Source organism: Canis lupus, chromosome 14 (assembly GCF_003254725.2).
Source record: "Canis lupus dingo isolate Sandy chromosome 14, ASM325472v2, whole genome shotgun sequence".
NCBI classification, from domain to species: domain Eukaryota; kingdom Metazoa; phylum Chordata; class Mammalia; order Carnivora; family Canidae; genus Canis; species Canis lupus.
This window is the reverse complement of record NC_064256.1, coordinates 6,656,189-6,800,367: the sequence shown is the minus strand read 5'-3', so window position 1 is coordinate 6,800,367 and position 144,179 is coordinate 6,656,189. Positions and strand designations below refer to the sequence as shown.

The following is a 144,179-nucleotide window of genomic DNA, read 5'->3' as shown; positions in this document are numbered from 1 at the left end:
TGGCTCAGCGGTTTGGCACCTGCCTTTGACCCAGGGCGCGATCCTGGGGTCCCGGGATCGAGTCCCACGTGAGGCTCCTGGCGTGGAGCCTGCTTCTCCCTCTGCCTGTGTCTCTGCACCTCTCTCTCTCTATGTCTATCATGAATTGGGATCCCTGGGTGGCGCAGCGGTTTGGCGCCTGCCTTTGGCCCAGGGCCCGATCCTGGAGACCCGGGATCGAATCCCACATCAGGCTCCCTGCATGGAGCCTGCTTCTCCCTCTGCCTATGTCTCTGCCTCTCTCTCTCTCTCTGTGTGACTATCATAAATAAATTAAAAAACAAAAAAACAAAGGTTTATGTCTATCATGAATAAATATTTAAAAAACAAAACAAATGTTTGGTGCTCCCCTCATCACAGAAATAATCCTGAGACTGCAGAGTGAGAAGACCAAGCAGACAACACAAAACCCTGAAAGCCACTGACCACCACCCACTGTAGGCTTTTCCAGTCTTTTTCCCCATGTGCATTTTGTTTTAATAAAACATAAGAGCATTTTGTATATACTGTTTTGTATCATCTTTCACTGAATTATCTTTTCTCATTTGGGAATATTATATCCTCTGATAGTTAATAACTGCAGTATTTCATTCTATGGTTATTCCTTTATTTTTCAAGCCCATCTTAAGGGCATTTGGGTAATTTCCAATTTCCCACTATAATACAAATTCAGATTTTAAAAAATATTTTATTTATTCATTATTTTTTTTAGAGATTTTATTTATTTATTCATGAGAGACACAGAGAGAGAGAGAGGCAGAGACACAGGCAGAGGGAGAAACAGGCTCCATGCAGGGAGCCCGATGTGGGACTTGATCCCGGGACTCCAGGATCACACCCTGGCCAAAGGCAGGCACTAAACTGCTGAGCCACACAGGGGTCCCCCCATATTCATTATTTATTAAAGATTTATTTATTATTCTGCGTCCCACAGATTTTTTTAAAGATTTATTTATTCCTGAAAGACACAGAGAAAGAGGCAGAAACATAGGCAAAGGGAGAAGAAGGCTTCCCGCAGGGAGCCCAATGTGGGACTCAATCCTGAATCCTGTGAGCCAAAGCCAGACACTCAACCACCAAGCCACCCAGGTGCCCAAATTCAGATTTTTTTAAAAGGATATATTTCAAAAAGTGGTATCTCTAGGTCAAAGAACACCAATTTTAAAACATTAATTAAAAAAAATTTTTTTTTAAGTCAACTCTTCCTGAAATGTGGAGCTCAAACTCACAACCCTGAGATCAAGAGTCTCATGCTCCACTATTGGTTCATATTATGGAAGCCACACACATGCACATATGCCTTGTCAAAAATTCCAACAAGCAGGTGGTATATGCAGTAGGCGCGCTGGGCCCTCGGTGATCCTGACAGCATTCCCTGGACTCCCCCATCATCCATCCACATGTGCAACAGCACCCCAGATGCTACGACAATGGGCAGGGCTGAGGGACAGGTCTTGTTTCCCTGTCCTCAGTTCCCAGGACCATCTTCCTCCTTCCTCAGGGGCCCGGGGGCCCTGGGAGCATAGAAATCTAGACAATTCAGTATCAATGCCTGGGAAATCAGGGTTGTGTGGCCACCACCTGGGCTGCCTCCTCCTTCTTCCCCAGTGCTGGGGCTCAGAGCATTTGTCCCTCTCCTGAGGCCGGGGACAGGCAAGGGGGCCCAGCGCGAAGGCAGGACCAACCAACTTGGGCTGGGGATGGGTGGTGGGTGAGGGTCAGTGGATTATCATGGGGTGGGGCCAGGACCCAGGAGGTGCTGTCGAGACAGACTCCAAATCCAGTGATCGTCCACCAGCCTTATCGTAGACATTAGAGGGGAGACTGATCCGCCTCTGGGCTCCTTCCCTCCCTCCATCTATTCACATGGCTCCATTTTTACCCATCGTCCTTGGGATTTCCAAGAAAGATCTCCTTTAAGGAAAAGCTTCGGGATCCCTGGGTGGCGCAGTGGTTTAGCGCCTGCCTTTGGCCCAGGGCGCCATCCTGGAGACCCGGGATCGAGTCCCACGTCGGGCTCCCGGTGCATGGAGCCTGCTTCTCCCTCTGCCTATGTCTCTGCCTCTCTCTCTCTCTCTCTCTCTCTCTCTCTCTATCAAAAAAAAAAAAAAATTTTTTTTTAAAAAGGAAAAGCTTCCAGGCTCTAATGCTAAGAAAAAGTTAGGAAAAATGACGACTGGTTTGATTTCCCCCCTCCCCTCACCCCCATTTACAGATGAGGACACGGAGACTGGGTGTCAGGAGTGACCTGGCCAAGCTAACACCAGGTTAGTAAAATGCAGGGATGGTGTCCACTCTCCAGGTGTTTCGAAACCTCCACCTGCAGGAAGGTTGTTAGCACTTGTACCACCTCAAATCGCCCCCTACTTCTCATCTGCCATTCCAGGCTTCCAGGCCTCTCCTGAAGGGTTAGGGATTGGCAGTGCATTTTCCTGTGCTCTCAGGGGCTGTTCTGACCAACACCCTTCCTGGGCAGCAGCCCCCAGATCCAGCCTTCCTGCCTCAGCTTTGCCCATGCGGACTCATGTGCCCCCATGCCTTCTGGCCCACCCGCTTCCTCCTGGAAGCCTTCCCTGACCCCCAGCTGGAAGGGCTTTCCCCCTCCTGTAGTGCCTGGGTCACAGCACTCTTCTTCAAGGCTGGAAGAGGCCCCCTCTTCCAGGGGTCGGGGTCTGGGACTTGAGGCCTGTTTGGTGGGAACTCACTTGTCTGGGTGGGAGGGAAATAAAGCCATAGAGCGTCTGGGGGTGGAGAATGTCCCATGTGCTTCTGTCAGCACTGAAGGGCTTGGCATAAAGAAAGCAGCTGCCAGGGCCAAAGGTGGAGGATGGACTAGAGCAGGAGGGGAGGAGTTGGCTAGAAATCCCAGAGGAGGCTCGTGTGGGCCTGGGCAGAGGGAGTACCCACGGCTTTGTGGAAGGAGGGCTTCCAGAACGAACTAGGGTCCACGTCCAGGCATCCCAGGCTGGACACATCGGGTTCAAATCCGGCTTTTCCATGACTGGCCGTGAGTGGATGGCCAGGCAGTGTGGTGCTGTGGTGACAAGGGCAAGGGCAGTCTCGGGCTCAGATGGCTCCAGTTCAAACTAGCCCATGTCCTGGCTGGCTGGCCTCGTGCAAGGCGCCCTATTTCCTGACCTACGCCCGGGAGATAACAAGAGCTTAAGAAGCCAGATGGAGCAAAGGGTAGGAAGTGTAGGGGACCCCTCGGGGCCTGTGAGCTCAGCCCAGGTCTCTCTACATCTGGTTTCCTTACCCGAGGGAGCTGGGGACAGCAGCATGCACCTTGCAGGGCTCCTGGTGGAGCTGTCCTGGGGGCATCCTAGAGGCCTGCCATCCGGATCCGCGGGATGTCCTGCATCCCCCCAGTCAAGGGAAGGCCCTGGGGTGTGTGGAACCAGCAGGGACATCCCGGCGGTGCACCTGCTGAACGAGAGGAGCCGGTGCGTGGCGGGGGGGGGGGGGGAGAGGGGGCCCGCGTGGGCAGCCTCCGGGAGCTGACTGTTTAGAGTTCAGGTTATCTCTGTTTACCGCTGAGAGAACACAAAGCTGAACTCGGGTATTAACTGCCCACCTGCTTCCAACATTAATTTGCTCATCCAGGGTTCCAGCCAATGGCGCCAGCAATAAAGGAAATTGCTTTTGAAGTTGACAGAGGCTGAGATCAGAGCTCTAAGACTGGCCCTATTGCCTCCAAGTGGCAGCTGGGTCCCTCCCCTGCCGCCTGCCCCCCAAAACCGAGGGCTTGAGGTTGTCACCATGGAGCTGGATCAGGGCCTTCGATCCTGATATGTGTTTTTTACCCAAAGACCCTCTGCCTGTGTCTCCCAGCCCAGCAGCCGGCCAACTGCCAGGCCTCCAGCATGAGAGCCTTCAAGAGGTACCAGCAGGACTTCCTGATGACAGGCATCTCGAATGATGAGGAAGGATGTGGCATCTCCTGCCGAGGTCTTTGGGAAGGGCTCTCAGGCCCTGGGAATCAGAATTGAACAAGGGAGTCTTCCTGGCTAGGGCACCCACTGGTCTGCATGATGCCCCCATGACCCAAGTAGTGAGATTCACTAAGGTAGTCCTCCCTCAAGGGGCTGCTCTGCTGCACTCCCACCTTCCTAGGTGGGGAGACCTCGGGACATGGATCATCACCCCAATACCTCCCAGGGCCATCCCTCAAACTCTTGTTCCTGACACACCAGGCCAGAGGGTGGGTAACTGTCTGGAGGGGTGCTGGACTTTCCTTGCAGGCCACATCAGCTTCCTTCCAACTTCTAGGGCATGTGATGATTGTTACTACCACTCACTACATCACTTAGGATGTGGGGGCTAAACGCTTCACAGCAACAGCCCACTTTGCTCCCCAAACAACTGCCCTCAAGGTGGGCACTCTTATCATCTTCTTTTCTTAGAGAGCTGTGGTTCTGGGGGTCACTCTGGAAGGTGGTCTGCCCACTTTGTTTAGGTTCTCCAGGAATCAGCTCCTGCCCCACTTGCAGCCTCCAGCTGGGAGAGAGATCCTTGGCTCTGCTCAGTCTGGTCCTGGGTCTCCCTCCTCCTTCAGCCCCACCTTGGACTGGTTCTTTTTTTCTTTTTCTTTTCTTTTCTTTATTTATTTTTAAAGATTTTATTTATTTATTCATGAGAGAGAGAGAGAGGCAGAGACACAGGCAGAGGGAGAAGCAGGCTCCATGCAGGGAGCCTGACGTGGGACTCGATCCCTGGTCTCCAGGATCATACCCTGGGCCCAAGGTGGCACTAAACCGCTGAGCCACCCAGGCTGCCCCTTCTTTTAGTTTTAAATAGGCTCCACGCCCAACATGGGGCTTGAACTCACAACCCTGAGATGAAGAATCACGTGCTCTACCTACTTAAACTAGCCAGGTGCTCCTGGACGGCACATGCACATGTGTGCCCGGCACCCTGGAAGCCCCCAGGGATGTGGAGGCAGGAGGAGGGGCTGCTCCCAGCCTTCAGGAGGCTCAGGGACTAGAAGGCAAAGGGGGTACCCAGAGCTTTGCAGGGTCTAGACTCCACCTCTCTGCCCGGCCCACCCCACCCCAGCCCTGCCTCACTGCCATCCCCCCTCTGCATCGCACCACCAGCTTCCAGAGGCTGAGAGGACAGCACCCTCCTTGATGGAACAGAACTCTGACTTGCCAATGCTTGGCCTGGGAGGGGGCTTCTGGAAGGTCAGGACCCATGACCCATGATGCTGGCTGTACTCCCAACTTCCCCTTCTCCCTGGTCTCTTGCTTTGATGGCTGCTGGCTCTGCCTTGGACCCAGGTGAGCTGAACCCCCCTGTTACCCTGGCCCAAGAACTAGGTTCTTCACAGCACAGCCAAGACTGACTTGAACTTTCAGAACAGACTTTGTTAAATCACAGAGGAAGGAAACTGAAGAGTAGTGGTAGCGCCCATACAAAGTAGAAATATCTGCTCCCACCTTCTCTCATCCCCGAGCAGGTCTGTCTGCAGCCCTGTGGCATCAGTGACCCAGCCCCACGGGGTCCTGACTCCTTTCCCAGGGTTCTTGCTTGTTTCTTCTCCTTAAAGGCTGGGGGAGTGGGCTGAATGGTGGCCCCCCAAAAAGATATGTGCACGTCCAAATCCCCAGAACCTGTTAATGTTACCTTATTTGGAAAAAGGGTCTTTGCAGATGCAATCAAGTTAAGGATTTTGAGACAAGAAGATCATCCTGGATTATCCGGGTGGGTCCTAAATCCAGTGACAAGTGTCCTTACAAGAGACACACAGAGGAGACAGACACAGCAGAGGAGGAGGCAGGGACTGGAGTGACTTTGTATAAGCCAAGGAACACCAAGGGTGGCCAGCAGCCACCACAAGCTAGGAGAGAGGCATGGAACAGTCTCCCCCCAGATCTCAGGAGCCTACACCCTGCCCACAGCCTGATTTTGGACTTCTGGCCCCACAACTGAGAGAATCATTTTACATATTTTTTGAAGATTTATTTGTTTGAGGGGCACCTGGGTGGCTCAGTGGTTGAGTGTCTGCCTTCAGCTCGGGTCATGATCCTGGGGTCCTGGGATCTGGTCCCACATCGGGCTCCCTGCGTGGAGCCTGCTTCTCGCTCTGCCTGTGTCTCTGCCTCTCTGTGTGTCTCTCATGAGTAAATAAAGTCTTTTTTTTTTTAATTTTTATTTATGTATGTATGATAGTCACAGAGAGAGAGAGAGAGAGAGAGAGAGAGAGGCAGACACAGGCAGAGGGAGAAGCAGGCTCCATGCACCGGGAGCCCGACGTGGGATTCGATCCCGGGTCTCCAGGATCCTGCCCTGGGCCAAAGGCAGGCCTAAACTGCTGCACCACCCAGGGTTCCCAATAAATAAAGTCTTAAAGAAAAAAAAGATTTATTTATTTGAGAGGCAGAGAGAGCACGTGTGCGCACTCGAGCAGGGGGAGGGGCGAGGGAGAGAGAGCCCTCAAGAGACTCCGCGCTGAGTGTGAGGCCTGACGGGGATCCCAGGACCCCGAGATCAGGACCTGAGCCAAAGCAAGAGTCGGACGCTCAACCGACTGAGCTGCCCGGCGCCCCTGACACAACTGTTTCAGCCTGTCCACTTCGGGCCGTTTGTTGCAGCAGCCCCGGGACACAGATACGGCCGGTGTTGCCAGGTGTCCCCCACAGCCCCGACTTGCACGGGCACCGTGCACCCTGCATGGCGAGGCGACCGTCGGCAGGCCGCCACCCGCAGGGCAGCGGGTTCGCATCCCAGTTCCGGGCCTCGTGGGCGCCTCCTGGCCACCGCCCCCGCGCCCCCGCGCCCCCGCGCCCCCGCGCCCCCGCGCCCCCGCAGCCCCCCGCAGCCCCCGCGCCCCCGCCGCTCTGCCCTCTCTCCCGGGCAGCCTCCCCGCCGCTCTCCGTCTCCCTGTGAACCAGCCCTGCCGTACTGACCCTTTGTGAGCCGTCCCCACCCCCACCGACGCTTCTCTCAGCCGATCCCTGCGCCCAGGGGGAAGGAGGCATTTTCCACCAAAGATTCTAGAGGATTTCCGCAGGAGAGATGTGGCTCCTCGGGCTCCCTCCCTGGCTCTTGGGGAACATGTTCCAGTCGGTGGCCACGGTAGTCAGCCTGTCCCAAATGAGGCTCTACAGGGAACCCCGAGGGGGCTTAGCAAGCCTCTAGTCCCCTCCTATGTCACTTCCAGCATAATTCTTTTATGTCATAATTTTTAAAAAGATTTTATTTATCCATGAAAGACACACAGAGAGAGGCAGAGACAGAGGCGGAGGGAGAAGCAGTTTCTCTGCAGGGAGCCCGATGCAGGACTCGATCCCAGGCCCCGGGGATCACGCCCTGAGCCGAAGGTCGACGCTCCACCACTGAGCCACCCAGGTGCCCCATCCAACATCTCATTCTAGAACACCCTCCCGTGTGAGTGCTCTCCTACTGGGTTTGGCCTCTGACACTCCATAAGGGGTGGGCCCCCCTTGGCGATGCCCATCTCTCCTGGCTCAGGTTCTGACACCCAAGCGGGTGAAAGGAGCGGTTATGTGGATGCCCTCCTCACCTTGTCCCTGCTCTGACACCGCAGGCCACGCCCCTCCTTACCTGGCTCACCCCACCACGCATGTGCACCTTCCTTGCTCAGCCCACTTCATGGCTTTTGGGGTGAACTGTTCTGGGCGGGAAGGGAAAAGGAAGAAGAGGAAGAGAAAGAGCTCTCTCTACCTTACAATTTTTTGTTTTAAATTTTATTTGATATATCTGGGAGGTCATTCCATAGAAGCAGATAGAGACAGTCTTCATTTCTTTTTTAACAGCCTCATAGGATTTCATGATGTAAACAATATCATAGTTATTCAGTGGCCATTTGGTTGTTTCTAATGTTTTGCTATTTCAAATAGTTGTCAGGTGTATTTCTGAAGCACCTGGAAACGGTCGAGTCTGGTATTTTAGAGACTGTGTACCCACAGCCCTGCTCTATATAAGCCACCAGATGCTCCTTTCAGAGTGTGCCCTGGATTTCAGAAAATCCCAGCCACCAGTCTGTCAATGACCAATAGCACCAAGGATTGATACTAGAGACTGGACCTCCGGGAGGCCAACAGCGTATGAGGAGGTTTGGGGAGATAAACAGTCCATTGGGGCTCTCCATTTAGTTTAGTTTATTTATTTATTTATTTATTTATTTATTTATTTATTTATTTATTTTAAGATTTTATTTATTTGACAGAGCAGGAGAGAGAGTGAGCACAAGCAGGGGGAGTGACAAAGGGAGAGGGAGAAGTAGGACCCCAGGATCATGAGCAGAAGGTACAGGCATCACTGACCAAGCCTCCCAGGCGCCCCAGAGGCTCTCCACATCGGAGGGAGAAAACGGATCAGATCAGAGCCTCTGTTTTAGGAGATATGATTTCCTTTAGCATAAGTAGAAGGTCTCGGGTGCTCTGTACCCAAATGGCTCTGATATCAGGTCCGTCAGAGGAGCCTCAGGATCCAGAGAGTTCAGCTGAAGGGGAGGCAACCTTCTCTCACCAGGTCTTCTTGCCATAACCTCTGAAGACAATCTTGAATATGATTTTTGTAGGATACTAATTTTTTTAAAAGATTTTATTTATTTATTCATGAGAGACAAAGAGAGAAAGAGGCAGAGACACAGGCAGAGGGAGAAGCAGGCTCCATGCAAGGAGCCTGATGTGGGACTTGATCCTGAGTTCCAGGATCAGGCCCTGGGCCAAAGGCAGGTGCCAAACCGCTGAGCCACCCAGGCTGCCCTACAGGATACTAATTAAGGGTTTTGGTTGTTTTTTTTTCTAATCATCCTATTTATTTACTTATACTTTTTTTTTTTTTTTTTTGCATATAGGTGCAAAGGTACATTTCCTCCTACCGTTGCTATCCCAAATGTCAAACTATGAATTAAAGATGCTTTATCATTGGGGCTCTTGCAATGTGAATAAGTGTGTGTGTGTGTGTGTGTGTGAATGCTTTATGTTTATTTTTGGGCCAGAACCGAATGAATGAATTTATGAATGTGACTCTGATTAGGATGACGTAAGGCAGTGTGAGGGGGATGAGACACCCGCCTGACAAGGACAGGGACATTATTTGGCTGTCTTTTTTCCAGGAGGGGAAAGAATGGACCAATAATTTTGAACACACGGGTTCTCCAGCCTGCCAGAGTGGGCGGAAAAGCTGCTGGAGGGAGAGCAGAAAGGCTGATGTTCTAGAAAAGTGAGAAGGATGTGGCCGGTGACTGCCCTGCCAGGCGGGTGCAAATTATTCATGGGGAGCTATAGGAGATGGGTGGAAAGAACCGTGGGCTGGCGATAAGGAGGTTGGTGTGTGACCTTGGGTGAGTTCTGTTTGGCTTGAACAAATCGCTCAAACTCTGCCCCGAAGCGCCCGGGACAGCGCAGTAACCCTCCCTCAGCATCTCACGGGACCGAGTGGGTTACTAGGTGCAAAGCTTTAATGCCCAGAATCCTGTCTGCAACCAGGCAGGGTAGAAACACAGACATACCAATGGCACCGAAGGCATCCGGCTCCAGGTGAGGACACCGAGGCTCAGCCCAGGAAAGCCACGTGCTAAGTTTCTGGGGAGCATCCTGCCCCTGCCCTAGAGGCACTGCTCTGGAAGAGCAAGGGGACCTTGCAGGGTGGAGGCCCTGGCAGGAGCGCGGGTCATTTCCCTTGCAAAAACGAAATTCAAATCTGAGATCAGCGCTAGGGCAGGCAGCTGGGCACAGATGTGGCCCAAGGGGCTCTTCGGGGCAGGGTATGGCCCCAGGGGAGAGCCCTAGCTCTCAGACTGTGGGGGATGGTCGTCCTCTCTGGCCAGTCTTGGTGCTTCCCCGGGCTGTCCCTGGGGCCGGGGCTGGGAGAATGCGGGCCCCAGCACCCTCCCCCTCCGCCCACCCGGCCCGCTGGGACCCAGCTGGGGAGGCTGACAGGACCACAGCCAGCACATGCATTAGTAATGGGCCACCGATCCTGCTGGCCCTGCGCCCTGTTTCCAGTGGGGCAGTAACCCGAGCCTGGGGGCCCCTGCCCTCTAGACTCCACCCTGTGGCAGAGCCATTGGACACCTCCTCTTTCCCTGGTCCTCAGTCTCTGCATCAAATCAAACAGAAATGCAAACAAATTATTTCTCTTTTGACATCCCGAGCATTGGCGTTCACATTGTCTGCTCTCAGAGGATTCCCCAACATGGAAGTGTTAGGAGAAGTGCTGGGAGGCTCCAAGGACCAGTTTGCTTGGGTACAAGGCCTTCCTGGGCTGGGTCCGTTTCCTCATCTGTAGCGAGCAGGTCTGTTCTGAGGCTACCTCTGGTCCTGCTGTTCTAGGGCCCTGGGACTTGGCCTCTGCCCTAATGGGGCTGCAGCTGGTAATGGGGGCCACAGGCCCTGGCAGGCTAGACTCGGGGTGCCAAAGAACAGCAGTGGCCCAGCTGTGGAGGCTCCCTAGAGCACGTCCTGGATCAAGTAGGCCTAGATGATTGTAAGATCCCGGGGCAGGGGGCAGCAGGGAAGGGGCCAGGGGGCACTGCTAACACCCCAGCTCTTCTCCTCAGGCCCAAGTGGAGGGAGGGAGTAGACCACGGGAAGCTCGTCTCACCCTGGGACTCTAGGCAGCAAGCAGCTCTTCCATTTCCAAGGGCAGAGGTACAGGCCCTGCCCCCCCCCCCAACCCCAGGGCCACGTGACAGTCCCTTCACTCCCACCGCAGCTCTAGGGTGTCCCCGAGGAACTCAGGCTCTGTCCGGGGGTCTGTGACCCATCTCTAGCAGGTGCCCTTGAACGGGAAGGTCCCAGCTGCCCCCAAATGCCTCTCCTGGGAACTTTGTAATTCTCACCGTGAGAGATAAGGCATTGTTACCAGAACACACAACACCCTAGAGTAAAAAGCCCCCTCCGGGAATAAGGCTGTCAGCAGGAGGCTGAATAGGCCTGTGTGGGAAGGGAGACTTCAGTGGGGGACCACCTCTCAGGTGGGGCACATTGGATTTGAGTAATTTGAGGACCCTGAGGAAGTGTGGGCAGAGTGGGGTGCAGGCCAGCTCTGTAGGTGACCACCGTGTGACCTCAAAGAAACCATGACCCTCAGGAAGGAAGATAGTTCAGCCCACTTCCTGCTCACTGCCCCCCACTATAATCCTGAGTGTGCCCCTCAAGATTGCTCTGAACAGAGCTCCTGACTGTGGGATTGATTTCTGGGCTCATGATGATGTAGGCCAGGCTGGGTGCAGAGATGGTCTCATGACCAGAGTGGTCTTCCCTGGCTGGGGCTTTTAGTAGGGTCTAGAGTTTCAGTGGATTGCCCAAAAGTGGGCCCCAGAGGTCAGGACCAGAGGCTCCTGCACCTGGCTGCCCTGGCCCACCCTGCTCCCCATGGTGCTGCCCAGCACCACCACCCTGGGCCCGGTGGGGGAACTGGTTTCCAGGCTGACAGGCAGATGGTGGTAGGAGCTGAGACCCTGGAGTAGGGTGAGGACACAACCTGCCTCTGGAGCTTCATTCTCATCAGCCCTCCCAGGGTGTCAGGCCCCACCAAGCAGAGCCAGTGGGCCAGGCTTCAGGTGTCCTGGAAGTGGCCAGGAGGGAGGATGACAGGGAGACGGTGCCTCCACCCAGCCCAGCTCAGAGGCCCAGCAGCAGGTGAGGGAGGGTTCTCTCCCTGGAGACTCAGGGCTCCCTGGTCTCCTGTCCCCAGGTAGCCAGCAGAGCAGCCAGGGTTTCTAGCATCTGCTAAGGCCCTGCTGATGCAGTCACAGCTGAGAGGCAGTGGCTGAATAATTCAGCAGAGCTGGGTATCTTGACTCCTAGTGGGAGGCCAACTGCTGGCCCCAGAGTCCACCACCTGGGCAGTAAAGCAGATTCCCCAACACCCCCAAAGCTTCTCCACACCCCAGAGGCTCTCACAGGCTCAAACCTGCTCCCCCAACCCCTGCTTTCCCTACAGCTGTGCCCCTGCCAGAGTCAGCACTCCCACTCACCCCATCACCAAGTCTTTCCAATTCTACTCAGTACATAGATTCTTTGAATCCGTCTGCCTGGCCTCTAGCCTGGTCCACGCCAACACCCCCCTCTCCTGGACAACGGGACAGCCCCTGGCTGCACTCCCTGCTTGCACAATAGCCCCTGTTTGCACATGACATATCGTCCCCAGCTTCAGGCCCATTCATGGTCACCGTGTCTCAGGATCGAGTCCTGCCTGGCCCTGCCCGCCCCACTGTGTAGGTCCCCTCCTGCTGTTCCAACCTCTCTGCTTTCACTTAGGCCTCGTCCTCAGCCTGAGATGTCACCCCCACACACACCCTCCACTTCCCCAGCTTGGCTCCCCTCATAAGACAGCTCAGGCCTCTGTCCTCCAATGAGCCTTCTCTGAGCACCAGGGGCCCACTCTGCCCGGCCTGGCTCCACCACAGCCCTTTCTGCAGAATTCATTATCCAGTCCTGGGTCTGCCTTTCTCAACAAGGCATGTATCTTTTTTTTTTTTTTTTTGGCTTTATATTATGTATTCCAGGACACCTGAAATGCATAATATAAAGCAAAAAAATATATGTTTATACATATATAGACATATATACATATATAGGCATATAGACATATATTTATGTCTAGTAGAATATACATATATTTTATATGTATATAGAATATATACATATATAGACATAGAGATGAAAAAGAACCAACTAGAACTCCTAGAACTTTGATACAATAAGGAATTGGGGGGGTACCCGGGTGGCTCAGCGGTTTAGCGCCGCCTGCAGCCCAGGGCTTGATCCTGGAGTCCTGGGATCGAGTCCCATGTCGGGCTCCCTGCAAGGAGTCCTTTGCCTGTGTCTCTGCCTCTCTCTCTCTGTGTCTCTCATGAATCAATTAATGAAATCCTTAAAAAAAAAAAACAATAAGGAATTGGTTACATATAGCTCAACACAATAGAATATTATACAGCTATTAAAAAGAACTAAGCCAAAAAAAAAAAAAAAAAAGAACTAAGCCACTCTCTATATACTGTTATGGAATTATTACTATGAAAAACAAAGCAAGATGTAGAGCACTGTGTATAATTTGTATATAAAGAATCTGATGGTTTGTGCTTATATACATAAGGACCCATCTCTGGGAGGGCACTCATGAGGCTACAAATAGTGGTCAGCCTCCGGGAAAGGAAACTGAGTAGGGAAAAGTAGGAAGGACAGAAGGATTTACCTTAAAATTTAAATTAAATTAGTTTTAAAAAATTATGACTTTTAAAAAAAATTATGACTATTTTTTAGAGCAGTTTTAGGTTCACAGAAAAACTGAGGGGTTGATACAGAGATTTCCCATATGCCCCCTTCCCCCTGCATGCACAGCCTCCCTTTTTTTTTTTTTTTGAAGATTTTTGTTTTACTTGAGAGAGAGAGAGCAGAGTGAGTGGAAGAGAACATGAGTGGGTGAAGAGGGGCAGAGAGAGAGCGAGAAGCAGGCTGCCAGCTGAACAGGGAGCCTGATGCGGGGCTTGATCCCAAGCCCCTGCGATCATGACCTGAGCCAAAGGCAGATGCTGAACCAACGGAGCCACCCAAATGCCCCTCACAGTCTCCCTTATTACCAACAACCCCACCAGAGTGGTGCATTTGTTACAATGGTTGAACTTACATTGCCACATCCTTATCACCCAAATCCATTTATGGTTCACTCTTGGTGGTGTGCATTCTGTGGGTTTGGACAAATATGTATTTATCGAGGTTTTCATCATTATAGCTCCATACACACTATTTTCATTGCTCTAAAAATCCTCTGCGTGTCATCTATTCATCCCTCCCTTCCACTGCCAGTTCAACCTCAGGCAACCCCTGATCTTTCTACTGTCTCCACAGTTTTGCCTTTTCCAGAATGTCATAGAGTTGGAATCATACAGTGTATAGACTTTCACTTGGCAATAATGCATTCAAGATTCCACCATGTCTTTTTAGGACTTGATACCTCATTTCTTTTCAGTGCTGAATAACATTCCACTGCCTGGATGTACCACAATTTGTTTATCCATTCACCTTCTGAAGGACATCTTGTTCGCTTCCAAGATTTGGCAATTACAAATAAAACTGCTATAAACATCAGTGTGCAGGATGTTTTTAAAAAGATTTTATTTATTTATTCATGAGAGACACAGAGAGAGGCAGACACAGGCAGAGGGAGAACCAGGCACCCTGCAAGGAATCTGATGCGGGACTTGATTCCAGGGCCCCAGGATCATGCTCTGAGCCAAAAGCAGATGTTCAACCACTGAGACACCTAGGCATCCCAGTGTGCAGGATTTTTCGTGGACATGTTTTCACCTCTTTTGGGTAAATAGCTAGGAGCACAGTTGCTGGTAACTATATTAGTTTTACATGATTTTTGAAAAGATAGATTTATTATTTATTTATTTATTTATTTATTTATTTATTTATTTATTTATTCATGAGGGGGAGAGAGAGAGAGAGAGAGAGAGGCAGAGACACAGGCAGAGGGAGAAGCAGGCTCCATGCAGGGAGACCGATGCGGGACTCATTCCCGGGATTCTAGGATCATGCCCTGGGCCAAAAGCAGGTGCTAAACCACTGAACCACCTGGGCTGCCCCAAATATATATTTTTTAATATTTATTTATTTATTTTGAGAAAGAGAGCAAGCATGGGGAGAGGCAGAGGGAGAGAGAGAAAAGTAGACACTCTGCTGAGGGTAGAGCCCAACACGGGGCTGGATCTCACAACTCTGCCATCATGACCTGAGCTGAAATCAAGAGTCAGACACTTAGCCCATGGAGTCACCCAGGTACCCTTCCCCAAATGCATATTAAAACGTTTAGTTAATTGAAAAGTGACATCAGGCTTTTTCAGACAGAAAGTAAGTCTGATTTGGATGACTGAGGACTGACTCAGGTTATATAGTAAATATTTTCTATAAATTGAATAGTCAAATCTGTTGTTTCAAGATTTTGACAAAAAATTATGTATGTGTGCATGTGTGTGTGTTACACATATGTGTGTGTATATGTGTGTCTACATATGTGTGTGTGTGTGTATATATATGAAATGTGTGAGGCATTTCAGGTAAAGGCATAATAGTTATGTTAATAAAACCATTAAAATGTTTTCACTTTCCCAAACCTTCTGAATGTGATCAGTTAAGCAAGTTTCTTTTTTTTTTTTTTTTTTTTTTTTTTTTTTTTTAGTTAAGCAAGTTTCTTAAAATTGAAAAAACTGGGATGCCTGGGTGGCTCAGCAGTTGAGCATCTGCCTTCAGCTCTGGGCGTGATACCGGAGTTCTGGGATGGGGTCCCACGTTGGGCTCCCTGCAAGGAGCCTGCTTCTGCTTCTCCCTCTGCCTGTGTCTCTGCCTCTATCTGTGTGTCTATGATGAATAAATCAATAAAATCTTAAAAGGAAAGTGACAGTTGAAATTAACATATTTGAAAAGTCTTTGATATATTTGATAACTTATTCGCTAAGTCTTGGCAAAGTTTTCTTAGTATACCTGCCACAGTTGATAAATAGAATAACTTTAGCAACTGGGTTAAAAAAATTCTTTTGTGACTCAGGTGACTTTCAGTTCTTTGCTTTCAGCAAAATAGAGAACTGAATAGATTTGTCAGCAGGCAAATCACTAAAAATAATTTGTGATGATAGATTACTATTTTCCCTATAATTCAGAAAGAATTCAAAGAATTGATTGAAATGGCTATATCAAAATGATTTCCATTCCCATCTCCTTATTTATGTTTCTTGGTGCTTACATCTCTAAAGATGAAAAAATAGGATTAAAATTTTTCCTGAATTATGTCTTAAAATCATAGATACAAAAAATAATTGCAAAAAACCAGCCCATTCATCTCATTAAGAGAACTCTTTTTAACACTTTATAACAACTTGTTTGAGCTATAATTCCCATTTTATAAAATTCATCCTTTTAAAGCAAACCATTCAGTGATTTTTTTTTATTTTTTTAAAAATATTTTTATTTTTTTAAAATTTTTATTTATTTATGATAGTTACAGAGAGAGAGAGAGGCAGAGACACAGGCAGAGGGAGAAGCAGGCTCCATGCACCGGGAGCCTGACGTGGGATTCGATCCCGGGTCTCCAGGATCGCGCCCTGGGCCAAAGGCAGGCACCAAACCGCTGCGCCACCCAGGGATCCCAGTGATTTTTAGTATATTCACAAAGTCATGCAGTTATGACCAGTATCTACTTTTAGAACATTTTCATCACCCCCCAAAACACCTGTTATCCATTGGTAGTCATTTCCCACTGCCCCCTCAACCCAGCCCCAGTGACCACTAATCTACTAGAGTCTCTGTGGATTTGCCTATTCTGGACATTTCGCTATAATATGTGGCCTTTAGTAGTACCTGGCTTCTCTCTTTCAGCCCAGTGTCTGCAGGCTTCATCCATATTACAGCCATGTGAGTAGTTCATTTTTTTCAGTCTGAACAATATTCCACTGCATGAATATAGATAGATGATAGATAGATAGATGACAGATAGATGTAGATACATCACATTTTGTCCTTCCTTTCATCAGCTGATGGACAATTGAGTTGTTTCCGCTTTATGGGCTATTATAAATAATGCTGCTGTGAACACTCCTTTCAAGTTTTTATGTGAACACATGTTTTCAATTCTCCTGGGTACACACCTAGGAGTGGACTTGCCAGAACATATGGTAACGCTATGCTTAACGTTTTGAGAAACTGCCAGTCTGTCTTCCAACGTGGTTGCAACATTTTACATTCCCACCAGCGAGTGAGCGCGCCCTCTCCTCCGCAGGGGGGCGACACTAGTCACTGTCCACCTTTTCATTAGCGCTGTTCTTCTAGTAATGAGAAGTGGTATCTCCTTATGGTTTTGATTTGCATTTTTCTAAAGGCTCATGATGTTGAGCGTATTTTCATGTGCTAATGGGTCATTTGTATGTCTTTTTTAGAGAAATGTCTCTTCCAGTTTTGGCCCATTTTAAAACTGGGTTACTTGTCTTTTTAAGACTTTTTTTTTAAAGTAATCTCGACATCAACTCAGGAGCCCCGAGATCAACTGAGCCAGCCAGCTGCCCCTGGGTTATTTGTCTTTTTATTGTTGAGCTAATAGTTCTTTATATATTCTGGGCACTAAACTCCTATCAGACATATAATTTGCAAATAATCCTCTCATTCTGTTATTTCCTTCACTTTTGTAAAAAATACATTTCATTGAGTTATAGTTGACATGGAAAATTGTATAAGGTGTCATTTTCTTTTCTTGTGATGTCTTTGTCTGACTTTGGGATCATGATAATACTGGCCTCATCGAATGAGTTGAAAAGTGTGCCCCCCCCACCTTTTTTTAAGATTTTGCTTATTTATTTGAGAGAGAGCACAAGCAGGAAGAGGGGCAGAGGGGCTGAGAGAAGCAGAATCCCCACCAGGCAGGGAGCCTGACTCAGGGCTTGATCCTAGAACCCCGGGATCATGACCTGTGCGGAAGGCAGACGCTCAATTGATTTGAGCCACCCAGGCGCCCCGAGAAGTGTCCCCTTCTTTACAATTTTTTTGGTACGAATTTTAAACATTGGTATTGATTCTTTAAAGAGAGTTTAAAGATTAAAGCACTTAAAGATGCTTCGTAGAATTCACCAGTGAAGCCGGTTAGACTTGAAATTTACTTTGTGAGTGGTTTTATTTATTTATTTATTTATTTATTTATTTATTTATTTATTTATTTATAAAGATTTTATTTATTTATTCATGAGAGACACAGAGAGAGACGCAGAGACACAGGCAGAGGGAGAAGCAGGCTCCATTCAGGGAGCCCGATGTGGACTGGATCCTGGGACTCCAGGATCACACCCTGAGGCAAAGGCAGGCGCCAAACCACTGAGCCACCCAGGGATCCCCCTGTGAGTGGTTTTAAAATTACTAATTCAAGCACTTTGTTACAGGTCACTTACGCTCTGGTTTTCCCTGAGCTGTGCTTGTAACTCCCTGGTTTGCTCTTTCCCTTAGCAAAATCCTGTGATGTGTCCAGTCGAAAGGGCCAGAGGCTTGGGTTGGTGGGGAGGACAGAAATGGGGACGAGATTTGTTGTCCAACACTTCCTAAACTTTCTATCCCTCCTCCTTTTATAACCTTCAACCAACCCAAGGATCAAAGGAACCTGGGACCACCAGCCATGGAGGGTGGGGTTCTGCAGTGGAGATTGGGTTGCTTTGTCACTTCCCTCCCTTCTGGCTTAGGAATAGGGTTTTTATGAGACAAGTTTCGTGTTTTTTTTTTTTTTTTTTTTTTTTTGTGCTTTTAATCGATCTCATTGGTTAGTACACTTGTTACCAGTCTCCAGCAATGTTTTTGTGTTCTTGTTTGTTATTGCCTACTCTTCCTTCTCTTTGTTTCTATACTTACGGCCCCTGTCTCTTTTGTGACCCTTTACTGTCATTTTAGGGGTTTTGGTAGGGTACAGGGTTAGTTTATAGAGCCACTTGGTCATCTTAATTAGAGGCCATCATTCTTCTATATAAGGCTTTGGCTTAAACCTATCCTTTTTTTTTTTTTTGCTGCATTTTTGGAACTCTGTCTTCTAAGCTCAGGGAATGGCTATTATAGATTCTAAGCATATCTGATAACTTTAGGCTTATAATTGCACCTTCTAGTTTCCTACTCGAATGATGGAGGTGTGTAGTAGTCAGGATTCTTGGTTGCAAATGATGAAAAGCCAGCGTGAGTTGGCTTCCACAAAAAAAGGGGGCTTCATGTTCTCATCTGAAGGAAAAGTCCAGGTAGGTTCTCAGACAGGCTGTCCAGGCTCCAGCCTGGTTCCAGGCTCCCCTCCTACCAGCTCAGCAACCCCAGAGAGAAAAGGATCTCTTGATGCACATGGTCTCAGCAGAAGTCCCAGCTACGGGCTCCTCTCTGAACTCAGAGTAGGATGCTTGATTGGCTGTCAGGGTCAAGGGGGCCCATATTGGAGGGAGGGAGAAGAGGGAGTTAGCCTCTAAAAACCACTTGGAGGATAGTGCGTGAGGAGGGGGTGGGTCCCCCAAACAGCATGGCAGGACTGATTCCAGAAGAAGGAACAGGTGCTGGGCAGGCAACAGTAACAGGTGTGCATTGCAGGGAGATCACACGGCCGTGATCACACATTGCTTAAATGACGCCCACAGCTCAATGCCCAGAACCCTAAAACATCAGCTATTGCTGCTGTTATCATCATCATTATCCACGGGGAGAACTTGTGGCTTGCCTTTTTATTCTGAAGAATGAATTTCTTCGCCAGGGCCAGAAACAGGCACAGAGCTGCAGTGTTCCCCAACCCCTGAGATACACAGTGTCTCCGCACAGCTCCCTGATCCTGCTACTCTCACCAGAGGCACCTTGTCTCCTTATCAGGCTCAAGTCCAGGCCCTGTTCATCCTTGCCTCCTGCATACCATCTTCCTGCACACCTCAGCTTCACTCTTCTTGCTGAAGGAACATGCCTGAAACAATCTGCCACCTGTTTGTCTCCAATGTTGGCATGACTACGTGGAGTGTGGGTGTCCTTGAATTCCCACTTGTCTGCTCAAATAAATCATAAACTGCTTGGGAACTGGGCCTGGGTCTCAATGCCTTCAATTGAAGGCATTCATTTCCATACTTCTCAAACCATTATCCCCTTCCTCTCAGGCCTATGACGCCAATCTAGACGTACAGCAGGATCCAGGAAGTGCCAGGCAACTGAGGAATCTAGCAGGTACCATGGCCAGGAGGACAGGGCCCAGGCCTGTTGGAGGATATCCGATCACGGAACATTCAGACAATCTCTGTCCCTTAGGAATTGAGCTCAGCTGCTAGCGCCTGGCAGAGACTGCTCTGTGCATCCCCAAAGCCAACCTCTGCTATTCTTTAATAACAGAACTCCAGTGTTTTAGAACCCCAATTTCTAAAATATACTTTTACTTAATAGCAGACTTTGAAGAAAATTTTATAACCCATTCAAAAGTAGAGAAAATGGGGGCACCTGGATGGCTCAGTTAGGCATCTGCTTTCACCTCAGATCGTGGTCTTGGGATCCTCTGATTGAGCCCCACGTTGGGCTCTCTGTTCACTGGTGAGTCTGATTCTCCCTCTCCCTCTCAAATAAATAAACAAAATCTTTAACTAAAAAAAGTAGAAAAAATGGTATAATGAACTCCCATGCACCCATCATTCAGCTTCAGCAATTAATGGATGGCTAACCCAGTTTCATGGATACCATTCCTCCTACCCTTAGATTATTGTTTTTTAAATATTTTATTTATTTATTCATGAGAGACACACACAGAGAGAGAGGCAAAGACACAGGCAGAGGGAGAAGCAGGCTCTATGCCGGGAGCCAGAAGTAGGACTCAGTCCGGGTTCCCCAGGATCATACCCCAGGCTGAAGGAAGCCCTAAACTGCTAAGCCATGTGGGCGGCCCGTTTTTCTTTTTCTTTTTTTTTTTTTAAGATTTTATTTATTTATTCATGAGAGACACACACACACACACAGAGACAGAGAGAGAGAGAGAGACAGACAGACAGACAGACAGAGAGGCGAGACACAGGCAGAGGGAGAAGCAGGCTCCATGCAAGGAGCCTGATATGGGACTTGATCCTGGGACCCAGGATCGCACCCTGAGCCAAAGGCAGATGCCCAACCGCTGAGTCACCCAGGCGTCCCTCCTTGGATTATTTTGAAACAAATCCAGACATCATATAATTTCATCCAAAATTCAGTATGTAAAGGTAATCTTTGTACACACCCACACATCCACACTTCAATATAAAACACAATACCGTGATCATCCATAAAAAGCAATGATAACTTCATGATAATTTCTTAATATCATCATCTATCTATTCATTGTTCAAAACTCTCCAATTGTCTCCTGATTTTTTAAAGAGGTGACTTGTTCCAACATTTTCTAAATGTATAAGATCTGGGGCATCTGGGTGGCTCAGTGGTTGAGTGTCTGGCTTTGGCTTAGGTCATGATCCTGGAGCCCTGGGATTGACTCCTGCATCAGGTTCCCCTCAGGGAGCCTGCTTCTCCCTCTGCCTATGTCTCTGCCTCTCTTTATGTCTCTCATGAATAAAGAAATGTCTTAAAAAATAAAAATATAAGATCCACATATTGCATTACAACCCCAATTTTATTCAAGGGGGCAATGCATTCAGTACCTTTCTTTTCCCTACTTCTCAAACCAATATGTGGCCATGAGTCTCCAGTTTGGCCAAGGAGGTGGAAGTGGAAGTGTGGAGGAGGTATCCAAGAAGACTTTTGAAAAAGAGCTGTCATCTGGGAGATGAGCAACTTTTACTTTTCCGTCCTTCTTCCTGCTGCCTAGAACTGGGGATATGATTTCTGGAGCTCTGGCAGCTATCTTGGACCATGAGGTGACCTTGCAAGTGGAAGCTCAAGTTAGGGCGCAGAGAGTAGGAATTGAATTTCCTACTTCACTGTTATTTCCAGCCTTTTATTATTGAGTCACTTAAGATTAGGTTCCTTGTAATAAACAAAACAAAATATTTATTTATGTATATTTTGAGAGAGAGAGAGAAAGAGAGCACGAGTGAGGTGAGCAGAGGGAGAGAGAGAACCTCAAGCAGACCCCTGCTGAGTATAGAGCCCACCATAGGGCTGGATCTCATGACCTGAGATTATGACCTGAGGTCGAGAGTTAGAGGTTTAATGGACTGAGCCACCCAGATGCCCCCAAAACAAAAATTTTAAAGCAGTGGCTTCAACATGATAGAATTTTTTAAAATCTCATATAAATCTAGTGATAAGCAGTCCAGTAGTGATATAGGGGTTCCACAAAATCACAGACCACTAGATATCTAATACGTCTGTGTAACTAATTACACCCCAAACTTAGACACTTAATACAACTGATCACCTGTTTCAGTTTCTGAGGGTCAGGAATCTGGGATTCCTGAGGTCTGAGTGGCGGTCATTCCTAGCTTGAGGGGGTCTGGAGGAGCCACTGGTTTAGGTCTTCCCTTCCCAGCCCCCAGCAGCTGAAACCTAGAGAGACAAGTCCAGGACAAAGAGGGAGCAAGAGAGGGAGCACTCAAGGTGGAAGCTACAGGCTTCCATTAGTCTCAAAAGTGAACATGCTCTCAGCTGTTTTTTTTTTTAATTTATTTTTAATTAAAAAAATTTTATTGGAGTCCAATTTGCCAACATATAGCATAACACCCAGCGCTCATCCCGCCAAGTGCCCGTCACCCAGTCACCCCAACCCCCCCGCCCGCCTCCCCTTCCACTACCCCTAGTTCATTTCCCAGAGTTAGGAGTCTCTCATGTCTTGTCCCCCTCACTGGTATTTTCACTCATTTTCTCTCCTTTCCCTTTATTCCCTTTCACTAATTCTTATATTCCCCAAACGAATGAGACCATATGATGTTTGTCCTTCTCGCATTGACTTACTTCACTCAGTTTTACCCTTTCTGCCCCGCGCTCTGGCTCCCCCGCCCTCTACCCGGCTGCACCTGTCGCCGCCCCTGCAGCCTCCCCTTTGTCCCTCCTGGCCCGGCTCTCTTGCTTCTGGAGGACATCCAGGTCCCCGTCCACTCCTCCGTCGCCCTCTCCTCCTCCGCACCCTTGACTCCCGCCCCGGCCGCTCCACGTGGCCCCCAGCCGCCGCCGTTCACCCTCTCCGCCCCAGGACCCCAGGCCAGCCCGCGTCACCGTCCCCTCCGCGCCGCGCCGCGCCGCACTCGGGGCCGCTCCCGCCCGGCGGCCCTGCTCCCTTCGTGTGACCCCGCTCGCTCCCATCCCGCCGGGCCCCGGGCAAGCCCCCTCCTACAGGAAGCCCTCCCGGCGGCGTGCGGGGCTTTGGTGACACTGGGCTCCTGGCCCGAGGCCGGGGCGAGACGGGACCGCGCGGGCCGGTGGGCGTCCCCTCCCGGGCCGCGGCACCCGCGGAGCTCCCCGCCCTCTCCCCACCCCGCAGGGGCGCTCGCGCTCGGGGAGCCGCCGGGGCTCGGGGGGAGGCGTGCGGGTGGCCTTGCTGTGGCCCGGCCCACGTCCCCCGGCTCCTCTCGTTCGCCGCCGCCCGTGTCGCGGGCCACCGGAGCCCGGCGGGGGCCAGGCCGGCCCAGAGAAGGCTCCTCGCGGCGCGGGCGCGGAGGCTCGAGGCCGGGGCCTCGGGCGGGAGGGACGCGGCGGCGCCGAGGTGCGGGCGCCCCCTGGTGTCCGACGGGGTCTCTCGGCGCCCGCCTCCCCGCGCCCGGCCCGACTCCGGTTGGGCCACTTCCGTTTCCGCAGACGGCGGCCGGGAGCCGGGAGCCGGGAGCCGGGAGCCGGGAGCCGGGAGCCGGGAGCCGGGGCGGGGCGGCTCGCGGGCTCCAGGCTGCGCGCTGCGCCGCGCCGCGCCCCGGGGCCCGCCCCCCCGCCCCCCCCGCCCCCCCCGCCCGCGGGCGCCCACCAGCGGGGCGCGCTGCCCGCCGCTGCACGGCCTCTGCCGACCCGGAGCTCCCGGCTTCTGCCACGTTCGCGGGACCTGGCGCTCTGGCGAGGGCTCTGCTTCTGCGGGAAACGCCGGCTGTGCCCGAAGCTTCCCGGGCTGCGCTGCCCGGCGGGGAGCCCGGAGCCACGCGTGCCCGGTGAGCCCCCGGGGGCGGCAACCGAGGAGCCGACTTTCTTCTCGTTTAATTTCAACTCAATCTGAAAACGAGCAGTGTGAGACAGTCTGTGACACAACTTTTGTCTTGGTAGCACGACGTGCCACTTAAAACACGGAAGATGTAGTGTGCCAGCCGAGATGTGCTGCGGAAAATACAGACTGGATTTCAGAGCTGGCACGAAAACGGAGCGCTCAGTATTCACGCCAAACTAGGAATTAGGCGGTTTAGCGCCGCCTGCAGCCCAGGGTGTGATCCTGGAGACCTGGGATCGAGTCCCACGTCGGGCTCCCTACGTGGGGCCTGCGTCTGCCTCTCTCTGTCTCTATGAATAAATAAATAACTTAAAAAAATAGTAATTACACACTGAACTATTTTGGATACGCTGAGGTAAATAAAACATTGATTTTACCTTGTTTAAAATAATATGGCTACTAGGAAGTGGTAAATTACTTGTGTAGCTGGCATGGCATCTCTAGATTTGCTCTAGTGGGTAGGTTGGGTCAAATCCGAATCTTATACTCTGACTCCACTGCAGGCCCCAGAGGTTGGTGACATGGTTATCAGCAAATATGGGGATGTGTGTGGCCTAAGTCCTGGACGTCAGGGACCATGGGAGTGATCCCTTGACAGAAGTCACACAGGCAGGCTCATAGGGTCAACCCAGATGCACCTCCAAGGGGCCCCAGATGGCAGGATGAGGTCCCTCCATGGTTTTGGAGGCGGGCACAAGGCTTGGCATGAACCCATGGAAAGAATACTCACCTGTGGCCTGAAGACTTGGCTGCTCACTATCTCTGTGCTTCTCTCTTGGTGCCTCGCAAAGCAGTTAATATGAAATAGGTCCAGGGCCAGGTCCCCTTCTGGAGGGACTCCCAGGGCCAGAGTGAGGATCATAAGGGGAAGCCCTCTTCAGCCACTGCTGAGGTCACCATTATCTTTGAATCATCTCTGGAGGAAGGCTTCATGGGAGACTTTCATATGCTTTTGGAATGATTTGTTACCAGCACATATTTCTTTTGAAATATTTAGAAGTGCATCTTTACAAGCTTGGTTCCATACTTTTTAAGTGCCCACTGGGCTAGAGCAGGCACCTGATTCACTGTTTATACAACCGAAGAGAACAGGATCTAGGCTGAAGCTTCTTAAAAGGAGCTGTGTGTTCTGCTCTTAGCTAGTAGGGGCCTCAGGAGGTGAAGCTGAGAGACCTGAAGGCCAAACCTCACAGCTCTCCAGCAACCCCTCTCCTGGTTAATCAGCAATGACGGGGCAGCCAGAAGGGCTGTATTTCTCTTAGGGAGCCCAAGTCTGTCCCTGCCATCCGACACCAGGTCCTAGGAGCCAAGTTTGAGACCCAAAGGGTTCTGGGGAACCCAACACCACACAAGTGTCCAGCCTTAAAAAAAAAAACAAAACAAAACCCAAAACATAATAGACATACAGACATCCACACACACCCCACATACAGAGCAAGAAGGGAAATATTCCTGTATCTTTTAATCTAACATTAAATCCCTTGTCAGGGCATCTCTTTGGTTGCAAGAAGTTCTAGTGCACAAATCCTACAACATGAGGCATGGGAGAGCAGGGTTGACCTAAGGTGGATCATCCTGGGTTCACCTGGGGATCTGGGTCTGAGAAGCCTGTGGGCTCCTCATAAGCAAGGCTGTGCAGTCTCGCAGGCAGTCCCCCAGGGCCTCTGCAGAGCTGGGGATTGGAGGAACCATAAAAACTCTCTTTGCCCTGCTTCCGGGTGGGGAGCAGGGACCACCGGGGTCTAGTGTCACAGGAACTCATTCCCTGGGATGGAGAGCAGGCTTCAGAGATGGCAAGAGAACTTAAGGTGACACAAGTCCTGGGATTCCCTAGTTCTGTGCCAGGACAATACACCTCAGAAACCCTGGGTCCCCCTTCCTAGGAAGGGGGTACTTACTTGCTGCCCCAGTGGCAGTGGAAAGCCACCTGCCCCCTGGGAAGCAGCTGGACTGAGGCTGAGGGAAGAGTGACACGGAGTGTGAGATTACTGTGGTGGTGGAGGTGGTGGTGGTGGTGGCGGGGGGGGGGGGGGGGTGCGGACCCAAGCCCCAACAAGTGTACCGGGACTTCCCATGGAGTTTTTAAAGCAGCTTCCTGTGAGATCGGTAGAATGGATTGTGCACATGACTCATACACCTCTTAATTCTTTTAGCTGGAAAATGGGATACTCTGAACTTCCGAAGCTGTTTGGGTCCCAAAAACGTCTGATCTTGAAACCTCGATTTCACGGGTTGCTGAAATATCCTCAGGATACTGCATCCCGGGACACGGTATTGGAGTTCAGGATACTGAATGGAGTTCAGAGTCACAGAGGGTCAGAGCCAGAACCTACTCGTTGAGGGACCTCATTTAAAAACACGAACCAGAGGCCGCACAGCTGAGGAAGAGATGGGACAGGGACCCACAGCGCTGGTTGGTCTACTAGTCCTGGCTGAGGGGTCAGCGAGCACCAGCTGCAAAGAACCTGTTGAAGGTTTTGCTTCTGAGCACTGGAGGCAGCCAGGGTAGCTGAGGGCTCACTCGCCCCAGGAGGGCTTCCGGTGCTCATTCACATTAGAGCACCACTCCTAGGTGCCTTACTGTCCCTCTCCCTGGTGGATACGAATCTGGGTCTACTGGAGAATGCGTTAGGATGCAGGGAGGAATCAAGGAGTTGGGGAAATTGAATAAGAAGAGAACAGTGGAAGAGAGCCAGCCGGGGAAGGAAAGCATGTGATCAAGTCATCCCTTTGCCTTAAGGGGCTTTAACAAAATCCAGCCCAAGTGGATTTTCCAGTAGCCTAGGCAACATTGCCATCTGGTGGCCATTGAGGGCACATGCTTTAGAGAGAGGAGTTGAAATGAGAAGCTAACCCACCCAGCGATACCTTTCTGATCCCAAACCCAGCGTTTCCCCACCCGCCCGGTTGAGGCTGGAATTTGGTGCAGCGGGGCCCCCTGTTTAGGCAGATCACCCAGGCAGGAAGCTGCATTGCCTGTGAGCTCCAGGCCAAGTGGATACCCTTCGTTCAGCATTAGCTGACCGGCAACATGGAAGCCATACCTGTTGATCCACGTGGGGGCAGTGGGGTCCTTCAGGCTACAGGACTTCACAGAAGAGAAGGCCTTTCAAGGCTGTGGAGAAGCCTCACAGCCAGCCTTGTTCATATAGTCAGCAGTTACCTGCCATTCCAGGTACAGAGATGGGACCTGGAGGTGGAGCCTCTTAAGTTATTACTGCCTAAAGGTGACACTCCCTTCCTAAACTAACCCAGTCACTTGCCTTTGTAAGAGCTTCTGTCAAAAACAAAAACAAGGGGCACCTCGGTAGCTCAGTGGTTGAGCATCTGCCCCTTGGGCTCAGGGTGTGATCCCAGGGTCCTGGGATCAGGTCCCTCATCGGGCTCCTGGCAAGGAGCCAATGCCTAGGTCTCTAGGTCTTCTTCCTCTGCCTAGGTCTCTGCCTCTCTGTCTCTTATGAATAAATAAAATCTTTAAAAAACAAAAACAAGCCAATGTCTGCTGCTGAGAGGAGTCAGATGAATAAGGAAGGTGTTTGGTGGTGCCTTTTTAGGGCTAAGTAGTCATGGAGGCTATCATCTTATTGATCAAGGTCCAGCCATTTGCCAAGGTATATACACATTTTATTTAAAAAAGTTTACAGTTTTCATTATACACAACTATTAAGAGGTTATAGTCAGAGGAGGCATTTGTCCTGTTGACAGAAGTGCCCGCTAGATCATCACAATGCAAGGAAAAAGGTGGAAGAGAGGAGATAGGGCAAGGAAAAAATAAGCGGTAAAAAGCTTAGATTTCAATTAAGGGCTGGTAAGTCCCTTTTCTCTCTTCAAGTATCACACAATATGTACCAAATACAATCAGTAAATAATGGCCATTTCTTCCCAAGCCCCCAGCCAAGACGAGTATTTGCTGAAGTGAGAATCCTGGCCCTCTCTCAGGTGGGTGGAGAACTTGCCCACCCGAGGGCTGTTAGCTTCCCTTCCCCAACGGGCCTCCACTCCAGTCCCTGATGGAACAGCCAAGGTGTTCCATGGCCAGAGAAAATATGAACATGGATTCAGAAGTCCAAAGAAACGCAGGTCTTTGCACCCAATCGGAAATGATTTTAGTCAAGAAGGCCGTGAACCTGGTTAGGAAGTTGGTACAAGGAAATGGAACTCTTGCTAACTCTTGTTAATGGCTTTCACTTTTCTGATTGAGTCCCTAGAACGTAGAAGGGCCAGGCGCCATTTAAAATCAAACACCAGTTCCTAGGAACTTGGTGTCTAGCAACTTTACCCATGAAGGCTAGCAGAGGATCTGTCTTTCATGATTCTCAGCCATAATAGGAGGCCTAATAAAAAGCAAGTGTCAGGCCAAGGCCAACCAGGGCTTCAGGGAGCATTTTGAGGGGGAAAAAAAAAAATCCTTCGAGGGGAGACCCTCCTCAGGAGCTTAGATCAGCCAGTTGGCAATCAGAACAGCTTCTGAAGTGGAAGAATGTTAGGTACTGGAGAGACATATGGCAACTTCTGAGAACTACCCTAGTATAAAATGCTGGTTGAAACTGCACAGTAACCTCAAGGAGGGCGAGAAGACTGAAGACAAAAGAGCGAAATGCCAGCATCTGGCTTGGCTACCACTAAATGCAACCTGCTGGGCCCCGGGGCTGGGGCTGCGGCCACCTCGCTTGTTGGTTTTGGCAAGAGCTTGAGCCCGGTCATTTGAACGGGGGCAGAGGATGGCTTGCGCTGGTAAACCACAAGGTAAAACTTCAAAAACTATGGGTACACTAAGAAAGGGAGGGAAACCGCCAGAAGCAACGCTGACCTGCTACCACCACCTTTAAGGGCAATAGTGTTCAGCCCTTCTGAGGGGCTCTGGATGCTTTTGAGTGTTATGATGGGAAACCTGGAAAAGCTTTTGGTGCTGTAACATCCCCTCTTCTAAGCCTTACAGTATCATCTACTAGTGGGGGCAGAATCCTCTGCTTCACAGCCAGGCCTTCTTCCAGCTCCCTCTGCACCTAGAAGCATGGTCTCCTTGTCCTACCCAGGTACAGGAAGGGACAAAAATAATAAAAAGGGATTCTGCTCAACCCCTCAAAACCAGTTTCTCAGAGGATACGAAGAACCCCACACAGAGCCAAAAGCTTGGCTCCCCCCAAGGTTAATGCCCAAAAAGGACAGATCTCCACAGAACGAGAGGGTACAGCGTGATTTGGGTGGCATTTCCAGAAGCTTCTGTGCTAATGGGAAGCCTAATTACACCTTCATCAGATGGACTTGGATGGACAAACATACACGCACACATGCTGCAGCCATGCTCAGATCTGCGGCTTCACACCTGCAACCTCCCCCAATATGTCTTCATTCGGAAATTCCACACCACCAAACTCCCAGTGCCAGAGCGTTCAATCCGCGACAAGCTGACTTCTTTTTTGTTTGAGAAAAATGTTTTCAGTTGGGGAGCAGAGCTGTGGCTCATATACATTCCCCCTCTAAACTTGGCTCTATTAGTTTGATGGGTTTTGTTTTGACAAGATTAAAAGCAATTATTATTTGGACATTATTTTTTTTTTGAAAGGTAATTAGAACACTATTGTTTATACAATATTGAAAAAATACAATTTTTTATTGTTTGAACTCAAATCACCACCCAGCACTTTAAAGCCTACCCTAAGTCGCACCTACAATTTAAACGGTTATAGCACAAGCAAACTGCTAATTCGGCAGGTAAGCAGGTTAGACAGTGCCAGCAGAGACCCTCCCTCCCCCAAAATAATGAGAAGACAACGCGCTAGAAAAGTTAAAGCACACCATTCCATGTTAAATAGTTAACACTACCCCTCCAACAAGCCACAAATGCTAGATAGATAACTCAGTACGGTTAACTAACCACAGCCCTACATAACTGCACTTTAAATTTTTTTTTAAAGAAAACCTTTTGCTTCATGCCCGTAATTAACATAAAATAAGTAAATTCTTTGTCTTTTATTTAGGAAAATAATCATGCTAAAAGCAAGTTGTACTTTATATAGATTTTCAAAGAAAAGATTGATTGTGCTTTTTGAATAAAAAAAGATAGGATATCTTCCAACCTCACGGACTCAAATCTTGTAGAATAGATAGCACTTCTAAACTAAAAACACACATTAGAAAGAAAAATTCAATTATCCCGGTGGGACATTCAAAAATGGTCTTTAGAAGGTTTTAGGATTGGCTAATTCTGCTATTGTCCTATTGGTTGTGGCAAAAAAAAAAGGTGGGGGGGATACAGACTTGCTGTCTAAAGTTCTCCAAATTCAGTAGGCAACACTCATATCTGAAAGAAACTCTGCCGGCAACCTGGACATATGGTGAGCTAAGTAAACATTTGATTAGCAGGCATTTTCAACTGTCTGATTTCCTCTTAACAAATACAGGAGAGAATATGTTCTTCCTTCAAAACCTGTTCTACTGCATCATATTTCCGAACTCTTTCCTCCTCTTCAGTCACACTCTGAAAAAAGTGGTTTGTTTTTCTCGTGTGGAGTCACTTTGGGTACAAGGACCTTTATATGTTCCAATTATTACTCATTTTAAATTTAGAATGTGTGTTGGTCTAAAAACACCCGTTTCCCACTCCCACAAGCAGATGATGACCAGACTCCTGCCAAGAGCAGCAGCAGAAGGGAAAATAAACCCCAAACATGAATGAGAGTACCCAGGAGTAACAGCCACAGGTGGGTCTTCTTGCTGAGTCTAATGGTCCACTGAGCGGCTATCCAAGGAGGAGGCCATCTCTTGGTAGGTGAAGATTAAATTTGCAACCTAAGCACAATTCACATGCACACACCAAAAAGAAAAAAAAAAAAGAAAGAAAAAAAAGAAAGAAAGAAAGAAAAAGGATGGGGGGGAAGCTCCAACCCAAACAAAACCACCCACAATCACCCTCAAATTTAAAGCTCTTAGTCCAGGGTAGTATCACAAAGTGGCCAATAAGATGAGGATGTGACTCTGCACGTGCTGGATGAGATGAAATACCTTCCCAGTCACTTTACTCCTCCTGTCCTGTCCTCTCAGAAAGGTATGGATTTCAAGCTCCACCCCAAGAAAAAGAATCAGGTTCAGAAAACACTTCCAAAAGGTTCTCCAAAGCAAAAACACTTGTGGGCTGTAGGGCCTGATAGCAAGACAGGCAGGAATCTACATATAAAAATGTACTTAAAATTCAGAGTCAAATGGTTTTAGGTTTCAACACTCCAATTAGCTCTCTGTCTTATACCGTTACTCCACAGAAATGGGGCCACCCAGGACTCACAGGAAGGAATGGCTGTGGCTCTGACACGGCTGGCTCTACACCTTCCCACAGCAGGCCTTTTCCTCCCCTGGCTCCTCCCGTCCATTTTGAAAAAGCACTATTCTATCTTCACGTCCAAGAGCTGGTTGGTTTGGTTTGTTTCTTTGGAACCATCAATAAAAGAAGCAACTTTTTCCTGTTAGTTTTACTCATGTCTACCTATCAGAGCGGCTATTTCTTTTGACAGTTCAGTAGCACACAGGCTGACTTGGCCAAAATGGACTTATGAATGCATGCATTCAGACCGCATATTGCTACCAAAATGGAATGTGGGAATATGCTATGCACCTCAGGTTGAGAAATGACCAAGAAATCAAGATCTAAAGGGTGATATATAATATATATATATCAATGCTATTATTCATAAAAACCTTGTTTAGTAATAAAAAAAATTGCTTTGTTTAAATATGAATATTATAGTCTGCTTCTCATGGTTAGGAAATAATAGTCTTTCTGAAAAGCAGGTGCTTTTTCTACTACAACTCCATATCCTGGGCCTCATCTTCCGAAAAGTCAGACATAGAACTCTCCGACGAGCTGTCACCGGTACCCTCTTCCTGCTCTTTCAGTGCCTCCTCCGTGGCGTATTTCTGGATGTACTCTGCATGGGGGAGGGGAAGGGGGAGAGGAATAAAGAAAACACAGGGGTGGTGACCAGGGAGGCAGGTGCTTCAGTGAACCCAAAGCTGGCAAAGTCCCAGGGAAGTTTGAGCCTTCCTTACTTGTTGGGGAGCCTTCCTTACTTGTTGGGGTGGGCTGGGCGAGGGTAAGAAAGGGGACCTTCTCATGGTCATTAAAGCTAAGGGGAAAATCCCATGGAAGACGTCTTTGGAGTTCATGCCTTTTGCCCCCTTAGTAAAAGAGGCAAAAGTAGCATGTCTGATATATACACACATATATACACACATACACACACACACACACACGCTGCACCTCCATCCCAGAACTCCCTTGGGCCATCACCTCCCAGGTGTGTGAGCACCTCCCAGGTGGATGTGTACAAGGCAGCCGACCCACCCCGGGCAGTGTCTGGTGTTGACTGGCCTCCCCTCCTGCTGCGTGGGCACCCTCACTCTTGCCTTGTTGCCTATCCATGTGGCTGCATTCCTCCAACCTTGCAGGACTGGGGAAGTGCAAACCCCATCCTTTCTTTTTCTCTCTCTGTTAATAGAACTATTCACCTCCCAGGTAGAGCAGGACTAGTTATGATTCCATAGTAATTTATAAGGAAATCCCCCATCATTTTTAGACTTGCAGTTATATAATTACAGTCAGCCCAAATCTATTATTTTAGGAAAAGATTTTAGTCTAAACAGATCCTGCCTGTCAGGTTTTTGAAGCAGCTGGTGAAAACAGTCTCTCAATCTGCTCAGGAATGAGCTGCTATCTGGAGACACAGTGAGCCCAAGTGACTTGATCATCTATTATTTACCTGAAGATTTATGCATCTATAGCCTAGGCTGAGAGAGAATTTTAAGAACTGCTGAACAAACAAACTTGTTCCTAAAAACTCTAAGTGCACACTGTTCTTAAGTAAATAGCCTACACACACACACAATATGAAAAGGTAAGACAGACCCTATCCAGAGCGCCAGAAGGGGGGAAACACGCCGGTCCTTACGTTTTGTTTCTTCTCCTATGGAATCACAGGGGCCAAATGCCAAAGATGAGGAACATGGTCAAAGGGGCCTGCCAAGTTTGAATGATGTCACACAGGGGCTAGCTAAGAATCTTTTTTATGTTTAAAGGGTTATATTTTTTAGAAGATTTTATTTATTTATTCATGAGACACACAGAGAGAGGCAGAGACACGGGCAGAGGAAGAAGCAGGCTCCATGCAGGGAGCCCAGTGTGGGACTGGATTCCCGGACCCCAGGATCACAACCTGAGCCGAAGGCAGATGCTCAACCACTGAGCCACCCAGGCGTCCCTGTTTTTTGTTTTTTTTTTTAAAGATTTTATTTACCCATTCATAATAGACACAGAGAGGCAGAGAGAGAGGCAGAGGGAGAAGCAGGCTCCACGCAGGGAGCCCGACATGGGACTCAATCCTGGGGACTCTGGGATCACGCCCTGAGCCAAAGGCAGACGTCCAACCACTGAGTCACCCAGGAGTCTCGGGTTATTTATTTTTAAAGATTTTATTTATTTACTTGAGAGAAAGAGAGTGAGCAAGCATGAATGGTGGGGGGAGTGGCAGGGGGAGAGGGAGAAACAGACTCCCCATTGAGCAGGGAGCCCAATGTGGGACTCAATTCCAGAACCCTGGGATCATGACCTGAGCTGAAGTCAGATGCTCAACCGAGCTATCCAGGAGTCCCTAAAGGGTTGTTTAAAAAAAGGGGGGGGGAGGGGGAGGAAAGAATATGTGACAGAGACTCTATTTGTGGCCAAATCTGGCCCTTTAGAGAAAAAGTTTGTAGACTTCTTAGAACCCTACAAACTCATTATAATAAAGTTTTATGTGGAGATGAGGTTCTAAAAGCTTCTGATTAGGTAAGAACTTACCTGAATTTATTCTTCAAAGAGAGAGAAATGTTTATTACAGTCTTAGAAATGTTATTTTTACCCTCTACTGGGTCAGCTATGTCCCTGCATTTGTAGAAAGCTGCTGCACTTTGATATTTCTCTCTGACGCTATAAGGTGATACTATTAGTCCTCTTTAGTATATTTGAGGAAATAAATAGGTCTTAAGTGCTAAGCTTACTAGGACAAGGGTTTTTAGGAGATAGAAGAATAAAGAGCAAGGTCACTAATGAGCAGGAGACACAGATGCAGATAAAAGCAGTTAGTGCCACCGGAGGGAAGTGTGGAGGAAGGGACCCTGGCCTCTGAGAGCCAGGAAGCCAGGCACACCTGACCTGACCCTGGAAGGAATTCTTAGCTGCAGCATAGGACATGCCACTCCAGGGGAATGCACAGCCTTGCCAAAAGCACAAGGGAGAAGGCCATGGCCGGGAGGTTAAAACAACACTGAGAACTATGTTTATATCTGAAACAAATAAGGCAAAATGTATAGGTCTTGCTGTAGTTAGATGGTGAGCATATGGTTAAGTTATTTTCTGGGTTTTTTTTGTTGTTGTTTGTTTGTTTTTGTAGGGTTGCAACTTTCCCTAAGGAAGGGAATATAGTTGGCAAACTCATCCAATTTGATGGTCACATAGTGATACATTTAGGAGTAAAGGCAAAGATGGAGCTCACCACACAGTGAGAGAGAGCCATGAATGGCAGGCTAAGATGTCACTCAGTAAAGGTTTCTAAGCAGGCAAGTGTCCTATCCTACAGGCAGCTCATACTTACACAATTTAAAAAATCAACTATATATGAACATTGACTAAAATCCACAGTAAGAAAGGTTACCAAGCGTGGAAATGTCTGGTAGCAGCCTGGGAGAGAAGGCCCATCTAGACACATTTTTGGAAATCACCTACCTGGAGGTAGCTGTGAAGGGTGAATCAGCTCCCCAAGTGGGGAGGGAGAGTGAGGGTGGGTTAAATGACTGAATCTTAAAAGAATGACCATTGACCATGTTTGGGAATGGAATGAGAAAGGTTTTCAGGAAGGGAAGGGGCAAAATAGCAAGGCTGCAGAGAAGTCTGGAAAATGGTTCTTGAGCAGGGTGCATATGATTAGGAAGAAATGAGAACACAGGAGGAGGGAAAACAAACTAGACCTCAGGAGTTTAGGGCAAGGAAGTGAGGAGTTTGAAAATGACAGGAAATAAAGAACAGGACTCCTCAAGAGGTCCATGGGAGCAGACACAGGCTTCTGAAGCAGGGATGCCTCTGACAGGCTGGGTGCAGGAGAACTGGGAGAACAACCTCAGGCTGGGGGCCAGGGGAGCGTGTTTAAGCAATCAGCCCTGATTTTCACATTACGCAGGAAGACAAAATGATAGCCAACACTGACATTTCAGGAAGCTCAAATTCCCTAAGCTAGAGCTTGCCATTCTAAAATAAAAACATAGGGTGCCTGGTTGGCTCAGGTCACACATGATCTCAGGGTCCTGGGATCCAGCCCCGCATCTGGCTCCTTGCCCACTGGGGAGTCTGCTTCTCTCTCCCTCTATCCTCCCCGCCCCACCCCGCCCTGCTTACGTGTGCGTGCTCTCTAATAAATAAATAAAATCTTTAAAAAAATGTAGATTGGATTCCTTTTGTAATTGGTGCTAGAGCAGATATGTACTAAAACAAGAATCATGTTGCTGAGGCACAATGAATGTAAGAACTAGAGAAATACGCTCTGCAATGAGGTATCTGTGGGCTGCAGATACTGTTAAGTGATGTTTGTGTCACAATTTTAACACAGTCTCATAATAGAACTTTATCTGGTTGAAATGGACTTTTTTTCCTTTGAAATACTTGTTTGGCTATACAGATATTCTGCTACATAAATTAGGTATTAATTTGCAAAATACCTGAGACTTAAGTAAATTAATTAGAGTAGATTTATTTCTATTTTATCTCAACAGAAGCGCCAAACAGTACCCTACAAAGATCAGGGGAGAATGAGAAAACAAAAGGAAAGCGTGAGATGTGCCTGTCTCATACCAGCACAGTTAAGAGGGAAGACCTATATATTCCAGGCGCTCGTAAATTATTCCTACTGCCATCTCCCGCAGATGGGCCCCAGAGGGGCCACACAATTGGCAGAAGTCATGCTAAAAATTAGGTAAATACCAATGCCTGTCACTTGGTAAGAAGAGCAGACCTACTTTCATGGACTCTGAATTCCTTTCCTTTCTGGTGGAACTTTATCTAGACTTTTCACTATGAAGGATCTCAAGCATGCAGAATAAAAATGAACACCAGTAAGCCAGGGTGAAGCTACAGATGTTCTCTTGAAACCAAAAGTTCATTTTAATGAACTTTATGTCTCATTAGCAGGTAAACTATTTAAGAATGAGAAAATAGTAGGATTCTAAATCCTAAAGGATGGACAAACTAGCACTACTACTACCAGCACACTTCTAACTTTGAACAGTACATTTCACGTTTTACTAGAAAGCTGGGCCCTGGGGCTAGGTATCTACAGCAGATAAATGTGCCCAGATGTAAACTTTCCAAAGTAAAAGAAAATCAGTATGGGGCCAAGAAAAGAAGCCAGCTGGGTATTCTTAATTCAACAGGTAAAATGATACAATAAAAAAAGTATAAGGATAAATTTGGCATTTCCCAACTTCCAAAGTTAACTGCTTTTCTGAAAGGCCAGGATGATACTATCTGTAAACAAATGTGAGATTATGCCCTTCAATTAATATTTCATTCTCGAATCCAATTTTCTAATTTTATAGGACAAGAGGAAACAAATGGAGGCTAAGATTCTTTTGTACAGAGGTCCATGGGGATTTCCGGCAGGGTTACATGTACCACCGCCCAACAGGTGTCTCCCATTTTCTCATCTTTCCTTTTGCTCTTTCTCGCTCCTTCTCCTCTTCCTTGCTGGGACATTCAGGGGCCAGTGAGCTCCGCTCCAGCCCACAGACAGTGGTCTCTTTAAAGGCCTGAGAAAAATTATTAGTAACTAAGAAGGGCTTTTAATGATGAAAGCCCAGTACATGTAAGTTTTTCTGTCTCCAGGTTAAACTATTTGCCTTCTTACCTTTAATTTTCTGCTTGTATTCTTCTGGTCGGTGGAGATACATGGCTGCAGCATCACCATTGAGAGGATCTATGGGGTTGGGATAGGCCAACAACTGGGGCAGGAAGGACTCAAATATATTGGTAAGATCTGAAAAACAAACAGAAATATGTCATGCATGGAAAAAAACAAGTCACCTAAAATTCACTTGAGTTCAGTAGTCAAAACCGCTTATCTTCTGAAATAATCAACCACATGAAAGTGTTCCATAAAAGTGTGCTCCATTACATGTGATCTCTATAACATATTCCTTTTGATACCAATTTTAAAATTTAATATTTAATTTTAATTTAAAGAACCAAATAAAGGTATACCTGATACTCCACTTTCAAAGGCAATCATCCCAATTTGAATTCACTCCATGTTTTAAACCAAGAATTCAGAAATAGTACATACATCATTTAATTAAAATGTGTACCCCAAAACTCTACCACTCTATATCCTTACAAAATGGGTAGTCTCTTAATATTGCCTCTTTCTACAAATTTGAAAATCCCCACTCTGAAAAGTATTCAAGCACCAGATCTCAGAAGAACACAATTTTATAGGCCTGATGTTTAATTCAATTCTCATCACCTTCAATGGAGGTAAATAGAACCGGTTTTTAAATTCTTCTGGCTAATGAAAGTAGGAATCTACATAGGCCACTTAAAATCATAGATAATAAGACAGAGAAGTACCAATTTATTGAATTTATTGACAATCATTTTAATAAACATTTACTAACTCCCTTCTTGCCAGATGCAGCACAAGGTGCTGGGTATACACGGATAACATTTACACACACAGCAGAGTCAACAAGAACTCTGCCGTCATATAGTGTTTTATAAAGGAAATAGGCCTTGCAAACCTGTAAAATAAACTACATGTTCCCATCACTTCAGAGATGCTATAACTTCCATTCTATTTGCTGCTCAGCAGACGGTAAACTGTGGAATCTTAGTGCTTCCAGCTCTCTGCCCTAGTCCAGTTACTCTATCATGTTTTATAGAAAAATTTCTGTTTCTGGAAGGAATGCTAGAGTATAGCAGCATAAAACTATTCTTTTATTTATTCTGCTCTCTTAACATATTTTTTCCCCTTTAGAGTGAGCACTTTTATGCAGTATTATAAATGAATGTTTGGTCAAGCCACATCAATTTAGCTTAGTGATTCTTAGCCAGGGGTGATTTTGCTCCCCAGCAGACATCCTATAATGTCTGGAAAGATTTTTAGTTGTCACACCTGGATGGGGAAAGGGGACAGGTGGTGTACCAGCCGTTGTGGATAGAGGCAGTGATGTTGTTAAACATCCTACAATGCACAGGAGAGCCCTTTACAACACCTAATTACTTGGACCAAAATTCAATAGTGCTGAAGCTGAGAAATCCTGGTCTAGAGAAAAGGGATTGACTGACTTTTTCATAAATGGCCAGAGTAAATTAGACTTTGTGGGCAACATCTGGACTCTGTTGCATGTATTCAACATTTAGCTCTACCACTGTAGCACAAAAGCACCCACAAATGGATATGGATGTGTTTCAATAAAACTTTATATACAAAACCAGGCAGCCAATGTTTGTCATCTTCTGCTTTAGAAAACCCTACAAATATAACAGAAAGAGAAGCAGGCTCTACGCAGGGAGCCCGATGTGGGACTCGATCCTGGGACTCCAGGATCATGCCCTGGGCCAAAAGCTCAACCACTGAGCCACCCAGGCTTCCCTAATTTATATTTAAATAAGCTCAGGTCTAGACAGTAATGTCACGGAGAGTCCCAGGATGTCTAGCATAGTCCCATTCTCATGCACCAGGTACTGACAGAGCTTGTTTACCTTGAGCCCAGGTAAAAGAGACTTGGTATTATTACACAGACTGGAGCTATTTCTCCTTCATAAAGCTAACTTCCCAAATAACCACGATTCCCATACACCAGAAAATAAATGCAGAGATTCCTAATCAAAAAAGCAAAACAAAAATAACCTTTCAAGATAACTCAAACACACTGCTATTTTACTTACAATTATTTTTTTAAAAAGGAAGCAACATGTTCAACAAATCAGTAATTATTCATGGTATAAAACCACTGAAAACTATTCAAAGACTAGAGAATAAAATATACTTATTTTCCTTTTTTTTTTTTTAAATTTATTTATTCATAGAGACACAGCTAGAGAGAGAGGCAGAGACACAGGCAGAGGGAGAAGCAGGCACCATGCAGGGAGCCCGACATGGGACTCGATCCCGAGTCTCCAGGATCACGCCCTGGGCTGCAGGCGGCGCTAAACCGCTGCGCCACGGGGGCTGCCCTATACTTCTTTTCCTAATGTCAGAGGATAAAGTCCATAAAATGGTATGCTCTAGGGCAGCCCAGGTGGCTCAGCAGTTTAGTGCCGCCTTCAGCCCAGGGCATGATCCTGGAGACCCCAGATCGTGTCCTACATCAGGCTCCCTGCATGGAGCCTGCTTCTCCCTCTGCCTGTGTCTCTGCCTCTCTCTCTCTATCTCATGAGTAAATAAATAAAAAATCTTAAAAAAAAAAGGTATGCTCTATAGAATTATAACTATGTACAGTACGTGTGCATAAGAACATCTAAAATGTTATCTCAAGGTAATAGGCTTACAACTTCTACTCTTCATACATCAAGTGACATTTTGCTTTTTTTACCTTTAAAAATAGCATTTTCCTATGAATGTCCTTTCTACTTCTGCACATGTTTGAAATATTTAAATAAAACAGAAGTCTAAAAAATTAAGGTAAATAAACTCAAAAGAAAAAAAAAACAAGAGGAGAAGGTGGGCAGGTTTTACAAACACCATGAGTTGGGAGCAGAGGAGTTAACACAGGAATGGTAGCAGGGACAGTCTGCACTACAAGCCTTGTAAGTACTTTACATGCACTCTTAGGGTCACTATAGCCAATGAGCGAGGTACCATTACTATCTCCATACTGCACCTGGGAAAATTGAGGCACGGGGTGGGGGTGGGTAGGTAACTTGCCCAAGGAACTCGGTTTCAATCCTGGGCTTATCCACCACGCTGCCTCTGTCAACAGATGAAATGAGCATTGCCTAAACCTTCATGAAGAAACAAACTACCCACATCTTGGCATTAAAATTGCATATCCTCAGAAATGGCCAACCTCCCTACCACAAAGTCTTCCTTTCTTACAAGTTCAAGGCCAGAAGGGTGATCTTTAAGCAGAGAATGTTAAGGCATTTCTGTGGCTGAAATGTTTGATACTTTACAGAGGCCATGTGCTTGTTTCCAAGTAGCTAAACCACAGAAAAGTAGCCCACAGCTGTTTGCAGATACCTGCAGGTGGGGACCTGGGAGTTCTTCTGTCACACTGGCATTACAGGCTCTACTCAAAAAGATTAGCAGCTGAAAAGTTATCAAACAACATCAAAAACCTTTAAAATACACACACACACAGCCCCCCCCCGCCCCGAAGTATAGGTTTTATTCTCTTTTAAGTAATGTTAAGGAGTGCTTTAGGACTTGAGAATATGGCAGACAACATGTTTCATAACTAGGTGCTTCCTGTGTTCCAAGAAGGAATTTTTATACCCTTTCCCCACTATTTTTAAGTTTTTCAAGCTACCGATAAGTGTCTTTGCCTAGATATTTGTTCTCAATAAGTAAAAGAATCCTCAATTATTTGTTCTACCTTCCTATGTCTCTCGTCTTCCTGCATTAACACACTTCTGGTCCATTTTACAGATGTGCTGTGTCACGCCTGTAAAACAGAAAAGCAGAAAAAGGAAAGTACCACAGCCCAGTTGTGGGCAGAAGAGGACAGAATTTGAAGACCAGGAAGTTGTGGTTATGGTCATTTTTATTTTATTTTTTATTTTTAGATTTTATTTAATTATTTGAAAGAGAGATAGCACGAACAGGGGAATGGGCAGAGGGAGAGGGAGAAGCAGACACCACATTGAGTGGCAGCCAGATGCGGGGCTCATTCCCAGGCCCTGAGATCAAACCCTGAGCCAAAGCCAGACATTTAACTGCCTGAACCACCCAGGCGCCCTTGCTATGGCTGTTTTAAAGCAGTTAACACAGCCCTGAAAGTGGCTAACAAAGTGATTCCTACTGAGAGGGTCTTCCCCAAGGAAACATCTCTCAAAAGTTGCAGATAAAAATCTTCTTTCAAGATAAATGTTGACAAAGAAATCTAAACTGTAAACTGAAAGTGAACTAAAGATAGTCACCTTTGGAAAAATCCATCATAAAATGAGTATTTTCCCCCTAGAATTGTTTATAATAGTAATAAAACTTCAACATCTTTCAGTTCAAAAGTCTCTTAAAAATATATTAATCTTCCACTTTTTGAAAGGGAGAGAACCAGACACACAGAGCAACCCAATCTCGAGATTATAGTCAGCTGGTTTCCATTACTGGCTGCCTTAATTTTTTAAGGAAGTCCAAAGACCCCTGAGAAGTACAGTTTATGATGAGCAAACAGCTCTTACTTTTGCTTTGGACTAAATCAGCACTTACAAAAATGCAGTCCATTAAGACAGATTCTTCAGCCTGATCTTACAGTATTAATATTAACAATATTACAACACTCATTCCTCAGTTTAGGTGCTTCAACTAATAATTTATATTCATATTTCATTTTTTAAACACTCAAATCATACTGATCTTTCATCAAAAGCAGCACCATTCACCCCCTTTAGTCCAGAGCAATGGTTCCTGGTGAGTCTGGATCCTTGCTGTTTGTCCATCAGAATTACCTGTGGCATTTTTTCAAAACATGCATGCTGAGGCCTCATTACCTACCCCATGGATTCTGACTTAGACAAGCTGACATCATTGTGTGTGTGTGTATGTGTGTGTAGAATTGCACAGCCAGGAAACACTACCTACCCTATACACCCCTAGCCCCAGAAAACAAAGAGGGCTGTTTGCTTGCAGGTTCTCTGAAAATGTTCAGGACTCTCAATTAAGCTGCTCAGGAGGCTCTAGTGAAGCCAACTCCCTGACCCTTTCAGTACTCCTTCCTGCATGATGCTATCATTGTCACTTCCTCTGGGTGGAGGTATTCCAAACTAAAGGTAGGAGAAAGTGAATCCATTTTTGAGGGCAGTAAAGGGCTGCTTCAGAGCATAAAGGGCAGCAAGAGATACCACCTAACACATTGTGGACATAGGGTAGAGCAAATTCCATTAGACTGAACTGTTTCTAGCAAAAGTTGTAAACAACAGATGGGAAACCTACAAGACCACAAATCTAATCTCAGGCCTTCCACTGACTTGCTCTCTTTGACCTTGGGCAGGTCTCTTCCTCTCTGCAACTTAATTTCTTCATCTACAAAAAGAGAAGTATAATACTGTAGTTCCTTACAAGGAAGAATTACACATTACTAAAAAGGACTATAAAACAGGCTTCATATGGCATCAAAGGACTAAAATTTTCATAAAAACATGCCATCTTCTTAGAAATTTCAGCTATCTGTATCCTTCAAAGAATACACATTAATTAAAATGAGTCACACTGAAAAAAAAAATGCACCAATTCTTAAAGTAAAGCCACCCTACTTCAGGTGACTCACAAAAAGATGGGACATGGCTTTAAGGAGAAAACACAGGAGGGGATGAATCACAGATCATGTTTTATTCTTGGCTGTTTATAAACCAGTGACCAGAAGTTATTTCTTCTTCCTCTATTTCCTTTGAATGTTAAAGTGGAAATTTTGGTAAAGCATGCTGCTATCTTCAGGTTAAAGCCCTCCAGATGCCCAGAGCTTGACGTGGCCTGCCCACCAGGAACCGTACACCAGGGACCTGTATCAGGCAGGCAGTCACCCCAGAGACTTTAACTTGCATAACATTCATCTGTTTTTCAGATTTAACACCTAAAATGCTGTAACTTGGAAACCACGGCCATCACACAGTACAGTCATGGCTACAGTCATGGCTAGGTGCCAAGTCGTCAAAGCCATCCCCCTCCTCCCACATCTCTTCAAAGGCCATCTATCCTACTCCTTCAAGATGCCCAATGCCCTGGGTTCCTTCCATTTAAAAGCAAACAACATACAGAAAAACTTGCTCAGAAAGACATCATTCACTTGCACAGTGTGTGAACTCTGTGGTGTTTATAATTTAAGAAGTAGCTTCATATACTCTTACTCTGGGAAGCTCATCATTTTACAATTTTAAAAAAATAAGTCTATGCTGTTAACTACCAAATCTTTCTAATCAGTCCTTTATATTTCTGGTCTTACCAATTAGACATGCTTAAAATTATTTCCTTGAAAACCTAACCTTTTCTCCTACTACCTAGGTAGACTCCAACACCCTTGTTCCTAGGCTCTAGGACTTTGATTAGGCTTTCTCCTTTATTCCATGTACTCAGTTGGTTTTCCAGACTCACTAATTGTCCTAACAAAATGCCTCTAGTTCCTCTTCTGTTTTCCCTCGCATGTAACTACACCAAGCCCAATGTACCATTCCACTTTGGATCAGGGCAACCACCTCCTTGATGGCGCTCTAGGATTCAAACTCTGTAATCAGAGAAATTTCCTTAAAACAATCACTCAGGTAATTTCCCTTCAAAAGCAAGTTCCTCTTGTTTTCCTTCAAAACTCTTCATATTCTAGAAGCATGCTATCCAAACAAACTTAGAGTTCATTGGCCCCTCTTCTCTGATGGAGGACCCCTGGCTTCTCGAGTTTCACTGTACCACCCACAACTCCTTATGGTATTTATTTGTTCCATAATTCAACAAGGAGCAAGGCTGAGAACAAGAAAATAAAGTCCTACTCATAATTAGAGAGGTTAAAAAGATGGAGAAAAATCACAAATTGTTGGTTCTAGTGGTCTAGAACTAATGATTTTCTAGAACTCACACAGATCTCCTATGTCTGTGGACTTCTGGCTATGATAGTTGAAGCTAATGGCTAAACAGTTGAGATCACTTGAGAATTTGAACTGTGTTATTCATATCCTTGATTTATTAGAGAAAAATCAGCAGCTGCCCTTTCAAAACCCCCTAATTCACTTTTGCTCATCTTATAAGCAATTGTAATTAATCAATCATGAAATGGTAATAGGCAAGTCATAAACCTATGATATATATTCATAATAAAAACCATAAAATTCCATTTCATTCTTTTTTTTTTTTTTAAAGTTCTGGCTCTTTTTTTTTTAATTTATTTATTTATTTATTTATTTATGAATGATAGTCACACACACGGAGAGAGAGAGAGACAGAGACACAGGCAGAGGGAGAAGCAGGCTCCATGCACTGGGAGCCCGACATGGGATTCGATCCCGGGTCTCCAGGATCGCGCCCTGGGCCAAAGGCAGGCGCCAAACCGCTGCGCCACCCAGGGATCCCTCATTTCATTCTTTTTTTTTTGAAAGCTTTTCAAACTTTTTTTTCTTGGAGGGGGAAGAGGTATCTACTAGATGCATAAAAAATACATACAAATGTATATTAGTTAAATTTTTAACTAATTTAATGTAGTTAATTTTTTTTAAGATTACAACAGGGCAAATAAAATTTCCAGATTTCCTTCTGTTATTTAATAATTTTGGTTAACTAACTGATGTTTACTTTTCCACTCTTTAACTAGGTCCTAAGAAGTTTGAATATTAATAATGGATTTTTAAAATTTCTCCTGTTTACAGTCTGTGAATATGAAAGGAAGTGAAATTCTACCCTTACAAATGAGGAATCGTCAAAAACCTATATAGTTCTTCAACCCAAAGAACTGCATTCATATGATCAAGCAGTTGTTCTGTGTGAAGGACTCAGCAAGCAGGGGCCCTAGAGGCTGACAGATATCTTGAGGAAAACTTCAAAAAAGCTGGTCAGGAGGAATGCCCTTAGGTTGGGTAGGTGGACTTGCAAGAAGAAATGGCTTTGAAATTAAAAAATAACATTCTCTAAAATAACTAACTTGAACCCAACTTCAATGAGGAAAGCCTAATCCTATAGCTGCTTTGAGGGCACACACGTGGTGAGAAGCAGACCACTACAAAGACCTCCTGTGGTACTATGGCACAGAACCAGCTGGCCAACAGGGCTTGCCACGCCATATTTAGTTTACTGATGGCTGACATGCTGCTAATGGAATAGTATATCAAGCCACCAATCTGCTGGATGATAAATTCAAGACTGTATCCAATTACTTAACTGAGAGGGCCTTCTGTGTTTCTGTGTGGATAAAATATATAAAAAATATGAATTCATCAGATTTATAAATGTTCTCAAGGTTAGTCCATGCAGATCTTTTATTTTTTTAAGTAGGCTCCATGCCCAGTGTGGAGCCCAATATGGGGCTTGAATTCACAACCCTGAGATCAAGACTTGAGCTGAGATCAAGAGTTGAATTCTTAATCAACTAGGCCACCCAGGTGCTCCCCACGGCGATCTTTTAAAGACAGAATAAGGTCTTACTAAGAGGGTCATGCAAGCAAAAAAAAAAAAAACAAAACACACCTCCCTCTTCACATCTTTCAAGAAAAAAAAGTCCAATTAGGAATTAGTAAGAATTAGTAAATATTTGGGGGTGCCTGGGTGGTGGTTTAGTCAGTTAAGCATCTGCCTGTGGCTCAGGTCATGATCCTGGGGTCCCAGAATCAAGCCCTGTGTCAGGCTCCCTGCTGAGCAGACTCCCCTCACCCCACATGTGCTCTCTAAAATAAAATCTTTAAAAAAAAAAAAAGAATTAGTAAACACTCAGAATTTTTGCAATATGATTGATATACTTAATCTCATGAGGGGTAGCATTACAATTTTTAAATATTCCAAGGTAAACACAGGTATTTTTGCTCTATGTTTGAAATAGCAATGTCAAAGACATAGGGCCCTAAAGCCTGGAAGACTACCAGATACATTCTGCTAAGTGCCAGATCACCAGGCCATCAACCAGAGGTGTGTAGTTAAAAAACACAGAATGTTTTAAAGTACTCCACCAGACTTAGAAAATCATCTTCTGGGGCAGCCCGTGTGGCTCAGCGGTTTAGTGCCCGCCTTCAGCTCAGGGCCTAATCCTGGAGACCCGGGATCGAGTCCCACATCGGGCTTCTTGCATGGAGCCTGCTTCTCTCTCTGCCTGTGCCTCTGCTTCTCTGTGTCCCTCATGAGTAAATAAATAAAATCTTTAAAAAAAAAAAAAAAAGAAAAGAAAAAGAAAATCATCTTCCATCCGTTGCAGCTCCCTCCCCTGAAGTACTTAACCTATAGAGGTCTGCAGAGCAAAATGAATGCTGTTACAGAGATGAGAATGAAGGAAACAGGCTCCTATTCCCCAAAGCCATTTCCCTTGTTGCCTTGTTGATCTCACACACCCCTGCCCCACTCAGGTACTCTTAAGAGGCCGTTCATCCTAATTCAGACATGGTATGACCTTGCTTACCTTACAAGACTGCCAGCTAAAACATAGTAATGGGATTTGTTATTAACTTTCCAGAAATAAGGGCAGTTAATGTACAATTAGCTAGCTAGTACTCTTACAGTCATACTAAAACTCATTATTAAAGTTTTTAATTACTAGACAATAATTCTGTTTGTCTTTAAGGTCAGGAAAAAAGATATTTTGTGCAATTACAAGGTAAGTGGTCACACACGGGAAAGAATTTACCTATACAGGGTGATCACAAGCAAATGGAAAGAAAACAAATCTACATCTTCACAATTGAACCCTGAAACTACAGCCCCAACGAAGGTAGAATACAGCTGTGGCTATCTTTGGAGGCCACAGCCCGGCTCAGATCCCACCATCCACAAAACCTGGACCACTCCATGATCCTAATGCTGACTCTCAGCGAACATGAATGTGGTTTTTAATAAGTTTGTTAAGTTGTTTAACCTAAGATGATCCTGTTTTTTTGTGTATAGCTAATTAAACTCTTGGGCCACATACCAACACCACATCTGAGTAACTCCAAGCAGCCTGCAGAAGAGGTAGGCCATGGAGCTAGCTAAGTACTGTCCAAGCTGTCAAATCCCAAACTCAACATGTTATATTTTCTATAGCTGACATTTCCCCCACGGTACTAAAGAGAAATTGCTCCACTTGGCCTCTGTCTAGAAGACTCGTAATGACATCCAGCTATTCCAAAGGCATGATGACATTTTAGGATTCCAACGTGCACAGATCAATACCGAGTTCTCAAGCCTGTTCTCAGACAGTAGTTGTTGGCCAATCACCCATGCAGACAGATAGATATATCTCTTGTCTGTGTAACTACACTAAAAAGGGCTAGACACATAGTTAGCAAACACTAGTGGAGCATAAAGCATTATTTTAAGACACAGTTACCTTTGGCCAGAATTTTGTTTGGTAAGATTCACAGGCTACCTGACTGAAAAGGGGATGGAGTAAATATTTCCAACATGAGAAAGCTTAAAATTCATGAGGCCCACAGTATAGCATATTAAATAGATTTATGGTCTAAAATTCTCTAAATGCCTAGTAAAAGAAACTTTTGTTTCTCTTGTCTAATTTTAATCTCAAAGTCCCTGAAGCATTCCTTTTGTTGTAGTCAACTTCATTTGTCTGTGATTGACTCCCCAGATGACTCTAGGGGAAGTACTTTCCCAAATGTTGATTTTTCTCACCAGCAAAATAAGAGGAGTATCCAGTCCATTGGCTAGCAACCCTAAAGGTGAGAAAGAATAAAACTGTAAACTGCCCAATTTTATAAGAAAAGTGTTTTCGACCTTACTTGTCCACAACTTAATCCACAAAATAAGTAATCTACCAAGTCAGTCGAAAAATGAGTAAAATTAAATTGGAGAGAAACACAATTTACATGGTGCTGGGAAAATTGGACATCCACATGCAGTAGAATGAAACTAGACCACTCTCTTTCACCATACACAAAGATAAACTCAAAATGTATGAAAGATCTAAATCTGAGATAAGATTCCATCAAAATCCTAGAGGAGAACACAGGCAACACCCTTTTTGAACTCGGCCACAGTAGCTTCTTGCAAGATACATCCACGAAGGCAAAAGAAACAAAAGCAAAAATGAACTATTGGGACTTCATCAAGATAAGAAACTTTTGCACAGCAAAGGATACAGTCAACAAAACTAAAAGACAACCTACAGAATAGGAGAAGATATTTGCAAATGATGTATCAGATAAAGGGCTAGTTTCCAAGATCTATAAAGAACTTATTAAACTCAACAGCAAAGAAACAAACAATCCAATCATGAAATGGGCAAAAGACATGAACAGAAATCTCACAGAGGAAGACATAGACATGGCCAACAAATACATGAGAAAATGCTCTGCATCACTTGCCATCAGGGAAATACAAATCAAAACCACAATGAGATACCACATTCTCACACCAGTGAGAATGGGGGAAAATTAACAAGGCAGGAAACCGCAAATGTTGGAGAGGATGCGGAGAAAAGGGAACCCTCTTGCACTGTTGGTGGGAATGTGAACTGGTGCAGCCACTCTGGAAAACTGTGTGGAGGTTCCTCAAGGAGTTAAAAATAGACCTGCCCTACGACACAGCAATTGCATTGCTGGGGATTTACCCCAAAGATACAGATGCAATGAAACGCCGGGACACCTGCACGCCGATGTTTCTAGCAGCAATGTCCACAATAGCCAAACTATGGAAGGATCCTCGGTGTCCATGGAAAGATGAATGGATAAAGAAGATGTGGTCTATGTATACAATGGAATATTCCTCAGCCATTAGAAATGACAAATACCCACCATTTGCTTCGACGTGGATGGAACTGGAGGGTATTATGCTGAGTGAAATAAGTCAATCGGAGAAGGACAAACATTATATGGTCTCATTCATTTGGGGAATATAAATAATAGTGTAAGGGAATAGAGGGGAAGGGAGAAGAAATGGGTAGGAAATATCAGAAAGGGAGACAGAACATGGAAGACTCCTTAACTCTGGGAAACAAACTAGGGGTGGTGGAAGGGGAGGAGGGCGGGGGGTGGGGGTGACTGGGTGGCGGGCACTGAGGTGGGCACTTGACAGGATGAGCACTGGGTGTTATTCTGTATGTTGGCAAACTGAACACCAATAAAAAATAAACTTATTATTAAAAAAAAAAAAAAGAAAGAAACACGATTTACAGGGGACAGATGCATGGAAGGGTGCAAGAGAAATTTAAAGCTGTATTGCAGTGGAAGTACCAGAGCCTCCAAGGGTGTAGGCAGAAAAGCCAACAATGGGTAAAATATATATTTGTAAGTAAAAAGGAAAACTGGAGTATAGTAAGGAAGCTTAAAAAGCTACCTGTGGCTTAATGAACTTTCCTTCCATCACTCTTTAAAATTACAGTTGTTTCTGAAACTAAAATCCAGATCCCCTTGGCTGAATTTTAAGTTTTCCAGAGCTTTTATCAGTGCTGTCTGGAAGAGCAGGAAGGGATGCTAAAAAAAGAAAGAAGAGGAAAGAAAGAAAACAGAAAGAAAAAACAAAGAAAAAGATGCTATCATACAGGAAATGAAAATGAATCAATTTTGTTTTGTTTTGTTTTTGTTTTTGTTTTTTTGAATCAATTTTGTGATGGCATCTGCTACTTTCCTTTAAATGTCACAAGAGTAACAATAGTTGACTTTATACTCAATAATTTCATATGCTGACAAGCATCTTTACAAAATTAACCATATTACCCACTATAATTAGCTCTCTTGCAAGGTTAAATAATATAAAATTGAAAATTACTGGGTGATTACACTACAATCATACCAATTCTAAGTTTGAATGAACAAACTATATGGACACTTGGCAAAGGAAAACAAAATAAGCACAGAAGCAATGAGTGAGAGGAACTAGAGGACTAAATTTGTTACAAACATGAACACTGATTAATAGCAGGTTATGCTAAGTATAAATCTGAAGTTTTAACTGGCAATTGCTGTTATACTATAACTATGTATATCCAGTGCACAGTCCATGCCTTGGGGCAAAGTTAATTGCAGGAAATTTCACAAGTAACTCCCTGCTCCTTACTATATTATATAGTAGAAGTGTTGAAACAAGTTTGCCAGGCTAAGCCTTTTGGTTTTTAGCTGAGTATTTGTGTTAACATGCCAACTTTCTCCTGTTAGTTGTCTTATATTAAATTAGTTTTTTTTGTCCTTTGAACTAAGATTCTCTCAAGAATCACAGGAGGAAACAGAATGACTCCAAATTCGCCAATTACAGACTAATCTTCAATGCCAAAAGCTTTAGCAGTTTGCAATAAAAATTCAGTTTCGACCTCAGGATCAGTTAAGCCTAAAAGAAACTTCAAGGTCATCTTGTACCAACCATCTCTATGTACTTTTATATAAATTGTAATTACCTGTTCTAAAACTTTCCATGAAAAAAAAGTTGAATTTTCTTGAGTAGTAGTTTGGGTTTGAACAAAATGTCAGCACAATTCTTCCTTGTTGAGTATATCTTAAGTAGGCTCCACACAGAGTGTGGAGTCCAATATGAGGCTTGAACTCATGACCCTGAGATTAAGAGTCAGCTGCTTAACCAATTGAGCACCCAGGTGCCCTAGGAGTATTTTTTGACTACATTCTAATAATACTTGGGTTCTTGCACTTACCTACAATGTTAGTGTTGTCCATGTTTACGTATTATGGAACACTTAATGGTAATTCATGCACATGTAATAGGGAAATAAAAGTTCACTTTGACCAATGTGATTTAATCCTTGTTACTTACTAAATGCTTTACAAAGCAATGCTCTACTAACATTCTATATATGGGATGAAATCTTAAGTCATATTGGGCTTCTGTTCTGAACCTCATACACCCTGCTGGTAAGAAAGCAAAATGGTACAACCACTTTGGAAAACAGTCAGTTCCGCAAATGATTGGCCAGAGAATTACCACGTCACCCAGCAATGCTACTCCTAGGTAGACACCCAACAGAAATGAAAACACACGTCCACATAGAAACTTGTGCACAAACATTTATACAGGCATTATTCAAAATGGCCAAAAGGTAGAGACAACCCAATTGTCCATCATCTGAGAAGTGGATAAAAATGTGATAGCTATAAAATGAAATATTATCTGGCCATACAAGGTATGAAGTACTGATTCACACTACAACATGAAAAATCTTGAAAACATTAGGGAACTGAAAAAAGCCAGTCACAAAAGACCACATATTATATATTCCATTATTAAAAATTCCAAAATAGGCTAATCTATAGAGACAAAAAAGTAGAATAGTCATTGCCTAGGGTTGGGGAGGAAGGTTAGGCGGATGAGGAGGTGAGAGCTAAAGGGTAAAAGATTTTTTCTTTTTAAGGTGAAGAAAATCTCCTATGATGAAAATGTAGTAATTGTTGTATACAACTGAGTTTGCTTAAAAACTGTCAAATTACATGCTTTAAATAGGTGAATTTCATGTATATGAATTATAATTCAATAAGCTGTTATTTTAAAAAATCTGTTCTGTGAATGTAAAGTACTTGATAATCAGCAAATCTCTTCCACAAAGCTCTTCTGGTCAACAGTCAAAGAATTAGCTGAAGTCCAATTTACTTTACTGTAATTGGAACCAGCTCACAGTATTTTGTTATGTACATTTCTAAAATGTGAATGCAGTTTAAGAAAATACATCATTACATCAGCTATTCCAGGCAGTCTGCCATGAGACATTTTTACAAAAAAAAAAAAAAAAAAAAGAAAAAAAAATCTTAAAAGGAATCCATTTAACCAACCTCAGAGTATATGTTCTTTCTTGTTGCCTCATCTCCTTATAAGCCATCATATCCCTAAAATTCTCATGCTTAACAATACTAGGCATGATTTAGTTATTAATTCAACAAATATCTGAACCCTTATTGTACACCACGCACTGCTTCAGGCACTTGTATACCTTTGTACACACACATACACACAAGTACCTGCTCTTGTGGAGCTTACAATCTAGTAAGATAAAGAATAAACAAATGCTGGTTTTAAAGATAGGTTTTTAAAAAACAGAGTGCTATGCTATGGAGGAATGTTGTTTTTGATGGAGTATTTAGGAAAGGAGGCTTCCCTGAGAGATGTTTGAGGTGAGAAAAGAAGGTACTCAGCCATACAAAGACCAAGGAAGAGAACTCTAGGCAGAGGAAATAATTATTGAATGGCAGAATCAGGAGAAAAAAAAAACCAAAACAGAAGGATTAACCATATTTTGCCTGTGACAAGCTTCTGCTGTGAATCTCATGCACCGTCCTCATACAGGTATGTCTGGCAAAGCGGCTTGCCAAGTGCGGCTTCAATAAGATGTCTCACAATTGTTCAATAAGAAAGGTCACCTCTGGTTAAGTCCTGCTTAAAATGATCTTCTTGGACATCAGCGGTTTATTATGTGTACCTCCCATTCTTTCACCACACATGGGTACAAGGTGCTATATAAGAAATGCTGGGACACAGAGAGCAATCAGATACGCACTTCAGTTACTCCTATGGCAGATATAATCTAGTGGCACAGAAAGGTAGGCATGAACAACACACATAGCTAAAAAATAAAAGTGGGACACAAAAAAGAGATAAAAAATGTAGGAGCGTGCAGAAATCGCCTGCAGCTAGAGCATCAGGGGAAGCCTCATGGGGTGAGGGCATGAGAACAAAAAGTCTATGAGGCCTGAGAATTTGGACATGTTCGGGAATACAGATTGGTTTGCTGTATCCCTAATTAAGTATATTTCAAAATATTTTTAGCACCCCAACCAAGTTACAAGCTCAGGGAGAGAAGGCCTGATAGTCCTTACATCTCCCTGTGATACTTAGCATTGTATCATGCATGTGTTGATTCATCATAAGAGAGGAGATGTTGATTTATCATAAGAGAGGAGATGTTGATTTCAGCACTGAGGCAAGGCTAGATTATTATTTGCTTCATAACGAGGCTTTGGGCTTCAAAACAGAGGACTTCCCAAACCTCTTAATACACCATTTCACATCACAGGGACATTCCTAGAAGTTTTTTCAAAATTCAAAGGTTATTACAGGTAAACAGATATACAGTGTGCTTCTGAATATATACACATAAAATGTTTACATGTGTATTTGTATGTCTACATACATACATCACTATACCTTAAGTTCAGAATCTCACAAGATTATTTTAAACTTCTGCTGCTAAATCAAAGTTTATACTTGAGAGATAATATACTGATCAAACTTTCCCATCCAGGCCCTCATAATCCCTTCCCATTCCCAACAAAACATCTTAAACCAGAGAAGAAAAGCCAAACAACATTTTTTAGGCAGTGTCTCAACATCTCTAAAAATATGTATATATATATTCCATGGCCAAACTCACCATAGAGAGCTGTCCAAGTTTGATTAATTACATCTAGACACACAGTTCCTGACCTGAAACAGATGGAAAGAATGGCATTTTTTTAAAAATTAGAAAGCTAGTTGCATGTATCTGGCAACTAATTTTATTTATCAAGAAAAGTACTTTTAATAGATCAAAAAAAAGAAAAAGAATCCCAATTAGGGAAAGTATGAGGAGGAGCAGAATATATACAAAGTCTTAGTGTTTCCTGAGAGACTGAAAGGGAAACCAGCGACTCAACAATGGAGAAACCAGACAACACCTTCAGCAGGTGAGAATTCACACTGACAACCAGGAGGTAGACAAACCTATGGCCTCCCCAGGACTGTGAGGACACAGTCACACTTTGTGGTTTTCCGGGCCTTAAGTGCATCCTCGGGATCTAATGAGGAGGAAACCCCAGACAGCCCCGAATTGAGGGACAGTCTCTAAAACAACTCATCTATTTTCTTTTAAAAATGTCAACTTTAAAAAAGCTGAGGAACTATTCCGGATTAAAGTAGTTTAAAGAAACATGACAAGTAAATGCAATACATGGTCCTGGGCTAGACCCTTCGCTGAGGTGGGGAGTGGGGGGGTTAAAAAAAAAGGTACATTGCTAGAATGTGGCCATAGATTAAAAAGTACTGTATTGATATTCAATTCCTGAACCTGACGACTATACTGTGGTTACATAACAAAACATTCTTGTTATTAAGATGACTGATACACAGAAGCATAAAAAGACAACGAGGCATGACGTGTGTGTACAACCTATTCACACAGAGTTCAGAATATCTCATGTATATGTGTGTGTAACAGTAAAATTTAGATGCTGTGACAAGGAAAAACTGCAGAACAAAAAATCACGTATTGCAAACAGCATCAGAAGTACACAATAGGAGGCATTCGTATCACATTTTAAAATATCACTATAAAATATTAGAAGGAAAGGGTAAGTAAGATTCATTAACTGAAATGAAACTACAGCCATTCATGTTTGCTTTACTCTCAAGAACTAAGAAACACTGTAAGGGCTGATAATAGTAAATCTGTATGCAGAAAACTGATCTCTGAATTGTGTCTACACAAAGAGAATGGAGATGTGGAATATTACAAACGCTAGATACTTATCAGAGGGAACGAAGGACCCACTCATGACAATTGAAAAACTAAGCAGCCCAACAGCAGAATTTGCACTAAGTGGTTTAGAATATCATAACCCTGGGACTCCATAGTTTAAGTGACCATAGAGTTTTGTTGATAAAATCTGAAAAGATAATAGATTTTTAAAAATTTAATAACTGAGAGAGAGATGAATACTAGTAAGAGAGCAGTCACTGCTAAGATTTAAACATTTTTAAATAGTTACTTACGCTTCATCAATGTTGGGATGGAAAATTTTATTCATGAATCCTGTAAAAAGAGATGTTCATTAGCAGCAAAAAGTGTCCAGAGAACAATTCGTTTTCAAGTATTTCAGTACTGGAAACAATTTCAGTGTTGGAACAAGGAGATGATACCCATAACTCATTACTTTTAATCTTAGATGTTTGGTTACTGGTAAATTACATATTCTCCTGACAGCGTCAATTACTTAAAACTTCAGAGTTCTATTTAAAAAATGAGTAAACTGAGAGCAATGCAGCTTCTTATACAAAATAATCAGAGAAACTGTTTTCTGAGCTATGAAGGTACTTGCCAAGAAAATTTGTAGTACTAAATGCTGACTACTTTTATCAGAAAGTTAAGAAAGCTACTCTGACTTTCCTCCCAAAGGTTTTATTGTTCAGTCTCTAAATTTAGAGGTCTGCATTTGAACTTCTCCTTCTGAAGTTCAGTTACTGGTATCATACTGCTACACTGTGTGCGGAACATGAATGAAGCTGTTGAAACACTAAAGGAGTGCCGCTTCCAAACCACAAAGGATTTCATAAGAACAGTGACCAAAATATTTCCTTTAACTTTAGTCTACTCATTCCAGGAAACCCAGTTTTGATTAAAATTGGGGCAACCAAGAAATGAGGCAAGGAGTTAAAAAAAAAAAAAAATCTGTCAGATAGCTATATCTGTCAGGGATTCAAGTTTTTTGATTTATTCCTAGAAAAACAAGCCAAGACTTTAACATACATATTTTTTAAGATTTTATTTTTAAATAATCTCCACACCAACATGGTACTCAAACTCACGACCCTAAGATCAAGGGTCGCACGCTGTACTGACTGAGCCAGCCAGGCATCCCTAGACCTTTTTTTTTTTTTTTTTTTAAGATTTTATTTATTTACTCTTGAGAGACACACACAGAGAGGCAGAGACATGGGCAGAGGGAGAAGCAGGCTCCACGCAGGGAGCCTGATGTGGGACTCAATCCTGGGACTGCAGGATCACACCTTGAGTCGAAAGCAGGCACTCAACTGCTGAGCCACCCAGGTATCCCTAGACTTTAATATATTGACATTTAAATTCCAAGAAGAAATTAATTTTTCTCTAATTAAAACCAGTGACTTAATCAGTTTGTGTATATGCAAATGACAATGTGCTAAAAACAGAGGTCCACTGTCAAAGCTGTCATCATCCTTATCTCATTTCAAGACTTCCTTATTCCATTTCATACTTTAAATAAGTTGAAGTTCCCTATAAAAGTGACCATCATTATTGTCCTTCCCAATCTCACCCTCCCTTCCCTCACCCCTACCTCATATTTCTCTTTCCTTTATTCAAAATATATTTGGTCAACACCTATTTGTCAGGCATGAGCTTGTTCAGAGTACAAGTAAAGCAGTACATTATTCTCCAGGAGGTCACCGCAGCAGTGAGACAAGACACAAGGAAGTAAGTGCAATGTGCACAAAGAATGGACACAGCTGAGGGAATGAGAAGGGGAAGAGGAAGATATCAGGGAAGATGTAGAGAAGTGGCTTCGGAAGAAGATCCTCAAGGACAAGTTCCAACAAAGGTCATCTCAGGAAATCTAAGAAAGTTCTCTAGACTTAGGAAACAGGGATAAGACAAAATCTCAGGTTCCAGTCTTTGTTTGCTCTAGTGACTCCAATACTATGTTTCTAACTTTGTTTTTTAACTTTTTGTGTTGAAGTAGCTTCATGTTTTCTCAATTGCTCAAGCAACGTTTAAATTACTAATGCAAAAGAAATGCCTTGTGTCCAATTACTATTGCATATTAATTTTTCATTAAGGAAATAAGATGTTTCCAAGTCTAGATTTAAGAAGTATGTGTTTATTGAAGAGATTAAACTAAGCCAATACAAACGTTCATGTCTTAATGTTAGGAGGATAAAAATTCTGTATGACCCTAGGAAAACACTAATAAATGTATCTAAGAAGACCCACAAGGATATTTGTTCTAGCCCTATTTATAAAAAAGCCAAGAACCAGATGCAATCCTATCCAAAGGGACTGGAAAAACTATACTACATCCATACTGTATATACTGGGAGTTTTACACAGCTAAGGTAATAAACTAGATTAAGTATCAATTTGGATAGACCCATAACTGAGGAGAGGAAAAAAAAAGTTGCGGAATAATATTTACAGCATGATACCCTATAGATAAATTAAAACAAAGCAATACTACCTATATCTATGGTAACAAGTATAAAAAACTGTACTGGACCAACATATATCAAACTTAGAAAATTGTTTCAGTGAGGGTGCAAGGTCAAGGTCACGGTGTGAACGGGGAACAGAATAGGAATGGTGATTAAGATGAATCCATATATAATACTATACTCCTTTTAAGAAGAGGTAATGTGCTTGTATATTATTTGCTCTTGTTTTTTTCTTTTTTTAAAGTGTGCATACAGTTAGGAAACTAGAAGCAAACATATACAACTGTTAATAGTGTGTAATTCTTCATGGAGGGAATACTTTCTTCATTATACTTTTCAAATTACATCACCACCCTGCTCCTCAATTCTGTACCAGAAGGTGGATCAAAGCAATGTAAAAAAGCTAGAAGGAAACAACCAAGTGTCAATAGTAGTCAACTTTGAGAGACTCCCACATTATTTCTACTATTCCTCTTCTGACTTTCCAAAATTTCTACATTGTGTAATTTTAATAGTTGGGAAAAAAACCTTCCAAGCTAAGAAATTGTAAACAGTAAACATTCTAAAGTGACTTAATTATACATAATCTAGTGCTGAATCATTTTAAGGAAAAGAGTCAGTCACTATTATCAACTATTTTTTTTATCTCAAATCTTACATACTCTTGTTTAAATATTCTGAATTCATTACCAAAAAAAAATTAAAAATATTCAGGTTATATGGTATGTGGTCCTTAAGATCTGTTACAAATAGGAATATACTGCTATCACAATTGCCAAGAAACTTTTTTTTTTTAATTTTTATTTTACTAGCCCTTCTTCAGGGCTCTTCCTTTACATCTGACTTTCTGATCTATATAATGTTCCTTCTTTCTAAAGAACTTTTTTACTTATTTATTCATGAGAGACACAGAGAGAAAGACAGAGACACAGGCAGAGAGAGAAGCAGGCTCCATGCAGTGAGCCCGATGTGGGACTCGATCCCATGACTCCAGGATCACACCCTGAGCCAAAGGCAGACGCTCAACCACTGAGCCACCCAGGTGCCCTGCCAAGAAACTTTCTGATGAGTGGGAAACATTATTAATGTTTAGCCACTAGATGGTTTAATTTAAGAGATTCATTCTATTATGTGAAAAGTATTTTGGCTTGAGACTACAATTAAGAACTTAAAATTCATTCTTGATGCTTAAAATTCTGCTTCTGATAGATTTCTCATGAGTAACACCTAGTGAAGCAACATCTATGGCAGAGGTCCCAATGCTATGGGTTAAGAATCACCTGGAGAGTTCTTTAAAAACAGAAGTGCTATGCTAGAAGGTGCCAAATATTATGGAGAAAAACACAGCAGAGAAGGGGACTCAAGATAGAAATGCTAAGGTGGGGGCTTCAGTTTTAAATGGGATGGCACCTGGGTGGCTCAGTTGGTTGAGCATCTGCCTTCGGCTCAGGTCATAATCCCAGGGCCTTGGGATGAAGCCCTGTGTCAGACTCTCTGCTCAGTGGGAGCCACCTTCTCCCCCTCCGTCTGCCTGCCATTCCCCCTGCTTGTGCTCTTTCTCTCTGTCAAATAAATAAATAAAATCTTTAAAAAATAAAAAAATATGTGGGATGGTCAGGGAGGGCCTTATGGAGAAGGTGTCAATTCGAAGGAGATAAGAATCATTCAGTATCTAGGGGATGAGTATCTACAAAACATGAACGACCAAGTACAAAATGCATCAGGAGTTCACCTGATGTGTTTGAAGACCAGTGCAGAGACTTGTGAGACTGAAGTACAGTGAAGAAGGAAAAGCCTAGAAGTAAGGTCAGAGAGGCGACGAGCATTTGTGGGCCCTTTTGAGGATGTGGATTTTCATTGAGTGAGGTGGGAAGCCAGAGGCTTAGCTAGAACAGTGACACATAACCATCCCTCTTTGAGATTTTTGTTTTCAACAAAAGCCTGATCTCTCTCTCTTTTTTTTTTTGATCTCTTTTTTTTAAAAACAGTTTATTTATTTATTCATGAGAGACACAGAGAGAAAGAGAGAGAGGCAGAGACATAGGCAGAGGGAGAAGCAGGCTCCATGCAGGGAGCCAGATATGGGACTCGATCCCGGGACTCCAGGATCACGTCCTGAGCCAAAAGGCAGACACTCAACCACTGAGGCTCACCCAGGTGCCCCAGTGCTGGGGACAGAACAGAGACCTCAAGCAAAATGGAGTGGGCTGTGTCTCCTACATCAAGAATGAAGCTTCAACAGTTTGATGTCACAGGAAACCTCAGAGGTTTAAGACTAGAAAACAGCCAGGGTCAAAAAAAGTTTTCAATGTTTATTACCAAAACGGTCTCTGAAAGATTAAGATGCCTCGCTCCTGGTACCATGCCTGGAGATTACATTTGAAATCAATGAAGTTTCCACAATGTTTTCAATAAAGTCAAGATTTTGGCTTGGTTGAATCCAAGAGTACATAACAGAGAGGGCCAAAAAAAGGACTTAGTAATAAACACACTCTTAGTAACAAATGGGTTGGAGCCCAGTCCCCAGTGTCCCTGCTAAGTATGAAATATCATCTAAGCTCTGAGATTAAAAAAAAAAAAAAAAAAAGCTCTGAGATAGAGGGCAAAAATCAGGCTGGATAGAGAAAAGTAACAAGGACTTGAGTTCTAGTCCCAACCTTACTATTATTTGCAGGCCTTGGGGCAAATCACTTCACTTCTATGGGCCTGTTTCTTTATCTGAAATAGTTGGACTGTATGATCTCCAAAATCTCCATTCTTATTCTGTTAATAAAGTGACTATCAGTTCTAAAAATCCAGGATTTAAATAATAACAATGGCCAGAGCTCTGACAACAGAGGACTTTAGGTCCCTAAAGGAAATTAATTCTGCAAGGCAAAATTTTAGGTACAGAAATATTCAATACAAAACTAACAACATGCTAAAATACCAAGAGACACAAAACCCATGGCCTATTCCAAAGTAGGCAGAAACAGAGTTTATAACCTTGCCTTTGAGGAACAAGTTCAGCCAGACAGATTCTATCCAAAAAAACAATCCCCAGACTACAACGATCCCTTTCCATACCAGGCTTTTTCAACTGTTAGAAAAATACCCAAAGCAAATAAACAGAAAGGAGTATATCTCCTTTACATTTTACATTTGCTCTTGGACAAGCTGTGAGGAGCGTTTCTGGCAAAGCCAGTCAGTCACTTTCTGGATAATGATGGCAACAATGGCACTTCTGGACGAGGAGGGGAGGAGACGGAGAAAAGAACAGGCTAGGAATTCAGAAAAGGAACATTCTCAGGACGGAGCGTGTTTGCCCTGGCATGTTTTCCTTCCTTTTGGCAATGCTATCACCACACAAATGAATACGTCTGCAACAAGAGAATTTTCCCAACACTTGTTTCCATTCAACCAGGAACTATTTTGAAGATATTTTAAGAAAACATATTTTGAAAACTGCTTTTATGAAAACACGGTAAGTGGAAGCAGCAAGTCATTTTTAATCTACATGGCTTAAGATTTTATTCACTACCAGACATTTTCTAATCATATATATATTTCAGTGATTTGACCCGATAAAATCCAGAACTCCTTCAAATCTTTTAGACAATTATTCTCTGGCATGACTCAGGCACTTGTAAAAGGGAGGACAATAGGAACAAAGGTTTATAGCTAAAGAGCTCACCACCTCTGTTCTCTATCTTTCAGCAGAAGGGAATCAGGTGATTTATAACTCTGGAGGAGGAATCCAAATCATGCTTAGTTGATGTAAAAACAAAATCTACACATCTTAAAAAATAACAGACTATTAAAATACAAAAATATGCCACGCTTTTGCCTGTTACACTCCAATACTCAATTGTTCTAGAATAACAAATCTTTTGACCCACAGGCTAATAGGCAGAGAAAGTAAATAACATCATGCCAAGTCATGCTGAAAACTGGTTTTTATTTTGGCCTGTTTCTGTGTCTACTCCCAGGAGGGGATCTGTACAAAGTTGTACATACTTTCAAGTAACTTCTGATAGTGGGATCAATATGTAAATAATAAATAAAAGTGGCAAAAATTCATCACTTCTGTTTTACTTGTAAGGATATTTTTAATGATCAACATTGTGGACAGAATGAAATACCTAAGGCCAGTCATCAATACAGAAATTCCCTTCAGAATAGTCTTAAGAAGTGAGAGGTCAAACAAGTGACTCATGAAACAAGGTAAACCCACCCTAAGTTAAGTAGGTGAAAAGCACCAAAGATCAAACTGGTAGCTTCTATCCTAGGGATAAAATGAGCTTGGACTGCAAATGGTTGAGGCAGCTGTGGCTGATACAATTTAATTATAAGTTTATGAATTCCTGTGAGAAAACAGTAAGTGAATACATTCAATTATTCTGATATTCCATCTTCATGATACATGCCCACATAAAGTAGACCATTCAGAATCAAACTAATTGTATTTTTTAAAGTAGATATAATTGTTCAAAATATATTTATTAAAGATTGAATCTTATCACCCCTAGCAGTATCTCCAACTATACTTTTTTTTTTTTTTTTTTTTTAGGTAATAACTTGGATCTCCATTCCTAGCATGCAAGGAGGTGACCAGGGTTGGGACGTTCCAGCTAAAAGGGGTGGTGGAGGTGTCGCCAGCTTCACCAGCAACAGCCATACTGCCAGCTTTGTGCATGAGTGCACAATCAGAGAGATTGTCATCTTACCTCAGACAGCTAGGCCCAGCCCGTGGCAGCCTGCACCCAGGCAGAAGTCTCTTCAGAGAGCTGAGCCTTTCCTACTCAGGAGAGATGGACCTGGGCCGGTCTCTTCTTGGGTGAGGAACCAATCAAGGAGCTCACTCTCAATGCCCTGTGTCATGGGAACTTCTGAACTGATCCTGTGTGTGTTCAGGAGATCTAAACTCAACAAGGGGTCCTCTTTTCTGTTTCTTCCTTTCTCTCTGATAATATGGAATCTGAGGAATGGGCTGGATGGATAAGAAAAGTTCATTTATAACTAAGAAAAGGTGAAGTGTTATCCTTCAACAGCCTAACCCTGTTACCAACCTAGCAGATTACCAAAACCTACAGCTCTAAATCTACTCTCCTGTAGTTTCATTTTTGGAAGATTATAATATCTTTTCTGGCTCTACAATTTATCGTTCACTCTCCTGGTCATCCTTATAACCACACTGTCTGAATCAGGCAGTATTTATTCTCATGGTTAGAGGCAGTATAGAACACACGTGGCCAGCCACTCTTTATAAACAAAGTCGTGGTTAAAAGATGAGGCTCAAGTCAGACTACCTAAATTCCATCTGTGAGCCTCCGGCCAGTAAGAGTTACTCAATCTCTTTGCCTTTGTTTCTTTCTTCGTAAAGCTTCGTTGAATATCGCTATCTACACATTGCAGGACTGTTATGGAGAGTAAGTGAATCCAGGTACGGCATCTGATCGGCGACAGGCCCACAGTAATCACTCAACGTCACTATTAGCTTCATGAGCACAGGCAAGTAACTCCATCTCACTTTCCTCGTCCTGAGGATGAAAATATCCACCCCTACCTACTCCTCTCTGAATCCTTTAGCAACTGTCCAGAGCATTAGAGGATATGTTGATTACTGGATATGAGGCGTTCTATAAGCCCACACTGGAAATAGCAAATACAGTGAGCTACTCTAACATTTGGTACTATAAAGACCATTCTAATTGCATTTGGTATGGGGGGAAATACTAGACCAGAAAAAAGAAGGCAGACTCTACAACTAACTGATAGTGATTTATCTCCACTTTCATATTTTTACTATCCTTAAAATGAGGCAACTGGGTGATAAAATCTGTGACATTCTTTCTAGCAATATGGTTTTCAGGGCTATGAACAAATCTTAAATTGTGGTAAACAAGCTTTTCAAAGGAACTAAGACCTCATTCTTATTTGTTTCTAAAAGAATCGCAGTTTTAACTAAAGAAAGAGGAAGCAAAGAATCCATGTTTTCATTGTAACAATCCAAAAAAGAAGGAGTCAATGCCAAAAAGATGTCAGAATTAGTAACTAGCTCAAAAACTAGAAGTCACTTACTATAATTAACGTAGGAAACAACCTAAAGAGCAAGTTAGATAGAATTCTTATACAGCAAATGGAAAGATCATACAATCATGAATCGCCAAAGGCAGAATTAAAATTGACATAAGCCAGCTTCAAGAAGAAAATGGACAAATCCTCTGACAGAAACAAGCCTGTACAGAGGCAAGACTCCCCTTACAGGTGGCCTGGGGGAGGAAAAAGCAAACTACTGTTTTTACTCTGGCTAATAGCAAGAAGAAGGTGAATGAATTTAGATATTGCAGACTGCTAACGGGATTTTTGTTAATAGGGCCAGTATGGCCACTAGTTTTTCCTTCACTGAGGACTTCAGTACCTGGTCTCCAAGTCTCTCTCTTGTCATTTTTAGTGACAGGTCATCTACACAGACCACACTACTGAAACTCTGTCCTCTCAGTCTCCGAAGCTTCTCCCCAGTGACCTTTTCCTCTATCACAATTCATTTACACTGCCAGGGCAGGGCATACCTTGAACTTTGTCATCTTACAGCCAGCTTCACCTCCAAAACCACAGACGCCTCCCGCCCACCAGTCTCCTATGAACTTGAATCCACTGACTCTCCCTCTTCTACCTACCAGTCCTCCTATCTTCACTCCTCTCCTTGCTTAGTTTAAGAGCCATCGCCATCATCACTTTGTAACAACCCTCTGCAAATCCTGGGCCCTCTCCCCTCTGAAACGTCCAGTTCATACTTGGGCTTGAAGGCACCACTAAATACTCATTCATTCACTTCCTTACTCCCTCACCTCAATACAGAGCAGGCAATGTATCAGAGGTGGAATAAGGAATATTAGTAGAACAGACCCACAGATGCCTTCACAGAGTTTCTATCTACCGGGTTGGCAGCAGGGAGAGACATAGGTGAACGTACCAACTTCAAGAAGTATGCTCAACAGCCTTTTGTGGATTCAACATCACGGATAATTCTCCTTTCTCCTTTCACTAGTGGCCTGTTCCCTATTCTTCAATGACTTGTGCATTGTACCGTTATTCTGCAAACCTCCTGGTTCCCTTTGCTCCTCCATTTTTCACTTTGACTTAAAAGCCCTGCCCATTTGCTTTGAGAAAATGGGAACCAATGAATAGGATTCCTCATTTTTCCCATCAAAATCCTCCCAGCATACATGCTCATTTCTCTTGCCTCAACTGCTCCCTCAAATGTTTAAGGTCTTCTCAAACACAAGTCCTCCATTTGTGTTCTGATCTTATCCCTTCTACCTTCTTTTTTTTTTTTTTTTTTTTTAATTTTTATTTATTTATGATAGTCACACAGAGAGAGAGAGAGAGGCAGAGACATAGGCAGAAGGAGAAGCAGGCTCCAGGCACCGGGAGCCCGATGTAGGATTCGATCCCGGGTCTCCAGGATCGTGCCCTGGGCCAAAGGCAGGCGCCAAACCGCTGCGCCACCCAGGGATCCCTCCCTTCTACCTTCTTGAAGGCATCATGCCTTCAATCCTTCTTCTGATTCCCAGCATCACCAAGACTGGCCTCTTTTCTAGACAATTCCCTACAACGAACACGTCAACATCCTTCAGAATTTGTGCTTTCCTTCATACAGCCAAACTTCTTCAATGTATTATAGACACCAGAGTTTCTCGATCTCAGCACCATGATCCAAACCACCAGTATTTCTATTTTTTGCCCACAATAAGAGTGATCATTAAAACCTGCTTAAAGCCTTTCAATTATTTTTCCATTGCATTAAATATAAAACTCAAGCCCTTAACCTGGTCTACAAAGCCCTACAGAACCTCACTCAGCCTGCCACTTGGACTCTCTCTCCTATATCACTGTTCACCCATCCTTCCTCCTTTCTCGTGCATGCTAAGCTTCTATCTGCCTCAAGGTCTTTGTCCTCACAATTTCTTCTGCTTCTCATTCCTGACCTTGGAGGATTCAAGGCTGGCTTTCCCTGCTCCCTCCCCTTTTAATTTAAGCCTCAAGTTTAAATATACTTTATCAGAGAAGCCCTTCCCAAACACCTCATCTAAGGCAGCTATTATATCAATTTCACCACATCTATTCTCTGCATAAAGCTATCAGACATTTCAAAATTTTGTTTCATCTTTTTTTCTCAAAAAATATAAGGGTCAAGAGAGCGATCTGTTCACTTCTGGATCTCTAGCATCTAGAATGCACTGCACACAGCTGGTTTCTAATAAATTTATGGAGCTGATTAGAAGAAATGGGGTAAAATGTACCCATATTCTCAGAAAGTAGGTTCTGCTTCAGCTGCCGGACACACTCTTAAAAAAAAAAAAAAATCCATCCTGAAAATGTTCATTTTCAGAATAGCAGTAAAAAGAGCTTTGAACAAGGCCTTATAGTCTCATAGCACTGTCTAAAAAAAACTTAGGAAACTTTCCTACTAGAACTTTGTTTCTCTCTACTGGAATTCAAAAGATATAGATCACTACATAGTAGCAATTATATAACTGAGACAGAAGCTAAATTCACAACCAAGGTCATGAAAGTAGAGAAACAGAGAGGTGATCTGAATGGAATTTTGCTTCCTTAGTCAAAGAATTCATTCTATTTGTAGAAGTATAATGGTATAAACAAGGCTTCTGTTAAATGACTAACCCCAAACCTTTCAGAAATGACTACTCCAAATCCTGGTCCACCCCTGACAACACTGCTCTCTTAACTTACTCAGGGGCTAGTTCCGGAGAAGGTAATTGTATAATGTTTCCATCTAGGAAGACACAAAGTAAAATGGTAAACATTTTAAACTCTATAGTTTAGTCATACCGTATTATAAAATTCCATTCCAAAAACACTGTGAGGTAATTTCTGGCCATAGTGAATTAAAAATTTAGAAGTGTCTGCTATTCTGACAATGAAAAAGGTTAAAATCACTTTCCTTAGTTGCTGGCACAAATAAAAATAAGGTGAACTGATTATCAGAATATCTTCTAAGAACCTATGGCAGATTGGAGATTTAGAAGGTATTTTGATAGGTTTTCTAATCTAGTCTCCTTGAAATAGGAAGATCTAAACCATTCTATTTAGAGAATAGCTGACTTAAGTATAAAGGCCACTGGTTGAGCTCAATATAGTATTCCAGCTTTTGTTATTGTCCATGACCTTTGCATTTTGTCTCCATTTATTCATATGGGTTTGGCTAGCTTTTATTATATACCACTGACCATCGAATTCCACTGCAGAATCAGGGTGGTTTTTTCCTCTGCCCATTTTATCAACATTAAGTGAATTATTAAGCAGTCCCTCCAGAACCTTGTTTCTCAACCAACCATTCTTCTTACTCTGCTCTAGTATCATCACAAATTGCAATCCAGACACACAGCCTTCTCCTGAGAGAGAGTGCTCCTCACTGTTAATATGGAGATGCACATAGTATTTCAAAAGTTAGTTTCTAGACTTGTTAGCTGGATCTTACAATATAGTTTTCTATTTTTAAGAAATATAAATGAAAAAAAAACCCAATAAAGTATAAATGGCGACAGAGCTCTCACACTATAAGGCAAGGTTAAGGTTATTTATAAAAGATTCTAAATACTCCATAGTTCTATCTGAAATTAGTCAAATGCAGTTCTATTAATATACTGCCCATTAATCATTTAAAAATAAGATACAATGACAAATTCTTAATTTTCTCTTGAATATTAGTGTTTAAGTAAAGTAGCTATAGTGTGATGGAAACTACTGTAGATCCTGAAGGAGACTCCAAGGTATTTTTAAGACCTTTAGAGGCTAAAAGCCTTAAATCTAATATTTGTATTTGTATTTTATTAGAAGACATAATTTTTCCCCTGGGCTTAGGTTTATCAAAAATATTATTATTACTATTATTTATTAGCTATGAACAGGGACCTTTTTTGGTTCATATGAAGAGAAAAATGGAGCAAGAGGAAATACAGGTGGAAGAGTCAGGCTGAAAAGAGAAACAGGTAAGAACTGCAGGAGGTAGCATCCCAAGAGGAGGGACAAGGGGGTGAACAGCAATTATGTGTAAAGGTGTAAGGGGTGGGCTCACGATGGAATAAACTAAATTGCAAGCAGAAAAACAAAGGAAAGAGAACAGTCTGTACCCTTCTGCACACACATCATTCAAACTGAAAGGGAAAAAGAAAGGAAACTGTGGGGAACATAAGGGCCAGCAGGTGTTTTAGCATGCTACCAGGTGAGAACTCTGTCCAAGGAGAACTCTGGCCAAGGAAAGCTTCGTGGCTTTCTAGAACAAAGGACAGGAAAAGTGTAGACCCAGACAAAGATGCAGACAGGACATTCAAAAGACACGCATTTGCCATATGTTTAAAAACATATACTTTTATAATATAAAGGAACTTATGATAGAGTATTTAGAAATCATAGAAAAATGTTTTTATAATCCCCTTAACAGCCACGGATAACTGTATCGATATTCTGCCATTCATACCTGAAATTTCAAGGAAACAAAATACAAGTCACACTATAGAAGGTTACCATTTTCCTGTGGGTTCTTTTAAAGATGGGGTTAAAACATAAGTAGTGACTGTAAAACATTCTGTCCATTAAGCTATACCATAATTTAACTATTATCTGCTGGGTCACTTAGGGTGCTTCAAACTTCTAAAAATAAAAGTTTTAAGAATAACACTGCAATATGCATACTCTTGTACATTAATCTTAGTGCATCTCTCTGAATCTTAAGATAACTTAAATAAAAGCACTCAAAGGATATAAAATCTTCATCAAACCACATATACTGCTATGTTGGCTACATCATACCTGCCAATCTGACAAGTCCTATATCTCCCACTTTTAAAAATATGCATTCTTTGGAATAGACATAAAACCATTTTCTATCTTATGCTTATGGGTACTTTTAAATTTTTATTCAAAACTGCTCTATTTTACCCTCTTTGTGTATCAATCATCTTTATTTCAACCCCACAGCAACTGCAAGTCTGTGTTTTCTCTGACTTTCTAACAGCATTCTCGTAATAGATAAGCACATGCTGGAAACTAAACCTGGAGAAGTATGGCATATGGCAGTCTCCACAGCAACTTCTCTGCATAAAACAAAATCTTCATGGACTGCGGATTACTTGGGGTTTTTTTTTTTTTTTTTTAATTTTTATTTATTTATGATAGTCACACAGAGAGAAAGAGAGAGAGGCAGAGACACAGGCAGAGGGAGAAGCAGGCTCCACGCACCAGGAGCCCGATGTGGGACTCGATCCCGGGTCTCCAGGATCGCGCCCTGGGCCAAAGGCAGGCGCCAAACCGCTGCGCCACCCAGGGATCCCTACTTGGGGTTTTGAAAGAATGCTACTTCTATCTAAAGTCTTTATGCACTTTCACATCTCTGAAGCTTTCCAAAAACTATATTCTCAACACATGAAACATCTTTCTCGTAAAAGCCTATCTCCTTCCATACACACACTCTTTTCCCCAACTGAGGCACTAACTCACACCTCTCCTAAGAATCCATGAAATGTTGTCACTAAATACCATGCAATATTTTATTTACACTGGTCTTATCTCCTAACTACTGAGAGCCTTATGTGACCTTCCTAATTACCTAATAGATAGGTCATCTATCTTGAGGATCTAATATACTGGTCAGTATCAAACATGCAGAGTTCACTTAATTCTAATATCTCACTTTCTAGAAAAGGAAACAACGGTTCAGATGAGTATCATTCTCATGGTCAAGGAAAACCAGAGTGAGAAGTACTCTTTCCTGATAACCAGTCCACTAATGAAGCATACTCTCCTAACTCTACACAGCTGGTAACACCAGCAATACTAGCATTCTAGGAATGTTTCTGAATGAAAAAGATAAAGTCTGAACTTTCAAATAAATCAGAACTTAAAGATTTACATATGATTTATTTCTAAGCAGTCTCTCTGGAAAGCTATGCAAATATTTCAATGATGTTACAATTGATGAGAGGAGTTTTATAATTTCTCTTTGAAAGTGCTGCTTTGGCTAGTTCATGACAAAATCATAATCCTTAAACTTAAGCCAATTTCATAATCATATATCATTTTACACTCCAACTATGTCACTCAGTTTTTCCATTCATCTTATTCTGTGAAATTAAATGACCTTTAGCCATTTCAAAAATTTACATCCAGCTTCAAAGCATCAAGATGATTTCATAAACATCAACACTAATGATACTCAAAAAGAATGTAACATTCCAAAAGATCAGCTTAACATGCTTGAAACGATGGCATTTAGAAAGTTCATAACCTCTTTATATTCCCTATGTAAATAGTCTGTTTATGTTCCTTTTCTTCCCAAAGAGAATTCAAGATAGCTTTCTCGCTATTTTGAGAAAAAACAAAACACTTGTATGATAATATAAATTGTTTTTAAAGGACATTTTTAATTATAACTCAGGCAATAGGGTAACTACTGAAAACTATACAACTTAGAGGAAAGTCCAAAAGATAAGCATGTCCAATTACATTGATTAAATACTGAAATATAAAAAGAAAATTGGGGATCCCTGGGTGGCGCAGCGGTTTGGCGCCTGCCTTTGGCCCAGGGCGCGATCCTGGAGACCCGGGATCGAGTCCCACATCGGGCTCCCGGTGCATGGAGCCTGCTTCTCCCTCTGCCTATGTCTCTGCCTCTCTCTCTCTCTGTGACTATCATAAATAAATAAAAATTTAAAAAAAAATAAAATAAAATAAAAATAAAAAGAAAATTGCTTTAAAGTACATATACTGGAATGTAAATAATGATATCCATTGAGGGACAGGATTAGGAGACATTTTAAATTTTTCTTTATTTTTGGTCACCTGGACCTCCTTAAATTCCTAAGAATATGGACCATTTATACAATAAGTAAACAGCAAACAAATGTTTACATAATGTGTATGTATATTATATTCATATATATATATTTTTTTTTTCCCAAGATCTAAGGAGTAAGGATGCTTAATCTAAATTTGCATATCTTACTATTTAAGAGCTCAAAATTTGGCTCAGGAAGAAGAGTATGCCTAGATACTACAGAGGCAGGATTTAAAAAGAATCTTAAGGTTGGGTTTATCTCATCTCTTTGCCCTTCTATATAATTCTACACCTACCTATACAACTCAAAAAGCAAACGTTGCCTATTCTAAATGAGCCAATACCTCTCAAAATGTTTAAAGCAAATTCAACAGTAATTACATTGTTGATGACCTGAAAATGGGTCACCCCCAACAACTGATTATAACTCTCTTATGTAATGTTCCTTTGGAGGAAACAAGCACAGCTTGTACAAATATTTCAACTAGATCTACTTCCCTAAGAGAAGATGGTACACATCTGTAGGTATTACCAAGTTCTGAAAGCACACAGAAAGGTAAAAAAAAAAAAAAAATTATGAAGAAGTTAAATCAGCCTAGTCATTTGTCCCAAGCAATTTCATATTACATCATTAATTTAAGAAAGTACATAGGCATTGTGTCATTGGTTAATAAATAAATAATGCCTGAAGTTTAGACATGTTTACTTTAAAAGTTATGATGAAATAATTACATTATCTGGAAAAATACATTAAGATAAGGTTTGAGAAATAACTGCATTTCTACAGGATATGCAATTGCTTTTCTATAGTTCACTATTAAGCAGCTATTCTTTCTGACTAGGAATTTAGGGCTCAAAACTAGATTCAGCATGCCAATTTTTAGTCTTTAAGCAAATGGACATATATGAAATATATTTGAAAGAATTTATATGGCTTATACATTCCATTTGTAAGGATTTAAAGATCCTATCACTTAACTACACAAAGGTTCAAATGCCTGTATAGAAAGAAGAGACCAATGGGAGAGGCGACCACAACGTGAAGGAAAAGCCTACCTGGCTGGGTAAGTAACACCAAATTCCATTACCCTGGAATGAATTGGGAAAGACTGCCACCTCATCTATACAGGTAGTAGTAAGTCATAGGGATTATCTTACAGCTCCCTTCCTTCCTAGTTCACCACCTGATAACCCTACAACTCAGAGACCCTTGCAGCAAGGGGGAAATTTCAATCATTCATAAAGTATCTTCTCCATTTCTGAAACTTAGAAAAACCATTCAAGGGACCTTAAAAGGAAACCACCAATTTATTCCTAAATGAACGATAAGGGTTCCCAGCATAAGGAATCACAAGTGCTCTGTATTATTTTTAAATAGCACCAAGCTTGAAAGCAGTAGGGTAGCTAGCTAAGTAGTGGGGAAGAAGCTGCTACATTTGATTGAAAATTAGTCTTGACTGAAAATTAGTCTATGATGATCCTACCTTTCCCACATTATCCTAGGATAGAGGGTGTTGTTGGAAGGTGGGTGGGTGTGTGATGTCTAAACTCCAAGTGACCTGGAATTAGTTCCAAAGATGAGCATAAAAAAAGTGAGCCCATAGCAGTAGCAAGTTGTATGAACCCTGGTAATTCTGAACATGAGGTTCAGTGTGACTGTCAGAGAATGCATAATATATTCCAGTTTTATTTTTCCTTCTTTCTTAAAGTTGGTTAATACTTTATAATATTTCAAAATTATCTTTAGAATTAAAATTTTAAAAGCTAGCTTAACTTAGCTGAGTTACTACCATTCCACGATCTCAAAATCTTTAAAAAATATATCAACCTTCAATCAGATATACTTCTGTAGTGTCTGATGGTAAAACACCTAAATTTGTGTGTCTTAATGGGGGTGATGGGTTAATAATATCACCAATTAGGGCAGAGAGAAGATGACAGGGAAGAAAAAGTACCTCTTTATACAATCTCACTGAGGCTCCTACTCTACTTTCTTCATCTGTTCAGGGGGCTAAAAAGATGAGTAGAAAGGCAAAGGGTGATTTCACTGCTAGTTTAAGTGAACTACAGTTTAAGTGAACAAAAGCAAAGGAGGATCTAGAGAGCATCTTAGTATGAGAAACTGAGTAGTTACATACCTATAGATGGAGATTTGAAAGGGTATTTATCAGGAAGATCCACTCTAACTTTCCATACTCCGCCTTCATATGGTGCTGAAATAAAAGTAAAAATGTTAAACATTACAAGTGTCTCCACATTAAAAAATAAACTCGAGTGTAAGTGAAACATTAAATCCTAATCTCTTTTGAAAACCTTGCAAATTAATTCTTTCAAGAGTCAGGGAGGTATATTCTGTGTTTAAATTAAAATAATTTTCTTAAAAAGATCTAGAGTTAGAAAATAAGCAAAGATTCTTTTCTCCTCTAAGTTTACTTGATTTTTAAAGTATTAAACACTACTGAACTAGTTGGTAAGTAATAGCCTCCTATTTCAATCTACCCTGTTGACTCCTCCCCATCAAAAAAATAAAAACCACAAACCAAACAAACAAAAAATAGGAAAACACAAAAAACATTCCCCTAAAACCATCCATGTGGCTAATCATTAAAAAAAAAAAAAAAAAAAAACAGTACTCACAATTTGTGTTTAATACTGCCAGAGATGAAAAAGAAAAGCAATATAAAGTAATTATGGTAAGAGCAAGATTTCCTCACTGGTTCTAGAGTTCCAATAAACTTACTGTTCAAATACCACACACACCTCCACCTGTCACTGATACTCTCACTACCTACTAAGGAGTAGAGGAAAAAAAGAAACTGAAAAAGAAGAACACATATGAACACATGTACTTACTTCCTTGTGGTCCATAAAACTTGACTACAAATTCATTGAGTCCTCCCAGGATCGTAACCTCATGCTTACTCTCAATGCTAAGGTGGAAGGTAAAGGAAAGTACACAGGCTTTATATTACCTGGAAGAACTAAAGATGATATCCCCAAGATATGCTATGTAAAGTGGTATCAACATTTGATATGAAACTGATAAAATATCAAATATACATAGTCACTCTGGTCATTTAGAAGGAAACATACACTCTTGTGAAAAGTATGCCAATGACCTTTAGATTCAGACACTGGTGTTCAAATACTAAGACTGCCTCGTAGTGGGTTTGTGAGCCCACACAACATAATGTAAGCTCACTCCCCAAGCCTTTGTTATCTTTGTCAATCAGGAAATACCACTTCATAAGGTTTCTATGAGGATTAAATGGGTTAAGTATGCAAAACATGTAAACTGCATTTTGTAGATAATGTAAATGAAAGACAGGCACTTAGTTTTCATTTTTCTCCCCTCTGTGTTCTCTTCTCCCCTATCTACCCCCAGGGAACCTTTAACATAAACTCCATTATTTCCTTTAGTCAAATTCAAAAATTTAGTAAAATACTGATTCTCCTAAACTAGAAATGCTATGCTCCTAAAATTATGGATTTACTTAAGCAAAGTCCCCACCTATTTTCCTCCTGGCTTAGACAATAATCAAATAATTTGGATACCACCTTGCTACAAGTACTGTTAAATGCGAGACCAGGGGGAAAAAAAATTAAATCTTGTCTGTAGTATTTATTTTCACCTACTCTTTCCCTCCCTTCCAAATCTTTCTCCTCCCATTTAGATTGGCCTCTTGTTTCTGGTGTGTTCTGAGGCTCTAATCACAGGAGTAATTCTGTGCTCTCTTCCTCAAAAACTTATCTGTCCCTGAGACTCTTAAATACTTTTAAGACACTAAGATTCATCTGTAAAAAAACAAAACAACCCTTATCAATAGAGAACAGGGCTACTGGTCTAATAGGTACCTGTTTTATGTTTCTTCTTTGTGGTCTAAACAAATAATGACTCAGGAACTTTAGGTGCTGGGCCCTGGGCGGGGCGGGGCGGGGGGCTCAAATCTCACAATGAAATTAAAGAACAAGAAAACCCCAAACTACCAGATATGATAAACTCATCTTACCTTTCTCCACCAGCAGTGCAAATCACAGTTTAATTACAAATACTATTATGCCAAAGAAAAAGCTGAAGAAATTAAAAATTTTTCTCTTACACAGAGAAAAATAGTATTTTTAAAGATTTGAAACTACATATTTGGCTCTCCTATCTGTTCTATAGGCCACAGAACAGAGGCTAGGTGTATTTTTGGCAAAATCCTTGCTCAAGAACCTTGAACACTCTCCATTACAGGTATAAGAAGACCATTTAGTCTATGCTAATTAGACCCCATTCTTTTCCATTTTTAAAAATATTTTTAGGGGATCCTGGGTGGCTCAGCAGTTTAGCGCCTGCCTTCGGCCCAGGGTGTAATCCTGGAGACCCGGGACTGAGTCTCACGTCGGGCTCCCTGCGTGGAGCCTTCTCCCTCTGCCTGTGTCTCACTTCTATCTCTCTCAAATAAATTTTTTAAAATTTATTTATTTATTTATGATAGTCACAGAGAGAGAGAGAGAGGCAGAGACACAGGCAGAGGGAGAAGCAGGCTCCATGCACCGGGAGCCCGACGTGGGACTCGATCCCAGGTCTCCAGGATCGCGCCCTGGGCCAAAGGCAGGCACCAAACCGCTGCGCCACCCAGGGATCCCCTCTCTCAAATAAATAAATAAAATCTTTTTATATTTAAAAAGATTTTTATATCTCTTTTTATATTTAAAAAAGATTTTATTTATTTATTTGAGAGAGAGTGCACATGCATGAGCAGGCAGGGGATGGAAGGAGAGTAAAAGGGAAAGAATCTCAAGCCCACCCCATATCTGAGCACAGAGCTTGATGTGGGTAGGGCTTGATCTCAAGCCCCTGAGATCATGACCTGAGCCAAAACCAACAGTCAGATTCTTAACCTACTGAGCCACCCAGGTGCTCCAGAAAAAACATACACTTTAAAAACATGTCATATTAATGTTATTAACAAAAAATGTCCCTTCTAAACTAAGGATATGTGACAACCATGTGACTTGTAAACATTACTTAATTCTACAGAAAAAGACACCAATAAGTGGAGAAAACACTTTTCATGGATCGAAAACTCAGTATCACACAGGTATCTCTTATCTCCTAGATTACTTAGACTCAATGACATGTCATTGAAAATCCTAAGTTTGACATGCTGATAAAAATTCATTTAAAAGAGCAAATACCCAAGTATGTCCAAACATTCATACAGAAAAAGATTAAGATGAGAAACTGCTAAACATCAAGAATTAAAACCATAATAATGAGGACCATATAGTATATTGGCTCAGGGATAGGCATATTGACTAATGGACTCAAATAGGCAGCTCAGAGGGCAGACTCATGTGTAAATGAAGGTCTCATTCTTTTCTAAATGAAAACTGTTTTAATAGCATGCACACTGAAAGGATTCATATAGTAACTACAATGGAAAATGAGCTTCATTTCTCACTTGGTCAAATGACACATACATAAATACTTTGGTGTACTAAATTCTTCCTGACCTGTCACCCTCTGACACCCGGCAAAATATTCCAAAAGGTAATGCTAATGTAACAGATAAAAGCATAACAGGGGCACCTGGGTGGCTCAGTCAGTTAAATGTCTGTCTTTAGCTCAGGGTCCTGGGATAGAGCTTCACATTGGTCTCTCTGTTCAATGGGGAGTCTGCTTCTCCCTCTTACTTTCCCCCTGTATGCTCTCTTTCTCTTTCTACCCCCCTTTCAAATAAATAAATTTTTAAAAAATGTATAGAAGTACAACAGATTAAAATTGTTTTAAAACAAACAAAAAAACACCTTGAGTTAGAAGTTAAATCTAGTTACAATAAACAAAATTAAGTATGAACAATAAAGCCTTTCAAGAAAACAGACTTTTTAAAAGATAATCTTGGGGTAAAAAGGCTTTCTTTAGAGTAACACTGAAGCCAGAAACCAGAGAGGAAAAGATTAGCAGATATAAGTGTACACAGATATTTGAAACTTTTATATTGTAAAAGACAAAATTAAAACAAAGAACTAGGAAGAAAAAATTATAGCATACGACCAAAAAATGTGAATTAAAATATAAAAGGTTATTACAAAGCAGCAAGAGGGACACCTGGGTGACTCAGTGGTTGAGCGTCTGCCTTCAGCTCAGGGCGTGATGGATGGGGGGGGGGGGGATGAGTCCCACACTGGGCTCCCTGCATGGAGCCTGCTTCTCCCTCTACCTGTATCTCTGCCTTTCTCTGTGTCTCTCTTGAATAAATAAAATCTTTAAAAAAAAAAAAAAAGGCAGTAAGAAAAATTAGAGGGGCACTTGGGTGACTCAGTTAAGTGTCCAACTCTTCACCTGAGGTCATAATCTCAGGGTTGTGAGATGGATCCCTGAGTCAGGCTCTGCACTGGGCGTGAAGTCTGCTTAAGATTCTCTCTTTTTCTGTCCCTCCCTTCAAAAAAAAAAGAAAAAAGAAAAATAAAAAACACCTTGACAAAGACCAGAACAGCCAAGAAAACTGAATGGGCTAAATTAAGCTTTAAAAAGTTCAACTCAGGGACACCCGGGTGGCTCAGTGGTTTAGCACTGCCTTCAGCCCAGGGCATGGTCCTGGAGTCCAGGGATCGAGTCCCACATCAGGCTCCTTGCATGGAGCCTGCTTCTCCCTCTGCCTGTGTCTCTGCCTTTGTCTCTGCCTTTCTCTCTCTCTGCCTCTCTCTGTGTCTCTCTCATGGATGGATGGATGGATGGATGGATGGATGGATAAATAAATAAATAAATAAATAAATAAATAAATAAATAAATAATTCAACTGATTAGTTTAAAAATAAAACATTTTTCACTATAAATTGATAAAGATGAAAGAGATGATGAAAACTTAGTGTTCGGTGGAGTATAAATTTGTATTCCTAAGGATAAATTTAGCACTGTGTTCCAAAACTCAAAATAAATTTATTCTTTTATTCAAATTTCACTTTTATGAAGTTATTTTTAAAAAATTAACCAGACACTGCTGGTGGGAGTGTGATACAGTTTCAACCACTTTGGAAAACTGTTGGCGTGGTAAAACTACACATATGCACACCCTATGCCCAAGAGCACTATCCCACTAGATAGGTATAGCTACGATCATCAAAGCACAGTTTAAGAATGTTCATAGCACTATTTATAATATTCAAAAATTAGGTTACAACCCAAAAGCTCATCAACAAAAAAAGGATAAATTATGGTTGTCACCCAACACAATACTGCATCACAATGAAAAATAATTGCAACATGTAAGTATATGAGACTCCCAGATATTATAGTCAAAGAAACCATATACCAAAGAGCACACATTATATGATTCCATCTATACACATTTCAAGCAGGCTAAATGAATCAATGGTGTTAGAAATTAGGATAGTAGTTACTCTGATAGGGTCTGTGATCATTACAAAGTGGTTTGAGGGAGACTTCTAGGGTGCTGACTAAACCTTTATTTATTGTTCCATTTATCACTGAGCTACAAAGATTTATGGACTTCTCATATATATGCTATTGTTTAACAAAAAGTTTTCTAAAAATAAGACAGTGTATCTGAAACATGCAAATGTTTACTGGAATATGTGAAACTTAAAAATGGAAATTAAATATTTATTTAAGAGAACTGATTAAATGAGTTGTAAGTCACTTATACAATAGGCTGCCACTATGTCCACTAGGGTTTACTGGTACCCTCTCTACACCCAGAGCTCCTCTGATGTATGTTTCTGCTCAACTTGAGGTATACAGAAGCAGTCAACTGGATAAAGTAGTACAGGTAAAGATATCCCAGTCATTAAACAAAACCAAATAAATTCACAATAATAATGAAAGAACAGAGGAAGGTAGAGGATTTAAAGAGTTTAACAGAAGAAGTCATAATCTTATAATCTAAAAATATGTAGAAGGGCAGCCCAGGTGGCTCAGCGGTTTAGTGCTGCCTTCAGCCCAGGGCGTGATCCTGGAGACCTGGGATTGAGTCCCATGTCAGGCTTCCTGCATGGAGCCTGCTTCTCCCTCTGCCTGTGTCTCTGCCTCTCTCTCTCTCTCTCTCTGTTTCTCATGAATAAATAAAATCTTAAAAAAATATAAAATAAAGAAAAATATGCAGAAGCAGTATTTTCCATTGGTCAGAACTAATTTGCTTAGGAATAGTGTTGATGGATAGCAATTACTCTTAATCATTTAAAAGTTATCCACATGGATGTTTCTTCCAGAAAACTGAAGATATTTCTATCCTTTACGTGAATGCAATAAATCTGGGTTTCTTCCATTTTGTGATATGATTGAGAGTTAGTCCATGCTTTTATCTACTTTCCAAAGAAAATTTTCCTTCCCCAAGTCATACTGAAATGAGATTAGAAGTCAGTGCTCCAAACTTCCCTTTCCCACGACTGCTGGTACAAGCTTCACATCAGATATACGGGTCTGTCCTCAATTACACATTATACTGTAAATTAAAGAGTTCTTACAGTCTATTTCATGTGAAAAACTAGAAGTAAACTCAATGAAACCTTTAAAACCTCTACCAAGTTGGTAAAATGAAGAAGCTATGCTAAATTTATGCTGCCTTGGAACGGTACAGACAACTAAATCAGATGGAAAAAAAATTTTTTTTAGTCAAAAGAAAAACAGTGTATTAAAAATAAGCCATTTCATCACCACGAATGAATGACCTGCCCACAAAATATATAAAATTACTTGACTGCTGTTACCATGTGTATTTATGGTAGAGGCCACGAGTTTCTTTCTCCTCTCTGCTGCAAAGTCAAGGGCAAGGAAGGCAAATGAGAAGGCAGGTTACAATGACAAAAATAATGATCTATTTCTGAGATGTGCTGGTCAGGCTAGTAGACTGACAGGAACTCACTAGAAGGTTTCTTCACGACTTTCTCAGTTTCAAAACTTGAACACAGAAAATATCCTTCAGATACTGTTCCGGTAAACATGTTAAACCCATAAAGCCACTTTTTACTCACCTATAATCTAAGTTATTCACAAAATACTGTAAGCTTTCTACTTAGCATTTCACTATTAAGGACTATCAGCATTTTCGGTAGAATAATGATTAACATTCCCGGGAATCCAAGTTCGTTTCACTTTTAAAATGCCAACCACCCACCACCTTATTTTCCCTGAATGGCATTATGATTGCACAATTTAATATTTGAAGGTTAATGCCAAACTGTCAAGATAGCTGACGTTCTTGGCAAAACGTGTCTATTGGGATTTTTTAAAAAGATTTTTATATAGTTCTGGTATTTTCCAGAAAGGGAGCCAAGGACTAAAGCCTATGGTGCAGGATTGACGTTAACAGGTCAAAGACCTAGGAATCAGACAGCATTGTTTCCTAAGTTTACTGATAATGAGCTTATAAAATAAATGAGGGTGGCCTCCCTGAGCTGTGTCCATGGAAGGGAACAGGGTGAAGAATGCACTTCTGTGCAAAAGGTAGAAGCGGCTTTCTCTATGTTCAGACCAGTCTGTTTCCAACTCTCCTTGAGATGAATCACACTACAGAAGTTGAAGAAACTTGCCAACCTTTACTATCTAGTATTCTTGATAAAAATGCATGTCTATAAACCCATTAATGTGCAAAATATCATAAAAATAATACTTTTGGGGTTGTGTTTATAAGGAATCCTTCTCCTTTAGAGACATACGTTGAAATATGTACTAATTAAATGATATGATGACTAGAATTTGCCTCAAAATAAACCAGTGTGAGTGGAGTTAGAAGTATAGAAGAAGGCACACCTGGGTGGCTCAGTGGCTGAGCGTCTGCCTTCGGCTCAGGGCGTGATCTGGAGACCCGGGATCGAGTCCCACATCGGGCTCCCTGCATAGATCCTGCTTCTCCTTCTGCCTATGTCTCTACCTCTCTCTCTTTTTGTCTCTCATGAATAAATAAATAAAATCTTAAAAAAAAAAAAAAAAAGGATAGAAGAAATGGTAAAAGCTTGAGGTAGGAATTACTGAATCCATGATGGGTGCCTGGAGGGGGGGGGCATTCATCACATTGGTTTTTCTTTTATGTTTGAAATTTTCCATAAGAGAACTTCTAAAACAAAATTAAAAATGTAGTCAGTTATTGGAACTTTAGCATTTAATAAGCATAACAGTGTAGAAGAACTAAGCTGCTTTAGTTCTATTTTCTTATAGATTTATTTATTTAGAGAGAGTACATGTGCATGTGGGGAGGGGCCGAGGGAGAGAATCCCCAAGCTGACTCCTTAATGAGTGTGGAGCTCCACACAAGATTCAACCCCACAACCCATGAGATCATGACCAGAGCTGAAACCAAGGATCAGACACCCAGCTGAGCAACCCAGGTGCCCCATAGCTCTTTTTTTTTTTTTTTTTTTTTTAATTTTGAGAGAGACAGAAAAGAGAGCTAGCACAAGTGGGGAGAGGGGCAGAAGGGCAGAGAAATGCAGACTCCCCACTGGGCAGGGGGCCCAATGCTGGGCTAGATCCCAAGACTCTGGGATCATGACTTGAGCCGAAGGTAGACGCTTAAGCTACTGCACCATTCAGGTGCCCCTCTGTCTCTGTCCCCACCCAGCGTGTGCTCTGTCTCAAATAAACAAATAAAATCTTTAAAAAAATAAATAAGAGCTTATAAAATGATGCAACATTTTTTTCCCTGAGGTCCAATACTTAGTCTAAGGAAGAAAAAAAATAGCAAGTGATCCAGTATATAAGAGAACAAAAACTTCTTACTGAAAGAGAAGCATACTCTGCCAAGAGAGCAAATCAACAAGTGACATTCTAGACAAATCAAATTTAAATGGATTCAAAATGATATCTAAGAAAAATCCAACCACCCTGAAGGAAGATGAGCATGGCTATTGCGTATCAATGATAAATAGCCAGCCCCTGGTCAAAATAATAGTTACACACATATTATATTTTTAAAGATTTTATTTTCAAGCAATCTCTACATCCAACATGGAACTTGAACTCATAACCCCAAGATCAAGAATTGCATGTTCTACTTAGTCTGCCAGGCGTACCAATAATTACTTATAATTTAAACAAAAGTACATCTGTAAAGAAAAATGGTCATGTAGAATAACAGAGGCTCCTGGGTGAAATGAAAGTTTAAATTAAAAAAAAAAAAAAAAAAAAAAGAAAGGTTGGGTAGCCCGGGTAGCTCAGCAGTTTAATGCCGCCCTCAGCCCAAGGCGTGATCCTGGAGACCCGGAATCCAGTCCCACGTCAGGCTCCCTGCATGGAGCCTGCTTCTCCCTCTGCCTGTGTCTCTGCCCCTCTCTCTCTCTCTGTGTCTCTCATGAATAAATAAATAAAATCTTAAACAAAAAAAAAAGTTTTGAAAGGTTTGTATTCTTTATTTTGGGAGAAGGGAAGACTTTTACACAAAAGACAAATACTGAAAACAGCAGAAATAAAAAATTATAGAGACAATAAGCATGGGGAAAAGGATGCAAGGCAGTAAGAGGGAAGGAAAAAGCCTTCTACCAGTGATGAAATAAAATATAAATAAGAGCATATTTTCATCATTTATCTCAATCTGGGAGGCAATAATACAATGTCAAGAGCATTCAACAAAACAATATACAGGTGTTGTATCTCCTAAACTCAAGCAATTTTATTCCCTATATCCCCTCCACAAAATATTTTAAGCTTTCCACATGAAGTAATAGGAATCTATTAAGCTGAGCTATGGAGCATTCATTAAATCCAGTAAAGATCACAGGCTTTATTTCTATTAAAAGTTGGTTTACTAAATATTCTACAAACCTTCCCCACACAAGAGGCATAATGCAAACAAAAACTACCCTTAAATGAGTATACCTCCAAGAAGCTTAAAGTTGAGCAAGGGAACATGAGATCTGTACATTAAAGAGTAAATGCAGCAACAGTCTGCTACTAGGGTTTCAGGTAGGAATGGATTTCTTCCAGTTTGTGGATATAGACTGAGATGGATTTACATAGGCCTTAAGAACACCACAGGATCTGGGATGTGTAGGAGTGGGAGAGGCATTTAAAACAAAACCAGAAAAGTACAGGATAGGTCCACAAAATGAGACCACTGCATTTTTATTTTGATGAGTGGACAATGGGGAGTGTTAGAAAGTAGGCCAAGACCAGAGTATCAACTGCCCCAAAGCATGGATTTTATCTGGTGAACAGAGAGACAATTGGTTATTTCTAGGCATGGCATACACAAGTATGCCATATATATATATTGCCATATATATATAATAAAATATATACTTATATTTTATTATATATATTATCTTTATATATATATATATATAAATATGGATAACTGAGCCATGGTGTATAGGACCAGCTGAAGGTGTGATTAAACAGTTAAAGCAAAAGAGCAGAAAAGAAACGTTCAAGGCCTCAACTAAGGTTAACAGCCATGGGAACAATGGAGAGATAGAGACCTCATAGGCTTTATAACTGCCTAGATTTAGCAAAGCTGGTAGAAAGCTCCAGAATATCTCATTTTGCTAGATATTGCTAAAATATCTCATTTTCATGAGAAACCAAAAAACTAGATTTCTAAATCAATCTCCTAATTTCTAAATGCAAACAGCACATGTGCTCCAGTGTCTCTCCATGAAGCCTTCTGAGACCATCCTACTTACAACCACATACTGCTACATTGTTACCGACTAATATACTATGTACTTTTTAAAAGATTTTATTTATTTATTCATGAAGAGACAAAGAGACACAGAGACATAGGCAGAGGAAAAAGCAGGTTCCCTGTAGGGAACCGGATATGGGACTTGATCCCAGAACCCTGGCATCATGACCTGAACCAAAGGCAGAGGCTCAACCTCTGAGCCACCCAGGCGTCCCTATACTATGCATTCTACTTTATCACTTATCTCCTACTACTACAATGCAAGCTTCCTTAAGGGCAAGGATTGTCTGGTTTGTTCACTGCTGAGTTCCTGGAGCCTAAGAAACTCCCAGCACATAGTAGGCACTCCATTAACACTATATAAAATGAACACATGAATGAAGTTGCAAGACAGACAGAGCCTGAACCTGCCAGTCTGAGGTCTAAGTATAGTCCTAGCCTTGTCTGACAGGGAAGGTGATACTATTAATGGCAAAGTGGAACACAGGACAGAAGGAACAAGTTTTTTACGGAAGATGCTAAGTTCGGTCTTAAACACAGAAACATCTGAAGTATAAATAGATAAAACTAAATGGCAATATAGTATAAGCAGCTGGAAAACTGGTGATTTAAAAGTAGTCACCTTGTAAATCACTTAACTCTCAGCTTGTTTCCAATCTCTAAAAAAGAGAGAGGGAATTGAGGAGGGATTACTACCTCATTCACACAGATGCTGAAGATGAAACACTTACAAAGAAAGGTACCTGGCCCAGTATCAGACATAACAGGAATTCAATTTTTTTTAATGTAAAAAAAATATACAAAACTAGTTTCCACAGGACTATAATTTACTTAAGCAACATTTGTTTAAATATCAAGAAAAAGGGGATCCCTGGGTGGCTCAGTGGTTTGGCACCTGCCTTTGGCCCAGGGCGCGATCCTGGGGTCCCGGGATCAAGTCCCGCGTCGGGCTCCCGGCATGGAGCCTGCTTCTCCCTCTGCCTGTGTCTCTGCCTCTATCTCTCTCTGTGTCTATGATAAATAAATAAATAAATCTTTAAAAAAATATATTAAAAATTGTAAGTTTTCTTCTACATTCTTGAGACCCCCATTCACCCAAAAAACCTTTCCTTATGTTATCATTACAGACAATGGTTACTTTAAGGCACCATAGAACACAATGTGCCACAAGGAACTAACAAGGCACATGCTTATTTTCTAAAATAGAATCTTCCCATACTGTTATGCTGAAGGTTTTGGCAGGTTCTTTTCCTAATTGTTGTTGTTTTATTATTATTTTTTAAATAATCTCTACACCCAACATGAAGCTCGAACTCAAACCGCAAGACCAAAAGTCCCATGCTCCACCAACTGAATTAGCCAGGTGCCCCCCTAGTGTTTTAGTTTTGTTTTGAGCTAGGTTTGAGATGTTTATGTGTTAAAATGTTATCTGTGAGGGCACCTGGGTGGCTCAGTTGGTTAAGCGTCCAACTCTTGGTTTTAGCTTAGGTCATGATCTTCTGGGTTGTGGGGTCAAGCCTTGCATAGGGCTCCACATTCAGTAGGGGGGTCTGTTTAGGGATTCTCTCCCTCTGTCCTTCCCCCACTCTCCCTCAAACAAAATCTTAAAAAATAAAATGTTATCTGTGGTAGGTTATAAAAATCAGATAATCAAAGTTCATGAAATTTTGTTAATAAAAAAAGGGAATACATTCTAAAAAACATTCTCCAATAAATAAAATACTTTTTCTTCTTAGCTGTTTATTTGCAGGTTTACAACTAAATTAGTTGGCTATAGCTGCCAAAAACTTGAGTGACACAGGTATCACTTATTTAATGGGTCTTTTCGAAATAATTACGTATTGTTCAGAGGTTTGTAAAGCAAAAAACTTTGACAATTTCCTATGATATACTGAACACTTAGAGACTCATTATCAGGGGTGCCTGGGCGGCTCGGTTAAGTGCCTGTCTTCGGATCAGGTCATGATCCTGAGGTCCTGAGATCGACCCCAGCATTAGGCTCCCTGCTCAGCAGAGAGCCTGCTTCTCCCTTTCCCGCATCCCCATGCTTGTGCTATCAAATAAATAAAATCTTTTTAAAAAAAGCCTCATTATCTAAGGGATAAAAGACAGAATGTATTATTTTCTTAGGTAGCAAATATACATATTTTTAAAGATTTTATTTATTTATTCATGAGAGACACAGAGAGAGAGAGAGAGGCAGAGACACAGGCAGAGGGAGAAGCAGGCTCCACGCAGGGAGCCCGACATGGGACTCGATCCCGGGTCTCCAGGATCACACCCTGGGCCAAAGGCAGGCGCTAAACCGCTGAGCCACCCGGGTTGCCCGGTAGCAAATATTTTTAAAGTTTTACATAGTCAAAAAATTTAGTTAAAAAAAAAATTTAGTTAAACAGGGTAAGAAAGTCAAAAGCAAGTATGTTCATTACCACGCAACAGGGTATAAATCACACTAACCCTAGAAGAGATTTTTTTTTTTCCCTCAAGTGTTATATTTTCATTTAAAGTTTCCATGTCAGAAACAAAAGTAAATACTGGTAAAATCTAAGTTTATTTTTTTTTAAATGGGAAAATCTTCATAACTTAGCTCTTCTCAGATGTATTATTCTGCTACCAGATTCCCAAATGAAGCTAAAAATTCAAAAGAAAAAATTGAGTCGTAAGTCACAGAAAATAATTTTTTTCAAATAGATTTCAGAAAAAGGAAGTATATTAGAAAGATATATAGAAAATTTAAGCCCCACCCGACCCCCAACAAAATGTTTTATAAAGCATACTTACAAAGTCTGATACTCAGAGATGTCCTAGCTACAGAAAAAGTAGTGAGAGAAAAGCAATGGGAAATATGGAAAAATGATGGCTTCTTGAGACCAAAAAAGTCAAAACAGAAAATTTAATATTATCTAAAAAGTTCATATTCCATTTAAGCACCTCAAAATATTTAGGTTATCAACAAAATATAAATAGTTCTTTAATAAACTTCACTGCTTTGCTATTTTATGGCAACTGTGCACTTTGTTTACTTTTAACTAAAAATGTACAAATCATATACATAAATTAACAGTATGTTAATTAAACAGTGTGCTAATCTTCAATAACTCATGCAAGGTTAATCAAAAGCTTAATTTTAGGAGTGGCTGCTGGCTCAGTCAGTAGAGCATGTGATCTCAGGGTTGTTAAGTCCGGGCCCGAAATTGGGCGTAGAAATTACTTAAAAATAAAATCTTAAAAAACAAAACAAAACAATAACAGCAACAACCCTTTTCACGACTTGATTTGTTACAGCTTAATTCAAAGGTAAAAAACACTGCTGAAAACAAATCATTTACTCAGAGTATTGCTTATAATCTTAAGCATGATAACAACATTATGGTTATTTACATAAATGTCCTTATTTTTAAGAGGGGCCACCTGGTTTATATAGTTGTTAAAGGACAATGTCTGGAATTTGCCCTAAAACATTACAGAGGAAAAAAAAAAAAAAAAAAGATGTGTGAAAAAGTCCTGATAATTGCAAAGTTTTAAGTGACAGAGATTCCCTAAATTAATATTTTACATTTGAAAAATTTAATAATAATAAATCAATTTCTAATACCTGTCACATTTTTTTTTATATCAAAAGGTTGTATATGTCCAACTACACTCTGCTTCTATGGAAGGTGACACTCACTGTCAAGGAACTAGTCAAACATCCAGTTTAAAATCTACAGATGAAGGGACCCCTGGGTAGCTGAGTCAGTTAAGCACCTGCCTTTGGCTCAGGTCATGATCCCAGGGTCCTAGGATTGAGCCCCACATTGGGCTTTCTCCTTAGTGCGGAGTCTGCTACTCCCTCTCCCTGCTGTTCCCCTTGCTTCTGCTGTCAAATAAATAAAATCTTAAAAAATAAAAGCTACAGATTCAGAATATAGCTTTGAACTATAGAGAAAAAATAAAGACTTAAAAAGATTCTCAAGACACAAGATACCCAAGAGACATCAAGTTCACTATGAACATCTAAACAAATGATCCAGAAAAAATTGTTTTAAAAAACTGGGGGGGTGGGGTGGGGAGTGCCTAGGTGGCTCAGTCAGTTGACCATCTGATTTTTTAATTTCAGTTCAAGTCATGAACTCAGGGTCATGAGATTAAGCCCCACATCAGGCTCTGTGCTGGGTTTGGAGCTCACTTAAGATTCCCTCTATCCCTCTTCCTCTGCCCCTTTCTCTCCATTAAAAAAAAAGTTTTCTCTTTTTTTGGGGGAAAAATTTTTAGAAGTGGATACATTAAAAGACACTGGTACTTAATTATAACTTTCCGTTTTCTGTTCTCAGTATGGAGGTAGATGAAACCACTGTCCACATGTCAAAGAAGTAAACAGAAAGAACCCTGTCATTCCAAAGGCAGACTACCTAATCACAGTAGGCTGGAGAAGAAAAATAAATGAATCACAACCTTGAGAATGACAACAGTACCTAAACTTGAGAACTTTGAAGTCAAAGGCAACATATACTTTCCCTATAAATGATACAGAAACATGCAAATAGTCCAGTGGCCCTCTGCAAAATCCTAATAGAAGCATCTATTTAAAATACATCCTATCTCCCCTTCTGGGCGATATGCTTCTTCATTCTGCCATCCACAGTGTCCATGACAAAGTGCATCATGAAGCAGCTTCTCAGTAAGTATTATAAAGCTAAATTTAATATGGCTTTATGGAATATCTTTGCAGTGTATTTGGTACTCATGCTTCCAATGTTCTTCTCTAATCATCTTTGAAAACTGTACTTCCTTTGTTTTAAATACAGTAGACCAGTTTTTACCCTAACACTTGACATGTAGACTGCAATGTCATTCAATGAAAACAGAGTTAAGTGAAGTGTTTAATAATCCCTACCCACAGACATTCTAATCAAGGCATATGTGAATCATTTACAGTAAGCAGTGATTTTTTTTTTTTTTTTTTTTTTTTTTTTTTTTTAAGTAAGCTCTATTCCCAACATGGGGGTTGAATTCATTACCCTGAGATCAGGAGTCCCATAACTCTGCTGACTGCCAGCCAGTTGCCCCAGCAGTAACATTTTTATTTATCTTTTTTTTTTTTTTAAGATTTTATTTATTTATTCATGAGAATACACAGAGAGGAGAAAGAGAAAGGCAGAGGGAGAAGCAGGCTCCATGCAGGGAGCTCGACCGGGACTCGATCCTGGGTCCCCAGGATCATGCCCTGGGCTGAAGGCGGCGCTAAACTGCTGAGCCACCCAGGCTGCCCACAGTAACATTCTTAAAGGAAATATTTTCTTTGCCACTCTACAAGTGACATATATTATATTACTGCAAAGTGTTGTATAAAAATTAATAAATAGAAGCAGTGGCATCGTTCTATAGATAAAGATTATGGCAAAGTGAAAAAGAATGAATTACAGTAAATGAGGAAGAGGAGATATCAGATATGTGGTCATCTATTTCTTTTTATAAAATAGTTAAGAGATCTCAAAGTCATGGAGCTACTTATGGAAAGATCCAGGTCCATAACCCAGGCCATGACTCTCTCCTTTCCTTCTCTGTACTAATTATGAGTGTCTCTAGACACTAAGAATTCCCCACAGTAATTTTGTAACTTCAATAATCTCAAGAATTTCTTAAAGACAGTTCTTTAAAAATTCATATATAAGTGCCTGTAAACCCAGAGGAAAAGGGAAAGAGAATATACATGCACATACAAACCGTTAGTTTGCCCTTACAAATCACTGCTCTAAAGCTCTGGTCACAAGTACCTCTCCTCATTCCCTAGTTTCTTCCAGAACATAAAGGACGAATACTTGCTGTTCTCTTTACTACTCCATGTTCATCATGCATAGCAGGTGCCAAATACTAATAACACCTTCACCTCGATTTCATAAAAATTAAACAAGGGAAGAGAGCAGCACAGACTCAGGCTTTTTTAAAGCAATAAATGTACAAAGACTAAGCAACAGGTTCAAGATCACTGTCATGATTTTATACTAAATGAAGCAGAACTACAGACAAATACAAGCAGATAGAAGCTAAGTTAAAAGCACAGTCCACCAACACAGGGAATGCTGCATTCCAAAACGAATGTCTGTATTCAACTGAACCTAGTTTCTACTACCCATTTGGAAGACTTACCAGAAGTGGTACCAATTATGTGTTACAAGTTTAATAAAGGCTTTCACAAACAATGTTTTTAAAAAGGGAATTAAAATGTAGGGCAGCCCGGGTGGCTCAGCAGTTTAGCACCTCCTTCAGCCCAGGGCGTGATCCTGGAGACCCGGGATCGAGTCCCACGTCAGGCTCCCTGCATGGAGCCTGCTTCTCCCTCTGTCTGTGTCTCTGCCCACCCTCACCCCCCTCAAAAATAAAATCTTTAAAAAAATAAAATAAAAAATAAAATTAATAATCTAAAGTAATATGGAAAATAGCAGTGTCTTCTTGATATTGAAATTCTGCTAAAAAACTTTAAGAGTAGTTAGAAGGCAAATATCCTTTTTGATACGTTCAAGTAGCTATTATAAGCCATCTTTATTTATCATCTCATGAGTAATGAGGATGAAAGAACTCGGATGACAACTTTCAACGGAAACTAGAATGTTGCTTTTTTCAAAAAAGTCCATGGTGAAAATAAGCAAAAGATATGAAACATTAAACAGGGCGGAGGGGGGTGCTTTTAAAGAAAATACCCTACCATAAGAAAATAACCCCCAAAAGATTAGATAAGCACAGAACCCTGGAAAGCCAAGAGTTGTCAGGTGAAAGGGGGACTCTACACTAGGTGTGCAATGTGATACAACACGAGCGGCTGGAGCTGTTTAAAGCATCATACAAGTAACAGGTGACACTGCCAAGAGGACGCTTTCTCCCCATGCTAGCAAGACTGCTAGCTCAAGACCCACAGAGAAGATAACACACAGTAAGAAATGGGTTGTCAGGTACAATTAAGAAGTATCCAAGTGATAAATAGCGATAGGGAAGCTAGCCTAATAATGTCAAATAAAAAATCTGAGATTTAAATATCCACAAACAATGGGAAATAAAGGCTGTATTATTAGGAGGTACGGGAAGGAAATGAAAAATCAAGTTTCTTACAAGGAGTGTTTCCTTAATAATTTAACAATGTGGGGGGGGGAAGGGTGCTTTCTTTTTGTTTGTTTTGGTTTTTTTTTTTAGCAAAACAAGAGAAAACAAACCTAGACACACACAACAGTGAGTGTATATATAGTAAGAAAATTTGGCATTGAAAAGTGACAAAACGATTAGGTTTCCTTCTCTCATGTTTGTACCACGGGGTCAAACAGGACTAACAGGTTCAGATGCCACTAAGTTCCACAAACAGTTGGCTGGTGCCCCTACCAGTGGGCAGAGTGCTGCTCTGAGAATACCTTTCAATACAACTAAACAGCCTCCAGTGGTGAAGCACAGAGTTTTAAGGCTTTTTTCCTAATTTGTCTTTTAAAATGTGAGTGGGGCCTAAAGCGGCCATCCCATCCCTAACCCCCTAGTCTCACTACCCACATATCACCAGTTTATTTTCTATAAAAATGTTTATACACATATACATTCACACCATGACATACACACAGACACACAAGTGTAAAGTGTTCTGAAAACACCTTTCTCCAAGTAACACATGGAGGTCATCTTTATCAGTACATACATATCTAAGCCTCCCCATCCCCCTGCTTTAAAGCTTGCACAATATCAAAATACCATAATTTAAGCAGCCATTAGTGAAGTAGTAATTCTTTGTCAGTTTTTGTGCTATTACAAAATGTCACAATGAACACTCCAATACATGTCTATTGCTATAACTTTTCAAGTTTCTGTTTGCAATTTCCAGAAGTGGAACTTCTGGGTCAAAGGGATATATACCTAATTCTGATAAATGTGCTTCAAAAAGATTACATCCAGTTACTTTCTACCATCATATGAGCCAACCTCACACCCTCACCAATACTGGTATTAAAGCTTTTACAGTGGAAATAAAGTTCATCTTTAAACACCACAATTGCCATCTGTACCTCAAATTGCTGTTCACCAATTCAACTGCAGCCATGGCTGGGTCACCCAAGAGGAAAGGATCCACTCTACTGACCTTCCTTTTTGCCTCTCTAACACAGCACCTACATGTGAATATGTGAAGGCAGCCCTTCAGTATTTATGAAAAAAAAAAAAAAAAAAACCAAAAAAAAAAACCCACTAAAATACGAAGCACTTTCAGTAGCTAACTCAAAGACAAGACTAGCCAATTAAATCTCACTTAACCTAAGGCAGGTTAACTCCAGAACCTGGGCAGAAAAATGTGAAAAAAAGAAAAGAGTTTAGTCTGACATGTCATCATTTAATTAAATGACAGGAATTGTATTTTACCTATCTCTCTAAATACATAAAGTATTTGCACTTCCATATCTATGCCCCAAAGAGGATGTGAGGTTAATTTATTTCTTGGGTAGACCTGATACTTTATTTTTTTTTATTTTTTATTTTTTTTTATTTTTATTTATTTATGATAGTCACAGAGAGAGAGAGAGAGGCAGAGACATAGGCAGAGGGAGAAGCAGGCTCCATGCACCGGGAGCCCGACGTGGGATTCGATCCCGGGTCCCCAGGATCGCGCCCTGGGCCAAAGGCAGGCGCCAAACCGCTGCGCCACCTAGGGATCCCTAGACCTGATACTTTAAATAGCTCCTTATACCAAACTACTTTTGCTGTTACAGCACACAAAATAATGAATACTCACAAAAGATTTATACAGATTTACATAGAGTATCTCAATAACAGATATTTAACATTTTAAGAAATAATGTTAGTCTCCAATTTACTAAAAGCCTTAGTTTACTCTTGACTACTTTGAAAACAAAGAGATCTTGGAGGAAATAATTCAAACATATAAAGTGGTACTTAGCTTCCATGTATCTACTTATTTATATACTATTTGACTTTCTAGTTACAAATATCATCAAATGACTTCCTCATTACATATATCAGGATTTTCACTTTACTCCCACATTCCCCCTCCCTAGCTATCCATGGAACAAAGGTATAGCACCACTGTTGGTCAAACTGATATTCAGAAATTACACTCCTAATAACCATGTAAATATGATTCACTGCTGAGACATACAGTATATGACCAAGTTTTTTCTTTTCAGTATTTTTTTCAAAGGAAATAATCACCGCTTTACACTAAGCAAACAAGAAACCAATGTATCCATCATTAATCTCTCCCTCAACTCTGATAGAACTGTCTCCACATGTTTAAACACATCAAGACGAGTACCTGTATTTGAATGCTTTCCCTCACAAATTTACCAATCTCACTCTTTGACTCGATCAGGGAGATGCCCTCCAGTCCCTAAGCATATGCTGGCTGGATGTTAAAGGAAGGGGACTCATGAATATGCAGTAGAAGGGTGCCAGAAAGGGACTGGTTCCTGACTTCAATGTGCCCAGGAGTAGTTAAGAATTTGTTAAAAAGGAACCACTAACATCACTTTAAAATAAACAGAAAATATTCAACATCTGCACTATCTAGACGGTAATATCTAGGACTGCAGAGTTGCATGGAGACTGACAGAACACCAAGGAAGTCCTAATGCCCAGCCACCTCTCTGCCACTCAGGTTCATAAAATCACCCCGTTTCAGGGATCCCTGGGTGGCGCAGCGGTTTGGCGCCTGCCTTTGGCCCAGGGCGCGATCCTGGAGACCCGGGATCGAATCCCACATCAGGTTCCCGGTGCATGGAGCCTGCTTCTCCCTCTGCCTATGTCTCTGCCTCTCTCTCTCTCTCTCTGTGACTATCATAAATAAATAAAAATTAAAAAAAAAAAATCACCCCGTTTCGGAGCTCCCCTATTCCCAAAGAGGGCTTTTTTTCCCCCAAGAACAAAGACTTCAGAAGAAAATAAATTCAGAATTCTAGTGGTTAGAGGAGTGGACTCAATGTGAATCTCTGCCTGATCATTTACTTGCCATATGGTCTTGGGCAGGTCACTTAAATCTCTGTGTGCCTTTGTTTTCCTCAATGTAAAAAAGGAGCTTAATAAATACAAGATTAAGGAAAGGCTCAGTATGTGCTATTATTAATAGTCCAAAAATCATATCTGCATCTTTAACAGGGTACAGCTATCATTCTAGTCTACCTTGGTTACTATCATATAAAACTGAAATTACTTCTCTTAAATCTTTTTTTTTTTTTTTAAGATTTTACTTATTTGAGAGAGAGAAGAGCGAGAATGAGAGCAAGAACAAGAGCGAGAGGGGGAGCAGCAACCCCTCACTGAGCAGAGAGCCGAATGTGGGGCTCAATCCCAGGACCCCAGGATCATGACCCAAGGCTAAAGCAGACGCTTAACTGAGCCACTCAGGGGTCCCTGCTTAGAGCCTTGTTATATTGATGTTAGCAATTACTAACAAGGGGATTAACCTATAACTTGTTCCCAAAATGGCATTCTGCTCAACTTCTATGCTGAAGTCCCTTTCCAATTTTTTAAATTGCTACTTAGCGTTTTTAGTCACAAATATATATAACAGCTATCCCTTTTAGCACTCAAATGGGCTGAGTACTATTCTAAGCCTTTTGTACTAACTCTGTACCCTCACAACAGCCAGAGAGACAAGTTACTATTACAAAGACATATTTGTACCACATTCTTCCTCTCTGCGTTTCCAGCCAACACTGGTCGTCTTTCATTTCCTGAAACACAACAAGCTCTCACCCTCTTCAGGGCCTTTGCAATGGTTACTTCTGGCTGGCCCTGACTTCCCTGTTTCTACAGATAGCTTGCTTCCTCTTATCCTTTATGGTGTGTCTCAAATGCCACTTCCTCAGATACCTTTCTCATCACCTGAAGTACACACCCCGATCGACCCCCCAGTTATTCTCTACCTGTGTCTGTTTCTGTGAAGGTCTTACCAGAAATACTATTTTATCTGTTTATATGCTCCTTCACCTCCAACAAAATCCAAGTTCCAAGATGGCAGGAACCTTATCTGACTTGTTCTTTGCCTGTATTATAATTAGTGCTCAACAAATACTAGCTAAATGAATAATGTGAGAAAATAAAAATAAATTAACGTGAATAGGTACCAGGCACTATCCTAGACAGTGGGATCTGGAAATAAGAGAGCACCTGCCCTCAGTTCAAGTTCTAGTAGGAAAATGACAAGCAAACAATTACCAAGGAGTATTATGATAAGAGTTACCCAAAGGGTGCTAAGGAGGCTTAATGAAGGTGGTCCTAACCCAAGAGAGTGGGAAGGGAAAAGGTATTTTCAGGATGTAGTGATGCCAGCTGAACCCAAGAGGAGATTAGCCCTCTGTTCTTACGTGGCAGCTACAGGAAGTTTGCTCTAAACATGCAAAAAATAAGATGGTCCCCAAAGCTCAACTCAGTATCAGCACATAGTAACCAAGAAGAAAGGTGTGCAAGCCATCTGAAGGAGCCAAACTGAATATACTTGTGCATGTAAAGAAAAAGGTATCAACAGAAAGGGTCAGTAAGCACTAAAGGAAAAATCAGAGGAAAAGGTTGGCAGACACCACCGAAGAAACTGAGCAGGGGAGGAAGAGCTTTTGCTCATACACATGAGTCTTCTGGTCACAAGGGATCTCTTCATTATGGGATGATGGCATCATCAGATTATGACAAGCCATTAAACATTTCATTCATCTCATTGTTTTTGTTCTGATTCCTTCTCACATTACTTTCTAGTTATGGTATGGGCTGCTAGCGATGTCCTATAGGGAGAGCGCACACTGGTGCACACTGTAAATAATATACAGGCTTTTCAATTTTGCCTTTCAGATTCATGACCTTGGTTAATCTGAGGCCAAAAAAAAATTGGATCTGCCCCTAGTTCACCAATTATATACCTGGAGGTGGGGAGTCTTTCTCCTAACAAAGGATGAGGGTTAGCCGGATTTTAGAGAGAAGAAAAATGTTTAGGATTTAAGAAAAACATTTGAGGTGGATCTGACAGATACAGAAGGTGAAGAAAGAGGGCTGAGCCAAGGATGATTCTAATATTTTAGAACTGAGTTATCTGGAGATGGCAATACCCTTCACCAAAAGAGCAAGAACAATCAGAGGGACACAAAGACTTACAGAGATTTCCTATTTAGGACATGTTAAATCTGCAGCCTCCTAAGGACAGTTTAGTGGAGATGTCCAATAGGCATTTGGCCATCCAAGACTGAAATTCAAGGGATTTTAACTTTTAGAGACACTGTTTTAGGGCAGTAGATGAAATCATCCAAGAAAAGTGTGTCAACTAACAAGAGATGAAGACCGGGAATCCCTGCGTGGCTCAGCAGTTTAGTGCCTACCTTTGGCCCAAGGTGTGATCCTGGAGTCCCGGGATTGAGTCCCACATCGGGCTCCCTGCTTGGAGCCTGCTTCTACCTCTGCCTGCGTCTCTGCCTCTCTCTCTGTGTCTCTCATGAATAAATAAATAAAATCTTAAAAAAAAAAAAAAAAAAAGAGAGATGAAGACCAATTGTGGAACCTGAGCAAAGCCAGTTTTTAAAGAGGAACCTGCAGGGTAGTCTGTGAAACAGAGACAGATATCTAGATTTGTTCTGAACACTTGTTAGGTGGTGGTGAGTCAATGTCATATTTTAACAATTATATCTGCAATTTTTTTTTTTTTTACAGAGAAAGTACAAGTTTTAAAACAAAAGTGATTTGCTAAAAAAAAACAAAAAAAAACAAAAACAAAAGTGATTTGCTTAAAGTTACTGAAAAAGACACAGGAGTTCTTTCTGAATATCATAATATAGCTTCCTGGGACAGGAAGGAAATCAATGAGATACACCCTCCTAACTTCTTAACAGCACTTCAAAAAGTGAAATAAAGCTTGTTGAAAGGAACAAAGAACGTTCTTTGGGGAGCTACTTTAAAATGTTTAAGTCTTGCCAAGAGTTTAAAGTCCATGATGCTAACTAACCACCTTTGGATGAATTTTCAAGGCGGAGAAAAAAGTTCCAATGTGTATTTTAATGACTAACATAGGTTTTGAGAGACATTACTACACATTCATATTCTATAACAAGTCAAACTTTCATCTTAGGAGGTCTAGGATACAGCACAGTATTATTCTCCCCAATGGCGTCACTGAGTTTATGACTCACTGAGTTGAAAACTTTGTCATCAAGAACCATTCATTCATTCATTTATAGCAATGCCAAGTGCTAAAAATTGAGCTGTACCACACTTCCTATCCTATCATAGCTGACAGCTTTGTTGGAGAAGACAAACTACTCCACAAAAAACCTGGGATTTCAATACAAGTTGCAAATTAAGTGCCAAATAGCAGTAGGATAGGTTAGATGAGGGAGTCATCACAAAAGACTGGATTGCATAAGAAGAAAATGGTGAGGGAGCCAAACTTTAAAGAAAGGCAAGACAGTCAAGAAGCAATATGAGGGGGATCCCTGGGTGGCGCAGTGGTTTAGCGCCTGCCTTTGGCCTGGGGCGCGGTCCTGGAGACCTGGGATCGGGTCCCACGTCGGGCTCCCGGTGCATGGAGCCTGCTTCTCCCTCTGCCTGTGTCTCTGCCTCTCTCTCTCTCTCTCTGTGTGTGTGTGACTATCATAAATAAATAAAAAATTTAAAAAAAAAGAAGCAATATGAGGTAACAGGAGTATTGCAAGCAAGACAGAGGTATGAGTGAAGGCACAGATGCAGGAACCAGCTGTTCAGTCTTTTTGGAATAAGAAATTCATGTAGCCAGGCAATAGTCAACAAGGCCAGAGAAGCAGACCACAAAGTTTTATACTTTATCCTATGGACAGTATACAGCCAACTGATGGTTTTACAAACAGGTAGGCAGTGGAAGATTTTGAAAAAGCAAGATTTTGGAAAAAATCTGGCAACTGTGTAATAAGTAATAACATATCATGATTGTGGTGGGGGTACACATGTCAAAACTCATCAAACTAGACACTTGAAATTGCTGAATTTTATTGTACATAAATCATACATCAGTAAGACCAATTTAAAGGTAAAGACAGAAATGATATTAAGTATTAAAAAAACAAGCTGTAATATATATATACATTATATATTTATAGCCTATATATAGAGATATAGTCCATATAAAAATTTGAATATTTGATAGCTGAGGTTAATTTAGCAGTGTGCTGAAACCAGCTGATTATATGCAGTTCTTCCCAATTTCAAGTTCAGTGACATCACATCTGTACTCTGAAACCAGACATGGTGGAGTATTTACACTTCAGAAATCAGCAAATGCTACAAATCAAGGCTTTATTCCCCGGGCAGAGGTTCAACATTCACCAGGACACCACTGTGTCATTTCTATACAAGGTCTAGTATGAATACGGCACTAAATGAAGAGTCCCTCAACATTTTCTTCTAATTCGAAATAATGACACAGTTCTGAAGCACCATTTCTTAATCTTATCCTCAGCAGATGGTTACCAAAAAAGTATTAGGTTTAAGAGCCTAACATTTTATTGGTTTGAAGAACTAAAGCATGCCTATGTATTAAGACAGAAACCTTTGTTTGCATCTCTCAATCAAGGTTTTCTAGCTATTATGTGGTTCCCCTGAGACTAACACCAATTGATGATGATAATGCACAAAAAATTCCAGCATTCACTCCATTATAGGAAAGGCTAATTGCATGGGCCTATTATTGGAATATGCTCTCCTAGTTTAAACTAGTTGCATTTCAATAGAGTAAAGAGCATTTTCTAGAGAAACCCTACTGTGAAAAGATGAACTTTTGTCTTAACAACTTTAGTTTCAAAAACTATTCACTTATAGATGCCTATTTCACATCTCTGAAGCAAAATGGCTCATTTGTTATGTAGATTACTAGGCAATCACTTAAGAATAAAGAGGTTTCTTCTTTAGAGGCACCAGCTCACTATCTGCACAGGCTCAATCTCAAAACCAGCCAAGTATACTTCTAAATATGACAGCAAATAACTATTTGAACCTTTGTGATTTAACTGTGGAAAAATACAAACGTGCACCTCCTTCTTATTCTCCTTCCCACCTTCCAGGGACCAATCTGGGGTTCCTTCCAAGGAAGGGTGCCTTTTAGAGCTCTTGGCGTCTCTCTGCAATGATATCAGGGTATAGGAGGCAGGTACAGCAAGAGGTACAGTATGCTGATCACTGCAGCAGGTCTGATTCCGTGAGTCCTTATTTAATTAATAGACTTAAGTTTTGTTTCAAAAGTTCCTAAGTCCATTACTTAATTCAGAATGTAATTCTTCATGAACGAAAGCCAATATAACTCACTTGTATCTGAAGTACACCACTTTACTTGGAACACTAATCCCCATCTATACCGAAGTTTCTACTAGGGAACACACATGCATTCGGGGTTCTGAGATGCTAACAATCTTCACCGTGTAGACCTCATAGCACCTAAAGCCCCTATACCTCAGAAGAAGGGAAATAAGAAGACATAAGAATTATCATGAAGAACTATGAAATATAAGGAGCAGGAAGAAAATGTCAGGGGGTACAAATGACTGGAAATGTGAGAAGAAATATGTAAGAATCACCAGGGTATTAACATCCCCTCCCCCACAGAGAACTAGGGGTGTGGAGAGGGTGGCAGGTATTCATCAGACATGTACACTTTGATAAAGCACCCCATGAGTTCCAATCTACACTACAAACGAAGAACTGCAGATTTAGGGAGGAAGCTGCCAGGCCATGAAGAGTATACAAGAATCAGTTCTAAGCCCCAGGCCTGTCCACTGAGCACTTTTTGTACCACAGGTCCTGGCCCAAGTATCTTTTCCTTTTGCTACTTTCTTTGGGCTTTTAGTTCCCCTGGAAGAGTAGAAATAAGAACGCCAGCCCCCAAAAGGAAAGAAAAATATACCTGTGGCCCTATCTCTTTACTAATATTTACCATTCTTCAAAATGTTCAAGCTCAGATGTTACAATGTACAATTCTAAGAGCTGGGGACAAAGGTATAACAGACACAGGATCTACCCTCCAAGGAGCAGCTTGACAAGGCAGGTGGGAGGGAGCTGAAGCCACAAACACACAGCTGATTATAAAGTGTAACTTCTCACAAGGAAACCAAGAACGCAATTGGAGTACACACAAGACAGGAAAAGCACCTGTGGCAGATATGGAGCTGGGTGTGGGACTTCCAGGAAGACTCTGAGGAAGATGGAAAGCTTGAGGTGAATACTAAAGAATAAAGGCAAGCTGGCCAGAAGAGGGACTATGCAGAACAGTCAGCAACCGTCCTTTGAGAAGACAGGCACAGCACCTGCAGGGTGGGCGCAGCTCCACATTTCAGCCCTCCTTCTCTACCAAAAGGACCTTCTAATACCCAGGTTGGGCTTTAAACCATAGGCACTGAAGAGCAACTAAGGGGTTTTAAGCAGGAAGTACCATGATCGGATGTACTAAACAGGATCAATCTAGCAGCAAAATGAAAGGCAGACTGGAAGGAAGGAGACACAGACTAGCCACAGGGAGCCCTGAAGTTGTGAGATGATCTGCAACAGTCCAGGTAGATCATAGGGCCTAAATAAAACAGTGGTGCTAGGGCTGGAGAAAAGTGGGGAGACAAAACATCTCAAGGAGGCAGAAAAAACAGGATGAAGGAGTTATGGGGTCATTCCGGTTTTTTACTTGGGTAACAGAAGAGTGAACACACACACATACACACACAGATCAGTCTGATTTTGGAGGATATAATACAGAAATCAACATTAGACATGGTAAAGTTTTAGAAGCCAGTTGGGATATCCCCAGGGAGAAGTCTGAAAGTCAGGAAGCTATACCAAAGTAGAGTTTGGGAAGCAACCAACCATGTAAACATCTGAATCTTTTTGTATGGTAAGGTTGTTACAGGAAAAGATTGATGAAGCCACCCATGGGAAAACCAATCTTTAATAAGTCTACATTAACCTAGAGAGAGAGAGAGAGAGAGAGATGTGGGACCAAGGTAGGTCTTTCCAGCAAAACAGAATGGAATGTTTCTTTAGTCCACGGGTCCATCAACTATGGCATTGTGGGTTTTTGTAAATAAAGTTTTATTGTACAATGCCAAATCCATCCACTGATTGATAGCTGCTTCTGTGCTGCAACGACTGAGTCGAGTAATTGCAAAAAGCCCAAAATATTTACTACTTGGCCCTCTATATATTATTTGGCCCATCCCTCCTTTAATTAATAGCCTTTGGGCCAAGCCTATCCCCACTTCCTACCTCAGTCTCTTCATTTGAGAAACAAAAAGTACATTGTGTTTAAATGCAGCAAGAACTTAGAAGGTTCATGAAGACTGTTAATATCAAAGCCATTCATCAAAATTTATGCTCACCCCTTAAAAAATGCTGTGCAACACAACTGAACAATATTTCCAATTAAAGTCAAGGTTTTAAAGTATATAAAAATTTACAACATATAATTTGAGGATGCAGTATTTAAATTACAAGGCAATTTACTGATTTACATGTGACTACAAAATAAAGGGAATCTCAATCTCAACCTTCAATCCAATTTAGAATGTTACACCACAGTCTACTCCAGAGAGCATTCACCTCACAAAAGCCTTTGATAATAGAACAGATGGAGCATGAAGCAGATTTAATCAGTGCCATCTCCACCACCACTGCCATCATTTCTTGAACACCTACCATGTCCAGTTAACTATGCTGAGCTCCCAATGCCTGTTTGTCTGACTTAAGCCCTACAATGAGGGCACCCAGTGATTTTACAGATGAGGAAACTGAGCCTCTGGGAAGTTAACAGCCTTATCTCATATCACCTGTGGAGGGTCAATGGGAGAACTGATAACTGGTCCAGGCACAGTTAGAACCAAGTCGGACCTCAGAGGCTCCGTGCTCACCCTCAACCCCATATTATATTAGTTGTTTCTTGCACCACGGCAAAGATCATTTGCAGAGACACAAGGAATCTGGAAACAACTAGGAACACCTATCTGCTTCTCTTCCTCCTCAGAACTCAAGAGTAGGTCTTAGAACTGGTTTTGGTATCATAGACGTTAAGAAGGTGAAGCATATCAACTGTCCCAATGGGCTCGGGCCTCAGAACCACCACCAGGTAGGAGGACCTGTTGCCAGCAGACAATGTATTCTAGTTTCCAAACTACTAACCTCACAGACGAACTTTTTAAACAACCCTGTCTATAAACTGAGAGTAGCCAGCACCAGAAATAAAAAAGATCTTAGTAAATCAGATATTACAGTAATGTACTCTAAGAGGTAATACAATATACTAACTCAGTGGAAAGAACACAGGCTTTCACTTCAAACTGACCCAGGTTTGAATTCTGGTTTCAACACCAGCCTATGACAGTGACTTATCTCCTGGGGACCATCTCCCTTGGGGAAATAAGACCACCCTTCTTTCCACATGGCCTGGGGAACTATCAGTACTGTTGTGAATTTTAGTGGGTTTAGAGTCAGACAGCCCAAGTTTATCACCCAGTCCTGCAAATTACTTGGCACGAGACTGGGGCCTAAGCCTCAGATTTCTCGTCTGCAAAACAGGAAAAATGACAACAGGATCTACCTCTCTGGATTATTTTGAGGATTAATATATCTAAAATGCTAGAAGCACAGTGCCTGGCATATAGCACTCAAAGAGGCTTATTTTCAGTCTAAGTTATAGACCGAATGATAACTTCTAAACCTCCTAGAACTGATCTTTAGGGGAAGTAGCATCTTTCCTTGAGGCTATGAAATTAACTTTTATAGCTTTATAAAGGAGTGGTAGAAACTCCTTTCCAAAAAAAGCTGGTGGCTTGGCTCTATTTTGTTAAATGGCAATAAGTTTTCTTCATCTCTTGCCTCAAACTTTAAAATAAATATTAAATAATACTACTGGTGCTTTCAGGCAGGCAACGCCCTTAACCTCCAAAGAGAACAAGACTCTTTTTCCCCCACATATGGTTTTCAGAGCACCAGGAAGAAACACTGGAAAAGGCATCTGCTGAGAAGCAGAACCTTAACTCTTTGTAAAACAGCCTGCCTGCACCTGTGGCCAAAGCCCAAGCAAAGAAATTATGTGGCCCAGACCCCAGTCAGCCTGTCTTTCAAAAGAAATCCCCCACCCCCAACATGCAGTCACCTTTGAGCCTCACCTTCCACCTCAAAAAGCCATAAAAATATTGAGTTCCAGAGTTTTCTTTCAATCATTAGTTCCGGATTTAGAAACAGATCAAAAGCAACACAAAGACAATCTATAATAAAGAATTCCTTGTCCTCTGCCAGCCTCCTAAGTCTGTCCGGCTAAAACGTGCCTTTTGTACCAAGTTCAATTATTGATGTCACAACAGAAGAAATTCATAAAACCCTCTGACTTTCAGAAGGTTTTCTCAGATGCACGTTTTCAGTTTGTATTCCTACACCTGTTAGTTTTTCTTCAAATGATTTTAGCTTTTTTTTTTTTTTTATAGGCAGATAATCATATTTATTTAGTCCAGGACTCAAAGACTCTAAACACAAACGTTTAACATGCACTATAACTGGCTTAACATAGAAGTCTTCTGCCATTAAACATACCCAGTTCAAGGGGGATACAAGAAAAATAGGAAAACAGTCTTCTGATACAGCACTGGCTTTATCTACCACAGAAATCAACATGCTTACTTTATACAGACCATAACAGATCTGCTTTAAATTTCTCAGTCATTTGCTACAGAATCACAAGTGATAAATGTATTGTGCTTCTCACTTTTTAAAAACCATTTATCGGGATCCCTGGGTGGCGCAGCGGTTTGGTGCCTGCCTTTGGCCCGGGGCGCGATCCCAGAGACCCGGGATCGAATCCCACATTGGGCTTCTGGTGCATGGAGCCTGCTTCTCCCTCTGCCTATGTCTCTGCCTCTCTCTCTCTGTGTGACTATCATAAATAAATAAAAATTTATTTAAAAAAATTTATCTATGCTCAAGTTCTAACAGAACTTTTTTCCCCCTAAAAAAAAGAAAGAAAGCCCCACCAAAAATCAATTCAGGACAAGAACCATCCTCTACAGCACTATGCTACAGTCTAGGTTCAGATTTGCAAGCCTTACTTTTGTTTTGAAAGCTAAGGGGAAGGAAAGTAGCTTTTCTGTATTAGCTTTCATTCCTGGGGAAATGGAAATAGATGCAAGCCTTCAAGGTTATACAGTGCACACAGAGAACATCCTGTCCATTTGCCTAGCACACTGCTAGCATGCTCACAGCTAATGGCCAAACCACCTGCAAAAGTCTCATTTGCTCAGTCCCACATGTTGCCCACAAATTCAAGATTATGCTGTTTCATTTTGTTTATTTTAGAACAGTCACCTTGTATCCAACTGATCCAGCCCACTTCTGGTGCCAAGGTGTTAACATGTATTATTACATTGCTAAAGGCAGGAAATAAACAGTTCCAGCCCCTACCCTGAAGACAGACCCTTTACATCCCTACTTCTTCCTCACCTGCCCAACTGTTCTATGTGTGTTAGAGGCTGGGTAGGTGACGGCAGATGACAAGGTTGAGAGAACCAACACTGTGGGAGTGGGGGGGGGGGGGTGGGAGCGGTTTCTGAGAGGAAAGGGTGCAGGCAGGAATATTGGGCAATACAAACTTGTCAGTTCTTTTAACCCTAAACATGGTGCTCTCAAAAAATGTTCTCCCTGGATTAAGTCCTAAACTAATAAAAAGCCTTTTAGAGATATCATGGAGGGATGTGGGTATTTTTACAACACTAAGTAGCTAGGAAAGACAACTACAACTTTGAACTTTAAAGTTTAGAATAATTCTTTTTTAAAATCTACTTGCTTATGATTTTCCTAAATTAAAAAAAAAACCTTGGGCACCTAGGTGGCTCAGCTGGTTAAGCATCTGCCTTCGGTTCAGGTCACATTCTCAGGGTCCTGGGGTTGAGTCCCATATCCCGCTCCCTGCTCAACAGGGAGTCTCTTCTCCCTCTCCATCTGCTGCCCACCCTCCCCATGCTCACTCGCTCTCAAATAAATTTTTTTAAATATATATATATATATATATATATATATATAAATAAAAATAACATCTAAGCAGTACTCAATGTTGCCTCACCATTTTAATGAACATACCTTTGAATACTCTTCCTAAAACCACCAAGTGTGAGATTCATTACCAAGAGCTAAAACTATTTACTGTTTTGGGCTGTATGTTTAACATTTATTCTCTCAAAGCACAGAGAGTTTCAAAATCATACAACTACCTCCAACTTGGTTTCTAAAACTGCTTCTATTTAAATCAGGTGCTGGTAGGTCTCAATTTTCATACCTTAAAGCTTGACAAATGCTCCTATTAAAAAGTACTGGCAGAAGGATGCCTGGCTGGCTCAGTTGGTAGATCACAAACTCTTGATCTCAGACTCATGAGTTCAAATCCCACACTGGGCACAGAGATTACTTTTAAAAAGAAAAAAAAAAAACAAAAAACAAAAAAAAACCTGGCAGCTCAGGAATGCCAAGAGACAGCTCATATCATCATCATCATCTACACACACACACACACACACACACACACACACACACGGTTCATAAACAAGAGGAACTCAAGCTTTCTACAGAATTCTCACAACTATATTCATACTTGCTATAATGTATATAGCAAGAGACACAAAGATAAAAAATACCCTCATGAAAGATGATGTTCAAAAACACAAATTCTTAAAATTACCAAACCTACATCTATCCCAATTTGATGATAGAAAGAAAACACCAAGAAGACCCCCTGATGTCCCACCTAAAACCAAGGAGTGTAGGTGAGAGCGTATGTATCACATGATAGGCTACAATTATTTCTACTTCAGAAAGCAAATGACCAACTCCAGTTCAAAGGAAAAATGATCAATTTCTATTATCTACTTGCTTCAAAAGGGTAATAATAAATAAGAGTCAAACTAATGAATTTGAAACTGAAATTAAAACAAAAGCTTGATTGAACATAAACTTTATGTTCAACATAAATACCAAGATCCAGGGGATCCCTGGGTGGCGCAGCGGTTTGGCGCCTGCCTTTGGCCCAGGGCGTGATCCTGGAGACCCGGGATCAAATCCCACATCAGGCTCCCGGTGCATGGAGCCTGCTTCTCCCTCTGCCTGTGTCTCTGCCTCTCTCTCTCTCTCTCTGTGACTATCATAAATAAATAAAAATTAAAAAAAAAAAAAAAAGATTTTATTTATTTATTCACGGGAGACACAGAGATCCTGAGCCAAAGGCAGACACTCAACCATTGAGCCACTCAGGCAAACCACATAAATATTCTTTATAGTATTATACATAATCATAAAAAACTGGAAGTAATCTAAATGTACATTAACAAAATGAGTAAGTAAAATATGGTACTGCATGTAACTTTTTAAAATAGGTATAAATGAAGTAGAGCTATAAATGAAATAGAACTTCTATCAGTATCGATAAATCTCAAAAGTAATACTGACCTAATATATAGGATATTATTTATTTAGATATACAAAACAGGGACTCCTGGGTAGCTCAGCAGGTGAGCATCTGCCTTTGATTCAGGGCGTGATCCTGGGGTCCAGGATCAAGTCCCACATCAGGCTCCTGCGGAAAGCCTACTTCTAAAAAAAAAAAAAAAAAAAAAAAAAAAAAAAAAAAAAAAGGAAAGCCTACTTCTCCCTCTGCCTGTGTCTTTCTTTTTCTCATGAATAAATAAAATCTTTTTAAAAAATAATAAATATGCAAAACAATTATACATATTACTTATGGATACACACATATACCTAAAAGTAAAAAAAAATGACAAGAGAATTCCAGAAAGTAGTTACTTCTATTTCATGAAGAGAGGGAGGGGGGTGGAATCAGAGAGGACTACACAGGGGCTTCAATGTTAACTACAAATCTTCTCTTTATCTAAAATATAAAATTTCAGGGATCCCTGGGTGGCTCAGCGGTTTAGTGCCTGCCTTTGGCCCAGGGCGTGATCCTGGGGTCCCAGGATCAAGTCCCGCGTCAGGCTCCCGGCATGGAGCCTGCTTCTCCCTCCTCCTGTGTCTCTGCCTCTGTGTGTGTGTGTCCATCATAAATAAATAAAATCTTTTATAAATAAATAAATAAATAAATAAATAAATAAATAAATAAATAAATAATTTCTGAAGCAAATATAGCAAAATGTTAAGATCTGACAAAACTGAATGGATCTTCTATTATCATCTTATTTCTTCATATTTGTTGCACTCAAAATATTTCATTTAAAAATTTTTAAATGAGCAAATAACTAGAACACATCATAAATAAAGCAAAACCTAACTCTGACAATGTCCTAGTGTCTATAGTTCCAAATCAGTACATATGCCATGTTATTTTTCTTGAGCTAACATTTGAATGCTTATGTGTCAGACCTTGTGCTAAGCCCTAGGTCCACAATCTCACTTCACTGGTATAATGGCCCTCTGTGTACTATTACTTTTCTATTAGGCTGACTGCATCACTGTCTCTGGTCTTTAATCCTGAGGGTCCAATTATATTCACCATTCCATATTTTCTGGGGGGGGGGGGGGAGGATGAATCTATTTCCAAAAGATTTTAATATAGATTCAAATCAAGAGAGCTTCTCCTGCTGAATTCTGTGAATCCAAAGATTCTATTCCAGTTTTACACAAATGAAATTTTATTAAATGTACCCGACCCTTCTTCAGTTTGAATTTTTTTTTTAATTTTTATTTATTTATGATAGTCAGAGAGAGAGAGAGAGAGAGGCAGAGACACAGTCAGAGGGAGAAGCAGGCTCCATGCACCGGGAGCCCGACGTGGGATTCGATCCCGGGTCTCCAGGATCGCGCCCTGGGCCAAAGGCAGGCGCCAAACCACTGCGCCACCCAGGGATCCCCCCTTCTTCAGTTTGTGTAAAATTTATACATATACAGCAAAAGCTAACCTAGCCTCCATCTGATCACTCACTTTGCTTTAAAAAAAAGAAAATCAATTCAGTGCATATGGGTCCACTTCAAATACATTTGGCATAAATTGCTAATCTGTTTTTTTTTAGTAGGCAGCTATTGGGGTACCAGGGTGGCTAAGTTGGTTAAGCATCCAACTCTTTTTTTTTTTTTAAGATTTTACTTATTCATGAGACAGAGAAAGAGAGAGATAGGCAGAGACACAGGCAGAGGGAGAAGCAGGCTCCATGCAGGGAGCCTGACGTGGGACTCAATCCCAGGTCTCTAGGATCATGCCCCGGGCTAAAGGCAGTGCTAAACTGCTGAGCCACCCAGGCTGCCCAAGCATCCAACTCTTGATTTCAGTTCAGGTCATAAGCTCAGGGGTATGAGATGCTGAGCAGGGAGTCTGCTTGAGATTCTCTCCTATCCTCCACCCTCAGGCATGCCCATACTTGCACTCTCTATGAAATCAATCTTTAAAAGAAAAAAAGGGCAGCTGTAACAGTTAATTTAAACTCTAAAAGCTTAATTTATAAGTTATCAGAATGTGTGAAAAATATTTTCCCCACTAGGGTAACATGCGTTTTAAAGCAATCTTTCTGGCATAACTTTGCCTTTCTAATACTGTTTAGAGTAAGAGTATGCTTTCTTACTCTGAAAATGAATAAATTAACAATCTCATCACTTGAATATTTCCTCTATGGAAAAAATTACATGATATCAGTGGAATTATTGTTAATATCCTCTAGTGTGATAATGGTACTGTGCTTACACAGGAAAAGTCCTGACTCTCTGAAGATGTATGTTGAAGTTAGGCAGAAATATTACGATACTTGCAACTTACTTGGAAAAGGCGCAACTAAAAATAGATGATCAAGCAAATACAGCAAAATATTGAGTCTACACAGTGGGAAGATAGATAAGAATTCATTTTATTCTTTCCACTTTTATGTATCTGAGATTTTTCATAGTCAACTATAAAGAAAATTTTTCAGTCAATATCTGTTGAACAAAAAACTTAATGCCAACTTTATTTTTTTTTTTTTTTTTTTTTAATGCCAACTTTATGCAATCTATCTAAATTACCTCATCAACCAACTTGCAGAAAATGAAGTTTTCTCTGCTTTTGTAGTTTTACTCATTAAAACGTGGCAGTTGAAAGAAAAGATCTACAATAAGGCCAAGTTAAAGGCCTACTGCTACATTTTAACCAGTAAATATTACTGCCAACCTAAAATTGGTTCTGTATTATTATTAATCATAACTTAAAGTATCTTGGACAAGCTTAGACTCCTTAATGCCATAGAAATTATGTAGCAATCTAGAAAAATCATAAAACTGATAACCAATTTCCTCAATCATGGCATTTCCAATAAGCCAAACTTCAATAAAAGGATCTATAATGGGGGCACCTGGGTGGCTCAGTCAGTTAAGCATTTGCCTTTGGAGCAGGTGAAGATCCTGGAGTCCTGGGATACAGCTCTGAGTTAGGCTCCCTGCTCAGCAGGGAACCTGATTCTCCCTCTCCCCCTCTCCCTTCATGCTCTCTCAAATAAAATCTTTAAAAATAAATAAATACGGGGCACCTGGATGGCTCAGTCATGATCCCAGGGTCCCAGGATGGAGTCCCCACATTGGTCTCTCTGCTCGGCGGGGAGTCTGATTCTCCCTCTTCCTCTGCCCCCTCCCAACTCCTATTCTCTCTTGCTTGTGCTCTGCTTTCTCAAATAAATAAATAAAAATCTGGGGCACCTAGGTGGCTCAATCAGTTAAGTGGCTGCTTTTGGCTCAGGTCATGATCTCAGGGTCCTAGGATAGAGCCCCACTGTCAGGCTCCCTGCTCAGCAGGGAGTCTGCTTCTTCCTCTGCTACTCACCACCACCAACCCCCCCCCACCTGCTCCACTCATGCTCTCTCTCTCTCAAATAAATAAATCTTTTTAAAAATAAATTTTTTAAAAATTAAAAAAAACTAATTAAAAACATGGAAGCAATCTGAAATCTATTGTTTGTTCGTAACACCAGGGATCAGGCAACAAAGGCGAAAAAGAAATGTACTAGCTTAAAATTACATTGTTTCAGAAAATTCTTTTTTAAGATTTTTTGAGAGAGAGACAGACAGAGAGAGCAGAGGGAGAGGGAGAGGGAGGAGGAGGAGGAAAAGAGAAGCAGCAGACTCTTTGCTGAGTGCGGAGCCCCATCTAGGGCTCAATCTCACAACCCTGCAATCATAACCTGAGCTGAAATCAAGAGTTGGATGCTCAACCAACTGACCTACCCAGGCACCGGTTTCAGAGAATTTTAACAAGGGCCTTGTCCCATTTACTAAAGCATACTGCCTCTCATGACACTCTTCATTAAAAAACAAAGCTAAAACAGGACATGGGTGAACCACAAGTCCCCTTCTCCTAAAACATACAGGGAACAGATACATTCACCCACCAGACAAAATCAGAAAGCATTCTTAATTTGGCAGCTCCCCATTACAAGGACCATAGCCATCTCACTTTAATTCCACCATCTGTAATAATGGTTTAATAACCAATTGATTCATAGTTAGTCAACGTTTGACTTAAAACATGGTAAACAAAGCATTTGAATTCTCAGGTGAGCAGTTAATGCCAAATAGTGTTTTAATAACTGCACTTTCATAATAATTCATTCCAGGGATCCATTTTTTCTAATTGCACTTTTTTACTTTTATTATTTTTTAAAGGATTTGAGAGAGCAGGGGGAGGGGCACAGGGAGAGGGAGAGGGAAAGGGCAGAGGGTGGAGCCTGATGCAGGGATCTCAGTCTCACAACCCTGAGATAATGACCTGAGCTGAAACCAAGGGTCTGACACTTAACTGACTGAGCCACCCAGGATCCCCTCCAGGGATCCATTTCTAGAAATGAAAAAGCAACAACTGTTACTAGCCTAAGACAGGGTCTTCCTAATCAACATTAACGCAGATTTCTAAACATGAAGCAACATTTTATCTCAAAGTCAGAAATGAAAATGTCAAGGGCTTCTTAAAAAGCCTTAGGAAATATTCAAACCAAGGAAGTTGTAAGTTGCAGAAGTTATTTTTACAATACACATCTGCAAAGATAATAAGATTAAGATTCAAATTAATGGGACACCTGGGTGGCTCAGTGGTTGAGCATCTGCCTTGGGCTCAGGGCGTGTTCCCAGGGTCCTGGAATCAAGTCCCACATCAGGCTTCCAGGGGGAGAGCCTGCTTCTCCCTCTGCCTATGTCTCTCCTGAATAAATAAAATCAATCTTAAAAAAAAAAAAAAAGATTCAAGATAAGATTTAAAATTTATCATAAAACTACTTTCTCTATTCCCTAGAAGGCAATGCCAGGTATATACATGGCTGTGAGGATCTTTCACATTTTACATATATATACACACACGTACTAAGAATTACATGCAAAATGTCTGCAGATAAAAATTTATAATATTCAAGTTGCAAACACTTAAAATCATTAGACCAACTCCTTATTCAATATATAAGGAATGGAATACCCAAGACGGAAGTGAAAGGAACAAGGTCTCACAGCACTGAGCAACAGGGCCAAGGGCAAGAACCCTGGATGGTCTGTCAGGCAGTCTTCTCTCATACTAACATGCTGCCCCTCCTCTACCAACCTCCCAAACTGATCCCAAGTTAAAGTGTGAAGATAAACTAGAAAAGAGACAAGTTAATGGTTTGTCTTCTTCTTTAATGCCCCAGAGTAAATAATTTTATCATGTAAACCCAATCCTCCAGCAAAGCAAAATCTAGAAGACATGGGATAAAGGAAAAAATAAAATTTATAAACCAGAATTCAAGGCATGGGAAGCCAAGCCTGAATGATAATACTCCCAAATATGTAAATGAAAGGAAAAAAAAATTCACTGTGGCAAACGCTGATGGTTACCCAACCCAGTATCTGTTCTTTCTTTCTTTTCATATTTTTTTAGTAATTTCTACACCCAATGTGGGGCTCAAACTCACGACTCTGAGATCAAGAGTCGCCTAGTCTTCCAACTGAGTAAGCCAGGCACCCTTCCCCTTCTTACTAATGAACTAATTTTATTAAGGGCAGTCAAAAAGTGATGTTTCCCAGCCTCTCTTGCATTTAGGGTTGGTCAGCTGACATTCCTGGTCCAGATATAAGTGCAATTCATAGAGAGGGACACTCAAAAAAGCTACTTAAAAGTTGGGGGTGGGGGAAGGCAGGGTTAGCTAGTTACTGTAAGTTTGTCTTAATCACCCCTTTCTTCCTCCTCCTGCACATAACATCAATGTGATGGTAGAAACAACCCTTTTAGGAGACAGTAAAGGTAACTGAGCCTAAGAAAACGGAAGGAATCTGGATCCTTGACAACTCAATCTTGCCTTTAACTGCTTACCTGCTAACTCCACATTAAACTACATTATTTCAGATCTTTTACTAACAGCCAGCTAAAATTCCTCAGTTATTTACTAAGCAACTACATACTAAATGCAGTCACATACATTATTTCATATCATCCTTCTAGCAATCCTATAATGTGGTATTTCATTTTTTGGATGAAGAAACCAAATGTAGACATAAATCTAAACTTATGACTGAAGCCTACAATCATTCCACTGTATTTTATTTTTTCTAATGCAGTATACATCTGAAAAGGTATAAGCATTTCAAAATGTTATCATTTTCGTATAATGTGCCACAAACCCATGCGTTCTCTTCTACTAATACCATTAAAACCTTGCGGGATCCCTGGGTGGCGCAGCAGTTTGGCGCCTGCCTTTGGCCCAGGGCGCGATCCTGGAGACCCGGGATCGAATCCCACATCGGGCTCCCGGTGCATGGAGCCTGCTTTTCCCTCTGCCTGTGTCTCTGCCTCTCTCTCTCTCTCTCTCTCTCTGTGTGACTATCATAAAAAAAAAAAAAAAAAAAAAGCCTTGCCAACCCATGATCAGATTTCAATGTCTATGGGTAAATTCTTTAACAAGAGCCCTCCTTTAGTTGACATATGAGAAATACCTCCAGCAAGGTATCAGGTGTGGTTCTACTGGTTTCAGAGTGTCTATAGATCATAAAAGGCAAAAAAAAAAAAAAAAAAAAAAAAGCTCAGCCTATTCATTTTACAGCAACCCATATAATCTTGGTCACACACAATATGCTCTAGCACATAGATACTTACTTACAGTGACTAATTTACAACCTCTGATCCTTTAATCAAGTTAAGCCACCAACCACCTCATAACCCCACATGTGCCCTCTTGCTTATTTACCTCTTATCTCTAGTAGGACAGTCAGCTTCCTCCAGGAAGCCTTCTCTAATAGATTTAACTCCATACTTTTGCAAGGCCCTACACCCTCTTTTTAAAATTAAGGGTACCTATGTTATTTACTTGTACAATATCTTTAGATCTCCATGTTACGGTACTTTTTGTTTTTATACAGTATTAAATAGAGGCACACAGTTAATAACGGAATCCAATAACTCATCTTTTAATGGACCTCTTCAAGAGAACAGAAATTGCTCTAAAAATACACAAATGAGGGATCCCTGGGTGGTGCAGCGGTTTGGCGCCTGCCTTTGGCCCAGGGCGCGATCCTGGAGACCCGGGATCGAATCCCATGTCAGGCTCCCGGTGCATGGAGCCTGCTTCTCCCTCTGACTGTGTCTCTGCCTCTCTCTCTCTCTCTCTCTCTCTGACTATCATAAATAAATAAAAATTAAAAAAATAAAAAATAAATAAAAAAAAAAATAAAAATACACAAATGAGCACCAGTATCTCCCAGGTTCTCAGAACACCACAAAGAATAAATATTAACAGTGCTCAGGTTCAGAATAACAGAAGCCAAAAGTAATCTTACAACTTCTTAAAGCTTCAGTGCAGTATTAGTAAATATTGAATTTTTTTAATTAAAAAAATCTTAGGGGCACCGGAGTGCTCAGTCACTTGAGCAGCCAACTCTTGGTTTCAGTTCAGGTCATTATCTCAGGGTTGTAGAATCCAGCCCTGCACTGGGCAGCATGCGCGGCAGGGAATCTGCTTGAGTATTCTCTCTCCCTCTCCTCCCTCTGCTCATGTGCACACGCTCTCTCTCTAAAAGAAATAAATAAACCTTTAAAAAATATATTTTTAAAATCTCTCAATTCTGCTACTCTTCTTTTTTTTTTTTTTTTTTTTTAAGATTTGAGAGAGCGAGTATGCATGCATGAGCAAGGGGAAGAAAGAGCAGGGGGAGAAAGAGAAGCAGTCTCCTCACTGAGTACGGAGCCTAACCCGGGGCTCAAGCCCAGAACCCTGAGATCATGACCCGAGCTGAAGGCAGATGTTTAAACCAACTGAGCCACCCAGGCGCCTCATTCTTCCTCATTTTCTAAGAGCCACACAGTAAAACCTCCCATGGCTTTCAATAATTCAATAATCAACATGATGTTCCTATCAACAATATTATTAAATAGAACATAAGCTTTGCATATGAAAAAATTTTACATCACATTTTACATTTTATTTTAAAAGCCTGAATTCTAGCAGTAGAATCTAGTCTTGTCCCATGGAATGAAGATATTTGCTTTATGAATGGGATATTCTAACAATGGATCCATTGTCAACTGCTTAGAGTCAACTCAGGGCCTGATTAAGTAAAACTTAATGTAACATATTCTGTATCCCAAGCAGTAAACTGCTATTCAATGTTTCCTCCTCAGCTCCAAACAAAAACATGCAGGGGGAAAAAAAAAGGATGCCACTTTATTTCATCATTTCTACATTATTTTATGACATCAAGAAACAAAGAACCTGGGACTCCTGGGTGGCCCAGTGGTTAAGCACCTGCCTTTGGTCCAGGGCATGATCCTGGAAGTCCCGGGATCAAATCCCATATTGGGCTCCCTGAATGGAGTATGCTTCTCTCTCTGCCTATGTTTCTGCCTCTCTGTCTCTCATGAATAAATACATAAAATCTTTTAAAAAATTAAGAAAAAAAAAGAAGTTGACAAAGTGTTTCACCACCAAGTGTAAGACATCTCAATTTCAAAGATGTTGAGATATGGAAAAAAAGGCATTAGAATCTATAAAACACGGTATAAACTCTAACACTCTTTACTAACATGAAAACACTTCCCATCTTCACACAATACCAATTTCCCTTCATGGCTAAATGTGTATTTATCTTATTTACTGTATAATTCAAATCAACCTGATTCAGGTTTTTTTTTTTTTTTTAATTTTTATTTATTTATGATAGTCACACACAGAGAGAGAGAGAGAGAGAGGCAGAGACACAGGCAGAGGGAGAAGCAGGCTCCATGCACCGGAAGCCCGACGTGGGATTTGATCCTGGGTCTCCAGGATCGCGCCCTGGGCCAAACGCAGGCGCCAAACCACTGCGCCACCCAGGGATCCCTGATTCAGGTTTTTTGTTAAAGAATCTACTCTTGGAGCACCTGGGTGGCTCAGTCAGTTAAGCATTCAAATCTTGATTTCAGCTCAGATCTTGATCTCAAGGTTGTGGGATGAAGCCTTGAGTTGGGCTCCATGCTCAGCAAGGAGTCTGCTTGAGAGCCTCTCTCCCTGATCTCCCGCTGCCTCTTCCCCTGCTCATGCATGCTCGCTAAAATAAATCTTTTTTTTTTTTTTTCGCTAAAATAAATCTTAAAAAAGAGAGAGAGAGAGAGAGAGAGAGAATCTAAGCTTAACAATAAAGAACTAGGGATCCCTGGGTGGCGCAGTGGTTTAGTGCCTGCCTTTGGCCCAGGGTGCAATCCTGGAGACCCGGGATCGAATCCCAAGTCAGGCTCCTGGTGCATGGAGCCTGCTTCTCCCTCTGCCTGTGTCTCTGCCTCTCTCTCTCTCTCTCTCTCTCTCTCTGTGACTATCATAAATAAAAAAATAAAAAATTTTAAAAAATTAAAAAAAAAACAATAAAGAACTAAAGGTTGATGGAGGGAAGAGTTGGGGAATGGGCTAGATGGAGGGCGGGTATTAAGGAGGCCAAAATATGATGACTCACTGAATTCTACTCCTGAAACCAGTATTACACTGTATGTTAACTAACTAGAATTTAAATAGAAATTTGAAAAAAAAAATAGGAATCTACTATTTTGCCAACACTATGCAGTAGGTACAAATAAAGCATGTCCTAGACTTTGTACAACAGGACAACTTATCTTCCAAAATACAATTGGTAAAGTAGTTCTCAAGCTTTCTGGTCTTAGCACCCTTCACAGTTAAAAAAAAAAAAATGATGACTCCAGAGACCTTCTATTGATATTTTCCATTTTGAAATTAAAAATATCAATTCAGGGGATCCTTGGTTGGCTCAGCGGTTTAGCGCCTGCCTTTGGCCCAGGGCGCGGTCCTGGAGTCCTGGGATCGAGTCCTGTGTCAGGCTCCCAGCATGGAGCCTGCTTCTCCCTCTGCCTGTGTCTCTGCCTCTCTCTTTCTCTCTCTATAATGAATAAATAAAAAAAAATTTTAAAAAGTCAAAATAAAAAATATATATATATCAATTCATTTAAAAGTTAAATCTGGGCAGCCCCAGTGGCTCAGCGGTTTAGTGCCACCTTCAGCCCAGGGCGTGATCTTGGAGAACCAGGATCAAGTCCCACATTGGGCTCCCTGGATGGAGGCTGCTTCTCCCCCTGCCTGTGTCTCTGCCTCTCTCTCTCTGTGTCTCTCATGAATAAATAAATAAAATCTTAAGTAAAAAAAATAAAAAATAAAAGTTAGATCTTATGCATGTTAACATATATCATTTTTATGAAAAATAACTTCCAAAACAATTTAGCAAATATTGTTAATGTCTGGCTTAAGAGAAGTGGGCTGTATTCTCATATATGCTTCTTTTTTTTTTCTTTTTTTTTTTCTTTATGATACAGAGAGAGAGAGAGAGAGAGGCAGAGACACAGGCAGAGGGAGAGGGAGAAGCAGGCTCCATGCACTGGGAGCCCGACGCGGGACTCGATCCCGGGTCTCCAGGATCTCGCCCTGGGCCAAAGGCAGGCGCTAAACCGCTGCGCCACTCAGGGATCCCTCATATATGCTTCTGTATTAAATCTGGTATATTACATGTTGAATGTAGTTAGAAAAAAAATAGTAGAGTTTAATAGTCTTTTCAAATCATTCTGGACGTTCTCCATTGATATTATACCAAAACTTGACAAGTGGTAATTTCCTAAAGGCTAACTACAAGGTGGAATCTGGAATGGTACCAATGAATTTTTTCATACTGTTAAAGTCCACTTGTCTACCTAGTATTTTTAGTGGCTCTTTTCCCCAAGCATGATTTCCTATTTGATGGCCATTCCATTTCCATGATGGCCACTTGAAAAATACTGGTTCACAAACTTAGATGGATCTTCCTAATGCTGACACATTTCATTACACAATAACAAAAAATCATGTTTGTTAATATCACCACTAATCTCATCAAAATATAAGTATTAAACAATTGTCAAGCATGTGGCAGCAGAGAACAAGTTACCCAAAGTTCCAATTTTTGCTTTATTGTATCGTATCATCTATCATTTTATACACGTTTGTATCATTTTATACAAATTTTCCTTGAAATGATGGGCTCTCTTTATTTGGAGAAAATGTCTGCCAAACACCCAACTCTGAACAATTACAGTTGTTTCAAGTACATACTTGCAAGTACAAACGGTATTCCATAAAAATATATATATATATATATATAGCTAGTTCAGTTGGCAACTCAAAATCACTTAAATTGTTTCTTCTAGAAACCATACTTTTGGGGGATCCCTGGGTGGCGCAGTGGTTTGACGCCTGCCTTTGGCCCAGGGCGCGACCCTGGAGACCCGGGATCGAATCCCACGTCGGGCTCCCGGTGTATGGAGCCTGCTTCTCCCTCTGCCTGTGTCTCTGCCTCTCTCTCTCTCTCTCTCTGTGTGACTATCATAAAAAAATAAAAAAATAAAAAGAAGAAACCATACTTTTGGCATGTAGGAAAGATGCTTCCCATTTCATCACCACAGAATATGAAAAGACACAAAATTGCAGGCCAAAATTTACTAATTATCTTTATTCCTCCTTAAGTATATGCTCAAATGAAATTGCCTCTTTTTAACGGCAGGTATGTGGTGGTGAAGAGTACATCGACTATGACCACAGTTTTGATTAGCTAAGGCATCAACAGTTTTACCCACCATTGGTTTTGTTCCATCAGAGCACATGTCAATATACCAAAAAAGGCAAAACAAAACAAGGTAACTATGAAACAAGTTTAGACCTTACAATGCCCCTGAAAGTGTCTCCAGGATCCCAAGGAGTCTGCAGGCAATACTTTGGAATCTGTGTTGAGAATTCAAGTGATTAAAGAGCTTACCAATAATATGAATAAAAATCTTTTCCTAAGAGCCCATGTACAAAGAAAAAAGTTCTATTTATATGTATGTACAATTTAAATATATCACTAAACCTCAAGTTTTGCACTTATGAGATTTTAAACATCTAGCTATTATATTTTCCCCATTACTTTGAGTAACTAAAAACAAGCCACATATAGTTTTTATAAAAGGTGTAAGCTATTACAGCATTTCTTAAATGAAATCTTCTCATTCCTCTGAGTATGGGTGAAAGAGCAAAAAAAAAAAAAAGAAAAAAAAACCAACAACAACAACAACAACAAACTCCTCCAGTCAGGTCTTGAGCAGACAAAAAAGTTGATAGTATCAAATCTTAAAAGTTGGTAAAAGCTACCCTGAGAATCACTAATTTGTAAAGGACAACTTGAGACATTTTACAAACTACAGAAATGTTAATAAGCTTCACAATTTGACAAGTTTAAGATTTTCTGTTTTACAAAGTAACAGAAGTTTCAACTGTTTCTCTCCCCAATCCACAATCCTAACAGCTTTTGTGATCTTTTCTTTTCTTTTTTTTTTTTATTTTATTTATTCATGATAGGCACACAGTGAGAGAGAGAGAGAGAGAGAGAGGTAGAGACACAGGCAGAGGGAGAAGCAGGCTCCATGCACCGGGAGCCCGACGTGGGATTCAATCCCGGGTCTCCAGGATCGCGCCCTGGGCCAAAGGCAGGCGCCAAACCGCTGCGCCACCCAGGGATCCCAGCTTTTGCGATCTTAAATAAAACCAGTAATCAAAGAATCTTAAAAGGGAATTCATCTGAAAATGACTATTCATAAACTATCATCTGAAAATGACTATTAATAAACTAAAGCAGAGTGCTTGGGTGGCTCAGTCAGGTCATGATCTCAGTGTCCGGGGATCAAGCCCCACATCAGGTTCCTTGCTCAGCATGGAGTCTACTTCTCCCTCTCCCTGCCACTCTCCCCCTTTTTCTGTCAAATAAATAAAATAGTAATGGCATCTGCCATTAAAAAAACTGAAGTCCTCATCATTTGAGGAAGATTTTGCCTCTCCCCAGCATGATTTCTGTACACAAGTTTCTAATTTTCCATACAGGTGTCAAAGTTTAGTCTAAAACTGACCCAAGGACTTGGCAAAAATCTGTAGTACATTATGATCAAAATTCACTTAACAGGTAGTTTTCTGAGCACCTACTTCATATGCAAAGTCAAATGTGCGCCAAAGGAACAAAACCATTGACAAACTTTCATGGGCTTCAGACTCCTCACCAGAAGGACTTCCTCTATGATCTCAGCTCTTTCAGCCAATCTATGCAGCCCAGGTTTTTAATCCATAAAAAAGTGGGTCATAACAGCTCAAAGCAAGGATGCCACAAGAATAAACAAGCAGCAAATTATAAAGTATTAGGAATAGAATGGGCCAGCAGTATAAAATTAACTACTTGCTACTAAGAGATTTTTTTTTTTTTTTAAGTACAAAGGTGAACCTGGAAAAACGAAGAACCATTAGAAAAATATTAGCTCTGTTCACTAAAAACAGCTCACCAAGGTGCATGGACAAACTAACTGTGGTACATCCATGCAATGGATTATTTGGCACTAAAAAGAAATGAGCTATCAAGTCGTGAAATGTCATGATGGAAACTTAAATCCATATTACTAAGTGAAAAGAAACTAATCTGAAAAGGCTACATCCTGTATGGCTCCAACTATACGATATTCTGAAAAGGCAAAATTATGAAGGCAATAAAAAGATAACTAGTTGCCAGGGGTTGAGGGAGAGGGGAATGAACAGGTGGGGTAAAGAGAATTTTTAGGGCAGGGAAAATACTGTGTAGGATACCATAATGACAGATATACCTCATCATATATATGTCCAGACACAAAGATACACAACACTAAAAACGAACTCTAATGCAAACTACAGCCTTTGGGTGATAATGACGTGTCAATGCAGATTCATCAGTCATAACAAATGTTATTACAAAGGGGCATGTTGATAATGGAGGAAACTGTACATGAGTGGGGCCAGAAGGATATGGTAAATTCTCTGTACCATCTCCTCAGTTTTGCTATGAGCCTAAAACTGCATTAAAAAAATTAAGTCTCAGGCAGCCCGAGTGGCTCAGCGGTTTAGTGCCGCCTTCAGCCCAGGGTTTGATCCTGGAGACCCAGGATCGAGTCCCACATCAGGCTCCCTGCATGGAGCCTGCTTCTCCCTCTGCCTGTGTCTCTGTGTCTCTCATGAATAAATAAAATCTTAAAAAAAAAAATTAAGTCTTGATTGTTTCTTTTCTTTTAAAGGTCCACTGGGTACACAAACTTAAGAAAGCAAATGAAACAAACACAAAAGAACCAGTTCAACATCTGGCACAGAGTCATCAAGCCAGTAAGATGGCCCTAAGTGCCACACGACTGACTCAGCATCTACATGACATCCAGGTGTTAGTGTTATTTAAGGCCAAAGGTCTAAAAGTATACCACTGGAGTTACTAAACCAATAAACAGCTGGTTATAAACACTTCTAACTTATATACCACACAAAAGTCCACATGTCCTCATGAGTTGATACACAAATTCTGAACTGTCTTCTATAATCTCAAATAACGTATTACATTTTGCTACTACTCTGTTTACAACTAGAAAGATATTCACCATTAATACTCAATTTCTACCCTTCCTCCTCACTATTTTCAAGGAAGCTCCTGAGATACTTTAGCTTAATATTTTAGCCTAGAAACCAAGTGGACTTAGCCAAATTTTAATATCTCACTATTATTTTCCAAAGGCTGCTTACCTAAAAGCCTCAACTATAAATATACTCTGTTCAGAAAAACAATGCATTGGAGCACCTAGGTGGCTCAGTCAGTTAAGTGTCTGACTCCTGGTTCAGTTCAGGTCATGATCTCGCAGTTCTGAGTGCAAAGTGCTTCAGATTCTCTCTCCCTCTCCACTCCCCACCACCATTCGTGCTCGCTCACTCACTAAAATTTTAAAAATCTTTAAAAAAAAAATGTTTTGTATATACTTTTATGACTTCCGTCATCAGTGTTATTCCTAGGGAGAAAGGAAAAACTGGCAGAAACATCCAAAATAAAAATACACCAAAAACTGCCAAAGTAAAAGGAGTTTTCTCATTTAAAAAAGTAAGCTTGGGGATCCCTGGGTGGCGCAGCGGTTAAGCGCCTGCCTTTGGCCCAGGACGCGATCCTGGAGACCCGGGATCGAATCCCACATCAGGCTCTCGGTGCATGGAGCCTGCTTCTCCCTCTGCCTATGTCTCTGCCTCTCTCTTTCTCTCTGTGACTATCATAAATAATAATAAAAAAAAAATTAAAAAAAAAAGTAAGCTTGAATTGCTTAGGAAATTCTGAAGTAAAGAAAAAGTGAAGTTCTACATAGTTAATCTTCCCATAATAACTGAACTTCTGGTTAAAACTGACAACTACAATTATATTAAGATTTTCATCAAAACTACAAATAGAACTACTTTAAAGAAAAAAAAGAAAAAAGAAAAAAAGATATAAAAAATGGTGGAAAATGCATTCCTTTTAGAATAAAATGTTTCTATGGGCCAAAATAATGACCTTCTGCTTGAGTTAGCAGCTGATAAGAATATATTCTTCTCACTTATGAGTTAATTATGTAACTGGTTAATAACAAGAAACCATGCAGAATATAATAGCATTTTATCATTCCCCACCCTAAACTCTCATTTTGGTCTAAAACTGTTAAGATTATAGAATTCCTTGACTTATGAAGATTTTAACTAATACCACTGCAGCTCATTCTAAGTTTATCTTCATTTTCACATATAAATATTATAGATCTAAAAACAGCCAAATGTAGAAAGTTAAATCTGCCATGCAAATTGCTAAATAAACAAATCCAACAAATCCGTGTGCTCCCAGACCACATCCTCATATATTTACATCCTATTTTGTTTCCAAAAGGCCTACCAATTTATACTTCATTCAAAATCAAATGTAATTTTTGAACAGAAGGTAACAACTTAGATTAATGCACTAATTAATACATTACAATCAAAAGTCAAAAACAAGGACCAGGAAGATGGCAACAAAGTAGGACCATAGGTTCACCTCAGTCCAAGAACATAATTAGATAACTATCAAATCATCCTAAATACCCCAGAAATCAACTTGAAGACTGACAAAACAAACTCCACAATTAAAGGAAGAGGCCACATCAAAGAAGGAATTTAAATAAAAAAATTTTAATGAATTAAACAAAACTTTAGAAAGCCAAAAACAAAGCAAAAAAACACCCACACACCCACATCCATCAAAAACAGTAACTCCTCCCAGGAGCAGAACCTAATTTCTCTGGGCTCCTTGAATGTCAGCTACACTTAGTGACTATCTTCCAAAGAATAGAATACTGAAGGAAAAATAGTAACTTTATAGGAAAAACCTGGCAAGTATCACCTGTGATGTCATAAGGACCTAGGTATGTCTCTCACACACCCCATTAGTGATGAGAAGGGCATTTCACCTCTGTGGTATTCTTTCCAAAACTCCACAGTGAGTTTAACCAATTTTAATACCTTTACTATTACAAGGTCTAATCATAGAGGGGAAAAAAAAAATCAGATAAACCGAAACTAAAGAATACTCCAAAAAAACACATGACCGGTCCTCCAAAACTGCCAGTGTTCTATAAAACAAGAAAACAAAAAAATAAATAAATAAATAAAATAAAATAAAATAAAACAAGAAAACACACAACTGTCACAGACTAGAGAATACTAAGTAGACATGACCACTACATGTAATATGGTATCCTGGATTCAATCCTGGAACCGAAAAGAACATTTACGGAAAAACTAGTGAAATTTGACTAAAGTCTGTAGTTTATAGTAACATACCAACCAACAATGGTTCTTGGTTTTGACCAATGTGTCACTGCAACATAAAATAACATAGAGGTAACTAGAACTGGGTGAGGTACGGGAGCTCTCTGTACTCTTTGCAACTTTTCTATAAATCCAAAATTAAAAGTTTATCTAAGAAAAGTAAAAAGCTATCAAACATTAAGGCAAAAACAGTAGGAAATGAGAAAGGCTGCTTACTTCCCGAGCTTGCTTTCATCTCAACGTTTAAAAAATTAAGCATCCAGGGGAACCTGGCTGGCTCAGTTGGTAGAGCATGCAACTCTTGATCTCCGGGTCATGACTTTGAGCCCCACACTGCATGTGATGTCTACTTAAAAAATAAAAAATTATGGGATCCCTGGGTGGCTCAGCAGTTTGGCACCGGCCTTTAGCCCAGGGAGCGGTCCTGGAGTCCAGGGATCAAGTCCCGCATCGGGCTCCTGGCATGGAGCCTGCTTCTCCCTCTGCCTATGTCTCTGCCTCTCTATGTCTATCATGAATGAATAAATAAAATCTTTAAAAAAACAAATAGAAGAAATAAAATAAACTAAGCATCCAAAGTTTTTATACATGCTTAGCTATCTTGAGACCAATAACTAAAATTACTATACCATGGATCCAAACTGATCCATTATAGACACTCAAGAGTTTAAATATCAATAAAAATGTTGGCAATGGAGCACCTGGCTGGTTCAGTCGATAGAGAATGAGTCTCAGGGTCATGAGTTTGAGCTCCATGTTGGGTATAAAGATTACTTGTTAAAAAAAAAAAAAAGGTTAGCAACAAAATTTTCTACAAAATATATCTTCAAAATACCTAGAGAGTATTAAAAGACAGAAAAGTAAAATATCAAGTACTGAACTGCTTTAAACTCTCATGAGATCCTATCCTGGCTCTGGACATATCCTTTTACTCAACTGTATTCCCATTCCCTAAATTTACCTTTTAAAAAAATGATTTAGGTGGGCTGCCCCCAGGGCTTAGCGGTTGAGCACCACCTTCAGCCCAGGGTGTGATCCCAGAGACCCGGAATCGAGTCCCACACATCAGGCTCCCAGCATGGAGCCTGCTTCTCTCTCTCTGTATTTCTAATAAATAAAAAATATTTTTAAAAAAATGATTTAGGTGATCAAATACAAAATTCTGTAAGGAACAACATGCTGTCATTCTATGCTGATAAAAACTTCCATAAGTCAGACACTATTACAGGGCTTATTTTTTTTTAATTATTGACAGGTCACATACAATTCAGACACCTCAAAAAATTTAAATGCAATGCCATCTAATCTACTATTGTAAAAAGATACCAGAATGTTTATATTAAAACTTGCCTAATGTCATTTTTCATTCTCTAGGACTCTGACATTCATAAATAGGATTAACTAAGATATTTGGCTATACTATTTTAATTCTATTTGTCGTGTATGACTACTAAATAGTAAAACTGACTTTATAAGTCAGGAATGAAACACCAAAGAAACAAACAATCCAATCATGAAATGGGCAAAAGACATGAAGAGAAATCTCACAGAGGAAGACATAGACAGACATGGCCAACATGCACATGAGAAAATGCTCCGCATCACTTGCCATCAGGGAAATACAAATCAAAACCACAATGAGATACCACCTCACACCAGTGAGAATGGGGAAAATTAACAAGGCAGGAAACCACAAATGTTGGAGAGGATGCGGAGAAAAGGGAACCCTCTTGCACTGTTGGTGGGAATGTGAACTGGTGCAGCCACTCTGGAAAACTGTGTGGAGGTTCCTCAAGGAGTTAAAAATAGACCTGCCCTACCACCCAGCAATTGCATTGCTGGGGATTTACCCCAAAGATACAGATGCAATGAAACGCCCGGACACCTGCACACCGATGTTTCTAGCAGCAATGTCCACAATAGCCAAACTGTGGAAGGAGCCTCGGTGTCCATGGAAAGATGAATGGATAAAGAAGATGTGGTCTATGTATACATTGGAATATTACTCAGCTATTAGAAACGACAAATACCCACCATTTGCTTCAACGTGGATGGAACTGGAAGGTATTATGCTGAGTGAAGTAAATCAATCGGAGAAGGACAAACATTGTATGGTCTCATTCACTTGGGGAATATAAATAATAGTGAAAGGGAATATAAGGGAAGGGAGAAGAAATGGGTAGGAAATATCAGAAAGGGAGACAGAACATAAAGACTCCTAACTCTGTGAAACGAACTAGGGGTGATGGAAGGGGAGGAGGGCGGGGGGTGAGGGTGAATGGGTGACAGGCACTGAGAGGGGCACTTGACGGGATGAGCACCGGGTGTTATTCTGTATGTTGGTAAATTGAACACCAATAAAAAATGAATTTATTATTAAAAAAAAATAAGTCAGGAATGAAAAATAGGCTCCTTAATTCAACTTTGGCTTCTATTTTTGATATCTATAATAAAAACAAAGTTACCAGAATTTACTCTCCTAATCTGAAACAGTACAGCCAAGAATTAGTATCTCTCAAACCATTAAAGCCACAAAAGATATTGACTAGAAATAATACAATTATTAATCTCAACTCAAAGAGCCCTTATATTCAGAAAGCAACCATTGCTTTGTAATACTATTATTTGCATTCTAGATTTTCTCCAAGTAAAAAAAATGCTAAAATCTTTCTAAGTGTAATATCTACTGAAATTTAAATTTAGGGGACACCTGGGTGGCTCAGCAGTTGGGCGTCTGCCTTCGGCTCGGGCCGTGATCCCAGGGTCCTTGGATGGAGTCCCACATCGGGCTCCCTGCATGGAGCCTGCTTCTCTCTCTGCCTGTATCTCTGCCTCTCTCTGTGTCTCTCATAAATAAATAAATAAAATCTTTAAAAAACTAAATAAAATTTAACTTTAAATAATAAAGTGTCATCAGAACTTGATTAGAGCTGACAAAATACTGTAGGAATGACATTTAAGAAATAAAACAGCCAGAATTGACAGACTAAAATCCTTGTTTTATCCAATTCATTCAAATGAATAAAAGCCCCAATTTAAAAGCATACAAATCATACACTAATTTCTGATTCTATAAAAAACAGAATTTCTAATTCTATTACCCTTTAAGCAAATGGAAAGATAAGACATGTATCTGTGTCAATTAAGATAATCCAGTTCAAAAGCTTGTGCACATAACCAGGTCACCTCCCAAAAATGGACATACGCACAAGTTAACATGGTATTTCATTAGTCATTCTTTGAATTATAAAATGCAAATGGGCAAGAACTTAATCCTGGGAATAAGTTCCCACGGGGGTGGGGGACTGCTCCCATTTACCCTGCCAGAGAGCACAGAAGAATGCTGGGCGATAAAGATCTCTAGACTTCCTACCTTGAGGACTTATTAAAAGAAAATAGAGTCAACAGTTTCTGAATCTCAGAAACACTGACCAGATTATATAAACTAGCTTAGAAACACCAACTTCTTCAGAGGCAAGGAGAGATCAGGACCTTCAAAAGTATAAGAACACAAAATTCAGGTGCCAAGTTCCATTGTGTATGACTTCACTAAACAGAGTTAAAGCAAATCTAAGGCATAGCCTATTTTTACATTCAGAGGACACAGCAAAGTTGTAAACTACAATGTATTTTTAGCTTAAGTTCTAGTTTGATAAATAATTGCCGAATTGCACAAAATGAACTAGGTCAAGTATACTCTGATTTCCAAACTCCTAGAAAAAAGGACCTGGCTTCACTACTACTTCTGGTTAAGCTTGTGTAAGATAACTAAAGGATCTAGAAATAGCTTTTCTTCAAAGGTTTATTTCTGTACTTTCCTGTAAGTGTGTTTAACTTTTGTTCAAAAAAAAAAAAACCTTTTGTTCAATTTTTAGAAATTAGTCAAAGTGTAAATGAGAAACACCAACAGAAAAACAGACATACAAATGGAAATATATGGAATAAAATTATAGTCTTGATGAGCTACCAATAGTCTTCTTGATATATCATGGTTTATAAGCTATAAAACTTTTATTTTTTTTTTAATTTTTATTTATTTATTTATGATAGTCACATACAGAGAGAGAGAGAGAGAGGCAGAGACACAGGCAGAGGGAGAAGCAGGCTCCATGCACCAGGAGCCCGACGTGGGATTCGATCCCGGGTCTCCAGGATCGTGCCCTGGGCCAAAGGCAGGCGCCAAACCGCTGCGCCGCCCAGGGATCCCTATAAGCTATAAAACTTTTAGCCAAATCTCAAAGGAAATGCCACACTAATTACTCAAGGATAGAAAGAATCTGGTACCTAACTATCCTAATTCAAGAGCCTATAGAAAGACAAGACAGAAGCAAATAAGTGTTCTCAAATATATAAATGGTTCAATACAGGTATACTCAAATATATGTCATTTGATCATCAAAGACAGCATTCAAGACCTGCCTTTATTAACTGCCAGGAGAAATGCGCAGCAACCCAGACAATCAGACTAAAGAACACACTCAGAGGTCTATTTCCTCTCTTTCTTCCACCCATAAAACAAATCTGACTTAAAAGTATTTTGTTTTTGTTTTTGTTTCTAATCTCTAAGGATACAAATGAATAGAGGGGCAAGAAACAGTTTTTTTTCCCTTTACTCATTGTGAAGATGGTAGCTGTAGTGAACTGAATGAATTGATAAAATTAACAGAAGTTAATAATGTCAACTGCTGCTGCCAAGATCGGTGATTTCTGTTATCAAACGTATCATGTTCTACATTTTAATGTACTTTGAATATGTGAATGTGAATATAATGTGTAATAAGGCCCCCAAATCTCCAAGATCTACATCATGGAATGATTTCATTATAAAAGCCTTAGTTTAAATTAGTGGCCTGACCAGATATTAATTCACAGCTGTGGGACCATATATAAAGGCCATATAAAAGTGACTGTTAATGATAAAAAAGTAAATCTTTTCTTTCCTTTGGAGTGAAACAAAAAGGGTTATGTAGTTTCAGGCTGTGCTGCCAAGCAGACTTACTAATTTATACACAGATTTACATAAATAGAGACCCCTGGGTGGCGCAGCGGTTTGGTGCCTGCCTTTGGCCCAGGGTGCGATTCTGGAGACCCAGGATCGAGTCCCACATCGGGCTCCCGGTGCATGGAGCCTACTTTTCCCTCTGCCTATGTCTCTGCCTCTCTCTCTCTCTCTCTGTGACTATCATAAATAAATAAAAATTTTAAAAAAATTTTAAAAAAAGATTTACATAAATAGACTAGCAAAAGGGTACTAAACATTCAGTAGTCTGTAAGGTCATAAAACAATATAACCAACTATATTATTATACCTAGTGATCTCTTACCAACACAATTCTAACTGAATCAGCTTTTTTTTTTTTAATTTTTATTTATTTATGATAGTCACACAGAGAGAGAGAGAGGCAGAGACACAGCAGAGGGAGAAGCAGGCTCCATGCACCGGGAGCCCGACGTGGGATTCGATCCCGGGTCTCCAGGATCGCGCCCTGGGCCAAAGGCAGGCGCCAAACTGCTGTGCCACCCAGGGATCCCCTGAATCAGCTTTCTACAGGTAACCACAATGGAAAAGTTTACCCAAAATTTTTTTTAACCCAAATTTTTATTTTAAATTAATCAACCTTCCTGAAACTATGCAACATAAAGTCATCTGATTGAAAAACAATATTCAGATAACCAAAGTTATACTGGCACCATTTGGACAAAACAAATTTATTTTCACTAAGCTGGGTAGTAACCCAATTGCTTCTGAGGTAACACGAACCAGGTACACTCTGGATCTATTTATATTACCTCAACTAAGATTTTATAATCCAAGAAACCTTGAAAAGTGTACATGATATATTAAAAAAAACATGATACGTGGAAAAAGAAGTATTTTGCCTAATGCTAAAAAGAAAACTGTAATTTACAACATTAATAACAATTTCAGGGATCCCTGGGTGGCGCAGCGGTTTGGCGCCTGCCTTTGGCCCAGGGCGTGATCCTGGAGACCCGGGATCGAATCCCACATCGGGCTCCCAGTGCATGGAGCCTGCTTCTCCCTCTGACTGTGTCTCTGCCTATCTCTCTCTCTGTGACTATCATAAGTAAATAAATAAAAATTAAAAAAAAAAAAAAAAACAATTTCACATGTAGAGAATCTCTCTTACTTTTATACATAATGCCTCCCTAAAAGTTAGAAACCAAGAAGTTGAACTAAAGATGTAAGATTCCATTCCCAATCAACTAAGCAATATTCTAAGTCCTAAATATGGTCCCTCCAAGTGCTACAGCCCAGGTACCTGTTCTGTGCCTAGCGACAGCCATGTCTGTCTTCCAGAAGATGACAAAGTCCAGCCAAGCCTCTCCCCTTCACAGGAGATGGGGACTCCTACTCCTCCCTGACTTCTCTGCAGGGCCAGGCCGAAAGATCAACAGCACCTGTACAAACCTCCTACTTTACACCCTAGATGGGCTAAAAAGCAGGAGAAGGCAAAAAAGACCCCTCATCCGCATATAGCTGCCCTGTAAGGCTTTCCACCACCTGGCTCTTAAAGGATTTGAGTTCTGCCAGGCAGAGCAGACTGCACAAGCACCAGCCTGCAAAAAACCAGACACCCTTTGCAAGCATCTGGTGAGGTATAAAGAAGAAAATACAATAGTACCTAAGCATAAAAACATAACAGTTCTGCTAAGACACCATGCCTCCCACCCTACCAGAAAATCACTAATGTAACAACAGTCTCTCAAAAAGTACACACTGATTTTTCTGTGTGTTCAAAAGGTTTCTATATTGCACTACTGGCAATGTGAAAGTAACACACTCTAATAAACCTGCTCAGAGCACCGTCCCTGTGTCTGAGGACTGAATCAAGTCTCTCCACCAAATAAAGTGTCATCAACTGCAACCTCCAACAGGTAGAAAGGCAGTTATCTTTTTTCGTTAGCCAACTTAAAAGTTTCAGCTGCCAGTAATACTAATTGTCAAAGCAATATGCATGTAAACATCTACATATAAATTCAAATGACTGTCGTTTATAAGAATGTAATAATAGAAAAAAAATGTAATAATAGCTACTGCAAAGCAATATCTATTTTTTTTCTTTATGTCAATGTCTATCAACCTATCAAATAACTTACATCAAATGCCAAAAAGTTAAAAGGCAAAAACAAAACAAAAAATCCTATTTTGTTAAAAATTAACTTTAAAAAAACATTCCAGGAAAACATATTAAGGAAATATATAATCTGTTTCCGGTTCTGCCACTAAGTTGCCATTTTGGTTCTTGAATTTAGTCCATATGAAAACTGAAGATACTATTCAGACCTCAACAGAAGTCCTACACCTCAGTATTTTTATTTTTATTTTTTTTAAAGATTTATTTATTTATTTATGATAGAGAGAGGCAGAGACACAGGAGGAGGGAGAAGCAGGCCCCATGCCGGGAGCCCGACATGGGACTCGATCCCGGGACTCCAGGATCGCACCCTGGGCCAAAGCAGGCGCTAAACCGCTGAGCCACCCAGGGATCCCGACCTCAGTATTTTTAAACTGCTATATATGTAATTGGAGGTGCTAAATAAAACTAATATAAAAAAAAAAATTCGGGATCCCTGGGTGGCGCAGCGGTTTAGCGCCTGCCTTTGGCCCAGGGCGCGATCCTGGAGACCCGGGATCGAATCCCACGTCGGGCTCCCGGTGCATGGAGCCTGCTTCTCCCTCTGCCTGTGTCTCTGCCTCTCTCTCTCTCTGTGACTATCATAAATAAATAAAAAAAATTAAAAAAAAAAAAAAAAAAATTCTCATCAATACTTTACAAAAAGAAAGGGTACATTCAATAAAAAAGTGTGTTTATCTTTTCAGAAAAGTATAGTCTTCCAAACAAATGCAAAAATAAGTTATTTGTGACCATAGTTCCTGAAGTACCAGGTCAAAGGGCTGGCCACAAAACAAAAATATTCCACATGAAAATTCAATTCACTAATTCTGAATGGAGGAGAGGGAAAAACAGTTACAAAACTAGCTTCGACAGAGTCAGAATCACATTATTGAATGGGATTCCTTTAAAATACAAAACAGAAGCCACAGTTTAATGTCACAATTTAACTGTGTGAAATAGTCAAATTAAATTCAAGCTACCTGTTAAAAAGCAAAGTTTATACCTACCCCATGATTCAACTATTCCATTCCTATATATTTACCCAAGAGAAAAAATATCCATAGCAGCTTTGTGATAGTTCCAAACGAGAAATAACCCAAACACTCATAAAGAGGTAAATGTATAAACAATTTGTGGTATAGCTATACAATGACATACTACTCAGCAGTAAAAAGAACATGGTGATCTCAAAACATGATAAAAGAATTCATATAAAAGTACATACTATATGGTTATATAAAACTCCAAAAAATGCAAAATAATCTATAGTGACAGAAATTAGATCAATGGTTGACTGTGTTAATATTTCTTGGGTGGTATTTTGTCAAAACTTATCTAATTTATCACTTTAAATATAGTAATGCCAATTATATGTCAATAAAAAACAAAAGGAAAAAAAATTTCAGATACCAAAACTAATTCTATAGCTCTTGCCAGTCAGATCTAATCACAAATGTAATATATTTAATCTACCAACTCACAGTAGGCACTTTGAGAAGTACAAAAGTGTCCTTAAGGATCACCATTCTCTCTCTCTCTCTCAAACACACAAAGTTTAAAACAAAGAGATCAGAACTCATTTGTCATCACTATGACAGGTTGATTGCTTCACTGCTGAAATTGCACCAACTAAAACCCAACAGAACAAAATGAGAGCACACTGAGCGTGGGGCCTCAAGATTTTTAATTAAATATTTTAATTCAAATGGTTACTTTCTTTGATCTAGAAGAAAATAGAAAAAATAATTTTAATGCAAATGGTTTTCTTTGATCTAATAGAAAACAGAAATAATCCAAAAATACAAGAAAAGCCTTATGCACAAGATGTTAATTTCAATCTTATCACAGAAAAATGGCAAAGAATTAAATCAATGGCACAGGACTGGAATGGCATATTACATGACCTCTTCATTATGTTTCATACTTTTAATCATGGGGGAAAAGAAGCCACAAGAAGTAGTAAGCAAAAATAAGGCGCATACAGTAGTATAATCAACAGGTTGAAAATAATATATGGGGAGAGGGGAGCAGAGATGACTGGTAAGAAAAAAATAGTATAGGGTCAATATTTGAGGATAACGGTTCTTAAAGTGTAATCCTTGAACCAACAGCATCAATATCATCTGGGAACTTGTTAGAAATGCAAGTTCTCTAGACCCACTGAATCAGACAACTCCAGGGCTGGAACCCCCCCGCAACTGGTTAATTTAACAAACCCTCCAGGTAATTAAGATCACACTCAAGTTTGGGAACCACTGTTTAAAGGACAGAATTATGGGTGACTGTTTTCTTTCCCTTTTTGTAACCTATACTTCCCTCAATATCTTACTACTTGCATAATCCAATTAAGTTTTTTCATTAAAGTATTTTAATGTATACTGTGGATCAGTAGTAGTAGTAAAGAAGCTATTATACCATAAGCACCTTTACAAGCCTGAATTGCATGCCAAAAGATGCAATGACTCTTAGAATCATCAGATCTGTTAAGAGTGACAAGATACTGGGATCCCTGGGTGGCGCAGCAGTTTAGCGCCTGCCTTTGGCCCAGGGCGCGATCCTGGAGACCCAGGATCGAATCCCACGTCAGGCTCCCGGTGCATGGAGCCTGCTTCTCCCTCTGCCTGTGTCTCAGCCTCTCTCTCTCTGTGTGACTATCATAAAAAAAAAAAAAAAAAAAAAATTAAGAGTGACAAGATACTAAATTTCATATATATCTGTGTGTATATACACACACACATATATCCATGTGTTCACACACATATTAAACACAGGTCAAGGTGCTAGGGAAATTGTACAGCACTGGGAAACTAACAAATCCAGGTTCTTTTTAACACATGCACACAAACAGGGTTAAGGGACTTTTATGGCTCACATTTGCAAAAGATTTTTTTCCTCCTAAAAGAGGAATTTTTAGGTTTGTGTGTAATTTACTAGAACTGCACTGCAGGACTCCGATGTTCTGAAGCTGTGAATGCTTACTCATGTAGGTTCCTGCTTAACAAAAATAAGTACCAGTGTGTTATATTTGTCACCAAAATCTAGGCAGAGAAGACAAATTCAGAACACTGGAAGTTGCCAAAGCTTCAACTTCTAGCTTGAAGACCATTAAACTGTTCCACCTTCCACCTCTTCATCTCACAAAAACAGAGGCCACAGGAAATAAAGGCAAAACAGAGGTTCTCTCAACTGATACTGGAGCTAGTTAAAAGATTACAGAATTGCCTACACTTTGAGCACAAATTAAAGAGTAACAAAGACTACGGATTTAGGGATAGAATAACTACTGATTAACAACAAAATACCAAAGTGATGTGAAAGACAAACAGCTAAGCATTTTAATGTTTTTGTTTCCATTTTTAACATCTTTAAAATACCAGAAATACATATCCTTATACATCCCACAGCATAAATTCATTTTAACCTTTCTACTCCTTGAAAAGTCAATTCTAAAAGTAAATACAAGTTATTCAAAATGCTGATACATAAAGTGTTGACCTACTATAAACAGCTTCTACTTTGATTTTTTTTTTTAATTGTTTAACCGGTTACATAAGCATCATGACCACCCACACTGAATTTTTCCCTACTAAACCCCCAGCACCTAGCACCAAGCCTGGCATAAAGAGGGTGCTCAAATGTTTAGGGGGATGAACTTGTTATCGAAAGCTTCTGCAACTCTAAAGCAGACACCCCGATTCTGTAGGATTTCACTAATGCTGTTAATGACTTTAGTAAAAGTCACTGCCCCTTTCTAGCATTCTTCAAGCTTTTGCAGGGAAAACTGACATTTCTACCATACTTTTGAATCCCTGCGTGAGTCACATAAGTACATTTAAAGTGGCAGCATATCCTATTTTAAGTTACAGCAACTCCCTTTGAAAAAGGGAATCTTTGAAAACTTAGTATTATAAAGTAAGTTCCAAAATCTCACCAATAACAAATACAGTGTATGCCAAGTCTCCATTATTATCAGGTTCATTTTTCTGATTTAACTTTGAATATTTATTTCTTGTAGCCTAAAAGATCATGTTTTGGTCTTTTTACCCCTTGATAATACACTTGATCCTGTAACACTACTCACAAGGCCTCCCCAGCCCCTACTTCTTTTGTATATAAACACACTCTGGTCACACACTCCATCAGCTGTTTGGTAGCTCCACCCCTCCTCCTTTTCCGGGTAGTAACAGAGCAGCCAATGAGCTGTAAGGAGCTGTGCCTGAGGCCTTTTGCCTGCATACGCTTTTCCAAAACAAGCAGCTCCAGCCTTCAGCAGGGGCCACTGGTTCACAGATAAAAGGATCACCAGGCTGTGCAACAGGGTGAGACGAGTAACCCCCACCAACTAGGAAACCCGTGTAATCTGAGCTGTTTGTTCCTCCACCAGGGAGAACTTAAACCGATATTCCTTTAGGGCAAATCACGCTTTAAGGTCACCAGAGTCCCAGTTCTCAGACAATCTAAATAATCAGAGATGGAAACCTCAACGCTTGCCAGCCTGGGAACAGCACAGTATATGACCAATCTACCTGACTTTGCAAACAAATGGCCACACTATCCACGACCATTCCACAGGATTTGGGCTGTTAAGTTTTTTGACTAGGACACATTCTTACAGGGCCCAAAAGTCAGTACATCAGTCTCTAGGCTCCTGGAGAGGTTTGCACAACCCTCAGCAAAGGATCAGAACAGAAACAATGAATGAGTCAGAGTTTCAGAACATAATCGCCCAGCAGATTATTAAGTGCATCGGTGCAAAACACTCACTCCCTGCATAACTTGAGAGTCAGCTCTCCTCCTACCAACCCGTCACAAAAGAAATATCACCGACTCCAAACAACAACCAGAGACAGTGTCTCTGAAAGAACCTAGAGAGCTGGTGGAAAGCAGTGGCCAATTAGTTACACATCCCCTTCTCTCCCTACCCCCACACTGCTACTTTCCTACTATATAGGTTCCCTGCCAAGCTATAAATCGTGGTGGCATAATTACACTCAGGAGACATCCAAAAATGGGCTGAAACAGGAGATTGCAATGAAACCAGCTATCGGCCTCCAAACCAAAGAAATCATCAAGGGGCACTGAGGGGGCAAAAAGCAAGTACATTCCTTCAGACCATCTCTACTTCCTCTCTACCATCTTTCATTTTCAACCCCCGGCCCTTTCACACAATTGTACTAATTTTAATGGGCTGGAAAAATTTTCCTTAAATCTTTTGCTAAGTATACCCTGCTCAAAAATTATTGGCTCCATTTGGGCCTACTAACATTAATTCAGCAGAGAAAAGAGGCCACAAAATCTCTCATCCCCAGAACACACATGCACACACAAAAGGAAATGCAAAAATTTTAACTTCCAAACTATGCTAGACCAGAAAATAACAAATACGAAACAAAGATAACCTCTGGCTTTTAAGTCCCAAGTCTGTTGTCCTCCTATCTCAGAGATCTATGATTTTAAAGCGCCTCTGCTTTCTTTTGTCAGAAAGGAGGAAGGTGGGGAAAGAACAGAAGGCCAATGCATCTTTGCCTTTCTTCATCTTCTACTAAAAATAAGCTATGAAATAAGCCACTTAGGGGAAGAAAAAAGAGAAAGACACCCTGCTGTTCTTTGTCTGTTTTCCTCTCCCTCTCAACCCCCCACACTCCGACTCCTAAATGCGGTAATCATTCTAGATGCCACAACTACTAAATGAACAAAAGGCACTGTATGGAAAAGGCATCAGGTCAAGTTAGGCCTCACCCTTTATCCTCAATCTTCTAAAAATATAGATGTATATAATTTGAGACTCTGACATTGATCAGAAACAGCTGGAATTCTCTCTCCACCTCCATCCCAATTAAACATTAGGTAGAAATTTGCATTAGGTGTGACAGTAACTCTCAATTCAGGATAAAAATAACTCAGATTCTGCCACCATGTCATTTCCTAGTTTCTAAACAAAAATAAAACCCAAAACTGCTTTGTGTAAAATGCACACACAGCCACAGTTACAAGTTTTCCTGCAACCATATGAAAAGCCAGCGTTACTGGGATCATTCACACATTTACAAAACTCAATCACAGTCACAAACAGCTCATAAAGAGTCAATTTCACTTGTGCCTAGACACATATTTGGAACACATATTATTTGCTCCTCTCTGTAATCTCCTCTCCCATCTCCCCAAAATTGTAAACTTCAAACCCTAAAACTTAGAAGTCTATCTAATGTTCCTAATTTCTAGCTAAGTTTTCCTGAGTGAAGAGAAAAACACCTTATTCCTGAAAAGATGAAAAAAAAATTTTTTTCTTGCCCAGGCAACTTCCCTCCCATCCCCCACTTCCAATCCAAATACAAAAACTACTTTTTTAAAACTTCAGAGAATTCCATAACTGAGTTGACAATAATCATCAATCTCTGAAAAGAGGGAAAACGTCCAATCAAAGACAGTAAGAAAAGGAAGAAAGAAGGAATTCACCTGAAGAATCTAGCCAAACAACTTGAGTTATATAAACAAAACCCTGCAACGGGGGAAATGGTGGGGGGATGGGGGTGAGGGAGAAAGAGAAGCAGGAGACAGGACTTTTTAACTGCGTTTCACACACCACCACTCCCCATCCCCGGTTCCCCTTCTCCCCAGGGATTAGTTGTTCAGAACACTGGGCTCATTTCCTCTCTCTCTCTCCCCTCACCCCCCCCCCCAACCCTCTAAATTACCCCTCAAAAATTGTCTCGATTTGTCACAGGAACCCTCGCGAATTTCTCTAGCTGGTCATGAAATAATCAGTCTGGACTCCAACCAAAACCACTGCCTGAAGGGCCCTTATCAGTTACAGCTTTCCCACTGCTACCTCCAGAGTACATAAAGTTGGGGGGAGGGAGGAAAATAAAGGGTGTCACTTGGTAAAATCAGGGCAGTTATTCCACAAGAACCTTACCCTCATAGAGGGAGTTTGCTCGAGTGGCTAATACAGGGGCTATTTTGTCAAGGAGATCCTCTTTCTCACCCTCCCCCAGCTGTCATAACCACAATATGGAGGGTGGCTTGCTGGAGGGCCTGGGGGTCCTCATCACATCCAACTATGGGTGGGACAGGCTTTGTCAGTGAAAAGAAAAACGGTGAGGTTCTTCGAGGGACCAGAAAGCTTAACCGGGGTCCCTGATTTAAAACACTCAGCTCTTTATTACAACAGGGGGCACTGAGCAGACTACTCTTCCTAATATAGAAAGGAATTAGGGATAAAGGAGGTCACTTGAGTTACCCCAGTTCAAGAAGCATAGGAGGGAACAGAGGCATCTCAAGAAAGGAAGAAAGGCTTCACTCTCGGGGATTTCTATCACGAGTCCCTAAATCCAGAGCGAGCAAACAGGAGAGACCCCGAGGTGGGCACGGTGGTCAAGAGAGGTGGATGGTCCTGCAAAAAAAAAAAAAAAAAAAAAAAAGGCCGTCTCGGGAACCCAAATGTCGTGGAGGAAAGTCACGGGCAAGGGGGGTGCAGAAGAGCGAGGAACAACGCACATTTCGGGGTGCTGCAGATAAAGGGGGAGCTGAAAAGGCTCCTGGCTCCTGGCTCCTGGGAGGTGCCAAGGAGCCGCCGTAGGCACGGGGGTGGGGGGGAGGGAGGAGAGGAAGGGAGCCTCGGACAGTGGCCTGGAGTGCCCCAAGGCCCCTGCCTGGGTTTCAGGGGGTGCCCGGGGCATCCCCACACCGCCCCCCCTTGACAGCCCGAATCCCCCCTCCACGAAGGATACAGCTTGACCACGTCCGTGTCCATCCGCCTCTTGCCCGGACTGGGGGATGACATGGTGTCGCCGCTGCCTCCCCGTCGCCTGCGCCGCCGCCGCCTCTCTCCTTTCCTCGGCCCGTCTATCACGGGCCCCGGGCCCCGGCTCCTCGGTGGAGGTGGCAACACCCCCGCGGTCCTGTCGGGTCCCGTCAGCCGCCGCCGCCGCCGCCGCCGCCCCCCGCACGGGGGAACACCGGGCACTGTCCGGCCGGGTGGGGGTGGGGACCCCGCGGCGCCCGGCTCGGGCTGCCCCTCTCCGGCTGTGGGTTCCTCCGCGGCCCGGCCCCGGCGCTACTCTGCGCCGCGCGTCGCTCCCTGCTGCCTGCTCTAGCTCGCTCGCCTGCTCGCCTGCTCGCCCGCTCACCCTCTCGCCGGCTCCCTAGCAGCCTCCACGACAAGCGGACGACTCCTGCTCAGTCGGCCTCTCTACCCCAGCCTCGCTCTGGGCGCCGTGACGTCACCTCTGTGACGTCATCGGCGGGGCGGGCCCGGCTGGCGAAAGGGGTGGGGCGCCGCCGCCGCGGCGTGGACTCTCCCGGGTGGTTCTGGGAGATGTAGTTCTTCTTTCTCTTGCCCTCCCAGCCCAGTGCCCCCTCCCCCAACTCCCCCCACCCCCACATTTAATCGCTCAACTGCCAGTGTCGTTATCATCATCATAAATGATAATAGTAAAGAATGGCAATATTATTACATTTGTGTGTTTTAGGGTAGTGAACCTCCTTCTCATATACACTGTTAGAAAGGCTGTTTATTTGATTTGAGGTGGCAATTACTAGGATAGGCACCAAAATCTGGAAATTCCCACACTAGCAGGTCCCCTGCACCCTGCTCCCTCCTTGGATGGAAGGAATCTGTTTGCAGCGATTGTAGACTACAGCGAGGCTTCCTCAGAACTTGCAAACCAGGGTTCATTACCCTCCTTGTAGAGAGGGCCACAATTTCAAGGATTAACCTTGAGGCAGCTAGTTGGCAAGACCGGAAATAATTTGGTACTAGCATCCTTACCCCACAGAGTATGAGGTAATTTCACAAAGTGAATGACTGGTAGACGCAGAAACACCCCAAGTATGCTGTAGTTCGAAGGACAAAGATTGTTCTGCCTTCCACACTCCTGTACCAACCCTGTATATTCCATCATTCGTTCATAAATAGTTATTGAGCACCTACTGTGTGTGAATCACTCCACTGGGCATGAGGATATCATGGTGAACTAAGAAAGACTTTAAATTTACACAGCCTTCCCAATATGGTCTGCAGATCTAGAGCATCAGCCTCACCTGGGAACTTGTTAGAAATGCAGGCTAGAGCTTCACCTCAGACCTACTGCATTAGAATTTGCAGTTTAACAAGGTCCCCAGGTGGTTCCTATGTGCAGTGAAGTTTGAGAGTCACTGCTCTACAAAGCACTCCATAAGAAGTGGTATGGGACCCACCAGTCAACAAGGCAAAAGGGGCAGAAAAGAGTGATCTAGGCATCTCCTGAGGTTTATATCACATTTTTTGCTGCCATTGACTCTATTTTCAAAATTTTTATCTATTCTCTTGTTCCTATGAGTATACTTGTACTTTGTCAGACCACGTGCTGTGAGATGGGTCCCCTTCTACAACCTCCCATAGACACAAACATACACGCACACACACACCTAGGGCAGCAGCAATCAACTAATGTTGAGCATTCTTCATTCCTATCATCCCATTCTTCCAAAGGACTAGTAATTTGTGTATGTGATTAATATACATAACATAAATTTTGCCACTTCAGCCATTTTAAGGTGCACAATTCAGTGTATTAAATACATTCACCAATGTTCTACAACCATCACTACTCTCCATTTCCAGAACTTCATCATCCCAAGCAGAAACGCCATACCATTAGACAAGAATTCCTCATTCATTCTCTGCTCCCTGCCTCCACCCCCATCCCACCAAGTCTCTGATAACCTCTACTTCACTTTCTGAAAAAGACAGGCTATTTTAACTGCTTCTAAAAGGGGTACGTTGGTCTTTCCTACTGCACATAGCAATTCCATCAGAAGGAGGACCTGTCTGAGATTTCTGACCCCCTTTATGTGACCAGTTTGTTAAAGGGAAATAAAGATGGAGCAGAAAATTGTTCCCGACTGTCTCCTCTAGGCTCTCCAGGCTCCTGTTGCTACTACCTCCCCTCCCAACATTGCTCCTCCCTCTCCTTCACCTGAGTAGCCCCCACTCATGTGCTGAGAGTGGTTGTCAACCTTTGGTGTACTTCAGAATCACCTGGGGAGCTCGTTAGGCTCTCAAATGTCCAGGCCCCACTACTAGGGATTTTGATTCAGAAGGTCCGGGGTGAGGCTTGGACGTCCGTGTCTTTTTTTTTTTTAATTTTTTAAATTTATTTATGATAGTCACAGAGAGAGAGAGAGGCAGAGACACAGGCAGAGGGAGAAGCAGGCTCCATGCACCGGGAGCCCGATGTGGGATTCGATTCCGGGTCTCCAGGATCGCGCCCTGGGCCAAAGGCAGGCGCCAAACCGCTGCGCCACCCAGGGATCCCGGACGTCCGTGTCTTTAACAAGTTCCCCAGATGATTCTGATGCAGGCCAAAGTTTGAGAACCATTGTTTGAAGATTCCATCAGTGCTATCAAAACACTTGCCTAACCCCTCCAGTGAGTCCCATGCTTCTATAATATCCTATGCAAATAAGGACGCTTCCTCCCCACCTGAGAATGAGGTGGCAGGCTCAGGGGACCCAAAGTTATTGTTTCCAGAGCAGAGAGAACAGGTCAAGGATGGGACTCTTGAGAAAGAAGGGCATGGGGTGGATCTAGAAATTAGCCCTGGTGGGCTTTAATTTTTACGGATGCTATCCTGCTGTGATCTAAGAGTTCAACAAAAATTTAATCAGAGAGGTGTTTAGAGAAACTTGTTCCAGATAAGACTGGAGAAGGTGGGGCTGCTCTACCTAAAAATGCAATGGAGATTAAGCCCTCTGAGAAGTCACTGAAAAGCAATCGCCTAGAGAAGAGTTATTGTAGAGTAAGTATCTTAGCTCTGGGTTACTCAGGACAAACCTGCCCTTCTCCAGCCCTTAATTATGCCTCAGTTAATTGCATATATCCTCCTGGAGCCTTGGTGTTCTCATCTGTAAAATGTGGTCCATAATGTCCTACCCACTTGAGTGGGTTGACGGGATAAATGGAAAGGACGAATGTGAAAGCCCCTTGTAAACTATAAATTGCTTTTCATAAAGGAAACATGAAGTGTTGATTATAAGATGCAATATATTATTGGTGGTGGTATTATTGTATTATTAATCTCCACTTGCCGCACTCCTTATGCATTCTCTGTCATTCAAGGAGAAATGCATTCAGGTGGTTTCTTTGTGTTTTTTTTGTTTTGTTTTGTTTTTTAAAGATGTTAAGTGTCAATTATTTCTCTTTGTGGTAAAGTATGTTCTCACCTTTTAATGACATACCTTTTGTCTCTGGGCATTTTGCCATTTGCTCCTTCATAAACCCATTTCCTCTATTCTGACTTCATCCTCTTTCCTCCATGACAACCTTCCCCTCATCTTTCCAGAGATTTGGAGGACTCCTAAACCTACCCCTGACCAGGTAGGTTCAAAAGGGTGGCTCTAAAATGGTGCCAAATGGCAGACTTTGTTGGACTTATTTTTGGCTTCGAGAACCTGGAGCTCCTCTTGAACAAAGTAAGTTTGTGCTCACCTTTTATTGTTGTTTGCACTTGCCTTTTTATCCAGTGTTTTGGCCATTCAGTATGTCAATAATTTAAGACAACACTGGGGCCTGGGAATGTCTGTTTATATGTGTGCACACAGATGGCAATGTGCTGGAATGAGTCGTGTTTTTCCTTATCAGGTACAACCAGGGTGCCGCAAGGGAACAGCTGTCCACCCTGACTCACTACTGTTGCAATCTGGGAAGTGTATTTGGGCCTGTTTATCTCTCCCCAAGGCAGGGCCAAGCTTGACCAAGGAGCCTCCGATCTCAGGAGCTCAAAGGCAAACAAGTTTGGAGAGAATATAATGCTTGGAGAAAGACATCATTTGATGGAGTGAGTGGAATACCCTGGCCCAAAAAGCCCAAAAGCTACTCTCTCTCTCTCTCTCTCTCTCTGAAGTTACCTGTTAACACAAGAGCTCTAAAGTCAAAGTGAATTTATCACCATCCCCACCAGATGTGAAAATCCCTCAGATAAGGCTTCCTGATTCCATTTGACCATTTCTATAGGGAAATAGGTGCGTTTTGAGCTGGCACTCTCAGCGTCTGAGATCACAGATCCAGACCCCTCTAGGAGGCAAAATATCAGTAGTTTCCTTGCTGCTGTGGAAATAAAAGCTTAAAAATCACTTCAGGGGGGGCCTGGCTGGCTTATTCTCTTAATCTCAGGATCGTGGGTTCAAGCCCCGTACTGGGTGTAGACATTACTTAGAAATGCAGTCATTCCAAGCCATCTCCATGTAACCCTGTTACAATGTGTCCCCACAGACGCAGTCAGGGGGAGCTCAGGAACACGCAGGTCAGACAGCAGCGAGGATAGGAAGATTTCATCTCCTGCGCTATCATCACCATGGTTTGTTTTACTTGCTACCTGTGGCAACAGGCTCCTTGGACAAACAGCTATCCCCCTAAAGCGGCGTGATTCAGAGAGAACGTGGAACTTAGAGACAGACAACCCCTTCCAGCCCCAGGTCTGCTGCCTATTACTGATATCATCTGGGCAAGTAACCTAACCTTTCTGCTTCGGTTTACTCCTCTGTAAAATGGGGTGATAGTACCAGCACTACCCTTGCCTAGATCAAATAGAATAGATGCTGCATATCACCAACCCCATCCCCACCCACACCCCATACACATACACCAACACACACACACCCTGATGCCCAGGCTCAAGGAGGGAGAAAGATTGGAAATTATTTACTCGTCCATCTGGAGTGAGCTCACCTGGGCCAGCTACCAGCTGTAGCCTCCTGTGCTTTTGCTGCTTCCTTCCCTCCCTGATCTGGAAATGCTGGAGGCTCCAGACTCGGCCCTCGGGTCTCTGTTCTTCTTTAGCTACATTTCATCCCTGGATGACTTCATCCAGTCTCCACTTCAATTGCCATGAGTACTCTGACTCCCCCATGCACATTTCTGGTTACAGCCTTGCCCAGATACAGACTGTATGTTGCCTCTTTGATGTCTCCTCGTGTCCCAAAATACACTTCTGGCACCATCCCCACCTCTTTCTCCTATAGTTTTCCCCAGGCAGTAAATGGCAGCTATGATATTGAAATATAAGAAACTGCTGTTTTTATTTTTTTAAGATTTTATTTATTTGTTCATGAGACACAGAGAGAGAGAGGCAGAGGGAGAAGCAGGCTCCATGCAGGGAGCCCGACGTGGGACTCCATCCCGGGTCTCCAGGATCATGCCCCAGGCTGAAAGCGGTGCTAAACCACGGAACCACCTGGGCGCCCCTAAAAACTGCTGTTTTTAAAGTTAAGGACAATCAAATATTGGCCACTTCATTTGGTTCAGCCTAATACATCCTGCCAGTTGCTCACGGCAGAGTTGAAGCTACTATTCCTGATCTCTCTTTCTCTAACACCCTTCATCCAAACTATTAGCACATCTATGAAATATATCCAGAATCGTTTTCTTATCATCTCTACCGAGCCATCATCATTACTACAAACATTTCCCAACTGTCCTCCTCTCTTCAACTCCCAAATTCATTCATATAGAAGCCCAGTGATCCTTTTAAACCATAAATCAGATGTCTCCTCACTGTTCAGAGACCTCCCATTTCACTCTATGTCAAAGCCGAAGCCATAGCAGGCTTCCCAGGCCTTACAGAAGCTGCCCCTCCCCTTTTCCCTCACTTGTGTCTAGCCACAATGGCCTTCTTGCTGTCCCTCAAATATACAAGCATGCTCCTACCCCAGGGCCTTTGCATTTGCCACTCTTCTAATCTAAACACATGGCTGAAACACTGAAAAGGCAACAAAATATTAGCTTAAAGCAGTCCCTTGTGAGCTCACAACGTTCTTCCGTTTTTTTTTTTTTTTTTAAGTTTTTATTTATTTGAGAAAGAGAGAGAGAAAAAAATGGGTGGCAAGGAGGGGCAGAGGGAGAAGGAGCAGCAGACTCCTTGTTGAGCAGGGATCCCTATACGAGGCTCGATCCCAGGACCCCAGGATCATGACTTGAGCCTAAGGCAGATGCTTGACTGACTGAGCCACCCAGACACCCCACAAAGTTAGCTCTTCCTAATGGTCTCTGAAGAGTGGCAGGAAACCTACTCTGTGCCAGGCACTGTGCCAAGATATGTTACTTACAACCTAACCACCTGGCAGGACTGATGCTATTTGCCTATTTTACAGATAAAAAACCTCAGGCTCAAGGAAGTTAAGTAATTTGCCTGATGTCACATAGCCAGTAAATGGCAGCATCAGAATTCAAATCCAGGTCCTCAACTTCAAAGCCCATGCTATTTACAGTCTGCTGTGCCACCCTGTTTGTTAATTCAAATAAAAATGTAATTTGTTGACATCGATGAACTCATTACTTTGAAGGCCCAACCCAAATTCCACCTCCTTTGTTTTTTTTTTTTTTTTAATTTTTATTTATTTATGATAGTCACAGAGAGAGAGAGAGGCAGAGACACAGTCAGAGGGAGAAGCAGGCTCCATGCACCGGGAGCCCGATGTGGGATTCGATCCCGGGTCTCCAGGATCGCGCCCTGGGCCAAAGGCAGGCGCCAAACCGCTGCGCCACCCAGGGATCCCTCCACCTCCTTTGTAATGAGGAAGACTTCCAGGTCATTCTACACCAAATTAATGTTCTTCTGAAAGATAAAAATTTCCAGTGTTCCCCATTTCAGCAGCTGGCACTACCATTCAGCCCATTGCTGACTGTCGTTAGAGTCTCCCTTGACTGTCTGTTCTTCACCTCTCAGAGGAATGAGTCCATCAGCAAACTCCATGAGGGCTGACTTCAAAGCATCTGTAAAACCCAACCCCTTCTCCCTGTATCCATCACCTCATCTGAGGTACCACCTTCTCTGCAATCAATCCATCTATTGGCCACTCTTACCCCCCATGACCCTCAGCCTCATGTCACTACCTATTCTCTACCCAGGAGCCAGACAGATGGTTGTTTTCTGTTTTTGTTTTTTAGGACTTTATTTATTTGAATGACAGAGAGAGAGAGAGCACAAGCAGGGAGACAGGCAGAAGGAGACAGATAGGGAGGAGCAGGCTTCCCACTGAGCAGAGAGCCCAATTTGGGGCTTAATCCCAGGACCCTGGTATCATACCAAGCCAAAAACAGACACTTAACCAACTGAGCCATCGGGCACCCCCCAGATGGGTGTTTTAAAATATAATTCAGCTCAAGTCCTTCCCCACTCACAGCCCTTTATTGGATCATCCTTAAACTCAGAATAAAATCTCAATGCTGTGGCCTCTGTGACACTGTGTAATCTAAGTTTAAACTACATTCTCAACCTCATTCCATACCTCCCCCATAGCTGCTCAGACATTCTAGTTGCTTGTATTCCTGGACACACCAAGCTCATTTCCACTTCAAGGCCTCTGACCTGACTATTGCCACCTCCTGGAATGCACTTCTCCTACATCGCAGGGCCAACTCCCCCCTTTCCACACAGAGGTCTTCATTCATATGGCCTGTCTTCAAAGAAGGTACACCCCTAACTTTTGTCTCCTTACCTTGCTTTAGTTTTTTGGTCATCTTTTTAGATTTTTATTTTGGAAATGTTCAAATATGCTAAAAATTAGAGGGAATAATATAATGATCACCCAAATACCCACCATCCAGATTTAACAACTGTTAATTAACATTTTGCTATATTTGCTTTATCTGCCTACAGGCATGTGTGTATGAAATGTGACTACTTTTTTTTTTTGCTAAATCTTCTGAAAATAACCTTCAGACACTGACACTTCAGCCCTATATACTTCAACGTGCATGCCCTACAAATAAGGACCTTTTTCTTGATAACCATATCGTTATCACACATAAGAAGATAAGCAATGGGGGATCCCTGGGTGGCTCAGCGGTTTGGTGCTTGCCTTTGGCCCAGGGTGCGATCCTGGAGTCCCAGGATCGAGTCCCACGTCGGGCTCCTGGCATGGAGCCTGCTTCTCCTTCCTCCTGTATCTCTGCCTCTCTCTCTCTCTCTCTCTCTCTCTCTCATAAATAAATAAATAAATAAATAAATCTTAAAGAAAAAGAAGATAAGCAATGATTCCCTAATATCATCTAACTTCCAATC

The 144,179-nt window shown here is 41.6% G+C and overlaps 1 protein-coding gene across 7 annotated transcripts; it reads right to left on the bottom strand.

Annotated features, from left to right (window-relative positions):
• Positions 1-27,260: 27,260 nt before the first annotated feature.
• Positions 27,261-136,378, bottom strand: UBE2H (ubiquitin conjugating enzyme E2 H). Of its 7 annotated transcripts, none has more exons than XM_025471629.3 (7): positions 135,867-136,366; positions 72,127-72,203; positions 71,412-71,486; positions 54,246-54,285; positions 52,870-52,922; positions 36,582-36,710; positions 27,261-31,580 (listed from the first exon to the last, which is right to left on the bottom strand). In XM_025471629.3, the coding sequence occupies exons 1-7, from the start codon at positions 135,917-135,919 to the stop codon at positions 31,456-31,458; spliced, it is 552 nt and encodes a 183-aa protein (XP_025327414.1). In that variant the 5' UTR covers positions 135,920-136,366; the 3' UTR covers positions 27,261-31,455. The 7 variants fall into 7 exon arrangements, with proteins under 7 accessions (XP_025327414.1, XP_025327415.1, XP_048949320.1 ...); XM_025471630.3 differs by lacking the exon at positions 135,867-136,366 and adding an exon at positions 135,377-135,517; XM_049093363.1 differs by lacking the exon at positions 135,867-136,366 and adding an exon at positions 94,226-94,287.
• Positions 136,379-144,179: the final 7,801 nt, after the last annotated feature.

Coding starts and splice junctions, on each gene's coding strand:
- UBE2H (XM_025471629.3), bottom strand. CDS start 135,919: ATGTCATCCCCCAGTCCGGGCAAGAGGCGGATGGACACGGACGTGGTC. Junction 54,286..71,411: donor TTTCAAATCTCCATCTATAG/GTATGTAACTAC, acceptor CTCTTTTTACAG/GATTCATGAATAAAATTTTC. Junction 52,923..54,245: donor CATCCCAACATTGATGAAGC/GTAAGTAACTAT, acceptor CATCTGTTTCAG/GTCAGGAACTGTGTGTCTAG.